At 41.0% G+C, this 144,179-nt stretch overlaps 5 protein-coding genes across 9 annotated transcripts in view; 2 read left to right on the forward strand and 3 right to left on the reverse strand.

The window, feature by feature from the left end:
• The first annotated feature begins 1,979 nt into the window (after positions 1 to 1,979).
• Positions 1,980 to 8,776, forward strand: MANSC4 (MANSC domain containing 4). Its single transcript, XM_037033845.1, has 3 exons — positions 1,980 to 2,678; positions 5,140 to 5,274; positions 8,094 to 8,776. The coding sequence occupies exons 1-3, from the start codon at positions 2,450 to 2,452 to the stop codon at positions 8,765 to 8,767; spliced, it is 1,038 nt and encodes a 345-aa protein (XP_036889740.1). The 5' UTR covers positions 1,980 to 2,449; the 3' UTR covers positions 8,768 to 8,776.
• Positions 8,777 to 11,508: 2,732 nt separating this feature from the next.
• Positions 11,509 to 49,127, reverse strand: MRPS35 (mitochondrial ribosomal protein S35). 2 transcript variants are annotated; one of them, XM_037033841.1, is made up of 8 exons: positions 48,966 to 49,127; positions 44,813 to 44,859; positions 43,565 to 43,732; positions 41,404 to 41,464; positions 33,072 to 33,211; positions 27,451 to 27,560; positions 26,085 to 26,154; positions 11,509 to 13,055 (listed from the first exon to the last, which is right to left on the reverse strand). In XM_037033841.1, the coding sequence occupies exons 1-8, from the start codon at positions 49,075 to 49,077 to the stop codon at positions 12,786 to 12,788; spliced, it is 978 nt and encodes a 325-aa protein (XP_036889736.1). In that variant the 5' UTR covers positions 49,078 to 49,127; the 3' UTR covers positions 11,509 to 12,785. The 2 variants fall into 2 exon arrangements, with proteins under 2 accessions (XP_036889736.1, XP_036889737.1); XM_037033842.1 differs by having other exon boundaries at positions 48,928 to 48,989.
• Positions 49,128 to 53,652: 4,525 nt separating this feature from the next.
• Positions 53,653 to 55,358, reverse strand: REP15 (RAB15 effector protein). Its single transcript, XM_037033775.1, has one exon. The coding sequence runs from the start codon at positions 54,988 to 54,990 to the stop codon at positions 54,283 to 54,285; it is 708 nt and encodes a 235-aa protein (XP_036889670.1). The 5' UTR covers positions 54,991 to 55,358; the 3' UTR covers positions 53,653 to 54,282.
• A 415-nt stretch (positions 55,359 to 55,773) lies between these two features.
• On the reverse strand, positions 55,774 to 109,594 carry PPFIBP1 (PPFIB scaffold protein 1). Of its 4 annotated transcripts, XM_037033771.1 has the most exons (28): positions 109,469 to 109,594; positions 107,672 to 107,877; positions 98,486 to 98,572; positions 96,852 to 96,965; positions 95,846 to 95,977; positions 91,527 to 91,619; positions 89,662 to 89,776; positions 87,929 to 87,961; positions 86,375 to 86,436; positions 82,694 to 82,778; positions 80,080 to 80,234; positions 75,366 to 75,481; positions 74,721 to 74,777; positions 73,198 to 73,258; positions 72,774 to 72,803; positions 70,847 to 71,018; positions 70,366 to 70,398; positions 68,112 to 68,262; positions 67,679 to 67,807; positions 66,437 to 66,587; positions 65,618 to 65,729; positions 65,410 to 65,498; positions 61,615 to 61,737; positions 60,721 to 60,846; positions 59,781 to 59,969; positions 58,334 to 58,513; positions 57,611 to 57,676; positions 55,774 to 57,468 (listed from the first exon to the last, which is right to left on the reverse strand). In XM_037033771.1, the coding sequence occupies exons 1-28, from the start codon at positions 109,530 to 109,532 to the stop codon at positions 57,382 to 57,384; spliced, it is 3,018 nt and encodes a 1,005-aa protein (XP_036889666.1). In that variant the 5' UTR covers positions 109,533 to 109,594; the 3' UTR covers positions 55,774 to 57,381. The 4 variants fall into 4 exon arrangements, with proteins under 4 accessions (XP_036889666.1, XP_036889667.1, XP_036889668.1 ...); XM_037033772.1 differs by lacking the exon at positions 87,929 to 87,961; XM_037033773.1 differs by lacking the exon at positions 70,366 to 70,398.
• Positions 109,595 to 143,444: 33,850 nt separating this feature from the next.
• Positions 143,445 to 144,179, forward strand: part of CUNH12orf71 (chromosome unknown C12orf71 homolog) — a 1,902-nt gene continuing 1,167 nt past the window's right edge. The window contains exon 1 of the mRNA XM_037033854.1: positions 143,445 to 144,179. This exon is cut by the window's right edge and continues 307 nt beyond it. Coding sequence (XP_036889749.1) covers positions 143,769 to 144,179 — 411 coding nt within the window. The 5' untranslated portion in view covers positions 143,445 to 143,768.

Raw genomic sequence — 144,179 nt, forward strand, 5'->3', positions numbered from 1 at the left:
GCTTCCCATTCAGTCACCTATGTCAGTGTTTTTCAAATGTCTTAGGAGATCACCCGGGCCACCTACTTACACAAATAAGAAACCTGTTTCCCACAACAGAGCTATTGAGTCAGGCTCTTGGGAAAAAGATAAGTAGCTTGTAAGGCAGAAATCTGATGTGATTTTTGAACCCCTCTCAAAAGTGCCCACTGGAAAATAAGTATGATGTACTACTGCAATGCAAATAATGCAATGATTCTGGGTGTTGGTTGTAATTTGTGTAAAAGCCGCTTGGCCTTTCGTGCAGAGTTGAAGTTGCTCTCTGGTTCCTGCAACTTCATCCCACAGGGACGAGTTCTGAGCCTGGATGCCCCCAGCCCCACACCTCAGCCCTGCGGCCCTTGGTGCATCTGCCCTTTTCAAAATACTTGGCTTTACAAAGTCACTCATTTCAGACTCAATGTTTGTGCAATTATCAAACTGACTTTAAGATTTTAAAGCATGCTTTCACATTGGAATTTGTAGATCTTTAAAATGCAACTTTGACCTTCACTTGAACGAACATCATTTGATAGCAAAAGGATGAAACAATTGCAGATTGTTCCATTTTCCCTTCAGGCAACACGAGAACTTCAAGGAATTATATATCACACAAAAGAAACTACATTTAATGTGACTTGAAAGATGTGAAGGTTAGAAGGTTAGAAAGTAGACTTTCAAGTTTATGTCCTCAGGGTACAGCTATCCAATCTCTTAGAAACCGGGCAGTAATTTTTTGTTCCTCTGTCCTTTGCTTTGCCCTTGGGATCCTTGTTCTCTCTCCCCCCTGGGAACAGATGGAAGTCAGATGGTTAGCAGGTAAGCAATTGACATTTGCCGTTGCTGAGTTCCTTAGAATAAAATATTTATCATTTTCCATGTATTTTGTGTGGCTTATGCATGCTTAGGAGTTACTATATTATATAATTTTTGCTTGGAAAAAAGTCAATGTTTTGTTTTTGAAGTTATTCAGTCTTTTGAACATTTTCCCCTTTATTATAGATATTAATATTTATGTTTCTAAAAATCAAAAAACTTGTAATAATTAGGCTATTAGAAAACAGGTAGAGAGACAAACGTTCAAAGAATGTCAACATTTCTGTGTCACTGAATGAGCTATTGTGCAACAAGTAGGGAAGAAATACAGACCGCAGGGTAGGAAAAGTTTATTTAAATTTTTTAAATAAAGAGTAGTACAGAACTTTATGCCTGAAGCTGACTGCCACTAATGTTTTGTATAAAATGGATACCAAAAAAAGCAACAGTTGTATGCTTTGAACTAACGTCATCTTGGACACCATGAGACATAAAACATACAATTTCATGGAAGAGGCCATTGTCACTGCCTTTAATGTAGTGTCAAATGTTTGGCATTGCAGTTCAAGTAATTTTATTAATATTTAGAAATTTAAAAGGACATTGTCATTTTCCCAATGCACATTTCTCAGCAACTCCTGCTTCCATCAGAAATACTGTGTCTTTCGGGATGGGCTTCACCAAGAAGGCTACTTTGTAACTTGCAAACACAAACATCAAAAACCAGATCAGACAAACCCCAATTTGAACTTCTTCACAATTTTCACTGTGAATTACACTATTCTTAACTGAATAATATACACCTTAATTGGGTATTATATTCCATCTGCATTATAAGGCACTTTTTCCTTTTCTGAATCTTCAGAGTTTTCTTTTAAGAAAGTTTTTGGCCCCCCCCCCAAAAAAAAGCCTGGGCCTGATATATATCCAGGACCCATATTCAATGTTTTTAAAATCACAGCAAAATTAAAATTTTAAATTTTCACTTCTTTCAGTTTTCCTGTACTTTCAAGATTTTTTCTTGTTAGTAAAAACAAAAATATCAAACTGGTATACAAACTGGTTTCCTAGTGAACTTGAATACTAGAATTTAAATTTAAGAAAAAAAAAAGAGATAATTGAAAAAAAATCTGTAGTCACAAGTTCCCTGCAAAACGATGTCTTGTTTCTGGTGAAATGGATCCTTCTCTTATCTGACGTCAACTGACTAAACTATTGTGTTCCTCAGACAGAGTCTCAGCTAGGATTTCCACTTATCTTTACATTTACTAAGTAAAAGGTGTTTGTAACAATTCACTTTCAGAGAAAGAAGAAGAGAGAATCCACGTCTTTAAGAGACTAAGGGACAAGGTAATGAAATGGCCTGGAAAGTGTACAGAGTTAACGCCAGCAGGTCAAATGTTCACCTGGGGCTCCACGGGGAAGAAGCAAAAGAAAACTCAACATGCGGTCAAAGAATGGCCTCATTTTTCTGGAAAGTGACACTCTAGATGCGATCCAAGGAAGCTGTCCCTTAGCAACAGCCCCGAAGTCCCGAAACCGTCCTAAACCGTGATGGTCAGCTCCAGCTTCTGCCTGCAAATCAGATTCATTGCCGCATCTTCTCACCAGGGAAATGCATGTGGCCATGTTGGTGGCGGACGTGGCACTGCTCCTGAGCATGGGGTGGACGGCAGACTCTCTCTGCTCACCCACTATTTTTTACAGAGACTGCTGGATCCGCCGCTTCCCAGGGCTCCTGCTGGACCTGGAGGAGTCCCAGAAGATGGGGGCTCAGTTCTTGAGATACTATACTGAAAGCACTGGCCAGAAATGCAGTCGGAGCTGCTGCCTTAGGAAGGATGGTAAGTATTAATGATCTGTCTGAGCAAAAAATAAGAGGAATCTTCCAAAATGAAGACCTAAGGAGGGAGTCCTAGGCAGAGGGTCCCGTGAACAGTTAAAAACAACTAGCGAAGACAGACGCCCGGAGATGAGGGAGAGGAAGAGAGAGGGAGCGACATTGGACAGAGCGCAGCTGGGGACAGTGTAGGCCCGGTTTACAAATCTGGGCATGACCCAGAAGGCTGCAGAAGCTGCAGGTAACAGAGAACCCTCTGTTCCTCTGTGGAGTGCTAAATGAAAGTCTTTCTGCAAGTGTCAACTAACGATATTCCTATAGCCCAGAGAGAGCATATCTAATTTCAAACATGTTTATCACAATTTTCTTTTCAAAGTTCTTTGGTGGTATCGGTGTGATTTCAAAATTTTTAAATGTGCTTGCTTGTGTTGACCAAATGTGGGATGTACTGAACAGGAATTTAGATTGTGGTTCATATTTGGAAACAAATAAGGAGATATATTTCAAATAGAAAAAAGAGGAAGAAAGGGGGAAGAGAGAGAGAGAGAAAGATTAAGATTAATTTTCAAAATATCCTAAGAGATATGGTCTGTCCGAAATCGGAAATTAGGGTTTAATAGCATCCGTATAACAGGACCAAAGCCTGTACTTAGGCAAATATGTCATTGTTGCAGAATTGCAAGTTACAATTGTTTAAAGACTTCTTTCATTTATTTTTCATTCTGCCACGATTTTAAAGCTTCTTGGAACGAAACAACAAAGCAACACAACACTTTAAAACAATTCTCTTGGTTAGTTCTGACGTACCAGTTGCCAATGCCTCCAATCCAATTATGCATGCAAGATTTTGGATGCAAATGGACCTACTTGGACAGTCTCAACTGTCAAAAAATAAAACATAAATAAACTGTCAAAAGACCACAGTTGTGAGAAGTTGTCCCAGCCTAAGTCCTCAGAAGTTAATCAGGCCCAGAAGACAGCAAATAAATTTATTAAAGGAAAATCTTTTGGAAAAGGTAGCCAATCCAGATTGTCACCTTAGAGGGACTTCTAATTCCAGAAACCCTTACTGAGGGGCGGTAGGGGAGTGGCGGTACTGTCTCACTCAGCACTTTCTCAGGGCGTCCAGTTACCTCTCAACACCAGGGAAGCGGAGGCTTCTGGACTTTCAGGCTACTACAAGCCTCCAGGGGAGTTCCATGGGTTTAGAGCCATGGTAGCTTCAAGCTGTGACTTTCTGCAGAAGCAAGGGCACAAGTACACGTCCCAGTTTTTAGCTGGAAGCCAGAAGAACTTAAAAAATGCCACAGTCCTGCAAGAGCTAACCTGTTCAGAGGGATCTCTGAAATGCACACAAAGAGGAATGTAAAACACTTTTAAAAACTATTCCCTACAGCATCGACTTTCTTATCAGAAATTTAATGTCTAAATTGGAATAGATTTTATTCCTCTCCGTTGAACTTTCCAGCACAGCCTCACGGAATGCATTTGTGATCTATAATGTATTAGCAGTGTATTATTGCCTTTTGTCCTATTCTTTCTCCTACTGGAAAAGCTTTCAGAAACATGGGGTGTCCCAGAAGTAATGGGGGTTGCAGCTGCCCACGCTTAACCCTGCGCAGAAAGAACGCAGGTTCAGTGACGGCAATTCCATAGCAGCTTCAGGCATCTCTCAGGCCTGGCAATCACACACAGTCGCTCTGTAGTCTGTTATTAAAGAAGTTGCTATCTTCTGGCTAGTGGATACTTCAGTCACCTGGTTTCCGCTACACTGCAGCAAGGAAGCGTGTGTTGCACTTTAGGGCAGATAGGCTGAAGATTTGCATTTCACAAGGATGACTTCAGGTTCTCCAGAAATAACACGATGTATTTTAAGGAGGACACTGACTTAGAAATAAAGGAGATAGGCTGAGCAAGTAATGTCCTCCTACCCACTAAAATCCAAATGCTAACATCCTTATCTATCTACTCCTTTCCTCTTTGAAGGACACTGATGAGGCTGTTCATCTCCTATGTAATTTTGCAACATGGGGCCAGAGCACACCTGCAGTCAGGGTCAAGGCTGGTGGCCTCTCCACCATCTGGCCTCTCCTAGTAATGTAGCCATTACTGTTTTTCACCATTTCCATTATTCCCTTTTCTGTTACAGTATTTGTCCTCTTATTTTCGTATTTCTTTCTCTGGTGAACCTGAGCATTCTAAGAGAGCATTCCACTTAGAAATCTGGTGTGTGTGTGTGTGTGTGTGTGTACACATATACATAGATATGTGTGTATGGGCATATCTGATACGTATTTTCTTTTAAAAGGGTGGTTACGATAGTTTCTCGTGTTCTGTAAGCAGTCTGACTATAGCCCTGCAATGCACCGTTAATCCCGGGCTCAGGACAGAGACGTGCTAGCAGGGCTCGTCACACGGGGAGAAACCAGGACCAGCTACAGGGTCCTTTGCTGTTTCCCTTCCAGTGGCCTGTAACTTGGCCGTCTTCTACCACGACCCGATGCATGACAGCGTCAACTGCCTGCACATCCACTGCCCAACGACAGAGAGCTGCATACTGGAGCCAGGGACCAGCGCCATCTTGTACACCATCACGGACGGTAACGATTTCTGGGTGTCGATTGTCTTTGGGGAGGGTTGGTAATAGCTTCCTCGTAGAGGCATTAAAACTGGCTGGCAATAGCCGTGTATCGATCCCTCAATCATTATTTTTTTCAGTGAATTCTCTCAGGGTGGAAGAGTTTGGAGCATTCAGGATTGAAAGGAAATTCCCTTTAGGTTGACATGTTCAGCAGTGATACGTTCAGCAATGATGAGTTTATTCCACATGAGAGCAAATCAAGAGATCGGACAAGAGGTTAGGCATTGTATTTCATTTGTCACAAGTTCCCTCGGCAAGAGCCAAAGCAGCCATTTCTACTTCAGTAGCTAAGCATACCACTATGAAATAATAATAATAATAATAAGCTAAATGACAATTTGGGGGTTCACTGACACGGAATACACAAATCCTATGCACCACCTCTTACATACATTAGCATATCATTGGCCTCAAGATAACCAGTGTGTTTTATTTTAGAAAACAAACAACTTAAGGGTCCTTTGCCCAGATATGTAGTAACCTCAGGGTGTAAATTAGTAAGCAAGAAACAATAGGTTTCTATCATCAAAATACAAGGGAGGTGACTTACCGGTTTGCACTTACTGCACCACTAGGCCCCGGGCTGTGCGCGCCACTGCGGGAGGCCGCGGCACGCGTCTGCCGTCAAGTCCCTTCCAATCTGGCTGACGGCACAGGTCTCACAATTGGTGAACAACATAAGTAAACACAGAAACGTGTGGCACTGCCTCAAGTACAAAGGCACAAAAGAAGGGGCGACTAAGGCAAGCTAGATAGTTCAGAGGCTTCAGGGGAAGCAAGACTAGCTTTGCCCCACACACCACAGAAGGTAGTACAACTGGCCTGGCTACACAATAAGGGTACCCTTGGGGCTGCACTGAAAATACAGATGAGGTAGGGTAGGCTGTGGGCGGAGTAGAGTTAGAAGGCAACAAAGTATTAAGTGATAAGAGGCCATCATTGAAGTGATGTGTCTGGCACCTTAGCCTCGGAACAGTATTGGCAGGAGGCAGACAGTGTAGTCAGGGGGCAGTTTCTGGGCAAGGTCATGAGAGCTGCAATGCAGAGGAGGGATGGTGATTGGCACACTGGGGAGGAACTGGGCAGCATCAGTTACTTTTGGACATTGGAAGAGAGGGATCAAAAGTCACTGTGCAGAACAGATTCCACCATGGGAGCTGAGAGAACCAGCAATGCCACTGAATAGGACAGAGACAAAGCGATTGTGGTTTGGGGGATGTTCAGTGATGCCGTGCAATGTCTCCCTCCAACAGAGCCCAGGAGAAATGAGATCAGAGCTCAAGAACGAGGGAGAAACTGGTATGTGCCATCAGCGCAGTGGTGACAGCTGATGGCAATAGTCTCCTAGCAGGGAGTGGGTATGCAATTAAAGGAAGATCGTGAAAACTGCACAACCAGTTGGGGCCAAGAAGAGAACTAGCAAAACAAGGGAGAAAAAATGAGAGACAGGACTCCAGGGCCCTGGGAGTCACAGAAGAATTAAAAAACAAACAAACAAACAAACAAAAAAACAGTGGCCAGCAGCATCAAGGACATAAGGGAGCCAAAGTGATAAGACACAAGGGATCAGGACACGAGGAAACTACTAGTTATCTCAGACGCATAATTTGACAGAACAGCTAGAATAGAAACCAGATGACAGAAGGCAAAAAAACCGTAGCCAGCAAGGAAGCGAAGGAAATGGGTGTTGGTGTGTCTGGGAGGGAGGGAGGGAGACCTCAGCATCAGGGCCAACTGGACGGCTGCTGAGAGCGTTTCTCCCCCTTGAAAGTCAGAGCAGCATTTCTGAAGTCACAGGAAAAGGAGTTCGTTTTCAAGAAGAGAGAAAATATGGCAGCACCCTCGGGCGCAGGAAAGGGGTAAGATTTAGGGCTTTGCTTGTGATTTTGGATGCAGCTACACTGCTCAGGCCCTATTTTGTTTCTTTATTCAAAATGCTGCGAGATACCTCAAACGGTTCCTGTTTCCGTAGCTCTCGCACCAGCACTCACTACTGCTGCCCCAAAGCCCGAGCAGGCAGAGTACTCACTCCCCACGGTGCAGCCACATCTGTTCCTAACCGCAAGTGTCCTGGAAAGTTCAGTCCAAACGGGCCCAGCATGCTTCTCAGCCTTTCCGAAGCAGCCAGTTCAGCAACTCATAGCGGCAAAACCTGAGACTTCTCCAAACTATACTTCGTGGTCCTCTCTTCTATTACTATTTTTCTTTCATTTTTACTGAATTTATCAGGGTGATGCTGGCTGATAGGAGCACACAGGCTTCAGGTGTACATTTCTATACCACTAGAACTGTGTGTTGACATGACCCCACTACCCGAAGTCAAGCCATCTTCCCTCACCATGTATTGGGCCCCTCCCACCCGCCTCTGGCAACCAACACATGGCTATCTGTGTCCACATATACGTGAAATCACATGGTTCTTAGCTTCTTCTGACGTATTTCACTTAGCATAATGTTCTCAAGGTCCATCCTTGCTGTCACAAATGGCTGAGTAGAATCCCAGACTATGCATGCACGTACCGCATCTTCCTTCTGCAATCCTATCGAAGGGCGCTTTGGTTGTCTCCATGTCTGGGCCATGAACAGCGCTCCGATGAGCGTGGTGCGTGTATTTTTTGCGAAGACACGTTTCCAAGTTTTTCAGGTAGTTGGCCAGGAGAGGGATTGCTGGGGCATAAGGTAACTCTTGTTCTTCATTTTTTGAGGAACTGCTGGACTGTTTTCCATAGTGGCTGCCCTAGTCAAAATGAAATGAATAAGGCTTTATCTATCTTTCAGGTATAGATCCAGATTTGCTGGTTTTTGGACAGGCACCTCCCACACATCTAAATGACCATTCTCCACCTAACGAGTGGGAGGCACTAAGGAATCTAAAGGCGATGAATGCACGTCAACAGCAGCCCACCACAGGAAAACCGATGCTGCCATCAACAGAGGCTCCAGCACCAACCACACATCAAGACTGGGCTGTAAACGCAAGCCGTACTAGGTATTCCAAGGAATTAACCACAGGTTCTTGGGCAAGATTCATTTCCCTGAACGCTTCCACTGCCCCCAAGGTAAATAAGGTCTCACGCAGTGCCGCCTTCATCAGCAATCCAGATAACAAGACTGTCTCTGCTTTCTTTGTGCCCACAGACAGAAAGCCTTCTCATATGCCCATCCCATCCCCCCTCAACAGCAACAAGCAATTGCTGAACAAAACCAAAGGGTACAACAGCGGGAACCACACCTCTGAGAACGAAGACAAGACCCCTAACGGGGCACCTGTGCCTTCGAAGACGTGGCTGGTGCCTGTGGCCCTCTGTACCTCCGTCATCTTTCTGTGCTGCTGTGCAGTCCTCCTGGCATCTGGATGCTGTCGAAAGAAGCAGGGCCAGTATACACCAGGACAGACAAAGTCAGCACCCGGGCAAGTTAAAAAAAGCTACACGCTGAAGGAGAGCTCCTAATAGCAAGAGCTGTAAAAGACTGTAAGCTTTCAAGAGGATCATTCTTAGTTTTCTGCAAGGGCCGTTTAGTTAAAAAAATAATTGTACAGGATGCCCACTCCTACCCGTAGCTACAAAAAGCTAATGCTGCATAAATGTTACTGCTTTTTTGTTTGTTTTTAAATAGTGTATCCTTTTGTCCAATTTCCAAAATTCTGACCTCTGCAGTTACTGAGCATCGTGTGAGAGAGAGAGTTCTAAGTGGTGTACGTGTACAATTCTTTGAGTTGCGTATACTACTCTTGCCCATTACGCTATTCTTACCACATTACACAGACGAAGGAGCTGAGGAAAAGACTAAGTATCTTGCCTACTGTCACACAACTACAAAGGAAGTGACGCCAGGACTTCACAGGCCATCTGGTCAAAAGTCCATTGTCAAAATCACTGGTAGACTAGAAGCCTCAATTTTCTTAATAAGCACGGGAAAAATATACAGGGAGAAAAAAACACTGTCACATCTTATTTGTCTCCCATCTAGGTCAAATTATTGTTACACGTTAATAAAATCTTACAGTGGTTTGAGCAAAAGAGCACCATCAATGGTCAGTTAATAACCCATGAGCAAATGCTTCCTGATTTTTGTAATTGTGTTTCTTTGGTTAATCCTTCTCGATCCCAAACCATCCTCATTTCCTAAAGATGACACTCCTTCGTGTACTGGAGATCTTCAAGTTTTACGATGACTCCTGATGAACAAACTTGGGAGTTTTAGTTCCCATCTCTTGCTTCCACACACTGTTTATCCAGCTGCAAATATTAGCACTGGGTACCTCAGTTCTGTCCACTTCTTACACCAGATTTACCTACATCTTAGACTCAAAAGAAAATTGTAACCTATGTCTCCGATGATCTTCAACTGTAGGCCCTTAACCTTCTCCCTGAAACTTTAATGTGAGAACAGACATTAACACAGGCATAAGCATCAAGACTATAGAAGAGAAAATCTTATTATAGACATAAAATAGTATTGATCCCTCAGAATATTAACCATAAGTAAATCTGAGTTAAAAATTTTAATCAATTTGCTTTAACTTGCTATTTATAATAATATCATACATTTGTTCAATTCTCTTCCTGTCCATTAGGGAGAAAAGCCCCTGCTATTTAGGGGGTATGTCAAAATTTACATTATCCTAGAATTATATTTAAATAAATAATTCAGGAAGCTGTCTTTAAAAATTATTTCTACATTCATTCTTTTAAAAGATTACTCTTCTTTCAAATGTGTACAAGTTACTTATGTGTCCCAACACACTAGAGCCGCTAGGGGGGTAAAAAAAGTTTTCTTTCCTTAGTTTCTCGGGATTTTACTCATTCCTTAAAATTGATAGTGTCATGGGAATGACCACAATTTGGGAAACATGTATTTATCTTTGCAAGGAAACAAACTCATACTCTTCTTCTTCAGCCCCTACCTTTGCCCAGCAGGTCAAAAACAAGCTAACTTAGACAGCAGAGGCAATCAGACCAAAGCCGGCTGAAAAGCAAACACAACTGGGCCTAGAAACACGTCCGGGGGGGGGGGGGGTCAAAGGGACCAAAGAGCGCTCCTGACAAAACTAGAACTTTAGGAAATGAAGACATGGGGCCGGTGTCCAACTAAGGGTAAGGTCGTTACACTCACTTGGGAAACAACCGCGTACTGAAATCTCTGCAACGCTCTAGGTAGACCTTTAAGTCTGAACGGCCCAGTATTATGAAATACCAATACTGGAAAGAAAATATGCGAAGAACTAAAGCACCCTACAATTAAGAAAACAGGTTTATTTATTTGTCTATGTGTTTAAGCAACTTCTGAACTATTTAACTTAAGAGTTTGAAGTCAAAAGTGACTGCCCTTCAGTACAGCAAAGCGTCCCCCAGAATCGCCATTGCAAGGGTGACTAGGATAATATTCCTTGTACATATCAGATCAATGAATAAAGGGCAAAAATCTACCTGACAAACAGTGCTGTTTAATTACAGCTAAAATCACAATGACAGCAGATGTTACCTTTTAAGGTCGTTTTGTATTAATCTTATAGCTCTTAGCTATTGCTATCCTAGGTGTGTGAAAGCCTTCAGGTCAGTGAGCCAAACTGCAAAGGTCAGAGGGCACAGTCCTGCACAAGACCACCCCCACACTTCTGACACCAACTCTCAGTTCCCGCTGGGGCAGGGGTCCCTAATGCACCCTCAGGTTGGACAATTTACTACAATAACTCACAGAACTCAATGAGAGTTACACACACGGTTGTGGTTTATTACGGGCAAAGTACACCGATTACAGTCAGCTGAGGGAAGAAGCACATAAGATGAAGCCCAGGTAGGTTCAAAACCCATAGCTGAGGGTGAACTCTCCTCATCCGCCCAGGCAGGACGAATTACTCTCCCAGTGTGCCTGACGACATGCCCAGAGTATTGCCAACCAGGAGAGTTTGCCCGAGCCTCAGTGTTTAAAGTTTTTACTGAGGCTCCATTACATAGGTATGATTGACTAATTACCTGGTAGCTGATCTCAGCTGCCAGGCGGACTGATTTACCAGATGACTCAAAGTCCCCACCGAAATCACCCGGTTGGCTTCCTGGCGTGCCTGAAATTATCAGGTGTGGCCAGCCCCACCCTGAAATCCCCTGTGAGCGGCTCAGCCCTAAACAAAGACACTTCTATGAGGTATGACACAGATTACCTCCCAGAAGCTTTAGAGGCAGGCCATTGGGAAAGGTCAAATTCTTTATTATACACCATTACTCCCCGCTTGCGCCAGCACTGTATCATTGCTACAGGATTGAGGACCCTCGTTTACTACTCTTCACACGTTCCCTCGAGATGTTTCCTCCTTCAGTCCTGTTTCTGCCGAGTTTTCCTGAATTTTGAAAACAGTGTAACATTTCAATACTTAGGTATGCCTTAACCCTGATCTAAAAATTGCTTTTACTTTGCTCTTCTTTCACTATTTTCATCCAGTGAAATACAACGTACCTCCCTCCTTTTCATATTCAAAGTCCCATTGTCTTTTCTAACTACCGCCTCTTGGGCTTGCTAATCCCAAATCATACCTTTGATTTACATAAATCTTTTGGGCAATTTTTTGACATTCCTTTGGCTTTCCTTTTGTCCTCTAATTCTGTCAGGCAAAGTAAGTCTTAGGCAAATAAACTCAGTAATTCCTTTGTTTTGTTTTTAAATTAACCACATGTGGACAACTTTGGAAGTAGTAAGAAATGACATACAGATATACTTTAAATACACTGCACTGACAGCTAAATGGAAGGAGATGTTTCTTAGGGCAGTTCTCATTTGTCGTTTACTCCATTGCAACTCAAGGTCTTTATTTACACCTCATCTCTTTCTTCAGCTGCGGAAGCTCTAGTGGGGGATTCAAGCGATAAATACCGGGTGACCTCCACTACCACCTTCTGCAAACTCTGGCTTGGAAAAACAAGCCCAAGAAAATAGAGAAAGTAAGGTGCTAAACAGAACGGAATCAACATAAAGTGACCCCCAAATAGAGGAATGGAACCAACTTTCTACTTCCAATGACCTGTTTCTAATCAGAATTCCCATCTGCAAAACGCATGGCGGCACCTGGGTAAACAAAACACTGGGGAACCGAGTTCTGGGGGGCGTGCCTTCCCAAACCACCAAAACCACAACCCAGAAGCATCCAGAAAGTGCTCAAGTGTAGGGAAACAAAATAACTATATTATATAGTTACATATATGTGTAACTATGTATATTTATAAGTTCTGAAGTTGTTATGGTAGAAATAAAATCAGAATCCTTTAAAACCAGAAGCAATCACGGAGATCTAATTAGTCTAACCACCCCAGAATATAAAGAAAATTTGTGAATAATCATTGCCATTGTGTATTAGTATAAAAAACTCTGACACAAAACTATGTTTCTATAAACATTTTAAATTTCCTATCAAACTAGATAACAATTACATATAGATGACAAAATCAATAAATCAAGCACATTTTTGTACATAATTCACGTCAGATTTAATAGTCTCTTCACTGATTCTTTGTATTGAGAAAGGGTATTTTCATTGTCCCCCTCGTTCTTAAGACTAACAACAGACTTTTTGTAATCTTCGACCTCTTTAGTGCCAAGGAGCTGCTCTTTATTTACTTCCAGGTTTTTCTCTGCGGCCTTAATTTGGAGAAGTGTTTCTAGGATGTTTTTTTCCGAGGAGCTGTTTGTCCATACATACTCTTCCATGTCTGCTTCCGTCTTATGTTTCTCCCATTCCTCAGTTTTCTGAAAGGAAAAAAACGAGTTCTGAATTCTGAGAAACATCACCCAAAGACAACGCTGGTGTTGCGAGGGGAAGAGTCGTGCGTGGAAGGCAGCCCGCCCTGGCCAGCCCTGCGTGTGCGCACTTCACCGGGCACTGCCCTCCTGCGGGGCCACAGCCCAGGGCTCGCGCTCTTTGCCATGGACACTCCGTTCCCACCCACGGACTCCGAGTGCACATAGCAACACCATCTTCCAACAGAAGACATATAAAACTCCTTTTTATTTTTGCAGCTTTCTAGTCCCTAAACTCTAACGCTTCAACAGGCCACATTTCTGTGGTTAAAAATGAGAGTGGAGACTGTATTTATCTTTGTAACATGCCGTTGGGGTAACAGGAAAGACCAATTATTATACTGCAATTAAAAATATGAAGTATGTGTGTAATACATGATTTTCAGTCATAATGACTTCATATATTCTGGAATTTTGCTTTGGTATTATCTTTCTTTTCTGTTCCTATAATGGAAATAATTCTTGTGAACACTTTTTTTCTTACAAAAATTATTACCAAGCTATTCTAGGGAGCAGTGGTAGGTTTCAGAGTAATATAATTCAGCCTTATGATTTAAATGAAGATGTAACATTTTGTGAAAAACCAAGCCATGCCGTTAGTAAACAGTCTGCTCTGGTTCAGAGAAGTGCCGAATACCAGCTACATTCTTTCCAAATTAACACACAACCAGATTCTGAGCTATAGGCTATCACAGAACCATCTACTATTCTTACAACTTTAAGGTATTAACTTCCAAAGTTATAACTTCTAAAGCACTAAAAGAGAGGTGGATTTGTGGGCTGTCAGAAACTTTTTCTGCAAAGTCCTGACAGACCCCACCTGAGCACTGGTGAGCACCAAGAATGCGGTAAGCAGTTTTCACCCAGGCTCCCTGCTGTCCTCACTCCAAGGAAAAGAGGGCGCACGCTGGAGCTCTGCCCCTCGAAGGGTAGAACATCAGCCCCACCGAGCACAAACAGGCCACCGGGGCTGCCACCAACTCAGCAGATGCCGGTCAGGTGGAGGAAGCCTAGGAGAGAGGTTCCCCTACCACAGAAACCACACCAGGAAGGAGCCCTCCTTGCATCCTCCAGACCGAGTACCCTCTCTGCTCCCAGAGGAACCAGTAGGATGGGAAGGTTTCCCTGACCCCCAAGTCCTTAGCCAATATAGGTATCTATACTCACAGCTCCCTGTACTGTCTGCCCACCTTCCTATGCTGAATTCATGGCTGAGGACAATGTCTCAACTACTGTTCTAGAAATATCTTATGTGGTTGAGAATCAACTCTACAACCCCTTTCTGTCTGGTCGTGAGACTTCTGGCTTGGCTAAGGGGAACGGAAATCCTGTGAAACTTCTGTTGTGCCTTGCCCGTGTACACACTGTGGGAAACAATTTCTAACAGCCAAATTCTGAACTTGTACATTTAAAAAAGCTACTGACAAAATTACCCTGCCCCCATCTAGTTCTTTCCGTACTATTTGGGGAAGAAATAAATGTTGGTTTCTTAAAAAGTGCTCTGAGTAAATGGCCCTATCTACTCTTAGAAATGCTTTAAACATTTCAAGACAATGTCATAGTTTCTTCATAATTCTAATTTACAAGTGAAGGATATTTAAGGGTCCAGGAAATACATTTTATAAAGCATTACGTATAACAGTCAATCCATCTCATTCTTGACTGCTAGAAATGAAGTAATAAGAGATTGTTATTTTTAATGCAATAGTTAGTTGGTATTAATAGATTAATATGATTCATAAAGACTACTCAACAGCTTAAAAATGTTTTACCTGGATTTTTTAATTATTTTTTATTTACTGATTTTAGAGAGGGAGAGAGAGAAGGAGGGGGGAGAGAGAGAGACATCGATTCGTCATCCCACTTATTTATGCATTCACCGGTTGATTCTTCTATGCGCTCTGACCAGGGATCGACCTGTCACCTTGGCATATCAGGACAACTCTAACCAACTGAGCTACTCCGGCCAGGGCTTCACCTCGATTTATCAAGATTTTCTTAACTGCTTTGAAACAGATGCTTAAAAGAGACATAACGAAAGCGAATACACAAATCATTTCCAACATTTTATTTATAGTCCCCTGACATTCTGTATACACAATTCTACCCTGGTTTGCTGGGGTGTGCTACAGGTGCGCTGTGATGCTGATTCCCTCAGGCCTCAGGAGCCCAGGTGAGCCTGGAGCAATGACCAGTTCCCTCCTCCTTCACTCACCTCAATTTTACAATCATACTGTAGTGATACTACGATGGGGAAACCTATAGCAACAAACAAACAAACAAACAAACAAACAAACTGCAAGAAAACAGCTCAACTGACAGGGCTTCCCCCCAGCGTGGGACTGCTACGGGGCGCCCTTTCATACACATTTGCTGACAGCCCACTACCTGCTGGGCGTGCTAGGAGAGGCAAGCTGTCTCCACGTGCCCCAGCTAAAAACAAATGTTTTCACCTCCAATATTTTAGGCAGAAGGTACATTTGCTTGTTCATAGGAGATACGTGCTGACACCCCCCTCCAGGTGAAATAAAAAATAGTGCTGGCTAAAACAAAAAGCCCTTCATTCAAATGTGATTGGGTTGACACTGGAACAAAATTCAATTTAAAAGCTAACCATTTACATAAGTCTATTAACTCTGCTAAACACAATTTTTGCAATTAAAAATCTACTACAGAAATATCAAACATATACAAAAGTACTTCAAACATATACAAATATACATTTTGTGTGTATGTCAGACAACAACAGTGTCAACTCTCATCCACACACCATCCGGTGTCAACACTCGACTCACAGCCAATCCTGTTTCACGTATGCGGTTCTATATACAAAAGCACTGCTCCCCTACCATGCTCTCACGGAATTATTTTGAAGGAAACCTCACTTTGTCATTTATCCAGATTAATTTTTTCTTAAAAAATAAGATTTTAAAATCATAACCACAGTATTGCAGTAGTTTGTGGTATTCTGATTCACAAGAGCCTAACCTAGGTCATCCTGTTCATTCATTCCATTTATTCATTCATTCCATTTATTCATTCATTCCATTTATTCATCCCATCAATCAGCAATTCCCATGTGCTGACGATCTGCCCAACAGCTGTTTCCCTGGTCTCCTCTTGCCCAGAATTCTGGCCACAGTTACTAGACAATGCCTGGGTGAAGCAGAGCCCGTCCCTCATAATTTGAATCCAAAGAGAGAATTAAATTCAGCTTAGTTTAGTTTTTAGTTGCATTGCTTTGTTCCCTCTCGCCTAACCCTCTGCCTTCCCCCGCCCTGGGGTGACTGGTCCTATAATTCCTGAAATAGTGAAGGTCATGCTTTCTGACACGTAGACTACACGAGGAAAGAAAATCAGTTTCAAACAAAAAATATGAGGCAGTTGCCTAGAGAGTAACAGGGCCCAGGGAATAAAACTGCCCATTCCTCAGATTTTTAGGATCCTTGCCCTCGTATCTTCTCAGCATAGCTACTTGATTGAGTTTCTATGACTCACAACAAGGGGGTCTCGACTACCACACGGAGCCCAGGAGAGAGGCTTAACGACAGAGTTTGGAGTTCGCCAGCATATACTGAGTTGTCCAAAAAGTCCATTTGGTTTTTTCTATAAAACAGAAGATATATTTTTCATTTTCACCAATAATTTTATTAATTTGGATATTATGAGAATGTGAGGTATATTCCAAGGGGAATAACATTCATTGTTCTCAATCTCTCGATTTGATCACTACCAACTTCACCTGGTCTACCTGACTGTGCAGCATCGTCCAGCAAGAAATCTCCAGCATGAAACTTCAAAAAAAAAAGAAGCAAAAAAGAAGAAACTTCACAAACCACTTTGACACACTCGACCAGTCACAACACCTTCTCCACACACTGCGTAAATCTTTTGTTTCAGTTGTTTTTACGTTTCTTAAAATAATAAAGCATAACATGGCAAAAACTGTTGTGTATTTTCTTCCAACTTCAATATTAAAATGGCTACACAAAAATTCACCAATTTTAGTTAAGTTTTTTTATAATGCACATTGATATGACAGCTGTCACAATATAATCTAACAAAATTGTTTCAAAAGACAGCTAAGTGCTGCTAGAGCCATATGGGGAAAAAAAACCTTCTTGGCCAACACAACACAAGATAATTAACATCATCTGGGAGAAGGTACGGAATGAAGAAAAAAGAGGGAAAGGACACAACTTGGGAAACAATTAAATATAATTGATTCAGACTAAAATATATAACACACATTCCCAGAAACATGGCATTTTCAGTTAGAAATATTATGGTTAAAATGGGCCAGTATTATTTTTAAATAAGCAGTATCTCCAAAATGTTACATTTAAAAATAACAATTTTGAAATATGATTTCTACATGTACATAACTTTAAATGGTCTTTTCGGAAGTTTCCTTTTTTTAAGAAAATGAACAAACATTTTTTTAACTTCAATGTATTTAAGCAAAAGCTCATTAGGGCCCCTAAAAACAAGGGTCAATGCCGAAGTGGTAATTACCCAGAACTGAATTCCGATACAGTATCAGCGGGCTGCAGTTCCACACACATCTCCCACAGAGAAGATGGAAAAAGTAAAGGGAAAGAAAATCATCTGCAACTCTCCCACTCCAAGATAACCCACCACTGCTGGGGACACATCATGCTCATCCTTCTAAATCCATTTTAAAAACGTTGCCATGATTAAGTTTTACTTACAATGTATAACTTATAATTCACAGTCAAAATTTTTGCTTTTAAAATACCACCCAGGATTGTTTAAGAGTTTCTTTACACCCCAAAGTGTCATTGGAACATATTAATTTTAAAGGGTAAACACCAGCGTGGTCAAATACTAGGGAGCAAAAAATCACTTGTAAGTTCAAACCGATCATCATTCAGGCAAAGAATCTGAGGCCTTTTTTTTAACACTTCAACCCCTGAATATTTATAATTCACCTTCAATTTACAAAGGTGAATATCATACATATACAGGCAGTATATAGTCTCTCTTTTCTTCCCTGCCTACAATGAGAGAACCTGCTCTGACTACAGCAACCCAAGAGAAAGCAACCTTGCACTCCACATCCTTTCTCTTTCCAGAGCTGGCTCGATTCACCCACTCATTCATTTCCTCAGTAAATACTGACTGCACAACTCCTGTGCCAGGCACCATGCTGTCCCAGACTCCAGTCTAGCAGGAGACTTGGAGTTCAGTAGAAGCCAGTCAGACGAGGATTGTGATCCCAATAAAGAAAAGAGCCCAGAAAGGCCAGGGAACTGAATAAAGGCCAAATGAGGAAAGCGGCATGGGATGAGTCTGAATAGCTACTACAATACTTACTATTCTGAGCCCCTTGCACATATTAACTCTTTTAACTTTCACAGCAAGCTTGTGAGGCAATACTGTGATTCAACCTGTTTTACAGACCAGGAGACTGAAGCCCAGGACAACTAAAAATGTGCCCCAAATCTTACTGCTTGTTAGTGGCAGAACATGTCCCAAGAAGCACAGAAACATAGTAAAAAAATACAAACACACACACACACAGAACAAAAGAATTCTTTAATTTGAATCTTTCCTCTTTATTGCCCTTGAAAGCTTAAATTTCAAACAAAGAAAAACATAGTAATAGCTAATCCATACAACATTCAGCATAACAGAAGGTACAGAAGTATCTTCCATGAAACACACATTTGTCACCTTCTACCACCTTATTCACAACCCCCTCTGCCTAGGACGTGAGTCACAGTAATATTCCACTTCTCATGATTACAGGCAAGGCATTGTGCTACACAGGGGAAAACAGTTTAACCGTTTAAAAAAGACCTGAGTTATTTGAAAATCAGAAAAAATAGAAAGAGGTAAATACGCATAACGAACAAAAAGTTACTGCCAATTCTTTTAGTTACCACAGCTAAATTTTTAACTTTATAATATCAAGAATTCAATTCAATTCACATCAATTTTTTTGAAAAATTTACTGATTGCTGATATGCTAGGCACTGTACTAGATGATAGAAATAAATAAAACGTACAGCCCTTGTCCCCAGTGATGACACAGCCTAATGGGGTTAGGCAGGCATGCATATAGACAATTACCGCAAAAGTAATAAAAGGATGCCAACTGAAGAAGAGCGGGGAGAGGACAGACAGGAAACATCTGAGGTGTATTAAAGGATTCATATGGATGTGCAAGGCTGATATTTTGAAAAAAGGTTATAAGCAAAGAGAAGAGCATGTGCAAAGTTATGAAGGCACATGTTATGTTCACCACGGCTGATGATGTAGAGGGTATGTAACCTACACTTCCTGAGTAGCTGATAATGAGGTGGCAAATGACTAGGAACAGACAAGCCAAGGAGTTTATAGATTTAATCGCAGATAATAGGGACTCTAAAGGACTTTATTAAAAAATAAGACACAACAGACTTGTGTTGTAAAACAATTACTTTAACAGCAACACGGAAGTTGGATGAGACAGGAAAATCAATAAAGCTATTACAGCTCTGACTGGTGGGCTCAGTAGGTTGGGTGTCATTTTGCAAACCAAAAGGTCACCAGTTCGATTCCCAGTTGGGGCACATGCCTGGGTTGCAGGCCACCCGATTGGGGCTTGTGAGAGGTGACCAATCAGTGGCTCTCTCGCACATCAATGGTTCTCTCCCTCTCTCTAAAAATAAATAAATATAATCTTTAAAAAAATGCTATTAGAGTTTTCAGGCAAAGGATGAAGAAGACCCATACTAGGGTGGCAGCAGTAGGGATACAGAGGAAAACGTGGTTTTAACTGATACTGAAAGGCTGAACCTGAGAAGACCTAGTGACTAATGAGATATCAGGGGAGAGGGTGAGGGGAGAAAACCGTGTAATGCTCAGGGTCACGACTTCAGCCACTGGGTGGGAAAGGATACAAACTGTCTGAAGGTCTTTAAGTACACGGTAGGCTCTGGAACATCAGAAGTAACACGAAGTCCTGTCTGAAGGCAAAGAAACCTAAGGCGTGTCACCTTCACTGTATTATCACCCCACTCAAGAATCTAGAACAGCTGCCACCTCCTACCACGTGAAGTAGAAAATTCAATGTGGGTACGACAGACAAACCCATCCATTTCCTTGACCTCTCACTCAGATTTCCACCCCACACCCTCAGCTCTGATACTAGATACATGTAAAAAAAAGTCTTAAAAGAGATACGCCGATCAGTTTGTTTACAACTGATCAAAAGAAAGATATATAATACTAAAAAACTTACTCATGATCTGAGCTCAGCATCAGAATCACCCATGAAGACTTTAAAATGAAAGAAGCCTGAGTCTCACCACTGGAGATTTTGATTCTAGAGTGTCTTAAAAAGCTTCAGGTGAGTCTGATGCAAGTCCAGAGAAAACAGATTATGGAGATAAGGCTGGAGAAAAACGAACTTGCTATTACACACCCTGCCCATAATTTCTCCCAGATGACTGAGCTAAGATTCACTCCCTTCTATTGCCTTCAGTGTTTCAGCCCAAACAAGACTGACGGGGGGCGGGGGGGGGGGGGGGGAGGGGAGGGGAGGAAGGAAGGGAGAGAGGGAGCGAGGGAGGAAAGCAGAGGAGGGATGGAGGGATGGAGGGATGGAGGGAAGGAAGAAGGGGAAGAAAATAAATTTTCAGTTAGTCAATTGTTAAGTCTGAAAAGAGAACAAAGTAGCAGCTAACACTCAGGGTTAATTTCAACTCTTATTTCACAATATTTTTCAATAGAAGGCAAAGTTGAACAAAACTAAATAATATGATACCATGGAAAGAATATGAAACTTTGAAGCTGCAGTTCAGGCCCAAGGTCTTCAGCTAATAAACTCCGACCTTGGGTAAAGTACTTAATCTCTCCACAATTTCTTAATTTCTCAATGTAATAAAGAGGTTATAAAATTTTTTTGATTCCTGATTTTCAAGGTTAGCACACATTTAAATGGGTGGCTGCACTAATGCTTTTATGTTTTTTTTTTTTTTAAGAGACACACCATTTTAAAGCACTGTTAAAAAATGTAACAACTCCTCCCCCACTCACACTCTATTTTGGGTTTCCTTTTGTATTCATCCAAGGTGATTATTTGAAACAGCACAGAGGTAAAAACAGCCAAAGGCAGAGACACAATTGATTCTCAGAGCAACACAGCTACCTTAAGAACAAGGGCCAAATGTGCCACTGGTCTGGAATCCTGTGACAGGTGGCGTGGAAGCACTCTTCACTGTCACTCATGTTCCTTGATGTCCTGACTCATCAGGAGAGGCAATTAATGTGTTTAACTAGCTGTTTTTCTTTAATAAAGCACTGTAACATCAGTTTATGCATAATCAGTTTATAAACAATTTTAGGCATAAAAACATTTCACATTGAAGATATGCTGAGATTTTACTAAGAGTAGCCAATATTGTCTAGATTGCAAATTCCATTAACATTGTCAAAAATAAATTAACATCACGAAATAAACTCACAGAAGTAAACATTTATGGAGCCCTTGCAGAATAATATAAAATTTGAATACTTTTCACTTAAATATTTGAAAAAATATATAATCAAATGAAAAACAAGCCTTATCTACTCATAACTGAAATCACACACCATGAAAATGAAATAGCTCAAATTGTTACAAGGGTATTTCTTTTTCTTTTCTTTTTTAATTAATTTTATTGAGGTGACATTGGTTAGGAACACTAGCAAAGGTATTTTCTAAAAAAGTGGGCATAATTATTAATTACTGTATTAATAGACCATTAATAATATATACCAGTAATCTAATTATTGCTAACATCTAACAAGTATGCTATATTTTATATTACTGAAAAGGGAGTTTATTTATTACTGTGTCAATTTAGTTATGAAGTGGGAAAAAACCTTCTACTTCAAAAGTCTACTTATGGATATCCAGAAGAATCCAAGTTTTAATACCTGTTATTAAACTTCAAGTTTTCTTACCCACCATTGAGCTAGATACTCTGACAAACAAAATACAATGTCAGATGCACACTAATGAGGGCTTTTTCATTAGTTAGAAAGACAAAATACACATGGGACAAAAATATTTCATGGAACATCCACTAAGACAAACCCTGAAGCCAAGTACCCTTGTGATCAATATAGAAAACAAAATAGTGTAACTTGCTATTTATGCAAAGAAGCAGTTACACGGAGAGGCTCAGTATGTCTAAGGAGTTGGTATCAAAAATTTATAAAGAACCCACAGCTCAATGGCAAAAACCCCAAACAATCCGGCTACAAGAATAGGCAGAAGACCTGGACAAACATTTTTTCCAAGGAAGACGCACGGAGGGCCAACTGGTACAGGAGAAGGTGCTCCACATCACTAATCAGAGAAGGGCAAACCAAAACCACAGTGACATACCACCTCACCCCCGTCAGGATGACTACTGTCAAAAAGACAAGAAATAACAAGTGTCAGCAAGGATGTGGGGAAAGAGAACTCTTGTACACTTAGTGGGAATGCAGACTGGCACAGCCACTATGCAAATAGTGTGAAGTCCCCTCCAAAAATTAAAAATGGAACTACTATATGACCCAGCAGTGCCGCTTCTGGGTATTTACCCAAAGGAAATAAAAACACTAACTAACATACCAGCACCCCACATTCACTGTGGCATTACTTACAATAACTAATATATGGAAACAACATAAGTGTGCTTCAATGAGTAAATGAATAAGAATATATTTTGACTAACAATAAGACTACCACGAAATACAAATAACACAGCCACAAGTTTCAAGCAACCACTAGTAATTAAATACTAAAACCATCCAAGGACCCCAGGACGTAGGATTTTTTACATCTCTATTTTCTAAAGCAATGCTTTTTTCTTCCCCCCAGTGCCCATGTTTTAGTCTGTATTTTGCACAAGTCACTTTGTAAAATATTTCACCCAATCATTTCTTAACCAGATCACCTGTAGAAGGTTTAAACAATGTCACACAGCAAAATTAAAATTTTAGGGAGTCTGTCTTTATCGTCACTTACATCAGAATGTGAGTAGGATACATGTTCTAGGACTTCAAATGCAACAAGGCACAGATCTCACCCCTGTGTAAAGTCTCTGTCAAATTAACCCTAAGCTGTCCACAGAAATTGGAAACACATGCATTTACAATTCTAAGACTTCTTCATTTGAGTATCAGCAACAATATTAATAGGCCTCCATTTACCGAGAGCCCACCATTTGCCAGACATTTCACATGAATTCTCCCTGATTCATCCAAAAATGCATGAATTGCCTCAGAGGTGAAATGGCTGACCAGGGCTCCAGAGGTAACAAGTAATGGGATTCTGATGTAGGTCCACCTGGTTCCCAAGGTTAAAGCTTAACTCACTCCTATGCTCACAATTGTGATGGTGGAACACTGACACAAGTTTCTGTAAGCCTCTGCATCTTAGAGCTGCTAAAGAACAAATGTCTGATGTCTGTCTGTCTCTTACCACCTTGCTTGCGCTACACAAATCATTCTCTGAAATAGGACAAAGCAAGCCTCCATGCCTGAAGTCTATGCTTTGTGAAGTCTGGTTTTTGAAGGCTACTTTGATGCTTCTACAGTTGAATTGTTTTGAAGAGCACACAACAGTACCTTCCTTATAGGAAATACCTTCTCAGACATGTTTCAGTAACTGTGATACAGAAAACTACTGCTTTCCTCTCAGTACCTCTAAGAGGTAACCTCCATGGAAAGTTTAAAAAGCTAAAAAAATAAGGCAAGCTTAGCCATTTCTATTAAATACTCTGAAACTAACCTAAAAAATAAAGGAATGGCCCTGTCCAGATGTCTCAGTTGGTTGGAACATCGCCCCATACACCAAAAGATTGCAGGTTTGATTCCTGGTCAGGGCACATACCTCGGTTGCAGGTTCAATCCCAGGTTGGGGCGTGTAGAGGAGGCAACCAATCAATGTTTCTCTCTCTCTCAAATCAGTAAGTAAAACAAAATTTTTTAAAATAAAGAAATGGTTTAAAAGGGGGCTCTCTAAATATCTCATTAAATACCAGGTGGTAGCATTTATTTCAAGTATGACTTTCATGCCGTTGAAGAAAAAAAATCATTTCGATAAAAATTCTGTTCCACCAGCTCTGCAAATTGCACAGCTCATCTGCCTCTAAAGCTTCTTCACCAATGGTCCTTGTTCAGAAAGGATCAGGTGCAACTTTAATATAGAGATTTCTAAGTAATATCTGTTTAAAACAGTTGTATGTGGCCAGTTAATTAAAAATCAAAGGCAACTTTCACTGAATTGATTTGTGCTTATCATTTCCTTTAGGGAAAATTCATTTCCTAGGTTGCTGGGAAAATTGGAGACTGAAAATTGATTGCCTTTTATTGTTTGGCATTAATTCTTGAGGTGTCAGTCACAGGACTATACCTGATGCTGCCACGTCGCTGGTTCAAAAGGGAACTTCATCATCTTACACCAAAGGCATTTATAAAATCAACTGACGGGAGAGGTTAACTGCTGAAATCACGCTGCTCCCCAAGCCAGGAATTAACAAACCCAGCTGAATTATGATCATCAAAAGAACCTAAAAGAAAAGAACAGCTACTAGCTACTTTTTGTTCTTTACTAAGCTTGTGATGACATTTTATTTTCTCTTATTCCCACTTTTCCTTTTATGCTACCACTGTTTTATTAACATGAATGAAATGAGCAGTTCAGAGAACAGTGGCATGTGTCCACAGAACTACAGCATCTCATGGATGGAAGGAGTTCCAAAGGCCATTTAATGCAACTCTTTATCCATGTCCCCAACTGCGTAGGAACATTTCCTACCTATAAAATTAAGCCACTCCATCTTTAGATGACTCAAAGTTTTCACCCAGAGAACTGAAGTCTGCATCGCTACTGCTTGCTGTATCCCCTGAAAGCTTAAAGTCATGAAAAGCAAGTCTCACCTTTTACAAGAAATCCTTCGAATGTCTAAAGAGAGTGACTCTTTCTCCAACTGCCTCCACTCATTCATATGCTCCTAATGTAAAATGCTATTGAGTCTCATGTCTATCTTGGGCAAACTGCAAAAAATTAATTTGTATGCGTATCTAAAATTATCTTAATGTTTAAAAATAAAATTTTAAACTCTACCTAAATGTTACCTAAATGTTACCAACCTAAATGTTACCTAAATGTTACCAACTTCAAATCAGATGCATTGATGCTCAAATATAGCAATATCTTCCTTACAAATGTGTATGCATATGCTAAAACTCTCAGTCAGACAAGACTATTTTTTAAAGATTTTATTTATTTATTTTTAAAAAGAGGGGAAAGAAGAGATAAAAAGGGGTAGTGAACATCAATGTGTGGGTGTCTCTAGTGCACCCCCTACTGGGGACATGGCCCACAACCCAGGCATGTGCCTGACTGGGAATGGAATCATCAATGCTTTGCTATGCAGGCCCGCACTCAATCCACTGCGCCATGCCAGCCAGGGCAAAAGATTAGTTTTAATACTATTTAAATAATTAATTCCCTTTAATTGTCTCTAATGTATCCCAGTGAAATGTTTACACGGCTATGTGTTAACTAAAAATTTAAAATACCTTTTTATAAACTCCTGAAGCTTTTTGTTCTGCAGTGTACTTGAACAACTATGAATTATAAATTCTCAAGTTATACAGATGATGATTATCCTTCCATAACCGACAACTTTCAGCCAATGTCAGACAAGCAAAAAAAGTTAAGTATTCTAAATCTTCAAACAGAAGTCAGAAACCTAGAATTTTAAAAGCATGTTAGCCATCTGATTTCTGTAAGGTCCTGAGACAAACTCCATAATTTATTTCAAGATCCTCACTTTGCATGTCAGTAGACACTATCTATAATATTTCACACATCCTTCGTGTATCCAGCGGTTTACTAAACTGAGTATTTGCCACACCTGTTTTTGAAAGTTTAGACATCATCTGAATTTATACCGACAAAATGATTAAACATTCACAATCACTTACCCAAGACTCATGGTACAAAACTGTTAGCAGATACACTGCATAATCATAATTCTGTCTCTTTAAAGGGCACCTTCAAAAGAGAGAGAGGGAGGAAGTCAAAATTCCAAAAATTCAGTACACAGAATTATTTGCCAAGTATATAAATACTTAACACAAAGGATAATTTATATTCAGGTATTCTGTATCTGTTCTGGGAAAACTCACTTCTTAGAACAATAATAGTCTATGTAATTCACTGTTTGAAGATACAGAAAACTTTTAAAAAATGTTTATTTAGGGTATCTCTTTGCTTTCATAACTAATGGAGTTATTTGCATCTGACAACAACTTTATGATATTTTAATATGATGTGTCCAATCCAAGTGTCCATCATTTCAGAGCTAAGAATCTGCTGGACAGCAGATTATGCTTACAGCATAAGCATATACACTGAATTCATTTAAAAAATACAGACAGATCAATGGTAAGTGCTAATCCAAACATTCACCTTGATTTCCCCAAAGCCAATTCTTTTAAAAATGAATGATACACTATGCAATGATATATTACTGCTGCTGTATTTAAAATACAACTAATGACCTAATATTAGGTAAAACTGGTACATCATGTGAGATGGCATGTTTAACTGTTAGAATGCTACTTCCCACCACCGCATGAGCCCAGCAATAACGACACCTCCACACGCTCTGAAACGGACAGGGAAGGAGAGAGGACGTACCTATACACGTGCATTTCTCTTAAGGCAAGTCTTTTACATTTTGACATAATTTGGAAACAACCAAAGTATAATTCTAGAAATAAAATAACCATATAGTAAAAACATGCCAATAACCTTTCTTTACCTCAAATGACCTAATTTATAAATTCATAGAAGATAAATTTAATACTGTCTTTATGAAATTCTATGCTAGCACTGAAATTCTGCTTATTTACACAAGTACCTTGGGTAGATAACATTTCCAGTTAATTGAATAATTTTAATTGTGAACTATAAGATTTTTATACACTTTGACTTTGTAAAGCTTGTTTAAGCATTAATCACTAGCAAATCATACTTCTGATTTCTTCTAACACCTTCAGTGAATTTTAATACACAGATACATTAAAAAACAAGGTTAAAAAATGCAACAACAATTTAACTCATCAAGGCAATCCTCTCCATGTATGCGGAGATCTCAACAACAGTAGACTAGTGTGAAGACACCAGAACTATAAATTAGACAACTTCTCTTGACCTAATAACGTGAACACAAGTTGATATAGAAGGCTACTCTTATTTTCAACGTCATTTGTTTAAAAAGGACTGCAGGGGATGGGACGACGATGAAACACGCGTGACAGATTGGCTCAATTTTTCTTCCTTTACCTATCTGTTTTGATGGTAAGCACATCCGTGGTCTTGCAGTACCGTTCTCCTACAAGTTTAATAAGTTTCTTCTTTGCATGATCATCTAAATTCAAACTGGAAAGTTTAACCTTAAAATTATAAGAAAAAATTATTTGAAAAAATTATTTCATATACTTCATTTAATACAAAAAAACAGCAGTAATATTATTTAAATTAACATTAAAATAAGCAAAAGGAAACCTTTTCTAACTCCTTTCTACACCGAGTTAGCATCTGGCCTGCATTACGATCTTACTCATGGAAAAAAGGGGGGGAGCAAACCGTCTGTGCTCTTTGAAAGTTCTGGGCATTGGTACCCTTCCTGAAAGAATCAATGGCATGTCTCTTAAATAAATGAAATTAGGGTGCTCATGAGTAGCATTACCTAATAGAATTAAACTCAATTAGTATTAGTAAAGCTGGAATATAGGAATACAGTAATTGTAAAACGTAAGGACTTGAAGAAATTTCTACCGTGCAATTATGAGACCTGTACCATGCCAACTAGTTTAGAAGCATTTACTTTAAAAGCTACAGTTCTCTCACAGAGGCTGGAATATAGCATCAAAAGATCAAAACATGTGAAATAATATAGCCCCATATTACTCAAAATGACAATACTAGTCCCACAGGCTGCCAAGAAGAATCATTTCTTTAAAAGGGCCATGTGTGTTGAATACATTCAGGAAACGCTAAGTTACATTAGGTTCTTTACAGCAGGATTTCTTAGAGGAGGTGATATGCTAACAAACATTGTGAAATGTCAAGATTCAGAGTTGTTACGTAGTGACTTCCAAATTTATTTGACCTCAGATTCCACTTTTCGAGGGACAATTCGTGAAATTACTCTTCTATAAAACATATTTTGGGTAATGATAGACTAAATAAACACACTTGTTAATTTGCAGAGAATTATGGCATGGCTGAGCTATTATCTAGAGATGAATAGGCTTGACACAGGAAAGTAAGTTAGACACTAGAATACAGTTAAATAAGGTAAAACCACAGATTATTTTTCCATGGAGAACTTTAAGAAAAAGAGTCATAACTGTCTGAAGAAGAAAAAGGCTAAGTAAGATTTTGAAATCCCATTTCTTCTCTCTAGCTTCCATAACCCTGCACTTCCCTGAAGACACCACAGCAAAAAAACTTACTATTTTCCCACAACTGCAAACTCTTGAGGGTAAGAAAGACATCTGTCTTGTTCTAGGCAATGGACTAGCACTTAAAATAACATTTAACATATATCTGCTGAATGTACACATAAGTAAAAACAAGACAGAATATACTGTTTTTTAAGCATTGTGAATTTTATCTGAACTAGAGAAAAGAGAAAACAAATATAAAAACAATCTTAGCAGCCACAAGTACTAAGAACATTAACTATTAAATATAAATCCAATATAAATGTTATATGTTGAAGACAATGTGAATTATCATAGTCCCAGAAAAAAAAGGTATCAACAACCAGGTTATCACCTTGATGGATAAACAATTTTTTGATAACTCCGATAATTAACAATATAGAGCATTATTTATAAGAAAATCATAAAAGGGACCTACATTATGATCATAATTATGAAAAAATATATATGTGCACAGATACAGTCAAAAGAGAAAGAAGTGAATAGTTTTTACCTAAGGATAATGAAAATATAGAGACTTTATTCCTTTTAAAACTCCCTTCAATGAAACCATGATGTTTAACAATAAATTTTAAAATCTACCATTGAAAAACTGAAGTGTTCTAGCTTTTTGTATGGGAAGTAGTCCAAAAAAATGGCAGTAATGCTGATCATTACTGTAACAACTGCTTTAAAACTCAAGCTCACATTAACATTTTAATGTTCAAAAATTATATAGAGTTTATGCCAGAAACTCATAAATACTTCAGACACAGCTGTGTGGTGCACTCACGCCATCTGCTAGCACTTGGAGGCACTGCAAAACTGTAGTCTCTAACCTGGACAATAATCTGATTTTGAAGTTGAATGGCATTCATCGTCATTCTTGTTCCAAAATTTAAAAGAATCCTTAGGCTTTTCTTTTGTCAAGTTGCTATATGTTAAAGAATCTATATGGTACTATTAACACTGACCTCAAAACAATGTTGACATTCCAAATCATGGGAGGTTGTGGTTATTATATGTGTATCTTCAAATGCCCATATTTAAAAGAGCTACATAAATTGAACAATGTCTAAATGTGTGAAATATTTTTCTCTATTTACAAGTATAGTGCAATTAGTTAAAGAACTCTGGTTTTAATTTTAAGAATTGGATTTGATTTCTAGATTTGCTATTTATTGGCTAACTGATCTTAAACAACTCATTTGATCTTCCTTTCTGCTTCCTTGGAAATTAGAGTATGGAATAGATACGTTAGATGATGAAATCAAGAAATTATTCAAACTTCTGTTAGCTGTATTAATTATACTGGAATTACGTAAGAAAATCTTTTCAATTGATAGAGATTTTATTGTAAAATGTCAGACATTAGTAATTTTACACATTTGTCCCGAATCCACTAAAATATGTATGGACATGTGTGTGTTAGCATATGAAGTACTCAATATTTTAAATGTAAATATTAATTACTAAGTCAAGGTACCATGTGTGTTTATTGTACTACTCTTTCTATGTATCCAGACATTTGAAATTTGTCACAATAAAAGGTTAAAAAACAGAATTTGGGAAAGTAGCCAAGTGAAAAATTTAAAAAGTAAGTATACCACTTTTGACAAGGGTGCCAAGACAATTCAATGAGGAAGGAGCAGTCGTTCCAACAAACAGTGCTAAGGCAGATGAACACCCACAAGCAGAAGGAAGCGGAATCCCTGCCCTACACCATATACAAAAATTAACGGAAAGTGAATCATAGAACTAAATATAACAGACAAAACTATAAAACTCTCTCAAGAAAGCATCAGACTAACCCTTCATCACTTTGAATGACACAGTGGTTTCTTGCACACGGTACCAAAAGAACAAGGCAAAAAAAAAAAAAAAAAGACAAAACTACACATATTAGACTTCATCAAAATCAAAACTTTTGTGCTTAAAAAGACACAACCAATTTTCTCAGAAAACTAAAAATGGATGTGCCTTTTGACCCAGCAATTCCACTGCTAGGATTATATCCTAAGAACCCTGAAACACCAATCCAAAAGAACCTATGCACCGAAATGTTCATAGCAGCACAATTTACAATAGCAAACCATTCAACTTAGGTGTCCATCAGTAAATGAATGGACCAAAAAACTATGGTACATATACACAATGGAATTCTATGCAGCAGAAAGAAAGAAGGAGCTCCTACCCTTTGCAGCAGCATGGATGGAACTGGAAAGCATTATGCTAAGCGAAATAAGCCAGGTAGTGAAAGACAAATACCATATGATCTCACCTTTAACAGGAACCTAAACAACAAAACAAAACAAGCAAGCAAAATATAAACAAAGACACTGAAATATAGAACAGGGGGACAGCGACCAGAGGGGAGAAGGGAGGGAATTTCAGGGCGAAAAGGAAGGGTTCATAGGAACAAGTGTGGACACATAGACAAAAACTAAGGGAGGTGGAAATGGGAGGGAGGTGGGGAGGGCTGGCGGGGATGGGCTGGGATAGGAGTAAAAGGCAGAAAACTGTACTTGAACAATTAAAAAAAAAGACACCACCAAGAATGTGAGATGACAATGCATGGAATGGGAGAAAATATCTGCAAGACACATATCTGTTAAGGAACTGGTATCCAGAATATATAAAAAACACAAGTGAACAACAAATACATAAATTACTCAATCAAAAAATGAGCAAAGGATTTAAACAGATATTTCTCCAAGAAGACATTCAAACAATTAATAAGCACATGAAAAAGTCTCAACAGCGTGAGTTACTAGGGAAATGTAATCCACAATCACAATGAAGGACCCCTTCACACCCATCAGAAGGGAGAAAACGAAAATGTCCGACAGTGACAATCACTGGTGAGGACGTGGGGAAACTGGAGCCTGCAGACATTTTTGGTGGGACTTTAAAACAGTGCAGCCACTTTATCAAAACGGTTTGGCAGTTCCTCAGAAAGTTAAACATGGAGTCCTCATACAACCCAGCAACTATACCGCCCACAGAACTGAAAACATACTATCCATACAAATAGGTACATGAGTGTTCACAGTAGCATTATTCGTAATAGTCAAAAAGTGGAAACAACCCATATATCTATAAATAAAAACCTAGTGTATTTGTAAAATGGAGTATTATTCTGCAAGAAAGAAAGAACGAAGAACTGACACATGCTACAACAGATGAGACACTGAAAGCATCTGACTGAGCGAGAGTATTCACATCACATGACATAAAAGAAATGGCAGGAACAGGCGATGGAAAGAGACAAAGTAGATTTGTGATCGACAGGGTCTGGAGTGGGGAAGGGAGGACAATGGGGATATCGGGTTTCTTTTATGGGGATGAAAATTTCTGGAGTTAGGCAGTGGTGATGGTTGCACAACCCTGTGAACATATTAAAAACCAGTGCACTGTACACTTCAGAAGAGTGAATTCCATAGCATGTGAACTATATTTTAATAGAACTGTTATTAAAAAGAGAAAATGAGTATAAGATACCCATATACCACCCAAATGGGCAAATAACCAAAAAAGAAAGTATTTCTCAAAAGAATAAATTCTCACCCTCATTAGAATTGAAAGACAAATTTTAATATATGCAACAAGTATTTTTTTACCGATAAAACTGATGGGTCATAATAACATGTAGGTTGGTGAGGATACAAAAAAATGGGCTTTCTCACACCCTGCTGGCATTGCATTTGTTACATTTCCTGCAGGATTTTACAATACAAAACCAAAAAAACTTTTACAATACATATATCAAAACCAGAAAGCCTGAAGGTCACCCTGAGTGGGTCACTCAGTTGGTTAGAACATCATCCCAACACATCAAGACTGTGGGTTTGATTCCTGCTAAGGCAGGACACATTAGTTATAAGAAGTAACTAATGAATGCATAAATAAGTGAAACAACAGATCGATGTTTCCTTCTCTCTCTCCAAAATCAGTAATAAAAAAAAGCCTAAAGATACCGCAATGTGGATAATTTAAACAAATTATGGCAGATCAATGCTGAGGAATTATCTGTTCGTATCTCCCACTTCCGTCTCAGAAGTAGGACCGTGTCCGATGGACCCGCACTGCATGTGCAGCCTCAGGCCCTGCTCGGCACACGCACACCTTCGTTTACATGCTATCTTGTGCAGCTATTAAATACAATGTTAAAGAATGCTGGAAACCTTTGGGAAAATTTCAATTCATACCATTAAATGAAAAATAGCAGATAACTAATCAAATAGAGCATCATTCCATTAACATACAACAAGCTGAATGCTCATCTACTAAACTGAGCTCGTAAGTCAACAGTGGTTATTTATGAGTAGCGGAATTATAGGTCATTTTATTTTGTACTCTGAAAGACTTATATTGTCCAAATTTTCTATAATAAATATGTATCAGCTTTATAATAAAATCCACAAAATGCTATTTTAAAGTAATGTATTGTAATAGTTTTTTTTAGCTATTTCTTACCCTCAAGGTTACTGCTCGTGCTCTGGGGTTTCGAACGGATGGTCCTGATGAAACATAATCAGCTGTGTCAATTTCAATGGGAAAATGCTTCTCACATTTTTCATCACTGTCTAGTGCAGCAGGCCACTCAGTGCAGAAGTCTGAGAATTAAAAGAATTATCTCAATAAATTCCCAAGTACATTCTCATTGTAATGCATGCTACCAGACAAAAAAACATTATTGAGAGATTACTCTGTCAGTTTACATGAAATGGAAGAACAGATTCTACTCTGCACTTTAAAGACACATCACCAACCCTCATCTCTTCTTCTTAGGTAAGCCCTATTAGGGAATTTAACTAAGAGAATGATCTGACCAGTTCAGGTTTGGTGGGGAGCAGTAGGTTCAATTACAAGGGAACTACGACTTGAGTATGTTCAATTACAGCTCTGCACGTACCTGCTATGGGACAGTTTAAGTCCTCCCCAACCCAAACCACACAGTACAGAGTACCTGGAGCATCACTGCTTTCAAAAAGGCAACAGTATCATTAGCTCCCAAATGAAGGTAACTAAAGACTGGCTGAAGAGATCGAAAGGAGCTCTAAAAAAGCTCTACAACAAAACTGAGATGTAGTCAACAGTCTTTCAGAAATTCAGGGCCTCAAGACAAAACAGCTACAAAAGCCTAGGTAGCCCTTAAAAGGGTTCTTATACAGTAGCTCATGTTTCTTTATGTGACTTCTGAGGGAATGGGGCAGACTTGTCCTCATATTCCGGCAACTCAGCCAGCCCAGAGAGGAGTGGAATTGGGTCTGAGACCTGCACCAGAACAGGAAGAAATTCTAAGCAGTGGGAACATGGCCCACCACCTATCTCCACAGCACAGAGGTATAAACTTAGGCCTCGAAGGAAGAAAAGACAAACAAACCATGGAAGGAAAAGAAAGAGCTCGCAGCTTCTCAGAGCTATCCGTACTCAGGGTCTCCGCGGGTAGGTGGCTGACTTCATGTTGCTGTACTCCTACCAAGTTAGTGTGACAGGGTGCTCTCAGCTTGGGACGAAAGCTTCTGGCACCATCAGGGTCTCCACAGTGGAAACCTCAGTCCTTAAGCAGCCTCATTCTAAGAATTGCTAAAAGCAACTGGTTCTGTGCGCCCAATACATAGGACACACAGACCCCCGTTTTCTCAAAAAAGCAGGACTGCAAGAGAGGCTGGTCATGATCACGGGCAGACGTGGGAGCCCTTCCTGGTGATGAAGATGATCTGAGAACAGTGAAAGATGCTTTGCCAATACCATTTTCCCTGGGCTCACAATGTTCTTACAGGAGGTACTATATTTAGCTCTTATTTAGGATTTAGTATCAGAGTCAGCAAAACGTCACATTGGGTTAGAGACTCTCCAGGATGCGGGACTAACTATACGTCAGCAAGTTAAACTCATACAGCTCACACCATTCCCTGAACACCCTGTTTGAGAAACCAATGCTCAGATGCCCGGAGGGGAAAGAATTATCTTTACAACCAAAACCAATTCGGCATTTAAATAAAAAGAACACAGCAAGAGGTAATGTCATTCCTGTTATGGACCAATTCCAACACCCTACACTCTAGGATACAACACTGCCAAGCACTTTACAAGAGAGACTAGTTTGGAGAATTTTGTAAGTTCCTGGGTTTGTACTGAATCTTTTTTTTTTAACTTTGAATAAGTCATTTCAATCATTAGATCATAATTACAGCCTTTATATTAAATGACCTGATTACATGTTTAAAAGAATACAGCCAACTGGAAAGTACCTAATAGACCTCTATTAGCTTTTATTCATCTGATAGATAGAGAAATGACAAGACTTCAGAAGACCTTGGTTTTTATTTAACTTCTGCCCCTAATTATTAACATTTTGGTAAATTACCTAACTTTCCTGGGCCTCAGATTTTCCATCTGCAAGTTAGATATAAAATCTTAACTGACCTACTTTGAAAGAAAACTGAGAAGAAATATTTGAAAAGCCTCGGAGTTAGTTGGAAGATACCAACTAAATCCAGAAGCTGGCAGAAGCGCAGAGAACTAAGGAAAGATTAAAACACTCAAACACTCTTCTGAAAGTGCTGTACGGAAACCTTACATTTAAAAACTATGAAGCACTTCCGAAATATCTCATTACAACAACCAGTTTCTAGATTACGAATGCACATTTCAATCTAATGCTTAAAAGGAAAAAAATGGAATTTATCAGTGCAATGCATTTGTCAGCTGGATTTACAGAGGACTGAAAAAGTGAGAGATTATCTGTGCCAAATGGAGCACAAATGTGCCACAGTGGTCAGTGTCAGCCTCACACCAGGCACTAACGAATATACTGCAGAAACACGGAATCGAGGGACAGAAAAGGATCCTAACGTCCCCAAACAGAAGACCATATAAATAAAAGGAGAAAAGAGATACTCGTTCCTCCTTCATTTCAAGAGTAGGATCATTATTCCTACTTTTCAAGACCTCTTTATCTCCTCTTCACAACTTTGGAATGGAAACCCCCCCCCCCATCTAAACTTGCACTGTAATCATGCCCACCAACCTCTCTCTCTCCCCAGCATAATCACGCTACCTGTAAAGTGCTTTTAGATTTCCTTTTCCTTCCTCAAAATCCTTAACAAGTACACTGAACACTGATACATCACCTTTAAGTCAGCATGAAATTCCGACTTATTCCAAAGGGACTGACTGTTCAATTAAACTACACAATCACTAATGGCTGTGAACCTAAAGCAATTCAAATTCACTTATTCAAGATACAGTCCAATGCAAATGAGATCAGAAATTAAATTGGAATGTGTACAGATTTTGAAAACATACATAAAACCATGAGCAAAAAAATGTTCTTTGTCCTTAGCTTCATGCATGTTGGAAAGAAAACCAGCAGGATAAGGGAGTGAAATCTTTCTTTTTATCTAGGAATCAACAGCTATTGCCCAAAATCAATAAATCCAGAGCTGGAAGTATAATCATATTCAGGTGATTACCTCATTGTGTGTGTATGTGTACATATATATGCATATACACTATATATATATAAAGTGTATATGGTATATATACTCCTTGTATGTATGTACATATTAAATATCACACACACACACACACACACACACACTCTGGAAGTTATTATCACACCTAAATAATGATTAAGAGAACACTTCTAGAATGAGGAGCTAAGACGGTAAAGGAAAAGAAGCATGAGACAACTGCTTTTCATCACCAGCTCTTCTACTTGATGTTACCACTTCAAATTTCTTTAAAATTTTAAACATCTTCAAGATTACTCTTCCCTGCAAAGTATCCCATTACTGACCCTACTAACTCTTGAGGTACTCAGCATCTTCTCCACTATGGTCAATTTAAATCATATTGATCTGCATCTACTGGCAACACTCTGAAATTGGTTCTTCAGTCTTTTCACAAATGTGATTTCTATAATCCAACAGTAAATCCCTACTTCAATGAGGATTATGATTTATGACTGTACTTATTATTCACAGCACCTTGTAAAGCTGTCAGCAAAAGAAATTTTTTTTGCATATCTGACATCTAACAATTCACTGAAAACAACTTAAAAATCCTTAAAAATAAAGAAGAAACCAGCAATAATTCAGAATAGAAGGCAACACAGTATATTAGAAATGAGATTCTCCCCCAGCTTTATTGAGATATAACTGACATATAGCCTTGTGGAAGTTTAAGGTGTACGTGTTGATTTGATACACTCATTTACTGCAATATGATTACCATCATACTTAGGAAAAACCTGTAGCACATCATATAATTACCATTGTTTTGTGGTAAGGACATTTAAGAGCTACTCACTTCGCAAATTTCAGGCAGTATTAACAACATGATCGCCATACTGTGTATCAGATTCCCCAAACTCACTCAGCTTCTAACCGGAGGTTTGTACCCTCTGACCGTTATCTCCCTTTTCCCTCTGCCCTGCAGGCCCTCCAGCCCCTGAAACCACCTCCTAGTCTGTTTCTGAGTTTGGTTTTTCAGATTACACTTAATTAAGAGTGATATTATACAGTATTTGTCTTTCTCTGACTTATTTCACATAGCATAATGTCCTCAGGGCCATCCACACTATCACAAACGACAGGATGCCTTTCTAAGCTGAATAATATTCCAATATATACACACACACACGTATAAGGTCTGTACAGAAAGTATCCAGCCATGTAATACCAAAAAATGGAGACATTTATTGAAGAAGATACAAGGTAGGAGAAACACTGGACACAGGACAATGACACCTCAGTTCCCTTGTCCCCCTGGAACCTCATACAGTTCTTCTAATCACCATCAGCTACCCCATCATATTTTCCCGAATCTCAGTGACAGTCTGAAATCTCTTCCCTTTCAAAAGTGATTTGTTTTGGGGAAAGCCAGAAGTCACAGAGTGTCAAATCCAGGTTACGGAGGGGCTGAGTGACCTGGGTGATGTGATGTTTTGCCAAAAAAACTCTGAATGAGCAGGTGCATTGTCATGATGAAGCTGCCAATTACCAGAAGCCCATAGCTGCAACCTTCTGCATCATCCCAATAGTTTGCACGGAGGAATGTTCAAGCTTAATGCAAAATTTGATGCAAATTCACTGCTCTACTCACTCAGTCATTTTGAATGCAATGGCCACACAGTACACATGCTCACTCAATTGTGTCTGCCACGCCCACTGACTAGCACAGTGAAGCCTTCATTGTTCATGCATGTGCATTCCAGTCCACTGTCCTTGACTGCCAAGTAATATTAATGTCATGCAAACTGTTCTCATTATATTAGCAATGTCTGGACTTCTTCTGGAATATGTATATATTATACGCATCACTTATCCTTGAACCATCTAGTGACAAACACTTAGGTTGTTTCCACATCTTGGCTATTATGAGTAATGCTACAATGAACACAGGAGTACAGATAACTCTTCAAGACAGTGTTTTCATTTCCTTCTGATAAATGCCCAGGAGTGTGACTAATAATTCACCTGACAGTTCTACTTTTAATTCCTTGAGCAATGACTGCCCTGTTGCAGATGCTGTACCAAGTGACATTCCCACCAACAGTACAAAAAGGTTCCCTTACTCCACATCCTCACCCACATTTACCTCGTCTTTTTGCTGACCGCCATTCTACCAGGTGTAAGGTGGTAACTCATTGAATTTTGATTTGCATTTCCCTGCTGATTAGTGATGTTAAACACCTTCCCATGTAACTGTCAAACATTTCTATGTCCTCTTTGAAAAATGTCTAGTCAGTTCCTCTGCCCATTTAAATGGCATTATTTGGCTTTTTGCTACATGTTTTTTGCTGAGTTGTATGAGTTCCTTATATATTTTGAGTATTAAACCCTGACTAAACATATGATTTGCAAATACTTCTTCCCATTTTGAGGATATCTTCATTCTGTTGATGGTCTCCATTGCTCTGTAGCTTTTTAATTTGATGTAGTCCCTCTTGTTTATTCTTGCTTTTGCCTTTGCTTTTGGTGTCAAATCCAAAAAAGTTATTGGCAAAACCAGTTGCAAGACGCTTACTCCCCCAGCCCTTTTCTTCTGGGAGTTTATGGTTTCAGGTGTTATATTCAAGTCTTTAATACATTGTGAGTTGAGCTTTCTGTTGGGTGTAAGACAGGAGTCCAGTTTTATTCCTTTGCATGTAGCCATCCAATTTTCCTAACATCATTTACTGAAGAGGCTATCCTTTCCTCATTGTATATTCCTGGTTTCTCTATCATAAATTAACTGACCACATATGAGTGGGTTTATTCTGGGCTCTTCATTCTGTTTCACTGATCTGTTTTTACGTCAACAACATACCGTATTAATTAAAATACCTTTCTAATATAATTTGGAATCAGAATGTATGATGCCTCCACCTTTGTTCTTCTTAAGATTGCTTTGGCTATTCAAGGTCTTCTGTGGTTCCACACAAATGTTAGAATTGTTTCTTCTACTTCTGTGAAAAATGCCATCATTATTTTTATGGGGATTATACTGACTCTACAGATGGCTCTGGGTAGTAGGGACATTTTAATGATATCAATTCTTCCAATCCACAAGCACAGAGTATCTTTGTACTTATTTGTATCTTTTAAAAAATTTATGTATCTATTTTTATAGAGGGGGAAGGGAGGGAGGAAGGGAGAAGAACATCAACACGTGGCTGCCTCTTCTGCGCCCCCTACTGAGGACCTGGCCTGCAACCCAGGCTTGTGCCCTGACTGGGAATGGAACTGGTGACCCTCTGGTTCAATCAACTGAGCCACACCAGCTAGGGCTATTTATTTGTATTTTCTTCGATTTCTTTGATCAATATCTTACACTTTTTAGTGTATAAATCTGTCATGTCCCTGGTTAAATTTATTTCTAAGTATTTTACTCTTTTGATTCAATTATAAATGAGACTGTTCTCTTAACTTATCTTTCTGACAGTTCACTGTTAGTATATAGAAACAACTGGTTTTTGTACATTGATCCTGCAACTTTACTGAATTTATTAGTCCTAACAGTTTTTTTAGTGAAATCTTTAGGGTTTTCTATATACAATATCCTGTCATCCACAATTAGAGACAATTTTTCTTCTTTTACAATTTGGATGTCTTTTATTCCTATTTCTTGCTTAAGTGCTCTGGGTAGGACTTCCTACTACTATGTTGAATAAACATGACTTGTCCTGATTATAGAGAACCACTGAGTATAACATTAGCTGTGAGCTTGTCACATGTGGCCTTTATAATGTTGAGGTGCATCTCTACATAGTTTGTCAAGTTTCTCTTACCAAAGAATGCTGAATTTAGTCAAATGCTTCTTCTGAATTTATTGAAATGATTACATAATTTTTATCCTTTATTTTATTAATGTGGTATATCACACCAATGTGCAGATCCTCAACCATCCTTCCTGAACCATCCCTGAAATAAACTCTACTTACTCATGGTATATGATCCTTTTAATGTACTGTTGAATTCCCGGCACTAGTATTTTGTTGAGGAATTTTGCATCAGTGTTCGTCAGAGATATTGGCTTGTATTGCTCTTTTCTTGCAGTGCCCTTGTCTGGCTTTGGTGTCAGGGTAATGCTGGCCTTGTAAAATAAATCTACAAGTGTTCCCACTTCTTCTATTTTTTAGAAGAGTTCGAGAAGAATTGGTATTAGTTCTTTAAAAGTTTAGAATTCACCAGTGAAGCCAGCTGGTACTGGACTTTGTTGGGAGGGTTTTTTTATTTCTGATTCAATCTCCTTACTAGTAATTAGTCTCTTCAGATTTCCTACTTAATCATGATTCATTCATGGTAGGTTGTATGTTTCCACGAATTTATCCATTTCTTCTACATTATCCAATTTACTGGTGGGTAATTATTCATAGTGGCCTTTTACAATCCTTTGCATCTCTGTGTTATCAGTTAAAGTGCCTCCTTTCATTTATAATTTTATTTATTTAAATCCTCTCTAGTTTGTTCTTGGTGAGTCTAAGTAAAGGTCAGCGTATTTTATTTATCTTTTCTATTGTCTTATTTATTTCCACTCTGATTTTTGTTATTTCCTTCCTTCTAACTTTGGGCTTAGTTTTATCTTTCTTTTTCTAGTTCCTTAACATATAAAGTTAGGTAGGTATTTGAGATCTTTCATGTGTCTTAATGTAGAAATTTATTGCTATTATCTTCCCTTAGAAGTGTTTTTAAATCTGCTAAATCTTGGTATGATGTATTTCCATTTTAATTTGTCTCAAGATTTTTTTTATTTCTCTTTTAATTTCTTTTTTGACCCACCGTTTGTTCAGGGTGTGCTGTTTAATCTCCATGTATTTGTGACCTTCCCAGTTTTCTTCTTATAATTGATTTCTAATTTCATGTCACCATGGTCAGAGAAGTTGCTTGGTATGATTTCGGTTTTCTTAAATGATTAAGACTCATTTTGTGGCCTAACACAATCTACCCTCAAGAATTTTTCATGTGCATCTGAGAAGAACAGGTATTCTGAAGCTGCTGAATGGGGTGTTCCATGTATGTCAAGTCCATGTGGTCTAACGTGCAGTCGAAGCCCAATGATTCCTCATCTTTTCCTATCCAGATGACCTATCCAACATTGAATGTGGCCCATGTAGTCCCCTACTGTTATTGTATTGCTCTTTATTTCTCCCTTCAGTTCTGTTAGTGTTGCTTTATACATGCAGGTGCTCCTATATTTACAAATATTGTGGGTGTACAAATATTTATAAATGTTATACTGTCTTGCTAAGTCAACCCCTCTATTTTTAGAAAAAGATTATACTCAAAGTCAATGATGTAACAAAACAACCACTTACCTTTAAGAGCTTCACAGTGCTTTTTAATTGCTACAGGAGTCAAATGCAGAAAATTGGGGATCTAAAGTAGAGAAATGTAAAGGATAAATTAGCCAAATGTCTCAAAAATATGAAAAAGACAATTTGCTGATATAACTCAATCAAAGGTCCAACAAGCTTTATAATAAAATGTAGTAGTTTTTTACAATATTAATTCTATGTCAACAGTGTTTGAATTCAAGAAATAAACTCCTTGGACTAGAGATTCAGTACCAAGTATCTTAAAAAATGACAACACTGGAAAAATGAAACATCATTTTTATAGTACTGTTCCTGCTGTGAATCTACATGGATGTATCTTTCCTTTATAGAACTGAAAGCACCCAATGACACACAGATCACTGTTTAATCACCCTAAGTGCCCTGGATTACAAAGCACTGTGACACAGTATCTACACTGTACTTAACAGACATTTTAGAACTGATTTAATAAGTAAAGCTTGCAAATCTTAAGTGAACAATTTAATGAAGCCAGGAATATTTATATGATGATATATTAAGAGGCTACCTTATCATTCACAGGGCCAATGGGAAGTTTAGGAAAGGTCAGAGATTGAATTCCTTCAAACAGATAATTAAATTTACTGGATATTTCTTGAATAATGTTAAGCAATTCAAGAGAAAACTTAGTTAAATAGACTCATTTGGAAAGAAAAATTTGAACAAGCGATAAAGTTACTCCAAACATTATGCCTCGAATCTTAAGTGTTGATCAGAAAATGTTTAATCAAGAGAAATAGACAATGAACTGGGACTATGGAGTAGGTGGCTTCATTTTTCTATTCTTTTATTTTTGAAACATAAAATATAATCTTAACATCATAAAATAAAAAATAAATTAATTAAACTGGACATTTAAAATAGCTGGAAAAAATAACAGCTGATGCCTGCCTGACATTTATACAGGCACCGTTCCATGCAGCTCATAAACTCACCCAGCGGCACTCACTAGGAATAAACCACTTCACTAGACTAAGCATACAGGTGATTCTTAAAAGGAATGGCATGCATGAAATGTTTAGTCAGATATCTATTTTTATTAAAATACTATTCACAACCACTAGAGTTATTACAAACATATTGCTACTCTCTCACCCAGCGATATTTTCCAAAGACCTTTTTAAAAAAACTAAGTTCATTTCTCCTCTTTCATCTGAAGAAAAAAATAATTTCCTCAATGTTTGTTTTGTTTTATCTCTTGAAACATTCCCATTTCCAAATTCCAACTGCTCCTGCCTCTAGCAGCTGGTAAGCCCTTCTCCATGTTATCATGTCATTTTTTACCACCACATTTTATCAGATTTTTCTTGGTATTTTAAGAAGATTCTCGTTTAAAGGAAAACAGTTTGGTGATAATTCCATGGTATATAAGAGGAAACCATGTAAGACATGCATTCCCAAGCTAACCATATTTATATTTTCTTTAAAAGCCTGCAGTTCAGCCCTGGCTGGTGTAGCTCAGTGGACTGGACTGAGTGCCAACCTACGAATCAAAAGGTTACTGGTTCAATTGCCAGTCAGGGCACATGCCTGAGAATGTCCCAGGTCCCCAGTAGGGGGCGTGTGACAGGCAACCACACACTGATCTTTCTCCCTCCCTTCCCCTCTCTGCAAATTTAAAAAAACAAAACAAAACCTGCCGTTCATAAAGCACTGTAGATCCTAATAACTGAGACATTTAATATGACCTATTTTAAGCAATACAGTTTAAGGACAGTAACATTAATAATAAATTAATATTCCACCTTTCTGGACACAAAGTTAAAAATATTTTACAAGTGGAACCTCCACCACCCCCAGTTATCAAGCTCAAATCACATTATTTCACTTTTCCTAGTTCCATCTGAAAGACACAATACAGAAAAGATAGAACAGAAAAGAAAAAGCCAAATGGGAAGCCACAGGACCAATTAATTACATTTTTAAATGCCTAGGAGTCTTTGAGTCTTCTTTACCATGAATAATCAAAATATAATACCCATTATTACCTGGGAAAAATTAAATTAAAACACAATAAGCTGTTATATACTGAGCTTTGAAGTATAAGGGGGTAAGGAGAGTGGGAGGAAGATCACTATTTATTTAGATACGTCTTAGCCAATGAACTAGCAACTTATCTTACCTTTAGAAGCTCCAGATTTCCCTCCTTTGCCATGGGCACACCCATTTTTACTGGATAACCCATTCGAACAGGCAGAGGCACCACAGAGGGTTTAAAGGGCGCTGCAACAGGGTAAACACTAGGCCAGTCCTGGTCAACAGCCATTTTCTCCGTCCTAGGAGGTAGTGCCTAAGAAACGTAAAACAGCTTAATACTTTAAATATGAACACATTTTCAAATTTTAAGTAAAAAGAAATATGCAATTAAGAGAACACTGGCAGAGTTACAACCTACATAAAATCTGACCTCCCACAAAGCTGCTGCTAGTCAAATAAAAAAACATATTCAAATAAAAAAACACCAAATCTATCTATTTCTATACCAGTTCCTCCCCTTTGGGGCAAGGATCCCCTTTAATAGCACATTTCCTTTACTAAAACTATCCCTATTTTATTTATTTACCTAGACTCCTAGCAAACTTTTTACATTTTGTTTATGAGGGGGTGAGTAACAATATATTTTGAAATAATTTTTAAAATTTCTTTGATGGAAGTCAGTACATAAGATAACATTGAGAACTTGTAAATAAATTAAGGTTAAGCTAACTGAATGAACAGATAATAAGAAATTATCTATCTCCTAGGCCCAAGGAACATCTACATGATTGCTTATTCGACTGCAATACATATGTAAAAATACCTAAATACATCCCCTAGAAGGTAAGGGCCAGCACACAAAAATGTGGTTTAAAGAGGCAAAATTCAGCAGCACCCCTCTAAACAATATCTAAACTAGTATAGTTTGTCCTGGAAGCTGGCAATAGTCCTATGAAAATAAACACTCTAGACACTATAATTTGATGCCATTTAACCTCCAACTAATAAGCCTTTGTTCTGAGTCCATGCCAAGTGACATTATAATTTGGATTTTTCCAAAGAGACATCCACAAGGTGAGAACAAAATACTTAAATTAATGCACACATCCCAGGCTATATAACTGTTACAGCATCATCAAAAATAATTCTATATTCTGCTCTATGGACTTATTTTCTGAGAATATGTGGGTGAGTCTACCTCCCAAAGATGAACCATTCTCAGGGCACTGACACAGACCAGCCCAAGACTAGAGTCAAGACGGTGACAGTTACCAAGTAAATATCCCCTTAGGAGCCCTTCCTGGGCTGCACCCGCTGCCTCACGGTGAAACCCTGCCTCACTTCGAACTTCAGAAACCACTAAGGCAGTAAATATTAAATATGTCATTGTTACCTTTCTTCTCTGTGGCCTTTCAGATTTGGACGTTCTTCCTGTTGCACCTAAAAGACAACGCAACGGTCAGAGAATTTTATAAGAGATCATTCAACACTGATCAGGATCTTATCATTCAAACACAGTTTAAGGTATTCGGTAACAAAAAAAATGAAACAATAATCCACTTTCTGTAAGCTCGAGAGCTAAAATCATCTTAATGAAAATGAAAAGTCAGAAGTAGTTAAGAAAATTCCAGTTACTAAAATATAAAGTGAAATCATCATCTAAAGAAATATTTTCAATAAATTTTAAGGTTCACAGTCAAATAAACTCACTTCCTCAAGTTAAAATATTTAGTTACTAATAAGAATTTGTGCGTCTTGAAAGATAAATAGTTTGAAATGTTCTATTTTTAAGTATACCTGCTCATATTTGGAAATACTGTCCTTTCTACCAAAAAAAGAGAAACCCTTAAATTTTTCCTTCTCTATTGTGTATTAGAACTGCCAATGCTACAACAGTAACAAAAATCACAGCCATTCCTAACACATCATGTAACTGTAGAAGAGGGCAGATTACTTACATACAGTATATTCCTTTTAAAATATTACCTTATGCCTCTCTAACTGTGCTGCTATTCTAAAACAATAATAACTATATGTAATGAGTACTTTCACGTGCTAGACACTATGCTAAATGCTTTTCATGATCTCATTTAATCTTATTCTTCAAAAGAATTGTAAGTACTGTCATTATCCTTATTTATAGGTCATTTACAGCCAAGAAAACCAAGGACAAGAGCTGTGACATTAGCACAGCACACGAGACTTCACATCTCTAGCTCGCCTCCCTTCACAGGGCCGCAACTACACTGAACTCCTAGTACCAGGCCCTTCGGTCTTCCTGAACTTTATGTTCTCTTCGCCTAAAATATGCTTCCTCCCACCTTCTTGACTTCTGTCCCCTTCCCTCTCCCCAACTCATTTCTTCATCTGATAAACTCTTTCTCATCCCTCAGTAGCATTTCATTTATTCCTGCAAAAGTTTTGGAGTGATACTGTACACCAGGAATTAGGAAGGCAGGAAAGAACAAGAGAACCACAGTCCTTACTCTCCCAATGGAGAGTCTGTCAAGAAAGGCAACTAACTATTTAGTAAGTAATTTCAATAAACAATGATAAATATTATACATAGCAAGGGACCAAACCCAGTCAAGTAGTTGGAGAATATCTCCCTGAAGAAGTTGACCTGAAGCTAAAATGGTAAGGATGAGCAGGAGTAGCCCTGGGGATGGGCAAGAGAGAAAAAGTGTTCTACAGAAAAGGGTGGAAAATCAAAGCAAACGAATTCAATATGGCTGAAACTTCAGACTAGAACAGAGAGTGCACTGAGCAAAGAGACTGCAGGTATTTGATAAGCATCCCAACCATAACACATTGTTGGCAGAGCTCTTGATCTTCCAGTCCTCCCAATCCCCATGAATGACATTGTCATTCAACACCATTGTCATCCAATTACTCGGGACAAATTTCTAACATGCTTCCTTGAGACTTTTCCTCAAGCCCCATACCAAATCCATCAGTAAGTTCCATTAGCTCTACCTTCAAAATACAGGGTCCAGCAGAAGTAAGGCCTACATGAACGTAGTTGATAGGGTAATAGTATGGGTGTAATAACTTATTAGTTTTAATTTGAACATTTCACCTAAAATGTCATATAATGTGCTTGGGTGTGATAGCTATGTTACAGAATTACATTCTTATGGCTTTATAATAAAAGATTTTGTAATTAAAAAAGAGGCATTATGCCCTGGCTGGTGTAGCTCAGTGGATTGAGCATGGGCCTGCGAACCAGAGTATCGCGGTTTGATTCCCAGTCAGGGCACATGCCTGGGTTGCGGGCCAGTTCCCGGTTCCCGGCGGGGAGCGCACGAGAGGCAACCATACATTGATATTTCTCTCTCTCCTTCCCCTCCCCTCTAAGATAAATAAATAAAATCTTTAAAAAAAAAGAGGCATTATTTGTGCTGGACCCTGTATGTCCTAAATTCAGCCACACCACCTTCTCCAATACTACTTCAGCCCAGGTCAGGTTCACCTCCTTTGTACAACAGCTTCCAAACTGGTCTCCTGACTTCTGGTCTTACCCTCCTAAAGTCAGTTCTCCACAGGGCACCCAGTGGTCTTTTAAAAGTGTAAATCACATTACATCACTTCCCTGTTCATATTTTCCAGTGTGATCCCAAACCTAAAATAAAATGCCTAAGCCTTCAGAAGATCAGGCCATTACTTACCTTCCTTATACTACTATTCTCCACTTTGCTTCCTCAGCTCTAGCCACGCTGGCCTTCTTTCTGTTCCTCGATCACACCCATAAGCTTATTCTTACTTCTGGGCCTTTGTACTTGCAATTCCCTATGCCAACAATGCTCTCCCCCCACCCTTCCTCCCCGCCATCTCAGCATCATTCTGGACTCTGTCACTCCCCCAAGGACGTTTCTCCAGACAGACTGCCTATCCTATCCTTCCCTATCCCACCCAATAGCCACTACTCCTCCAACCCATCGTTCTCAACATCCTGCTCTATGTTTCTTTACTTTTCTTTCTTTTTTTTAAAGGACCTGGCTGATGTAGCTCAGTGGGTTGAGTGCAGGCCTGCAAACCAAACAACCGAGGTTTGATTCCCAGTCAAGGCACATGCCTGAGTTGCAGGCCAGTTTCCAGCAGGGGATGCACGAGAGGCAACCATTCGTTGATATTTCTCTCCTTCTCTCCTTCCTTTCCCCTCTAAAGATAAATAAATAAAATCTTTTAAAAAATGAGCTCTCCTGACTTAAAAAAACATTTTATTTGTTTTTAGAGAGAGGGGAGGGGGGAGAGAAAGAGAGGGAGCGAAACAGCAATGTGTGAGAGACACATAGATTGGTTGACTCTTCCACACTCCCAACTGGGGATCTGGCCTGCATGTGCCCTGACTGGGAATTGAATCCCCGAGCAGGACACCACTCAATCCACTGAACCATACCAGCCAGGGCCCTGCTTTACTTTTTTCTTCACAGCACTAATCACTACCTTACATTGAACTGATATTACATATCTGTTTATAGTCTGACTTTCCCAAAAGCATGTAAACTTCATGAGGTTAGGGATCTTGCTCCATCCCGGTACCTAGAACACTGCCTAGGACATAGCAGGAGTTAAGTATTTGAAGAAAGATTGAATGAAAAATTAAAAAATCATGTGTTAAAATTATGAACAGCCACTGTGAAGCATTAAGAAATTTATCATTTATCTTAAAGCAATGAGAAACTACTTGCAGATTTTGAACAAGAGTGTGGCGAGATAAGATTTGCTTTTTGAACACTTCACTCCGGCCATGTGGGAGAGCAAAAGCAGAAATTTCAATGTAGGAGAGCAAAAGCAGAAATAGGAATCAGTAAAGAAGTGGGAGATGGTGGCGTAGACTGAGCTGTTAGTAGGATTAAGACTGAAGATCCTTTGAAAGGAAGCATGGATAGATAGCACCTGGGGTAACTGGACATGTCTCCTCCTGGACAGTTTTCTGGACTCTTGTAGGCCCTTCCCCAACGCTCCCATGTTACCCTACTCCGAAGTCTTCTACAGCACCTTACACTGCATATAGTTTGCTTAACAAATATCTTTTTCACTAGATTCCTACGGGGTGAGAACGGTACCTGCGTCCGTATCATCTAAGTGAAGGTCATTCAACCTGCGTCTGAATGAAGGTCATCTCATTTGGTGGCACTGCTGGGCCTGGAATTTAGAGCTGCAGTTTGCTCTGGCACAGGTGTATGTTTCCCTTAACGTTGGAGAAAATTCGTTGTTCACTACCCACGAAACCAGAGAGAAACTGCGCCAGAGACTGTGGGTCGGAGCACCAACGCACGTCATAGGGGAGGGAGTGGGCACGTTCGTAGAGCCCAGGGACCCAGAAGCAGAAATCCGCGGCTAGGAATGGGGTGACACGTAGAGGACAGACCCACATTCACGGCTTCTCTACTACTAGGTGGCCCAGGGGTAGGCTGGCAGAGGACGAATCGTCCTCACCCCTCAACCACCCCGTGCAAAGCTGGCCTCGGCGGCCATCGTGGGTGCGATATTCCGCCCTCTCACCTTCCCCAAAGCCTGGAGGCGACGCAGCAGACACTCACGTGGGCTTGGTGTCTGGGCAAGAGTGGTCGGAGACACGGCGGTGGAAAAAGCGCGCATGGTCCTGGCCCCCGGCTGCAGAAACAACCAGACCGGGAGCAAGGCGGCCGCCATGGCTAAGAAGACGGCAAGCCAGAGGGGACACGCGCGATCCCGCTTCAAAGATGATGGAGGGGCGGGCCTGAGGTCGCTTCCGCGCATGCGTGCCCTTTTGCCCCGCCCGTAGGGTGTAGAGACAGAATACACGTGAGCCTGGGAAATCAGGTCCAGAGTCAAAAGTGCACCCCGAAAAGAGGGGAAAAGGTAAAGAAAAAGACACGAGACGATTAAAAGAAAAATTGGAGTGGCCAATCTAAAGATAATGACAATGATCCTAAGGGATGGGGGAAATGTGACTCTCGGAAGAACAGTGTGGTCTGAGCCGCAACTCATGTGGCCCAGGGTCTACCTTAGTGCCCTGCTCCTCTGCGATGGCTGCTTTTCTACACTTTCTTGGCTTAAGTATTAAGCTAGTGCAAAGGGACACGCTCCAGGGAGAAAGGCAGTATCCGATAGTAGTTAAAAGGGTACCTGAGTGTAAAACTTGGTTTCACCCTCTCCAGGCTGTGAGCCTAATCAAGTTAATACAAACAAACATCTGGGAGGACACTGGCACAGAGTGAGCGTACTGTGTGCGGAGGAAGCAACTGTTTTCAATGATTTGGTTAGCTCCTTTGTGGATCAGGGTAGAATGAGAAAAAGTGATCAGCAGGACTTAGAAAATAAGTCATTCTTTAATAAATTCTCTATTTTTTTTTTTACTCTGGGTTTAAATTAGCATCCAAACTCTTAATAAAATTACCATCTATTTTCTTTTCAACCGCTAAGTATAACATTGAATCAAAGTACAAAGTTATAATAACAACTGGGAAGAAACACAACTGACTCTCGGCAAGTGTACAAGCAACAGAGAAGCATGCAGCTGCCTCAGGGGATTTTTCCTGGGAGCGTTCAGTGTGCCATGAGCATCAGTCATTATGTGACGGGGGAAGAGGCATGATGGGGCTAGTATTTGTAATAATCACCATTCTCATCTCTTCTGGCTTCTCATGATACCGTTACTGTTCCAAAGCAGAAGTATGGTCTATTAGTTTTCTAGAGCTGCTGTTACAAAGTACCACAAACTGGGTGACTTAAATTTCTTCTCTCCGTTCTGGATGCTAGAACTGTAAAATCCAGGTGTTGGCAGGGTTGGTGGTGGTTCCTATGGAAGTTTGGCGGGAGAATCTGATTATGCCTCTCTTTTAGCAATACATGGCATTCCTTGACTTGTGGACACATCACTCCAATCTCTGCCTCTGTCTTAACTTGGTGTTTTCCCCCTCTGCTGTATTTTTAAGATTAAAAGCATGGCTTCTTAGTCAGATGCATATGGAGTTTGAATCCAGGCATTGCTTTTTTGTGATCTTGGTCAAGTCTACCTAACATCCTTGCACTTCAATTTCAAGGAAAATAGGTCAGTAATATCTCTCTCAGGACTGTTGCAATTGAGTTACATTTCAGAAGACGTAATACCAATGGTGGCATTGGAATTAAGCTCGGAGTCAATGCGGCCGCCACTTTTTCTCTCTGGGGTGTGTTTACTTCAGTACAATGAAGTACAAGGCCTATACCATAGAATTTAGGGACAAAAGAAATATGAATTCTTATAAAATTAGTTTATATTTAGAGAATTCTTAATTTCTGAACAAGATGTTAGGTCTTCAGTCTACCTTCCTATGCTTTCTGTCTTTTGTTTTACTCTTTCCCTAAGAACAAAGTGGATGGACATTATTAAGAGTTAGTGGAGTCAGAGAAATACTTACCGTTTTCTCAGACATCAAATACAAGGGAGTTCATTCTATGTTAAAAGTTAAAAAATCATTTGTAATGCTGTCAACAGGCAATAATTCTTGGTTCATGCAGTGTAAAGAGTAAAAAGCCTGTGCTATTGTGTACAGAGGATTTACTAAGAATTGCATAGTTTTTCAATTGGAAAAGTTCTTAATGTGCACTTACTCATTATAAAAAATCTTCTTTGGACTTCATGAGAAAATAACCCAACATATTTTAGAAACAATATGGGCATGGGACTTGCACTTACAGGAGCCCTGTGCTTGGCTGAATACCCTGTTGTCCATCTTGAAATTTTTAATAACTTTTGACCAAGGACTCCACATTTTCACTTTGCATGGGGCACCACAAATTATGTAGCTAGTCCTTGTGTAGATAATTTTAAATATTAAGTGTTTTTTCATAATGGGTTTTTATTATACTTAATACCTACATTCATCTGAATGCAGGTTTCTATTAGAAAGTCTATCTGACTTTCTATCACAGCTATTTATCAAAACTACCTCTTAATAAAAAGTAAATGAACAAAGTACATCTATTTACAAACATGTTATAGGCAATACGCAAATATCCAGGTATGTGAATGGACTTTGCAACCTAAATATTGATTAAAACAGTACTGGCTAAATATATTACGGTGTATACAACATAGAGTACACTTAGATAGATGGGTCTTGCTTAATCCTGTTTGAACATTAGAATTATCTCAAGAGACACTAAAATATCCGTTTAGGGTCCCTCCTTCTGAGATGCTGATCTCAGAAGGTATAGTGTGTTTAAAACAGTTTTATTGTTTTTAAATTCCCTGGGTAAATCTGATATGCACACAGGACTGAGAACTATCGATGTCAGTTTTAAAAGGAATCAAGTGGATAAAAAATCTATTAGTGTGAAAAATTGTACACAATATATAATGAAGTTTTTAATGTTAAGAGGCATTTATGGATCATATGATCATATGAATAAAATATTTTTAACATGCAAGTGCTGGAAGGGAAAACAGCAAACTAGAGGGCGTGGGAACGGGTGGTGGTGAGACTCCTGAAGACTTAACTTTCCACATTTCCATACTTTAATTTGACAGCAAAATGCAGGTTTTCAAATAAGAGAATACAGTATTTTTTAGATCAGTGAGAGCTTCGCGTTTTTTATTTTAATTAAAAATATGGTCTTTCATTTATATCATCCAGCTGTTTATAACATAATTATTTACAATTTGTACTAGACTTGAAAATCTCTGTAAACTTATACTTTAGTATAGAAAATATCACAAGCATTGTCTTTGAATAAGTTGGTCAGCCCCATTTTACAGGTGAAAAATCAGAGTTAGGCCACTAGACTTAAGAAAATTGAGACTCAAACCCACATTTGATTCCAAGTTGAATACTCTTTACTATACTACACCAACTTCTTGACAGCTCACTCTTCACAGCATGGCTGCAGACAGGGGTCACTATATGCCAAGGAAACATGAATTGGGTATTATAATCTTCCAGGAACAAAGTAGGAATAATTAACAACTTCAAGAGATGTCTCGTGGGCCTATTCATGTTTACTTACTGAAGGCAGGGAGCTTAAAACTTTCCTTGATCTTTGGGTTTCCTGGAATGAAGGAATGTCTAAGGCAAATTTAGTTCTGCCTTTGTGTATAATCTTAATATTCAAGAAGTTAGGAAGTACAACATTTTATTTGTGATGTATTTTATAGCCCTCATCCAGTCATCAGCAAATGCTGTATGCTTTTACCTTCAACTATTCCTAAACCTGACCTCTTTACCCCTCCTCCTCCTCCTCCTCCTCCTCCTTCGCCACATTGGTCTGTCCAGGACCCCCTTTTCTCTCCACAGCTTTCCTTTAATAGCTTTTCCTGTCACCCTGGGCTCTGCTCCTACCCTTTCCTCCCTACAGCCTAGTCTCCACCCAGCAATCAAGTGAGGTTTTTAAAAAGCCAGTCAGATCAAGGCATTTGTCTCCCCAGAATAAAATCCAGAGTCCTTACAAGTAAAATCTGCTTGATCGCTTTGCTGGCTACTTCTCCAACCTTGTCTCCTATCACTCTTGCCCTGGCTCACCCTGCTCCATCCGCACCAGCCTCCCTGCTATGCCTCAAACGTATCACAAATACACTCCCTTCTCTGGCCTTTTGCATCGGCTGTTCCCTAGGCCTAGAACACTTTTCCAGGTATCTGCACCAATGCTCTCTGGATTCAATCCAGATTTCTGATTAATTATCCCCTTCTCAATGGGGCTTTATTTTTCTTTACCACATTCCTGTTATATTTCTTAAATGTGCATTTAAAATATATTTACAGAGACTTTCTTTCTGTCTTCCACCATTAAGAGAGAAGTTCCCCCTAAAATAAAGAGATGGTTCTTTCTCCTGCTGGGTTGACAAGGTGAAGAACAGGCCCTACCTAGCATGAAGCACAGTCATGTGAATGAACGTGTCTTCCATTTACAATTCTAAACACTTTTCACTTCTCCCTTCTAGAAGACGGGGGTGGGGAATAATCCCCCTCACCACACTACTGTCCTAACCCCAGGGTTTTAAGTAAAGATGGTTTTTATATATGAACACACTATCCTTACTGCAAAGGCTAAACAAATGCTAGGCATCACTACAAGTGACTGGGTTTTTTAAGATATGTTTTTATATAGTTATTTTTAAATATTGTATTTATTTTTAGAGAGAGGGAAAGGTGTACTGAAAGGGAGAAAGAGGGGGAGAGAAACATCGGTGTGTGGTTGCCTCTTGCGTGCCCCCCACTGGGCACTGGGCCTGCAACCCAGACATGTGCCCTGACTGGGAATGGAACTGGTGACCCTTCAGTTCACAGGCGGGCCCTCGGTCCACTGAGTCACACCAGCCAGGGCTACAAGTGATTGTTATATGGGTTACTGAGTTTAAATCATAGGTAAAGCTAACACTTAAGTGGATCTCAATGTGAATCCCACCAGGGGCCTGTGCAGAGAAAGCAGTTCGGGGAGACGTGAGGCAGTGGGCACAAAGCAAGGCAAAGTTTTGCTTAGTAATCCCCAATGCAAACTGGTATTGCCAATGTAATTAACCCTGTTCCACAGTCTTACACAACACCTCTCCCTCCCTTCCACCACGCATGGCCGTAAAAACATGTACAATTTCAAGAGCTAGACTCATTATTTCAAACAAACACCTTTTTTTGTAAACCAAACTTCTTGTTCCGTTTTTATTACTCAGTAAATAGATGAAAGATTAAGCTAAACTGTCAGTTTTCCCTACAACATAGGAAAAGTTTTCCTCTCACCATAATTGTGACACAAACATTTTGACCCAATATTCATTCATTACAGGGAAAGGTAGGAGGGTGGAATCCCATACTGGGATGATATAGGTGGATAAGCTTGCTTATTAGAATAAAATGTCTTTTTTTTCCATCTCACCGGCGAGTCTCACCACACAAATCCAGTTCAGAGGATGCTAATGTAAACCTTGCCCACCTCTCTTAGCCCGTCTTTCTTACTCAGACAGTTTCCAAGCAGCTCTCTGATGGAGACACAGTCTTCGGTTTCCAGGACAAACTGTGCCACAGCCTTCCCTCCCGGCAGATGGCCCCTCACTGTTTCGCTTTTGACACTGTCCAGGACAACTCCTCTGACGTCTTTAGGCTTTCCTGGCACACCAAAGATGATGAACAGGCCCAGACAATCCTCTCCTATCAAGTTACAGAACTCTTCCAGCTTATCAAATCTGCTCTTCCCGGAAGACGGCTGTGCCCCGGACCCTGGATTGGGGCGCTCACAAGGCTTAGATTCCACAGGAGTAAGAGAAGACATCTGCAGAGTCTGCACCGCCAGCTGAAGCCTTATTTGCTTATCAGATCCCCAGAAGGTCCAAATCCAGTCCGCCCCGAACAGCAAGGCTTGGTGCTTGGTCATCTTGGTGGTGGTGAGCCATCCATCAACCCCCTTTTCTCGGCAGAAAGTCACAAAGTGGATTAAGAAGATCTCGTTCAGGGTGCTTGGAGCCGGGCACAGATTGCTCAGAGGGTCTTCAAATCCAAGGTACCCCTGCAGCTTCCCAGCGGCGTGCACGATGGCTCCACTGACCACCTCACAGACTTGGCGAACCTCTCTGCTGTCCCTCGGGGCCAACTGTTGTGATGGCTTTTGCCCCATTTTCTCTGCGCCCCCAAATGTCAAACATGTAAATATCGTTCAGAATGACTTCTTTTTCGGAGTAGAAGCCTTGCAGGGAAGTGGCATCTGTTCATGTCGTCTCGGTTTCCTAACTCCGCAGCTCACCTGGGGTAGCTAAGCGGATATACATACAGCAAAACAAACAGGCCTCCCTGTTTGCCAACTGGGTGTGTTGTGTCCATACAGACTCCTGCTGGCGTGTTAAAGTCAGACTTACTAACTTTCACAAAAACATCTCTTCTTCTCCAGTTATAGTCACTCTACTTTTAATATTTGGTTATCCTTTTCCAAGATATGTTTCATCTTTTCTAATTTTAGTTAAATTAAAGATAGCACTTAATTCTTTTAAGAACCATACACTTTCTACAACTAACTTCTTCAAATTTGCAGGCGAGTCATTTCTCTGTGCTTTTCCAAGATCTCCCCTGCCATCATTCCTCGTCCCCAGCTCAGCTGCCTACGCTTCCTGCTGAAACACTTTATGGGGGTTTGGAATTGTAAAGAGCTCGCTGTTATCTCTATCGGAAATAAAGCCTTATGGTTATTCTGAACAAAGGAAACTCAAGGAACAGACAATAAAAGGCAATTATCAGCTGACTTTATTTCTTTTCATATGGTGACACCAGCAGTGTATAATATTTTATAAGTAAAATATATATCATCAAAAAGGTTGTAACCACGTCACGTATCGTCAAGTATGTTACAATGTCCTGAATAAAGACTATTTGGCATCTGTAACAGTCTCCTGGTATTTTTAACCAGGTTTGATAACAAACTGTTTCTCAAATGGTAGCACAGATCCACATTAAAATAAAACACCAGTACATTAAGAGTCCAATACAGTTACAGAATAATGAATGGTAGGGAGCAAAAGATGACCGTTAGCATCAAACCGCTGTAGTTGTGAATAAACAGTGGTGCAGTGTTGCAGGTCCCTTGCCGACAAGCTCGGTAACTCGCTGAGAACCTGAATGCCCACACCACGGGCATTCCAATGCAGTTTGGAAGCCCACTGGTGGATAAGGCATTGCCCACTCCATGCCAGTTCGTGGAAACCTGTCCTTACCACTGTTGCCTACGATGAGTATTGATGTAGTACTGAAGGAAAGAGGATATTCTTTCTAACACCCCTAAGACGAGTAGTAAACAGAGTAACAGTTTTTGCTGAAGCCTTCTATCTTTCTTTATAAAAGAATATTTATCTGGGCCCTGTGCTACAAGAAAAACATGATCTATAGTTTATCACCACAATGTAGCCATTGCAAAACTAATTTTCCAGCCTCAGAGTTACTGAACGCTGATCGAGAAAAATGTTCAAATGCTCAGCTTTTAAAAGAGATTCCATTCGTTAATAGCCTGAGAAATGCGCAATTAATAACATTAGCCAGACTGTTGCTATTTTGATGCAATGATATATTTAGCAACAGAGGAAAATAAGAATCTTAATACTGTGAAGGTTTTTGTTTTGTTTTGGTTTCTTCAGAAGTTATTTCTATAAATTTGGGGGGAGCTTCTGAATGCAATCAAGTTAATAGATTTTAAGTGTCCCTCGAGTTCTTCCTTGTAAGTTAAAAGAATCCAAGATGAAGGCTGAAGATCTTAAAAAGCTAACCGGCCGTTTTGTGATAGGTCAGCAAAGAGGGGTTATTTCACTCATACTAACACAGTCCAAATGACTGGCCTCATTCGGTTCAGCTGTGGAGAAAGAAACATCACCCCAGCCTGTCCAAGAACCAGCTGGCGCATGAGAACTTGGGACACCGCAGTTTTTCAGTGTGATTTTTTTTAACCATCTTCCTTACGTATGTCACAAAATAAGAGTTCTATGCTCTATGTACTAAATATACACATACATTTAGAAAAGTATATAAAAATAGGACACTAGGAGGCCAGTGGAGGTGTGGCTGGCATTCAGCGGGCACGCTGGATGCTTAGAGAAATTCCACACGGGGACTTTGAAAGCCTGCCAGGTTCTGCTTCCACAGTAGGCTACCACGCTGCCGCCAACACACCGACGTGACAGAATCGGCCACCTCTGGGTGACCGCTTTCCCAAATGCCCCACGCTGTGACTGACTGGAAACACTACAGCAAGGTACTCATATAAATGCAATACTTTAAATATAATACATCACAGATTTTTACATTAAATAGAGGAAAAACAATTACACTCTCATTCACCAGTGTCTCGCTTTCTGTGGCAGCTTTAAAATGGGCACATGTCCCCTGCTTCCCATTCCCGCTTGAACATGAGAAGATGGATCACTAAACAATACACAATCTGCTGCTTGTTGGATATACTGTGTTTGAGGAACACAGTGGAAGGAGACCAAGGGCTCCTAACGCTTGTCTGGGTGCTGTGGTCAAACGGTCAAACGTTTGAGTCCTCGTCGGTTATGCTGGCACTGGGGGACCGGGCGGCGAAATCTCTAAACATGTCATCCTCCTTTAACATGTGCTGGAAAACAAGGAGATGGGAGTCACACACACTGCCAGCCCAGAGCTCGGACTACGCATTCTCCACTACACACGCAGATCCTTGCAGTTATTTTCGAACATATTTTTTAGAATAAGATTTTAAATTGATTTCGCAAACTTACTGTCAGGTTGTTGATGCCTTCAGAGAATGCACCTATCTGCCTCACTGTCCCTTCTGAATCTTCCATCTGCAAAGAGCATACCATAACGTGACAAACTCCTAGGCACAATCTCTAGGCTAGGGCAGCAAAGTGAACGAAAGTCTAAGAAGAAATAATGCAAGGGGGACGGGAGCAACAGAGCACTTCTGCTGATAGTCTCCTCGCACCACTGTAACTAGATGTTAAAACGTATAGAAACTCTACTGTCACATCCAGACTAACTGCTCTGATATTAACAGTGGCACCAAAGGATTATCGATTAAAGGGCACTGTTTGGTCCTATCCTTCATACTGAAAAGGCTAAGCAGTACAAGCTTGTTGTAATACCCAGATCCCCTTAGCACAGAGACAGGATAATGCGGGGGAGCAGCACAGGGTTTGGGGCCAGCCTGGAATCCCAGCTCTTGTCTCTCTCTGTGCCTCAGTGTCCTCACCTCTACAATTAGGACAAGACTACTCCCCATGTTCGAGGATTACTGCAAACATCAATATACATTAGGTGCTTAGGATAGTGCCTGGGAAGCAGTAAGTAATCTGTAAGTGTTCACTGTTATTTTATTATTATCTTTGTTTTTAAGCATTTGAAGAAAAATTCCTTTCTTAGTAGATATAGTACAAAAAGTTACCATTTAGTGTCTCAATGTTGGAAGAACTTTAAGAATAGCTATATAATGTCACATTTACCTGCTCTAACCGGTCCAAATCGTCTTCATCATACAGGCGCATGTCCAAGCCAGGTTTAAGTCCTTTCTTAGACATGTTTCCTGATGCCTGTCCCAATTCCATGGGACAAACATATTCCTCCCCATCTTCCTGTTTCTTCTTTCTCAGATTCCCAAAATTGCTGAAGGTGAGTTTCTTTGGCTTTAAAAGAAAGAAAACCAAAACATCCAGGGATTTGATAAAATTCACATAGCAAAGGGCTACGAACACATGATTTAATTATTCATTCCATCATACACAAAAAAGCAACTGAATGATTAAATCTGTACAACAAAAACAAAGGCAGCTGAGGCATATGACTGATGCATCCAAATACAATCAATGATCCTGTTAAGAGTCTCAGAAAATTCTGCTTGAGCCCCTTATTCACACCCAGTAGCTGGGTACTCACGGCGATGAAAGCAAAATAAGCAAAGGGCCTTCGTTGTGCCCTAACGTGACTTAATGTAATGAGGTTTCTTGGGGTTCCACTCAATTTTGCAAGGCTTTCCATTCTAAGATCAGCAAAAGAAAGTGGCCCTTACTATGTTTTCTTTTTGGGTGAGGCTGCGATTATCCTGCAAGCCTGTTATGCTTCCATGACAAGATGCTGACTGCTAAGAACCCCTGTTCTTTTGGAGAAAAAACTTCCAATGTGACTTAGAAGACAAACTCCACCTTAGTCGCTGAGACTGTTCAGATGGTGAGCAGGTTGATGCTGAGAATTTATATAGAACAGAACCTCTCAGAGGTTTCAAATCCAACACATCTTCTAAGGGAGAAAGGGGGCTGCAGAGAAAATGCCAAGAAGGTAGAAGGAGTCCAAAAAAAAAGAACCTGATAGATACTTGTGAAGAAGCCGATAAAGCCTATATCCACAGTAAGCTGGCTGAGATAACACTCAGAAGAAATAACAGAGGAATGATTCAAAAGAAGAAAAATTAGTGTGAACTGCGTATGATGGATGAATCCACACAAACTGGGAATAGCCATTCTCTGCCGGTCTACACTTTCCTAACATACAAGGTTGGTCAACTACACGCCAGACGAGCTGAATCTGAGGAGAAATGCCGCTCTTACACTTGATTTATCCACAGCAAAAACAGGACAACTACAGTCAATATGTGGGCCCAACTCGTGGGCTCTCTGCCTTGTCATGTTTCAATGACAAGAGCCAACACTGTGTTCTTTATTATTTTTAACTCCAATAAAGTAAATGACTTCAGCAAAAATCCCCCCAGAAGGAAACCTTCAAAACTGCATTTTACTGATTATTCTTAAAGGAGTATATACCTTCAACCTACCCACAAAACTTACTAAATCCCAGAAAATGGGATAACCAGGTAACAGTCAGAACTGAGCTTTTGCTATATAGGCTCACTGAGTTTGTGGTGGAACCCATAATTAAATGATACGGGCTTGAACCCACCTTCACTTTGGCAGTGGCTGTTAGAAGCACGTAATCTGGTAACTCCATGGCATCGCGCTTCTGGCGCTGGGCCTCAGCACCAATCAGAAGGTTGAAATGAGTGGCCAAATGTCTTCGCAACAGGGTCTTACTCTGCGGGATGTTCAATAACTGAGCCATTGTTTCTACGTTAAAACGAGGTTCTAGAACCTGTAAGAAAAACAGAGATTGTGTGAGGTACCCTGCATCACACAAAACTCTTTCACTAAGTTTTCTCCAGTGGCCCCCTTAGTCAGGTACTCTGAGTATGGACTCTAATCTTTCATTTACATAACCTTTTTTTGTCCAAGCTAATGAGAGGTAGAGCTGGACCTGACATCCAGGCATTACTAAGTCAGAGCTCCTACCTATCCAAGGTATTCCATTCGGGAGGCCTTTGGAAGCCAACATTTTTGCAACATCTGTGTGCAGAAATGTGATCTGTATCTTTACAGAGGCTCTAAAGCAGGGTGTCAAACTCCTGTTCACTGGGGGCCACATCAGCCTCACGGTTGAAGAAAGGGCCAAACGTAATTTTAGGACTGTATAAATGCAACTGATTCTTCAAGTTGAGGAGTTGAATGACATTAGGCCCTTTGAAGGCAACCATGAGGCTGATGTGGCCCCCAGTAAAAATGAGTTTGACACCCTTGCTTTAAAACATGATCAAATGGGAGCCAGAAGGCGGGTGTCATACGACATAAAAGAGGACAATGCAAGACGTGGGTTTCGATCTGATCTAGAATAATACGATAGTAAAAAGTACAGGAAAATATACGCTAAAAGTAAAAATTCACCAGAAACAGTGCAGGAGGGTTGGGTTAGACGCCTTCAGGATTATAACAAGCAGACCAGTAACCTCCAACTCATCAGACTGAAGGAGACAAAATGATAGGAAGGCAAGTTTAAAACAGAGGTTTACCATGAGCCCACCATGGACACCACTGCCTCTGAGGTTGGGGGCGTACTCTGCCAAGTCCACGGAGCGCAGCCACTCCATCACGCGGTGGTTGGTCCACTGCTGCACCTCCGACGGCGTGCTGCTGTTCTGCGGAAACACGGGGCCGCCAAGGGCTCCAGTCACTGACTGCGGGAGTCCAAGTATTAAGCCTCCATGTTCTGTCTAGAAGTCTGCCCCACAGGACAGAGTTACTCAACAGCCCACTAAATATTCAGGAAAAGGGTAAGGAAGTGTTCACCAACTCCAATTCTCTTTGAAAAAATGTATGTCACAATGTTTGTAAGCCTTTGTTTACACACCATTCAAGCAGTTTTAGGAAAGGAAGTCTCTCTAGTGATATTTAAGTCTCTGGCCCAGGGAGGCAAGAAAATAAAATACACTCAAGAGAAGGAGGAAGGGACCCCTGGCTGGCGTGACTCAGTTGGTTGGAGCATCATCTCCTAAACTGAAACGTCACAGGTTCGATTCCCACTCAGGGCACATGCCTGGGTTGTGGGTTTGGTCTAGTTGGGGTGCGAGCAACCAATCGATGTTTCTAACATCAATTTCTTTCTCTTTCTCTCTCCTTCCCTTTCTCTCTCTAAGGTCAGCAAGCATGTCCTCAGATGAGGATTTAAAAAAAAAAAAAGAAAAACTAGGAAGAGAAACTAAAACACAACCCTTGGCTACTATTACTCAGGTAGAGTCATCAGGGAGGAACAGAAGGAATAAAGGAAAACAGAGCCCAGGTGAGGCTCTGCAGAAACCAGAAGCCTCTCCGCGGGCTCCAGGAAGAAATGGATCTCTGTTCTGCACACCAGGGCAGCCCCATGCACGGAGAGCGCACACCGCACAGCCTTCAACCTCAGGTGCTACCTCGTCAGATGGCCGCCTCCGTAGACAGTTGGGCTCAAAGTTATTGATCCTCAGGACCTGGATGGCCCTTTTGATACTGAGATGATGCAGCACACTGACGACCTTCAAAGACAGTAAGTCATCCTGCAGAGAAGAGCAAACAGCGGAGCTTGTTGCGCAGGAGGACCTCCTCAAGGAACTCTCCCACGATGCGAGAAGGAGCACAGCGCCCCCACCAGTCGGCCCTGAGGGCTTGTCCTCGTGTTCAAAGACTTTATTTAATACTAGGACACCTTTTCTTGTTCCAATAAAAACCTTTTCCAGGACCCCAATATATAAGAAAAGCAAAATTCATGTTGTTCCAACTCAACTGACTTCCACCTATTTCTCTCCCTTTCAGACATTCTGAGATAGGATTGTGCGACCGCCCCCCCCACACACGCACCAAGCTCTGAAAAAAAATTAGTTTGAAGGCACTTTCTAGGTCGCTACAGGTGGCCTGCTTTGATAAAGCAGAGTGCTAACAGCAAGTGATGTCCACTGGTGAGTGAGGTTCATTCCTGAGCTAACATACCAGTTTTGAAAGAACCCGGAGGAGTGGACACATTGTACTGTCCCCCTAACCTCAAGAAATCTCTAGTTCTAGACGTTTATGCTTTCGCGAGCAGACATTGTGGAAATTTTCGAAACTGTATGTCAACCAAAGCAAAGGTCTTCTTGAGAGTTCAGTATAAGGAGATGAAGTTCTAAGTATCAACACATAGCACCAATCAACTCCTTCAAGGAATAACCTTCACCAGTCTGTGGTTATTGGGCATATTTCAAACATAGCAAACACACCCAAATGATTTTAGAAGAAGGCGATTTAGGGGAAGTGTCAAGATAAGCATGGCCTCCTTCCAAACACACCCAGAAAACAAACAAGGCAAACACCCATTTTAGGCACACCTTACTGATAACACATTTCCTGTGAAGAAAAAAAGTATTATAAAAATATTTTTAAAACATTAGGCTATCAAATCTTAAAGGCTACTAACAGAGCAAAAATTCCTTCCTACATTTTTCTGGGTTAATTTCTTAGAGGTAGTGTCTTATAAGTTAGAAAGGATTTTTAACATATTTTAACCCAAAACTGGGGCATCCATTTAAAACATTTCCATGTGGGCTACTTTCAACTTAAAGTCTATCGGATTTTCTAAAAAATGTAAAATGTTTATAATATAAATAAAATGTAATTATTTTAGCTTAAGGGATTTTAAAAGGAGGGACCATTTCTTTTTTAATCAAAACACTTTTTCAGATTTTTAAAAAATCTTTTATTTTTAGGTCTTAATTTTAGATTCACAGAAGAGCTGCCAATAGCAGCACAGGTTCCATGCGCCCTTCTCCCAGCTTCCCTGATGCTAATAACATGTACCCGTGGTATTTTCATTAAAACCAGGAGATTGACCTAGATAATAAAATTACCTAAACTACAGACTTTATTCAGATTTCAACTGTTTTCCATGAAAGTCCTTGTTCTGTTCCAGGATCCCATTCAGGATACCATGTTAAAACAGATTTTTTATGACTTAGAACTTCTGGAGTCAGGTTTTCTTAGGTAGTTTACTATCGCTATGAAAGTTATGCATATACCTTTCATGGTGGGAGACCTGAATTTGCTCACATTCCCAGGAGAACATACTTCAACCCAGATATGCAGGCAAATATTTACTGAGCTCGCTCCAGGCAGAGCTTTGACTATTAAGACCAGGGATCTGGAAACAGCCTGGGGTCAGAGGCTGTACGGTTTTCTACCACTCTCCAACTGTGGAAGCTTGGTCAAGTTTACCCTATTTCTGGATTCATTTCCTCATCTAAAGACCGATGACAATAAGAGTGACAACTCAAGAACTGCTGAGACTCAAGTGTTAATTCGAGTCAAGTGCCTGGCACACGGTGAATGTGCCATGTGCCACCTGTTAGTGTCACATGATGTGCCCTCCAAGATACAGACTTTGGTTCAATGACAAAGAAGAAGAGAAATCCTATAAATTAAATTAAATTTAATTTAAATAATTAAAACCATTTAAATAATAGTACTATGGAATTAGAACACGGTTTCCTGGAATCCATCTCTCCTCTCTGTTGCCAAGTAGAGGGAAGTCCTTCTATCCATGGGACGAGAGGCTGTTACGTAGGTCTGAAACCACAGACAACAGAGGGATCAGAGTGAGAGGCTACCTCTCCCTACCTCTTGACCCCAGAGACTCCTCTCCTAGCAGAGCTGGACGGGAGTGGGAAGGGTGAGAGAGGTCCAGGCAACAGTCCTCAAAAGTGGGAGGGCAGGGAGAGGGCAAGCCCCTATGGGTTTCTGGTTAGCAGGGTGGCCTTTTCTGGGTGATCACTACAGACAGGAATATGTACTTTAGAAAACTGCCAGGGACTCAAACTCTATTTTTTAAACATCTTTATAAGATACAAGTCACATTACCATACAAATTCACCTATTCAAAGTATACAATTCAATGTCTATACTGTTGAATATACATAAAATCAACTTTCTGGATAGTTTCATTTAAATCAGGTTTCACATCTCCTAAGGCTGTGGCAACCACCAAATTCCACAACTTCAACACAACCGGAAATGTTCCTACCCTTCTCCTCAAGTTAAAGCAAACATTCAATCTCCAGTGGAATCATGATGAAAACAAGATATTTTGCTTACTCTGTTCCTTTGTTTTCTGAGAAAAACCCCAGGAGTGAATCATTGTAGAGAGCAGAACCAATAAAATGGCATTGGTCTGGTCAAAATAGTATAAAATATATTAAACAAAGTGGAGTCACTCATGTCCACAAAGATGGCTATCAGTCAGCCATGACACTTTGGTTCAAGAAAAAATTACCTAAGTCAGAGCAGACATATCTGGTGATGAGACATACTTAAGACATCTGCGCATGTGATCAGAAAAGCTGTGTCTGCAGAATTAGGGCTCACTCGTAGACAGGCTCCTGGGGAGTTCCATACTCGCCATCAGGGGTGCCAAGACACTTATCGAAAAGGTTGAGAAGGGTGGAGTACACCACTTTCAAGATAGAACTGAGGCAGGCTCCCGACCACCGCAGAGACAGCCGAGCTCCACACACCACAGTGCTGCCCCACGCCACGCTGATCTCCCTTGGCATCGGCCACCGGAGGCTGTGCCCTGCTGGACTGAGGACTTCGTCTGCCCTGCTGCCCACCTGACTCCAGAGATCCTTCCTTGCAGGACACTGACCACTCCCTTGCCCACTGTGCTGTCTCCTGGACCTGCAGCCTGAGACTCTGGGACTCAGGTTTGTTATCCACCATTGACTGCTGTGTGTGTGTTATATTTCTCTTAGATTGTTAGAGTGTGAGTAGGATAGCAACATTATGTTGATGCTCTATTTTTTTTAATTTATTTGTTTAATTGTTGTTCAAGTACAGTTTTCTTTTACTCCTATCCCAGCCCACCCCCTCAGGGCTCCCCACCTCCCACCCATTTCCACCCCCTTAGTTATAGACCATGTGTCCTTTATACTAGTTCCTGTAAGCCCTTCCCCTTTTCCCCTGAAATTACCTCCCCTCTCTCCTCTGGTCCCTGTCAGCCTGTTCTCTATTTCAGTGTCTTGATGTTCTACTTTGAGTGAACCTGCACTTAATAAAAGCTGAGTGAATAGCATAATTGCCGTGTGTGACTCTTGTTTAGTTCTTCATGCTGGGCTGCTTAACAAGCAGCCAGCCAGCCAAGCAGTTGCCTGGCTGACTTATAGGAAAGACTATATCACGAACATACACTCATGACAACCACTTACAATGGTCATGTAATGGAGCATTCGACCATCTACCCGTCCTTCGTCAAACTGGGTCTTGTACTGGGGGAGGCCGATGTCATCCAACCATCCTAAAAGAGAGAAATCTGTGTCATTAACGAGCCACAGAAAACCCGTGCTTGTGATTAAAAAGAAAAAGCAGCATTACTTACTTACTTATTTACAAACATAAGAATTTAAAACCTCTTACTAGTGACCCAGTTGAAATCCAGCTTTCCGTGATTGGTTTCCTCTTCAGACCCCAGAGCTTGCAGTGCCAGCTGGAGTTTCTTTCGATGAAGTGAATGCTTGATTCCAAGTTCCTGAAATCATAAACAGAAACACTGGCTTTACAATTCTGTCAATATGGGCTGGATGCCACTGGCAAAGGATGCAAATTCCTCCAAAATGAAGCCAGCATCAAAAGAGCCAACAATTACATTAAATCAGAAGATGAACTCAGGCTAGTAAAAAATTGCAGAACAAAAGGCCCCTCAGAAGCCAAAAATCAGCGCAGCTAGTTTACTGGTGCGTGAAACACTCACTAGTAGGCTCCTCCTTTGCAAGACTGGAGCCATACGAAGCATAAGAGGAATTCTACTCTTATTTTGTGTAAAATGTCAAATAATTGGGAAGAAATGTTGAATAATGGAACATTAGATGTAGACCTCTTTTTTTCCCCTTTTGCAAAGTGAAGTTGGAGTGCATATATTACATTGGGGAGATGGGCTAACGATGAAGCCACAAAATGATTTTGGGAAATATGAGCTTAAGATTTATTATTAGGGCTCTACAATTATTTTTCATTAAAATGTCCAGTGGCTTAAGTGTTTCATAAGGAATCATCACAACCAGGTCCTTTGTTTTTAGTCCATGAAATAAAATAAGCGTGAAGCAGGAAACCCAGACTTTTTCAAGAGCACTTACTGGCTCGCCCCACTCCACTTACAGTGCAGAAAACAATCCCGCATTCACACTGTCTGTCTCTCTCTCAGAACTCATTGTATAAACAAAATAGAGAAGCAGTCACCTTCTCTAGATCTTGTTGAGAAGCCTGCAAAAGTGTCTGGCCAGATGCGATCCAGTGCTTGCCCGAATTCAGGTAGGACCCTAAACCCTGTTCCATAAGCCAATTGCAAACCTGCTCCTTGGTCCATTTGGCAAATGGCATGTCCAAGTCACTATAAGAAGAAAATGAACAACTGTGTGAAAAAACAATTCAAAGCCAATCCTGTGGCTTATCATCAAGGTTGGACTGTATATTCAATAGATACGGGAATTTCCTGGTGATACACATTTAACCATGAGAAGCTTAATTATCAGCATATATTTGGAAGAAGTGGCACTGGAGTTGAAAGTGACCTTGTAGGACCACAGTCTTCATTTCAAATGAAACCACAGAAAATTCAATGTGATTTAGCAAAAACATGTTCTACAGAAGACAGCGCTGAACCAACAAGTCTAGTCATTGAACAACTTTCAAGCAATATTGTTTGAAGACTGAATTCCCAAACAGAAAACACTAGGTCAGATTAAAAGAAACTCAAGTCAAACTTGAATTAACTATAGCAGAATTATAGTTTCTCTCCAAATAGTAATCAATGAGAAGAAGGCAATATGCCATCGCTGAATATAAGAAAGTATAACAAAGCAAAGTTCTGTGTTCTTTTACTAGGACACATAAATAGTACTCTTGTTTAAAAGAATGTGATAAGCACGGCTGTTTTTTATCAGCACAAAGAAGTCCTCTCCTGTGTACAAAGAGAACATATGGCAAACGAGACGGCTCAGTGTTTGAAGAAAGCTAAAGAGCGTTTCCTCACTGATGAAGCTCAGTCTTCCGCTGGAGTGGGAGGGACCATGTTTCAGTAACTTTCTAGCCCATGATCACTTGTAAAAGATTTAGCACCACTGCTTTCTGCTCTTTGTTTGCCAACCCCACCCTTTTTGTGCTCAGCAGGTCAATATAGCAGTTCCAAACCAGCCCTGAACTGTGAGAAAGGTGCAGGAAAATTTCTTAGAGTCGTAAGAACTAAAACATTGCATAGTCCTAATAAATTTAAGATTTCTGATAGAAATGACGTCTGTAAGTGCTGTTCACCAAACACTGTCAAATTACAGGGCTCTAAAGATGGTGGGTGCTTCCAGCAGGCATGGCAGTGAACAATGAAGTCGATTGTGTGACCCAGGGACAATCCTAACCCTGCAGTTGCTTACGAGGTCCCAGGGCTTGGGTATAGTTGCAAAAGTCCATTAGTTTGGATGTTCTTACCTGTTAGATTGTCCCAAATCTCGAGACCAGCCCAGTCGGGGCCCAGCAGTTGCCCTCGTCCCTCCTCTTTTGAATTCAGTTTCAGACATGTCATCTGGGTTGAATGTAGTCGACTGAGTTCTCCTAAGCCTAAAGAGAAGACACATCACACAGCACCTTGTATTAGACCTGCAGAGGCCTTAGACTTTAATCGGAATATTTTTAACTGGTGCTGACATTTGAACACTCCTCTTCAGTGTCATTAAAACAGACATCTGGATTTCGACTTTGACACCCAATGAGTTCATAAATCCCAAATCACAATCTTCCTTCCAGTAGAGGAACACAAAAGTTTTCGCAGTTCATATCCATTTTCAGCCAAGTTTCCATTTATTCTTACATCTGAGCAGCATATAATGCAAAGCCCATTCCACTTGTTCCCTCTGTCACTTACTTTCCAAAGAGTTTCATGATGCCTCTGGATTTCTTTTTAGAATCTGGAGACGATGGAGATACATGGAAAGGACTGCTCCCCTGGGAACCTTTTGGCCGAGGAGACACACCAGCCAGGTCGAGGTGCTCGGCTGTCTCCTTTTCTGTTTCAGCTATTCCAAGAACAGAATACAAACTCAGTGAATCTCAATATATGAAATGAACGTGACTAGATGTTAGCCTTCCCGGCATTATCAACTGGTAAGAATTCTTCTGTTGATCTACACACCAATGATTTACAAAGAACACTCTGCAAATACTAAAGAAGGAACACAGATGTATGTTCTACTCTATAGTCAATTGTGTGTACAGTCAATTAACTTAGAAATTACAACCCCTTTGAGACTCAAAGGTGTGATAGGATTGCCCTATTTTTTCTTGAGTGATTTCACTCATAACAAAATCATTCTCAATCTTGCTATACCATTTGGTACTGTTGACTATCTCCTACATCCTTCAAACTCATCATCTCTCTTAGCTTCTTGCTGTGACACTCTCCTACATCTGTTATCTGATAGTTCCTTCTTTGCGATAGTGCCCTGTGCTCTCTTCCTCCCCAACTCCACTCTATTTCTCTCCAAGGTGCTTTCCTAAATTCCCTAGGCAGGATCTTTGAAAAGCTCACCCACCCTATGCTCAGTAAATGATGGCCTCACTCCTGGGTGAGCAGTTGGCATCAACATCTCTAGACTTCATCCTTCTCCCCAGCCTCAGGACCTGAATGCTGTATATATTCCCAGTTCTCTGTGCCAGGGACATCTTAGACTCAGCAAACCTTCCATCCAATTTTCCCAAGTCTTAATTTCCTCACTTAATATTTCACTAATATTAATCAATGCTCTTCTTACACTCCAGTTCAAACTCTTGTCATTTCCTTTTCATTCCTTCCTTGCCTTTAACATTTATTTCACATCAGTTGCCAAGTTCCAGCAATTCCTTTTTCAAGAAACTTATTTCTGTTTGTAACCTATTATATCTTAGGCACTGAGAGAAGAATGAACGGAATGTGTTTAAATTTTTCTTCTGATATAAAATCAGCGCCTGTCGATTGTGGCTCACAAAAACAAGACGCAACTTTGCGGCTCCCAGATCTACGGGCATCAGTTACTTTAGTCTGCTCAGCTGTTCCTTAATGGGTGACCTTGCACAAGCAAACACAAGGACTATTGTTTCTTTAAGGCAAGGCTTTACGTTTTTATGGAAGAAAGTAAAAGCTGTACAGAAGTCACAGCAGCAGTGTCTTAGGAAGATACAAAGGGTGCAGGGCTGACTTTTCTAGGAAGCGGAGCTGTGGCTACAGATTACAGGAAGCAGCGTTTGGCTTAGCATTGACAAAGCCTTTCTTTGGAGAAAGGTAGCAAAACATTTGAAAATAGTTGTCTGAATCAGTGGAGTTTATTTAACCAGTGTTCATTCTAGACATTTAAGGCTGAAAAGAGAGAGGAGTCGCCTTTGACGACCCACATGAACAGGTATGTGGACACCGGCACAAGTGACAGACCTGCCGAGAAAACCCAGTGGGGCCTTTCCATTCGAAAGCTACGGCCTCGGTGGGTGTTGGCGTCCCTCGTTTAGAAAGCATCTCATTTTTAGTTTTAGGATTTTTTTCCTTCTGTACCCTGCCTTTTAAAGAGGAAAATGGAGCTCCTTCCTCCTACAATTACTTTGGAGACAATTCCTCAAATAACACATAAAGATACATGTGACATGACTAAATGTGACCTCCATCTTCGAAGCAATAAAATGTCAGAAGAACATTCCCCCCAAAGAAGTCAGTATGAAAAACTATTTTCAATGTCTTCCACAGGCATCTCTATTTGACTAAAATTGTTTGTTTTTGGAGCCTGTGGAAAACAGAAACATGAAGGAATTGCAAGGACCCGGGCGTTAGCGTGAGAGGAACTTCAGGGGTGAAAGCCAGACTTCGCAATGCAGGACACGCCCGCCCGGCTCTCCGAGGGACACTGGGCGCCTCTGGGTCCCCCAGAGCCGCCTGCAAGGTGGCATTAGCATTGCTCGAAACGGCATTTCTGCTTGGAAGCAAAGGTTCTACAGAGAGTCCTTTTTAGCAGAAGGTGGAAAGAACACTCTGGAGCAGAGAACTACATTCCTGGACTGCTGCCAGCTCGCTTTCTCAGATCACAGATGCCAAGAGCAGGGATGAGCTCGGCTGGGAGAGCAGCGCTGGCCAAGGCTGGCATGCAGGGGTACGGTACCTAAGGTGGGTGCACTGGCACTTCGTTTACGATCTTCAGGTATCCCAACATTGCACACAATCACACGCAGCCCCACGGAGAGAACACAGGGGAATGACAAAATGAAACACAGGTCAGACTCCAACTCCCAAAACATACACAGTGGGAGGAAGGCTTCTGGCGTTCCACACAGAACCCATGGACAGTGTCAACATGGGGTTAATGGATCCACAGGCAGGAAGCTGTTTATGATGAAGTCAGAGGGAATCGGTCTTCTGTTCACACCTCAGAACAGAGCGCAGGGGGAGACGCTACACAGTGTTACCTTCTTAGCACTGAATCAAATCCACAGAAGCATTTTTTTTGCTAATTTTCTCCCTATGTCTTTCACCCTCACTTCTGAGAAAGAGAAATGTATAAATAGATAAATAAGGGAAAGGAAGAGACTGTTCTCTTCCTCGTTCTGACAGAAGTAAAGCAAAGACATTTTGGCCATACGTACCCAAGTTCGGTGCGCTTGCTGTCCTCTTGTTACTTTTTATTTTAAAAAAGCCACGACCGAAGGAAGACCTGGCCTTTCGAGTGCCAAAGGGGTTGTCATCCACAGAGCCATCGTGTCCTGGAGGTTTGGGGGGGAGGCTCCCAAATGGGCTGCTGCCAGCCAAAGCTTTATCCTGGGAGGGAAGCAAACGTAAATGAAACACGGCACTAACGCACATAGTTTTCAGTACATGCCAGGCACAAGACTAAACACATTACGCATGTGATTTCATTCAAAAGAGTAAGGAAGGCACATAAGGAAAAACAACAAAAACAGGCCGTCGCTAACCTACACTCCACGTGTATAAGTGTTAGGGATTTTACATACGAGGACAGATACAGAAATTTTCGAATATTATTTGACTCATTCTCCAAAAAATCATGGCGACACAAACCTAACGCAGCAACAGACTTCTTGCTTTCCCAACAACTGTGACATCGATTAGGCTACAATACAGTTCCCATTCACCATAATATAACTATGTCTATAAGCTCAATGGAACATAATATTATTCTACAGAGCAGGCATTAGTTTCAAGCTTCTATATAGGCAGGTATAAGATGACTGTACGCCAACTATTTTAAATATTCTTCTCAAAGAATAATAAAATAAAGGCATAGTCAGTAACTGTTTAAAATATATTTTTGAAATGGGTTTCTAGGACATATCTATATCTTGCTTGGGAGATACCATATTTGATCAACAATTTTCAAAAATGGGGATACATTCAGATACACTTAACTAAAACTAAACTAGCTATAATTAATTTTTTCTTGGTTGATTCAGAAGCTATTTCAGATTTCTACAAGACTATTGTATTTTAATATTTCAAGGCCTTTACCACGAACTTCCATTGTGATTAACTTACGCTTTTCAATACTGCTTATTTTTTGAGCTTTCTGGTTATCTGAATCGGCAATTCCAGGAACATGGTCTTTTATGCTGTTTCGGTCTGATACAAGGCCTTTGTGTGGATGTTCTCATTTCTCTAACGCCTTTTGTCCTCTGTTTCGTTTTTTGCAGAGGTGGAGAGAAGGGCGAGGGGTGTAGGTTTTTAAGGTGGTTGGTTCTTTTACTCTATGTCTCTATTGCTCACAGAAACGACAAGTTTACAGATGCCACAATTTAGCGGCACTAATGTATCCATGTCTTTGCACTGATGTCAAAATCAGTCAACTGTAGACCTGACAGAGCAAAAGGAACCAAGGGTGACTTCTGTCACAGCTGTGTCCACTGTCTGTGCTTTGTCAGGTATATCTACATTATGACTCAAGGCACGGAGAGCCCACAGTCAAGAGCCCGCAGCTGGAAGTCGTCTGTCTACCAGACAGCAACCTTTGTGAGGCGAATGACTGAAAATCAGAGAAGGAATGAAGGACCAGAGCCCACGCCAACGATGTCTTTACAACAGCAAGCACTTGCTGTGCAGGCGGATGGTGGGTGTACAAACTGAACTGCTGGCTACCTCAGAAGGGCTTTCTGTGAGGTCTAAGTGAGGCGTTTTGTTTTTGTTTTCCCAATAACCTATGGGGGTGAAGTTCATGTAACACAAAAGTAACTAAACAGTTCACTGGCATTTAGTATATTCACCATGTTGTGCAAACAACCTCCTTGACCTAGTTCCCAAAACTCCTCCATCACTCTAAAGTAAACCCCCTCACCCACTAAGCAGCTTCTCCCCATTTCACTCTCCTCCATCCCCGGCAACCCCCAAACGATGTGCTGTCTCCATGAATTTGTCTATTCTGGGTGTGTCATGTGAATGGAATTACATAATATGTGATTGGGTCTGGCTTCTTTCACTTAGCATATTTCTGAGAGTTTTGGTTTATTGGATGCTTTAGAAATCTAAAACATTTTTACATTGTAATCTGGACATAAAAATTACCTCTGAAGGCTTCTGAACGGGCTCCTTTTCCTGTTCAAAACAACAACAGTTAAGGTTGTTATAGGAATCCTTTATATGTTCAAAATTTGTCACATGCAACCCCACAAGTCAAGATAAATTTACACACACACACACATGTGCATATGTGTATGTATGTGTGTGTGTATCCCAGCTATAAAATCTCAGTTTCATATATTCCCGACAATATTTTATTATTAAAGTATCTATTTCTGGTTATACATACTACTTTCAAGCCTTCCTATCATACTTCTTACTATTTATCCTTAACCATGGTATCTAATAATTTTCCGTTAGAGAAACCACAAGCTCTTCTTAAGAGTTTTATTTGCAAAATAAAAAAAGATGAAGATCTCTAAATATTTTCTTCTCAGGATAACAGAAAAAAAAACAACACAGCACCAACCCCATCTGATGACTCTTTCTTCAGACTGCCCAGGCTGCTAGACTTTTGAAGACTGGAAGTTCTAAAAATAACAATAATAATAATAATTAGAATTAATAAGAAGTTGCTCTGCTGCCACTGTTTTTAAGTAGAACATCTTGGAAAGAAACAAAAATTGTGTGTGGGTTGAATCCCGGTAATAAAAGAAAATCTGGATTCAGGCAGTCATTTATGTGCTTAAGTAAATGACAACATTTAGTTCTTTTAAAAGCAGGGATGGTTAACTATCCTGCCAATAACTCTAAATGTCCTGCACATGTTTGAGTGGCTGGAAAAACACTTAGGACCATCCTCGTGATGTCAGTATTTGAAAATTATAACCGGTGTTTTCCACGGCCTAGTGCTGGATCCGTGCATGCACACACGGACGCCAGGCACTTTCAAAGTGTGCTATTTACATACAACCCTTCTAATGAAGATAAAGGATGAAATTTTTACTTTTCAATTCGTAAAGAAATCCGTTTTCTGAGTCTGACAGACTTCTTCATTTTATCATTCTGACCAAAGCATGTCAGAGGAATCCCTACTCCTATCCATGCAGTTCCCTCGCTGTCCTGCGGGAGGCAAAGAGGCGCCGGAAACATTGGGGACCCTCTCTTTCCCGCAACTGGCATTCAGTCGGACAGAACTGGTCTCACTCAAAACTGAAGGGAGGGATATGTGACCAGTCTAAAAAGAGGGAGAAAAAAAACAATACCTTTGCTCTAAGAAAAAGTATATTTATTGCTATAAATATACAAACTTTTAAAAGGCATTTCTCATGTATTCATGTGTAAATAAGTTGTAGAGGATTGACTATCAAATAAAGTAAAAGATAATGATGAAAAAAACCTCATTTCTGAGTACTGCTCAAAAAATAGATTTCCCTAATTTAATCCAGACTTTAACTTGGATAAACATAGATACTAGGTCAGTTTATCAATTTGAAAGTGAAAAAACCACTGTAGCCTTTCCAGCCATCACATCATTCTCTGGGGTTCTTTTCTGCAAGATTTAAACTATATCAGCACAAAGATAAAATTACAAGCACTGAACTTCAGGTGAAAACTGGTGAAGGCAGCCATGATCAACAGCAGGGGTGTCAAACTCATTTTCACCGGGGGCCACATCAGCCTCGAGGCTGCCTTCAAAGGGCCAAATGTAATTTCAAATCCTTAACAGTTAAGGAGTCGTTATATGTATACAGTCCTAAAATTACATTTGGCCCTTTGAAGGCAACTGCGAGGCTGATGTGGCCCCCGGTGAAAATGAGTTTGATGCCCCGCCCTACAGGAACCTGACACAAGACAATGCTAAATGAGCAAGTATTTCTTTGTTAGCTCACACCACCCCCCAACCCCCACCCACCCTCAATCATTACAGCTGCATCCACTCATTCAGGCCTCAGAGTTGTTCACATTCAATATTGGCCACTGTGAGCTTAACAGAAGCTTCCTCTCTCCCAAGTACCAATCACTTGTTACCTTCAATCACTTAAAACTTACGAAAGGCTATCACACAGCTGGGTTTCAACAGCAGCACCAAGGATTCTTTTCCCATCACTAAAATAAAAAAAAAATAGTATTTATGAATTTCATGAAGAGAAGACCGTATGCATCCTAAGTGAACAGAATTGTGAAAACAACTGCAAAATAGCTGTTTCTTTGTTTTTTCCTTTTTCAGATATTCTATTTTATTTTATTTTGTCTAATTGTAAGATCAGGCATTTAAGTTGGGAATGTGTTCCTCCAAAACCCTATTTGTCTCTGCAAAAACTGTGGTGTCCCTGTCCTGGCCCCTCTAGAGCCAAGTCCAATCAGCTTCAGGCACACGACTGTCGCTATTCTGTCTGCAACCCTAAGTCACCCCCCCGCCCCCCGACACCCAGGGTGTGAAATCCAAGCTCTGGAGACTCCCCCGCTAACCTGACCACCACAGCGCCTCATCCTCATCTGCGATTACTTCTGGCTTCACCCCTTTTATTTCAATGACACAAAACTGATTGTGGCTCATGGGCATGTGTCTTGCTGATTCTTGCTTCTCTGGCTAAAGGACTGTGTCTGTAAATAACTGTGAAGTGCCCTTGCTTTTGCATGATCTACTCTCAACACTTATACAATACTTGCAACATGAGGACATAACTGACATACTTCTCCTCAAATGACGTCTCTGGCTTAGGAGGCGATTTTGCTTTTTCAGAAGTTTCCAAGCTTTTAGATGCCGGTGATAATGAAGGGGTTGAAACCTGCAAGATGCCGCTGTGGAACTGTAAGACAACAACAAAAGTTGCCAAAAGTCAATCTATCGTACAAAACACAAGCCAAGAGTACAAAAACTCAGGACATAAACATCTAGAAATGTGAATTGGAAAAACTTTCTGAATGAAGGTGATTTTTTAACTTGGTTCTGAATAAGACACTGAATACTGTATGACATAATAAGTACCCTTAAGTTATTAATACAACAGTAAACCCTAACAACATTAAGTCCTGGTTGAGATCTTGGCTCTGACATGGCGTAAGTCACTTAACAGGCACCAGTTTTCTCCTCTGTGAAATGAGAATGAAGCCCTGGCCGGTGTGGCCCAGGTGGGTGGGACTGTCACCCCCTACACCGAAGGGTCTTCTTCGGTTCAACTCCCGGTCGAGGCACATGGTAGGTTGCGGGTTTGGTCCCTGGTCGGGGCGTGCACAAGAGGCAACCGATGAATGTGCTGTCTCCCACTGATGTCTCTCTCCCTCCCTTTCCCTCTTTCTAAAATCAATAAACATGTCCTCAGGTGAGGATAAAAAAATAAATACAAGTAAAATGAGAAAGGCAATGCTACACCACAAGATTGCAATGACTGATGAGACCCGGTAAGAATGCTTTGCAAACAAAGTACTGTTTCCACTTTTGCTTCTACCACTAGTCTGAAACAGAATGTTGGTCAAACCATTAATTACTACTCTATGTGTGAACAAGCTGACTCACTTCCATGAACAGAATTGATGGAAAGTATAATTAAAACAACTTATAATGTACTTTGTAGATACACGACTTAAAACACTTCGCTTAATTGTGATACTATTACAGCAACAACAACAGAAACATACAAAAACATATAATATTTCCCCCCCAAAATGCCTTGTAGAGCCTAAAGATGGACCCTGTAAAAGAATTTGCATACTCTGGTTTTCAATAATTTCTGACAACCATAGAGCAGTTAGATTGTAGGCCACATCATGAACAAATAAATGAAAGGTTAAAAAAATATTCCAGTAAAAAAACACACAAAACTCATCTCGGGAGTTGACTCACTCTGCAAGTCATCCAATCCATGATTCACTTCTGGAAGTCAGCCAGCCAGTCAGGGAGGGACTCCAACCAGCAAACACGCTTCTGAAGGCCACCCAGTCAACAATGGTCTCACCTTTACACCCACACCCCTCTGCGGCGAACTCACCCCTGCCTCAGAAAGCCCACCAATCCCTGAGCTCCAAGCACCCTAAAAACCCTACACGTGATCGGCTTGGACAGAGTGTCCTTGACCAACAACAAAGTTCACTCGACTTAAATAACCAATAAATTCAGCTTCACCATATTTGATTCAGTTACTGGGTGATGGTCTCATCCTTTGACACCATAAAAGGTTACAAAATGTGGAGTCCCTTACAGTAACCAGACCAGGCCCAAGATGGTGTGGCTCATGCTTAAGCCCCTCGTCGGCAAACCTGAACTTAACTAAATTTCTGCACTCAGCTCTCCCAGAAAAGGAAGGCCTAGGTCAGCCAATCAGTACTTGCTTGCTCCTACAACCTGCCCAATGGGGCTCCAAGACCTCCCTCTGCTCCAGGTAAAGAAAGCAACCCTGCTCTAACCAACCGGCAAATGCCAGGTATGACTCCCCTGCTCCTGCTCCCTCCTACAAAAAGCCTTTCGTTTTGTACAGCTGATTGGATTTCCTTTCTGTCTCCTAGACTGGATGCTGCTGGATTTGTGAATTGCTGAGTAAAGTCAGCAAGAACTTTAAAATTTACACAGTCGAATTTTGTTCTTTAACAAGTCATATTACTATTATTCCGCTATCATTTCTTTTTCAGTTTGGATCTTTATGATCTACCCTGGGCAACTAATTCAGCCATCCTTCCAATTTCCCGAAGTTCTTATCTCCTTGGATTCTTCATCATGGAAAAAAAAATCTCTGCTAGCAGACCGATTTTCCTGATTTCCTTTCAAGCTTTAGGGCTTTAAATCCAACCTCGACTCTCCCTCCCGGCTTTTCTTTAAAAATGAGGCTGAACACCATCAATCCTCATTAAATCGTTCTTGTCCTGAACTAAAAAGCATTGTCATTAACCCTACGGCACACCTAGCAAAGGCCTGCTGTAAGGGTATGCGATTACCTGGGAATGTCCCACCTGTAACAGCAGCCCCTCTCCATGAACACAGCACACTCACGGGCTGTCGAGTGGAATTGTTCCTTCATTATAAATGAATACTTAGCAATCATGGAATTTTTTCCTCTGAAATATTTCTTATTCCTTCACTAATTCCTTTTTTTCCAACTTAATTGACATACATCGCTGGATAAGTTTCAGGTTTATAGCATGATGACTTGACTATCTTCTATTCCTTGTGATGAAAACTTTTAGGATGTACTCTCTTAGCAACTTTCAAAGATACCACCCAGCAGTGTTAAGTACAGTCATCTGGTTGTTCATCACATCCCCAGTACTTACCCCACAACCGGAAATCTGTGCCCCCTCAGCACCAATCGCCCCCCACCACTAACTCCTTGTTAACAACATATTTTAGCCCTCGTTTATATTTAAGTAAAGACACATTTGCCGTTTTCTCCTTGAACTCATCCTCATTCAATTCAAATTTTACCTTCTCATTCTATAATTATCAGCACAGATATTAAAAGTCAAGATGCCACTGGGTCTCCTCTCATTACTGACAGCAGAATGGTGGAGGGGAGAGATGCCCGAAAGAGGAACTGTCACACATACGGGGGGAGCCAGCGCTGTTTCGTTCAAAAACACAACTCTTTCCCATCCCTCGTCTATTCGGAGAGCACGTAACACGAGAATTAAGAAAAGGATTCAGAGTACTGTCCGGAAAACTGTCTTAAAATGAAGACACGTGTGTGGAAGATTTAAGGCAGTGCTGTTTTACTGAACCCCTAAAAAAGACCTAAAACCCTGAAAATAAAGGGATACCCCCAGTAGCCTTACAGGGACCTAAGGTAGAGAGGGCTTATTGTGAAAGCGTTTGTGGATATGCTTTTATCTAATGGAGAGAATAACACACTGATTCCTAAGAAATTCTAAGTGTTTCAAACATTGTAGCAAATTAGACTAAAAGGGACAGAGACAGGAGGAAACTACAGAGGGCTTTGGGTGTACACAGACACTTTTACAGAAACCACTGTCTGCAAACACAGCTTCCATCCTGTGGAAAAGAAGGGTGACTCTGAGGGAAGAACCAAGAGCCCAGAGGACCAAGTCCTAATAAAGGAACTGGCACCACGCACCTGGCTGGACTTTGGAAGGGCTATGAACTAGTGACACCTGTGTGCCTTCTGCGCGCCCGTTTTTTTAAATGAGGGAGCCTATAGCACTCACGCTGTACCTGCCCCACTCCTGTACACCAGGTGCGTGGGGGACAGAGAGGCTGTCCCTTAAGTTCCCAGTTCATAACATTGAATGGAATGGTACCCAACAAACAGCCCAGGAAGATTCGCCTGAGGAGCTTCACCTATATTTTGGCCTGCTGTGGGTGACAAGTTCCTGAGATGCTGGTGCCTAATTGGAGTAAAACCAAGGGGTCTTTGGAGAGGGGCTGGGTATACTGTGCATGGGAGAGGGATGTAAACTATTATAGCCAGAGAGTACAGGGGCAGACTTATTTTCTGAATATAGCTGAACCAATATATCCCATCTCCCATGCTCCTACAGTGTGATATTGCTACTTGTCCATCAAGAGGTAATGGATGTTTCCTTTCTGTGAATCTCAGTGGGCCTGTGACTACAGGGGGGCAGGGATGCCACGTGACTTCTGAGACATGCCACAAAAGGCGGTACAGATTTGTCCAGTCCTCTACTTGGGATGCTCATCCTCAGGACCCAGCCACCACACTGTGAGGGAGCCAAGCAGTCCCACGCAGTGGTTCTGGCCAGGACCTCCACTGGGGTCCCAGCTGACAGCCAGCCTCAACCAGCAGACCCATGACTGAGCAGCCTTCAAGTGACTCAAGCTCCCGCCTTCACACCCCTCCGGCTACAGCCATGTGGAGCAGAGACCAGATGTTCCTGCTGAGCCTGGTCCAGATGCTTATTTGTTGGCAAAATAAATGTTACTCAAGACACAAAGTTTCAGGGTGGTGTGCAACAGATAACAGAAAAAGGTATCGGTGGCAATTCAACGGGAAAGTAAATAGTTTAAGACTTTATTCCCCTCCAGTTGCTTCTTCTGGAACTGAAGAAGTCAGATGGAATTTTATTCCATCGCCTTTCATAGGTGACTAAAATCAATTTCTTTATGTAATCTCACTTATCTCCACTTTACTTATTCCCTACGTATCCCCCACTTATATGTGGATTATAATCCCATATTTAAGATGACACCTACCTCCAAGGGATTCTCATGTTTTTCCTAAATATATAAACAATTTTGACACTGCCCAGGGCATTTGCTACAAAGAAAGTAAAACCACCCACTGCACACGACAACCTGCAGAACACAAAAGCTGCCGGACACCCAACTCAACAATCAGACTGAAAACAAAGCCCACGTCTTTCCTGCTGTCGACGACAGCACTTTCACGTTCAAAGGCACAGTCTCTGCAAGGTGAAGATGACTCCGAGAGTCTGCCAATACCTCTTCCGGAACACTTGTGTTGAACGGGTCACGACTGGGAGAGCCCGTGACGGGTGTAGATGACAGGCTTTTCTCCAGTTCGCCGAAACCCTGCGCATCCGGCAAAGTGGAGATGGAACTGGAAGTGAGCGGCTCTTCATAGTCACCCTCCTGGCCTAGGAAAAGACAAAGGACCACAGCCAATTTTCATTTATATTTCACTTTTGTAAAAAGAATCCCAAATAATAGTATTCAATGTAAAAAAAAAAATTCTGATCCTCAAAAATCAAAGTGTCAACTTCTGGCACCCCTTGAAAAACATGGGACCCAGGAAACATCCTGAACTGCAAGCACCTGACGGGCCCAGGGCCTTGGGCCACCTGTGTAGCCAGCAGTGGTGTGAATCGATCCTGGTGTCAACCGGTACAGTCACAGGCTCTCAAAATGGAAGCTCAAAGTTCATTCAGTTCAACGACCCGCCTGTAATTTTGTTTCAAAATTTGGAGCTTTACAAGGTTCAGTTTGGAAATAACCAGGCTGAGGAATACCAGTGGTTCAACAAACTAATTCTGAACAGCAACAGGGTAACCATTTAAACAACTCGGTTTTACTGTTACTGCGCTCCTGGAAATAGGGGGCGGAAAAGAATGGAGAAAAAGAGATAACGACCTTTTGATCCCAGAAGAGGATCCTTTTATTTCATTCATTTTAAAGCAGAAAGAACAGCCTAAGGAGGAAAAGCAACCACATATCCATCAAAGCAGCAGCGTGGAGAGTTTTTCACATCTCCAGAAATGAAAAGGGTTACGAGTGTGGAACGACACAGGGGCAGGGGCTCCTTTTTAAAAACACAAAGAGTGATGTTTAAAACTCTGACCTCTGAATACAAAATGATAAACCATACACTTGTTTAAAGATATTCAACTAGACACAGCTTCTTAGAGTTAATTAGACTTCCATTCTAACTTTATTACAACTTAGGTTGTATTAGGACTGTGTGAGAATTAACTACATAAATATAAATGATAAACCCTAACGAGAAATCAGTTAGGTGACTTCACCAGAATAGGGCATCACTTTGAATGGTTCATGAAACTCTGTCCTGTTGTACATGGTTGAAAACTGCCTCCTTTAGTGACACATTTATATGCTTAGACAAAAGATGAGAATACAGGAAAACGCCCAAAGTGATCATGCCAGTGTAATTATAACTGATCTTTACCCCTCTTCTCTACTTTTTAAATATTTTATAAATAGGGCCTAATTATAGGAGTTAATCTGTTCTTCCTTGTTTTTTACAAGGAAGAAATTACAGTGTTGAGATTCTATAAAATTAAACAATATTTCACACGCTACACCCATGTAAAAACTAACTACTTAAACGTTCGCAATATTCCCTAAGAGAGAGGCTCTTCTGAGGGTGTGAGATGCAGGGGACGAGAACTGCCGGGGGCCAATACTGACACTCAGGAGCACACCTGCTCGTTCAGATAGCTATAAAGTCTTAGCGTATGCCAAGACCTGTGAACTAAAAGAAAATCCCTGTTCTTTTTTTTTTTTTCAAAAATTGTGGTGCAAATCAAGAGTTTCTTTGTAAACTCATTAAAATTCAAAATTCAAAATTTCAGTGTTTCATGAATACCTTCCAGAAGCCTTATTAATTTGCAGCACATACTTTAGAGCAAATAACCCCATCTATGCATCGCTAATAAACAAGAGAACTTTTAAACTTCTTAACACTTTTGTTTGTTTTGAATGACTGCCAAAAGGTTTTCTACATTTGAGGACAACCGACTGGCCTGTCTACAGATAAAGTAATAGTAAATACAATAAATTATATAACTATCTTTACTTAGATGTCTTACAGGGTTTGTTTGTTTTTTTTAACTAGACATATTCAAAGATGAACACAAGCCCACTCCAGCGACCCTCCCCTAGGCTCCGCTATCTTGGTAAATGGAACTATCATCAGCTAGTTGCTTTAGAGATCTTTCTTAATTCTTTCCTCTTCTTCACTTTCCTCCTCTAATTCAACACATCCTCATATTGATTCTAACACCAAAATGTACTTCCAACTAGTACTATCGGATCTTCCACTTGGAATACTGCAAGAGTCTCTCAAATAGCTTTCCTTCCTTCCAACAATGCTCTCCCTACTGCGGTCGGTGTGTTACAAGATCTTGTTGCTGACCTGTTAAGCCTCTTTAGTGGATCCCTCAGGCCAAGTAAGAGCGAAACTCCTCACCTAGTTGGTACTCACCTCTATGATCCCATCTGCCCCCACCCCAGCACTACCTTCCAGTGACACTGGTCTTTTACTTTGCAAACACGCCAACTTCTCTGCACCCCCTCATGCCCACAGAGAAAGGTCTAGCATGTGCTGCTGAACTCTCTCTCTGGAGTGCTACCCATGGGCCCCTGAGACTCCCTGACCAACCAATCAGCTGCAGTGTGCTCTTCAGCCTGCACACTTGTGGGCAGAGAACAGATGTGTCTAACAATATTCTTGAATGAATGAATGAGCTATCTAATTTGGGATGATGGATATGCTCCATAAAAAAAATTGAAGCCAAATATAAAAGATCACGGCCACTTAAAATCAAGTTGGGCAGAAAAACAGGTAGAGCCACACTACCTTTTTTACCCTGGGCCAGTAACACCGCGTCTTGCCTTTTCTTGTACCTGTTCAGGCACTGCCGAAGGTCTTCTATCTTCCGATCCTGTTAATAAAGTAAATATTAACGCTATGACTTTAAAACAGTACAATATTTGCAACACAAAGATAAGTAGACGTGAATTATTTACATTATTCAAAGAATACTTCTATACTTTAGTAAAACAGGTAGTATCTAGAATGTTTCCTACGTACATCAGAGATATAGAAAAAGTACCTCTAAATTTAGAGATCCTATCCTTCAGCTGCCATCTTTAAAAAACAAAAACAAAACAAGGTAATAAGATATAAAAAATAAAAAAAATCAACTTTATTCACTCTTCTAACTTATATGTCGAGTCATACACCTGCTGTCTGTATCGGCTGTCCTTAGTCACCACCCGGCCTTTCCCGCCTGAAAACCCCCACTTTAGTCAGTCATCAGAGACCTATTTACTGAAAACAATGAAACGTTTTATCGTTTTTCTCCTTTGACGTCATTTGGCACTTGATTGACTCCACACTTTCCTTCCTCTTCTACTTTTCTTTCCCCTCTTTTCTTCTATTTTGATTTCTTAATCCCTTGACCAGATGGATTTTCTACCCCTGCAACCCTCACTATCTACCTGACCCAGACAGTAAAATATAGACCTTTCAGGTTTTGTCCATTGCCCTCTCCTTGTTTCCCATGCCCTCACTCTGGTAGGTTATAAAAATGAGCTCCCTAGCTTCTCTCCCACTAATTTTGGGCTTGACCATATGACCCACTTGGGCCAACAGGATATCAACAAATGAGGCTTGAAAAGTATTTGCACATTGGGGCTTGCCCTCTCTTGCTGCTCTAAGGCCACTATGTGAAGAAGAAGAGGCCAGTCTACCGGAAGATGAGAGACCATTTAGAGAAGAGAATCTCAGCTGAGGCCAACACAGATCAGTCTGTCAATCACCAGACTGGTCTAGGTGATTGAGCCACAGATGATGTGAGCCACACCATCCTATGCCATCCAGCCCCATCCCAGTTACTGGCTAACTGGAGAGATTGGCTAAGCCAGCCCATCCCAGAAGAAACACTTAGCCAACCCACAGAAGCATGAGAAATAACAAATGTGATTTGTCATGGCGCAAAAGCTGATACATCAACTATAGTTTAGTCCCCACCAATCTATAATTAACCATACATTTCTCCTAAAATTGATGAAATTCACTCTCTAGCAATCTATAATTTTATATTAATCTTATAATTGAGATCTACTTGCAACTTTCTATGAGAAATCTCCTTTCAGATGCCCCATGAACACATCTAACTGAATGTATCTAAAACGAAGCTCATTATTTGCCCCCAGAACTTTGGCCTCTACTTGGATGCCCTTAACGCTTGCAGGACATGCATCATTTCCCCACAGACGCAACCGGAAACTTACTCTCAATTCCAAAGATTTTAAAAACTTGTTATGCTATAAATTTCTCTAAAATATTTTTCCTCCTTAACACTTCATTGCCATTGCCTTCTTTCAACCCCTCTTCCTTTCTCATCTACATTATTTTAACACCTTCTTCATTGCTCTTTCCATTCCCTCCTCCCTCCCTTGCTCTTACCTCCATCCTGCCACCAGAGGGAGCTTTCCGAATTAGCTATTTAATCACATCACTGTCTGAGGCCTTCAGCGTAAGATCATTAGCCTAGCATGTAAGGTTGCCTACAACCCATTGCAGCTCTTGGTTACCTCACTCAGCCCTCCACCTCTGTGTCATGTTCCTGAACTTTCCCAGTATGCACTGGGCTGTTTCAAGCCTTGATTTGGAAACACATTTTCACACACGGATCCTTTGCCTAGAAGCCTCCATTTTCCTGATGACCAACTCTCGCTATTCCTCGGAATTCGCTCAAATTTGCCTCCCTTTGAGCCTTAGGAAACCACCGAAATACGGTGTCACTCCTGGGGAACCTACAGCTGCTTGAGCACCTAGTGAGTCCTCACTCGACATCGGGAGTCATGTTCGTTATGTTGCTTTTTGAGGGAGAGAAATCAAAACAAAATGAATGTCAGTGATTTTTTTCAAATAAAAGTTATGTGGGTAGCTTGCTAATGACTTTTATTTTCACTCAATATTAGGAAAGATCAGCAAGAAATGTGTGTGTGTGTGTGTGTGTGTGTGTATGACAATGAGTTTCTTTCCAATAGAGAACAAATTTAAAAAATGAAAGGCAAAAATAAATCAACAAGTAAAACAGAGTAGGCAAGAATTAGAAAAAATAACTTATGATGGGAGAAAAAGATCAAGACAAACTTGATTTTTACTTCCTTGAAATCACTCTTTTTTTCGGGAAAATGTCCCTTGTTCTATTCACTTAGGGACATGAGGGGACAGCAGTTCTGATGACAGGAGCTGGACCCAAGGGCTGGTATCCGCGGGACTGCAGGTCAGGAAAGCCGCAAAAAATCACATTTCCTCAGGCGGGCCCTGCCGTCAGCAGGATGAAGGGAGGAGAAACCACCAGGGGAAACAAACTCCTGGACATGCGACGCTGGGCCATCAGAGCTAAAATGAAGCCTGGAGCTAAAATGAAATATACACTGATTTCATGACGCCTCTTTTTCTGGGGTCTCACCACTCAGGAGAGCAGAGACAAACTATCCCAGATGTGAAAGAGATCAGGAGTACAGAAGAAATTCTGGGTTGGCCAGAAAGTTCATTTGTTTTTTCCCATAAGATGGCTCTAGTAGCACTCAGTTGTCTTTAACTTCATTTGAAACAATTTTGTCAGACTGTATCATGGCAACTGTCATTGCAGCGTGCATTTGAAAAAAACTTATCAAAACTGGTGAAATTTTATGTACCATTTTAATGTTGAAGATGGAAGAAAGTAAGCAATATTTTTGCCATATTATGCTTTATTATTTCAAGAAAGGTAAAAATGCAACTGAAATGCCAAAAAAAGATGTGTGCAAGGTAATGAGAAGGTGCTGTGACTGACTGAACATGCCAAAGCGGTTTGCGAAGTTTCGTGCTGGAGATTTCTCACTGGATGATGCTCCACAGTTAGGTACACCAGCTGAAGTTGGTAGCGATCAAATTGAGACATTAATTGGGAATGATCAATGTTATGCTATATGGGAGATAGCCGACAGACTCAAAATACCCAAATCAATCAAGTTACTGGTGAAAATGAAAAATGTGTCTTTCACTTTACAGAAAAAAAGTGAATGGACTTTTTGGCCAACCCTATAATACCATCTGCAGAGAAGACGTGGCCATGAAGCGGAAAGCTGCCCTGGGCTGCCCCCTCCAGGGTTCACACAGCAGCCCAGAGTTTCCAGTGACCACCGAAAGGATGGACTGTGCATTGTATCCTTCCTCTCATTTGTCACCTAGATATCAAGAACTGATTCAGAGCTCAAACATTTTCTGAATTCATGGGGGAAGGAGAGAGAATCGTCAGCAGCGCCAGTGCTGCAGGTGTCCGTCCCTGCATGCAGTCACACCGCCGCCTGTGACCACTGACAGGGGCGCACTGGGCAGGAAGGGAGAACACCTGCCCTTGAATGTATGCAGTGTATATGGTGTGTTCTTCCAAACTGCAGTAGGTATCTCAAGAAAGTGCATGGAATGACCCAAATGCTATAACACATGCAAATAAATATTTAAATTACATATAGATACCTTTTCTTCATTTGCTGCCATCAAAGACTCCACAGCCTTTTTCATTTTTTGTACTTCAATATCTGAAAATATCACAACATCAAACAAATCAGAAATCAGGTCAGGTGACATGTGCGACGGTAACAAGAAGCTACTGACTCTTTCAATTGAAACATTTTAAGGCGAAGAGATGACTTGTTTGTTTTTAAAATGTACCATCCACACTCTCTTTTACGGAAAATCTGAAAAATGAACACCTTCTATCTGACTTGGGTAGTCACCATCCAAAAGGACGGTGAAGGTTCTCAGTGAGAGCTCACTGCCCTCTCTCAAAGCAACAACAAAACCTTCATGAGAACAATTAAGATGAAATCTCAGTTTTACAACAATAAAAACACAGAGTTTTCAAACAAGAAACCAATAGAGCAGCAATGGTAAAAGCAATGGACAAAGGGCAGGTAACGACAAAAGCAGACAAAATGATGTTCAGTTGCAACCAAGATGGAGGCGCCAACGGTGAGAGCCTGACGGAATGAGGTGTTTACGTGAGCGGTCATGCTAAGGAGCTGGTTGTAGGTTCTGTACGGTGGGGGCGTTAAGTGTGTTGCTTCATCTATAAACCTCATTTCCAAATGCTATTTTAAAACCTAAAGGCCAGAGTAAGATGAATGTGATTTTCCTTAAAATTCAATGCTCAAATACAAAAGCATGTTACTTTAATAATAAAAAGCAAATATTCTAAAGATAAAAAGCCAGCCTAGAAAGAAATCACAAATTAAAAAATTTGAAAACACAGAAAAACATTCAGCTAAAATTTCCTCCTTTTGAGAAAAAAACTATTAAAGACAAATTTTTAAATGGTGATGCATCCATCACTCAGGGCTGATACAACCATTTGCAATTAAGGTATATTTCATAGGAACTGCTTTTCTTTTCTTTCCTTTTTAAAAATAATTTTTAGGTAAATTCTCTTGACTTAAGAATTCAATGTGTGCAGGAGAGAACCCTCTGAGGGTTTATTTTTATGCTGCCTTAAATAACCCAGGCTCCATGAAACAGCCTGGATTTATTCAACACAATTAAGTAATTGCAATCTCTTTTGTAACACCAAGCGGGTATGTTTAAAAAAAAAAAAAAAACTCTTAAAGTAGATCTCAGTGAAAATGTGGGCTGCAAAACATTGAAAAGTAAAAGCAAAGTTCAAAACGACCTTTCAACTATGGTAAACCTCAAAAACAGCAGGTTTTCATAAAAGTATAAATGTCATTTTCCTCTCTGACCCTGTGTCTCCTGGGCCTCAGAGAAAATGCCTTCTCACCTCCACCATTCCTGGTGCCCTGCTGCATGCCCTGGGGTAAAAAGGCCGAGTCAGATAAAATCTGCAAAAGGATCTTTCACTCCCAGTTTTTGTTGGTTCGCCCTCTATTCTGTACCCTCTGAAGAAATGGAGAGCTTATCAATGAAGCAACTTTACATTTGTGGTGAGAGAAATGTTTTAAAAACACATGCAAAGAACAGTCTAAGTATTACTTTTGGTGAAAGTAAAGGCTGATGGAAATACACCAAAAACCTTACTTTTGTCTTTGAGCTTCTTTTTAAAATTTTCATCTGTGCAGGAAAACCCATTGAATTGGAAGTTAGTGTACATTACAACAATAAGTCATATTTTAAAAGCAATACTATTATGTCTCCTTTTACCTAAAATAAAGAGACTGTAATCTGTTGTGGGACTCCAGGACTGGTGTTACTATGTAACATGCTCTCTGTGAGGTTGAAAGGAGCACCTACGGTTATCAGACCAGAAGAGCGGAATGTGAGTTACCACCTCTGCTATTTATTTCATCTTTCTGACCCTTGATTTCCTCACATTAAAATTAGGCCTAAGGAGTACAAGTGCTCCTTACACAGCAGGTGATGAACGGCCAGTTAACGTGGCATTGGTTGGCTTTATTTCCATGACACTTCGACATCTGGTCATCTTGGATGTGACTAATGCACTGCTCTGTCACCTTCAACTCACCACTCAAGTTCAATGACACTGAAATGGCATAGCTTGTGCTCGGTGAGATGAGCCTGCTGATCCTGCAGTCAGACGTTATGTCGGCATCAGCCTGCTGTGAAGTCCGTAGGCACTGGCTCTCAGTCCCCATGTTGATCTGACTGTGCACTGGTAACAGGCCATTCACAGACGGGAACCAGTCCCTGGATCGGACTTCGGTGGAGGGGGCACTGCTCTAAGGTACCCTCTAGTCTCCAAGTCCTATGACTCCATTTTTTCCTTCACATCCTAAAATCATGACCTGTTTGTGAATGTCCTTTAAGAACATATAATTCTACCTATGCTAAATTATGGAAGGGGAAGAAAACCCTTTTTCTCCATGTTTGATGATTTAAGTTTTCTGATGGACAGAGAATTATGATATCTGCAGGTATATCAAGCCAGGGTATTCCAGAAAGACTAGAGGTAATCTAACCCCTCACTGAATAGTCAATAATGATACCAATGTTCACATGACCAATAAAAATGCACCAAAGCTACATTAAGTGAAATTTGTTCTGTTTGAAATGCATTGGAAGCTGCTTCTGCCACAGTATCATTTGTAATAACAAAGAAAGGATAAATCTGACCTCGTGTTCTCAGATGTTACATGCATTTGCATTTCCAAATATAATTTGGAAAGACACCCTTCATTCATGTTATTTCCTATCAATACAAGCTATATTATCAAAAATCATAGTCCGCATAAACCAAGAACAAACCTCCTTAATTATAAAAACAATTTTTGGATATACTCATGCACTTTTCCAAAAGCAGATTTAGCCTAATTTTGCATTCTAGAAGGTGAAGGGCTCACTGCATGGTTAGAATTTTCATTAATTTTCCCAAAGATACAGAGCCTTTCTTCTCTCAATAGGGCAGACAAGGTTTCTAAATCTCTTCAAGTTGTCTCAAGTTCAGCTTAGAGAAAAATAATCTTGGTACATAGTAATGGTTCCTCTAAATTCTTTTTAACACTCTCTTATATTACAGCTTGGACAAGAGCTGCCTCATGGTGATAATTTCCCGTTAGCAATCTAAAATAACTCTCGAGCTCGGAGCTGCCCTTCTCTGGCGGCCGACGAAGACGTTTACAGACCCCCAAGCTCAGGGAAGAGTCTCGAAGGACGCTGTGTGGTCCTGGGCCTAGATGCCTCCTGCTCTCTTGACTTAGGTGCTAACATTGCACATCAACTAACATCAGTCTCTTTTGTAGACCTTGGAGGATTTTAACAAAATAAGATAACCAGTGTTGACTCTATATGCCTACCTCGATCAAAAATTTCGATCCCTTCTCCTTTCATCTTGCAAAACAATTTCTCTTGTAGCCTTTTCACTTCTGATTCTTTCTCTTCCAGTTGTTCTTTTAAAGATGCCAGTTCATCCTACAAATGATAAATTCATTTAAGAAGAGCTGACTATGCATAAAAGAGAGTATCAAAGAGTATGCTCTTAAATCAACAATTAGGTTTTGTGAATAAAACAAAAACTACAAGAATTTAGACGCAAACTTCAGAAATCAGACAGTGGCAATGATAAACAAGAAGCAAGACAATTATTAAAATCCAATTGATAATACTTATGGTGTAATTATTCCAAGTTCTTTTGTGACCAAATTAAAAAAGAAATCTTTTAAAGTGTAAGTAGGACGAAAGCAGCCCTCAGGTTTATGTTATTTTAAATTAAAAATCTGACCAAGTTAATCAAAAAAGATAATCATATGAGATGTTCAATGTCACAAAAACAAAATAAAATGCAAATTGGGAAATACATATTAAGACTTGCTTGACATTCATTCAGCCTTTTAAGGTTGCTGGACAAGGTAAGGTTTCATTAGTGGGTAAGGTAGCAGGTGATGTACAACTTTAATCAAATCTTCTGACTACATAATTTATCCTTATTACTAAGAAAACAGAATAGAATTTTCTACAACAGAAAAATAGATTTTAAGTCTTTAAAAAAAACTACAGAACTATTATAGATCATGCATCTAATGTTCTATCTCTTTACTAATGTTTTCACTTTCAGCTCCATTTGGGTAGAGAGCTTTAGCAAATTCAAGTTTTGCTGGCTATATTTAACAGAGAAAATAATTCTACGTGATGCTTATGAATGCTTCTTTATTTTTAATAATTCTATTTTACTTTCATCCTGTAAAGATATTACATTTAGTATGATGAGAAGATGTAGCTCTTTAATGAAACTAGAAAGTTTTAACTTGTAATTTATAGGAGGAGAAAATACCAAGCACAAGGAGGTTTCAGCGGCACTGGCAAGATGCTACCCTGTTCTTACTGTGCTTATTCTAAGCAGTCATTTGCATCCACTGCTACAGTTAACCGCGGAATACGTTCACCTTCAAGAAAATCCCAAAGGAAGGAAGTGGGGTCTCCTATCAGTACGAAACAATTCTTTCACAGGTGAACTTTCGTGATTACATTACCAAACCTGGGTCTCGGACAGTCTAAGAGAGTGAGGCTTAATTTATATAAACAAATACTTTCATTTACCTGTTTATTATTTTTCACTAATTATTTCATATGTTTCTGAAAAACAATTAAGGATCAGGTTGTCCCGCGAATCAGTTTGCAACATTTTAAAAAAACAGGTGACACAGACAAAATGAGCACACACACTGCCGAAAACACCATCACAGCAAAGCAACACAAGCCAGAAAGCAACAAGCCACGGACCCCCGTTCCCCGACGTCTACTGCACCTTCAGTGATTCCCACTTTTGCTCCATCCGCTGCTTTTCATACTGCATCTGACCCACCTTGATTTTCATGCTAGAGAGTTTGGCCATTAAAGACTGGTAGAGAGACAGAGGAGGGAAAGGCAACTACAGATAGAAAAAGATAAGCTAAATAACCAAGAAAACAGTATCAGTTTATAAAGGAGGTTAGGTAATTAAAAGAAATGACAGATTATGCTCTATCAGATTAGTTAAACCCTGGTTTCTATTCAGAATAGTGCTTAAATCAAGAAGGTTTCCAGCTCAGAGAAGCATTTCACTCACTTGTAAAATGCCTTCTTTATCATATACTACGTGGAAAACACATTGCACTTATGTTACTGATCACAGGTAAGTAGTGGAGCCATTTGCTTAAAAATTTTTGTCACTGAGGAAACTCACTTTGGTTGATTTCAGCTTTTTTTCATACTGAAGTCTTTCACTGTCCATTTCACTGACTTTTAACCTCAAATCATTGATCTCCTGGACGAGCCCCTGTCCAAAAAGAAACAAGGAAATACACTAGGAAATACAGAAATAGCAGCTTGGAAAATCAAGTCAATGATCTTAAATCCTGGTTAAACCTGTGTAAGTTAAATCAGACCAATATATACAGATGTTTCTCCTTCAGAACTACCTTTCCATTTATTTATTTATTTTTTACATTTTATTTACTTATTTTTAGAGAGGGAGAAATAGAGGGAAACATCAATGTGTGGTTGCCTCTCACACACCCCCCACTGGGGACCTGGTCCTCAACTCGGGCATGTTCCACAACCAGGTGACACTTTGGTTCACAGCCCTCGCTCAATCCACTGAGCTACACCAGCCAGGAGAACTATCTTTCCATTTAAAACACTACCTTAAATTCCTAATGCCTCTGTCCAAAATAATAAAATTATTAAAATAAAAGGTGGCTAATTTTGATTAAGAAAAGTAGCTATTCACTTACTATCATTGATCATATATTTCTAGACTAAAATTCACTATATAAACTCTTTCTTTTAAGGTAAAGCAGAGAAACTGTCTTTAGTAAAATAACTAGCTTTAGGGTGTTTTTGGTGATACAGTAGATGTATACAAAATATTTTTATCATTTCTTCACTTGTCTATAATACACAGATTGGACTGCTCATCAATCCAATCTGGGAGAATAAAATGAAATTTAAATCCTTGAAACCAATAATTCTCAACCTAAGGATGGATAAGGGCCCTGTCATTTGAAAATATATTTAGTTTTATAATATAATTTTATATTTGGAAAATAAAAGAGCAATCTTGATGTTTTCATAATACAAACAGACACTGTTTCTACTGCCACCTTTTAAAAAATCTGATTTGCTTGTAAAATTGTCTAAATATTGTGAGAAATAACGATGTATTTTTTTTTTGTTCAGAGCCCAAAGAGAAAGAAAGTTAAATGAGAGCACTAAATACCAACTTTGCCAAAGAAGGGCCCAAATACTCTGTGAAGATGATTTTTTTTTTCTTACTGTGAGCCAGCAGGCCCTGGCAATGGTTAATGTGCTTCTGTTCACCTCTCTTACAAGACACTCATTCCTGAGCCACAGATTTGTGGACGATAGAACAGAATTATACAAAAGTGTCACTGAAAAACAGAACAATGCTATAAGAAATAAAGCTTTGTCAACATGAAGTTATTCTAAATTTGCAAGCACAACTTCAGGAAGACTGGGAAAGGAATGCTACAATGAAAAACACATTCCAGAAAACTCACAGCCTTTAAAATTGTTATTGTTTTACAGCACTTCTTGTATTAAAAGTATTATCTATAATTATTATATAATTACTGATTAATACAATTGATACAATGTTTCAATAAGAGGGTGTGTATTTTCTCCTTTTATGAATGAAGTCAAGGAACTGTTTGACATCATTTAATAACATTTTAGTTGTAATTTCTTATAGATAAGTTCAAGAGAGTAGTCAGTTTCTTCCATTTATTATCTCTCATTTATTAATCATCCTTGCATAATATGAGTTCTGGGTGATATTCCCTCATCAATCTAGTCTTTTTAACATATATTTTCCCATTTTCCATTGTTAAGAAACAGCTTTGAATTCCTGTTAGGTATTGTTGCATTTCACCACTTCCTTTGGAAGTTTTGTAGCAATTTTCAAAGGAGAAGAAACAATTGAAGAAAACAGAATTGTAAATTGAGATCATTTTTTCTATTAAAAATAAACTACCCAATTATCCTTTGTGGCAACATTGTATATATGAATGTAAATCTCCAACCTAAAATACACTATATCTTCTCATGGTAACGCAAGCTGGAAAATCCAAAACCAGCTCCTTCACATAAAACTTTAAATAGTGGAATACAAATTATTTCCAACTAATTTTTTGCCAGCAGTTCAGCACTTTTTAGGAAGAAAATCCGCGTTACCTTTCCCATTTTGCTTCTAGACAAAGGGTGGACTCCATTTCTGACATCTGTGCTCTTACCAGAAGGGGGCGCTGTTGGATGATGCTAACCATCTTGTCAGCAGTTCCTGAGGCAGGCCTCTCAATCCCCCAAGGTTTCAAGAATTACCCCCAAGTCTTTGGAAGCACCTATACATCTTTCCCACTCCAGTATATTATTATAACTTAATCTCAAATAATCTAAAAATCTAAAACAAAGTTAAAGAATTTCGGATTCATGAAACAGCCAGGGGAACATTTTATTTTTACCAAGGGGACAATATTAGGAAAATGAACACATTCAATTCAATTTTAATTGGGAAAACTATTTTACTTACATTTGTATATAACAAAGTTTATCAACTGTCCCATAATCTTCAGGTATACTCATTCCACATTTTACCGACAGTGTTAAATATTTATTAGAAAATGACCAGGGCCTGGGTTCACTGGAAGTTGATGACAAGAGCACTGTGCGTATGACTGAGAATGCATGCGTGCAGCACAGAGGCACTGCAAAAATGCATAAAAATGAGGACAAACTCAAGAGATGTAAATACTTCTTTAGGGTCTCACAAAAAAATCATAAAACATCTCCTTCAATTTAGTCCCAAAGTTTGGTTAACATTTCATCTCCAAATTACCCACAGCCACGCAGGTTGCGACAACTCCTAAACTCTGTGTATACAATGTGGAAGGCCACCTCCTGATATCCAAACAGTGTACCTCTTCCCCTGCGCCAGAGTCAGCTCCATGCCAGGGCATCCACCTGCTGACTGAATTCCACTCTTGTGTTATGAATGATAGCAAGAGAAAATATTTTCAAAGCCTGCACAAAAGCAAAAACTTTAAAGAAATTGGGTAATGTCTTAAGTTCTAAGAGCCCCAGTCTCCAACAAATGAGACATGTGCTCATCACACAGGTGACTGACAAAGGGCTTTACGATGAAAACACGCACCAAGTAGGGGTGTCCTTTTGCTACTGAGAAAGTAATACCTGTCACAAGACTTTCCATTGTAAGTTACATCTTTGACATCGCAATTTTGAAAACAGCAAAGGGACAAACCCCATTCAGTTCTAACCTAGGAAGGGCTTTCAAGCAGTGGGCAAAACACGTAACGTGCCTCGTATCCTGACGGGGGTAGCCACCATGAAATCCGTGTTTGAAATGCAGGAGGGCGAGGGAGAAACACACAAAGTCTACTCCTCTCTCTTCTTGGTGCCCAGCTGCTAACCCAACATGACATCTCGCCACACCCCAGTCAACAAAAAGAGAAGGAAGAAGAAATGGCCATAGTACAGAAGGAATTTCTATAGCCTTTTATACTTTTTTCAGATAAACTTCAAATACATATGCTGTCCTCCACAACAAAACTATAAGCAAATAAACACATTAGAAGACCTGGATTAATAAAATGGAATAAACAAGTACGTTTGGCCACAAAAATGGGTACTTCAAGTTGTAGAATCTACCCTAAATTTCATAAAAGAAATACTGAGTATGATTTAATTGGAATGATTTTTGTGTGAAATAGACCAGAAGTAGAAGGCCAAGTTAAAAGACCTCTAAACATCTGTGATTTTTATGTTTCTATAACAAAAGCATTGCTCTCTATACATACTTAGAAAGCTACTTTTTAAAAAATATTTATTTATTTATTTATCTTTAGAGGGGAAGGAGAGAGGGAGAGAAACATCAATGTATGGTTGCCTTTCGTGCATCCCCTGCTGGGGGTTGGTCTGCAGGGAACCAGCCCACAACCCACACATGTGCCCTGACTAGGAATCAAACCGCGATCCTCTGGTCGCAGGCCTGTGCTCAATCCACTGAGCTACACCAGCCAGGGCAGAAAGCTACTTATTATATAGTAAATAATCAGTATGCCTAGATAACAACTAAATAGTAAAATCATGCACTTAGACCCATTATTTCCACAATAAAGAAAACCAATACAGATGGACAGATGTACAGACAGACAGAAGCTCCAAATGCTCTCACATCAAAACTATTTCTAAAGGCTAATGAAAGGGTTAATATTTCATATCAAAATTCTCAAAATAAAAACTGCCATTAGCATTCGGTGGTTACAAAAAGCTAATGTAATTAAAGATTAGTCCTCAAAAGAAGCACAGATGAATGAGGGCACATAGTGATTAACTGCCTCCCCCTCACACCTCCAAAAAACTTCAGCGTGCTGTAGGAGTGTGTGTGTGACATATACACATACACACCCATGTATGTGTATGTTTATGCGTATGTAGATGTAGATAAAGAGAAAGGGTGCCCCTTACCTCCGTGTCTCTGAACCTGTCTTCATATTCCAATCTGTCCTTCTCTACAGCCGTCAGTTTTAACTTCAAGTTCGATATCTCAGCCATCAGATCCAACTTCTGAGTTTCCAAGGACGTCCTACTCAGAAGCTCCTGTCAGAATTTAAGAGATACATTCAAAAGTTGTTTTATGGTAAACAGTCACATATGGATGTGTCTCACTAATGAGTGCAAACCCGTAACTATCAAATATAGGATGTGATGAAAACTGCCAACCCGATACAACTTAGCTAACCTTCACTAAGCAGAACTAAACACGTGTCTGCTTCTGGGGAGATGTGTTATCTAGACACCCACATACGTAAGTCTGATACCTTATGATAGCACCGATGATGACGATGATGATGATGTGTTACCACGTACCAGGCACTGTTCTGACATGTATTTGCTGGCTCAAGCCTCAAAACAACCTTATGAGGTAGTAACTCATAAGAATAGCTCATGAATGATCCTTATTTGACGATTAGGAAGCTGAGGAACAGGGAGGTTAAGAATTCGCCCAAAGTCACCCAGCACAGAAATGGCAGCACTGGGACTCAAACCCTGCTGGTCTCCTTCCAGTGTGCACTCCACCCACTGTGCTGTAGTTCCTCTCATGTGAGCCCTGTGTGTGTGCAAGTTTTTCCCCAGTAAGGGTCATATGTGGTATTTCTCTTTTTTCTTAGCCGTATAAATATGCTCATTGGTTGGAACTCAGGAAATCATCCGAAAGCATAAAGAAGAAAATTACCTGTTATCTTATTAATATCTTATTTCAGATTTTAATTAATGAGCACTTTCCAGCATGTGTGTGTGTGACTTGGGACCCTGCTATTCTAGGTTTGTACTTAAAATATGCCAGTTTAAGTGAAGCACAGAATTTACTGCTCCATTGGAGCAATCATGGTGTATAAACGGTGCATCTCAGACGGTGCATCTCAGACGGATCGGCAGGAAAAACCCACCTGGGGACCAGCTTCGTACGTACCTGCTGCAGCATTTCCTCCGTGGCATTCAGCTTCTCCCTGTGCTCTTCAAGACAAAACTCTAAATCTCGAATCTTCTCTCCCTGGGCCTCTACCTGGTCTGTTAGCACACTCACCTGTATTTAGAGCAAAACACTACAATGGATTAGGAAGAATTTGGGTCCCACTGCAAACTTTTCTTCTCTACCTACAACAGCTGGAATGCCAGCATGACTCATGTGGACAGAGAGGGGAACAATCCGAGAGTGAGAAGACAGCGGCCCTTCACACTCCCGTTTATGTGGTGCTTGCTGATCTGAGGGCTCCGACTCAGTATTGAAGAAAGTTAGGGCTGACGGGGGTGTGCAACGCTTTGTAGGTTAAAACCACTGCAACCGTCTGCGAGAGGAAGCACGTACACAAATTACCTTTTATCGTGGGTGCAGGAAGTGGTATTAGAGATTAAGACAGGAGATGGAGTTAACATTTAGAGAAGTTATCAAGGACAATTCACGTTTGATACTTCATGAGGAATAAAGAAAAGAATCCAGAGAGTTCAAATTCCGTGAGATAGTTCATGATCGTGTTATCTACAAACGTGTTCAAAGCCAGGGTGTAACTCAAAGGTCCATGAGAAGCCCCCGGGTTGGCCCTTCAGCCTCAGTGCTTACTGCAGATCTCTGCGTTTCCCCACGATCGCCAGCCTGGTGAACATACTTTTGTTTGGCTCAAAATAGCAAAGCAAAAATATCTGTCAAGCCTTTAAGACAATGTGGATGGACCTAGAGGGCACTATGCTGAGTGAGATAAGTCAGGCAGAGAAAGCAAGCACCGTTTGATCGCACTTATATGTGGCATCTGTGAAAACAAAACAAACAAAACAGAAACAGACTCCCAGGTACAGAGAACAGACTGACGGCTGCCAGAAGGCAGGAGGGTAAGGGAGTGGGTGAAACAATGAAGGAAATTAGGAGGTATAAGTTTCCAGTTATAAAGGAAGTAAATCGAGGACATGTAGTGCACAGCACAGAGAATACAGTCAGCAATATTGTAACAACACTATATGGTGAGAGAGTACACATCGTGGTGATCACTGACTGCATAAGGAATGTGTTGAACCACGACCTTGTACACCTGAAACTAATATAATATTGTATGCCAACTACACTTTAATAAAACACATATATAAAAATACATAGCAAGAGAAAAAATAACATTGTAAAGAAGAAACTCAAATTTAGCCTACAAATAGGACTCTATCACTCACTTGATTTTATTTGGCCCATGGTATTATTTTTTAACTGAAACATTAAGTATATACATTCAGATTCAGAAGTACTTATTCAGATTTATGAGTACATATTATAAAATCAGAATTTCTGCTATGTATTAAAAAAATCAGATCAGATGACACTGTGCCTATCATCAGACTGGCCCTTGCAGAGCTGAGGCTGATGAAGGGCTGCTCACTCTAGATTGGGCATGCGCACCCTTGTTCTGCCACAGTCCCCACCACTCCCTATTATACACAGACGGCCCACTGCACTTGTGTCTATTAGCAGTCTGGCTCCCACAAGCACCTGAATTTGCCATCCCAATTTAAAATGGTCTCTGGGAATATGTCGTGAAGCGAGAACAGCATTGAAAAATCACTTGCCTGAAGAACGAGGGATTCCTTATCGTTTTCTAAACGTGCCAGCCTTTCTTGATATACATCTCCGTTGGCAGGCAGGTGTCCGTTTGTCTGAAAAAGGAAGTGACATGGATAAGGCTGACCTTCTCTGAGATAGATCTACTGTGGGTAAATAAAAATTGGCATCTGTTTTTAAACCAAGGACCCCGAATTGAACTTGGCACAGCTGAGATGGACTGCCATTGACAGAAAACACAAGAATACAACTGGGTTCGTTAACCTCAAAATAGGTAAGACAGACACGTTAGGCATGTTTTCACCAACCAAACGAATTCTCACCGAACAGGAAACAATGACCTAGAAGGAACAGCAGCCCCTGGTACTCACTGACTGTGGGTACACATCCGGGGCGCGCAAAGCTTGGGGAGTGTGCAGTCGGCACGAAACCCCTAATTTCCCCCAAATGCTCGATGCCACTAATTCTGAGTGGAGATAGTGGGGATGAGCTGAGATGCCCTTTTGTTCCTCCCCGCCCCTCCCAAACACCCAAATCCAGGACTGCACGAGCCCTGTCCCTTTAAAAGGGGCCACTCACACCACAGGCTTCCTCCTGCTTCAGTCTCCAAATCATGGGGCAAATCACCCCTTCCTCTCTGAAGTCTTCCTCTCCCCGCCAATCCTAAAAGCTTAAACTCTCAGTAGGTGGTGATGCCCCCTGCAGCACCGACTAGCCATTGGAGATTTACCGCTTTCCGTCCTGAGTTCACTAATTCTTGTGAGTTTGCTTATTCATGTCATATCCTTATGCCAAACTCCCGGGCAGACCATATAAACCGGAGTCACCCTGTGACCTGCACAGCATCTGGCCCAGCGCCCTGCTTCCGTTAGCGCTCCCTTGGTCTTCCCCTGCCTACCAGCCCCTCCCCACCACTTTCCACCAGACATGGGTACAGTCCCTCGCGATGTAAGTGCTAAAGGAAGTACAGATTAGGGAAGCCAGTGAGATTTTATTACTTGGTCATTTTATATATCAAGGAGATACATGAAAAGGCTTACTAAGAGCAGACAGCATAAAAATGCCATTCTGAAATATAGTAGTACGTGTGATATGTCCTTCATTATCTCATTTCAATAGTTCACAACCACATAATATGTAATCCCAATAGAATTTCCTGATTTCCCATCCACATACAACAGAAATAAAAGCCGGCAGAGTACCAAGGTTAGATGGACCCATCCAGACTTCAAAGAAGCAAATAACAACTTCAGATTTATTTATAAGTCTATTCATATTTATTATTCACATTAAGGATGCAAATATAAACCATGCATCCTTACCGACCAGGGCACATCTGATGTGGCATCTATTATTTTTCCAGAATTAACTGGTATTGTTATCTTACCTTTCCAATTAATGCTGTTTCCAGTATATATTCTGGGAATAACAAAAGTTGTATGTTGAAAAAAAAACCCACAAAAAGGAGCTTTAACAAAAAAGGAATTTCAGGATGTTTCCTTTGAAAACTACACAACTGAATATATTTCCCATGAGGCCACAAAAAAAGAAATCATAAGCTAATTCAGTGAGTGTGCAATACATATTTATACATATAAATGTAACACTAGGTCATATATTGTGAATATAATAGTAAGTGAGCAATGCATATTTAGAACGGATAAAATTTTAACATCAGCTGCTTGACCACACACCTGCACCACGACCACAGTGTAATTCTGCTCCTGTTGTAAACTGAAGTGCCCAGAATTAAATTACAAATATTATGAGGGGCCCGATGGAGTGGCCTGGACGACTTCCATCCCTGGGGACTACCACGAAATAAAATTTATGTAACTTCTTGAGGACAGCTTTTTGGACAAAAGCCAGGATGCATAATGCATGTTCTCAATCTAAGCAAGTGCTGAGAGACTGGCCCAGCTTTCAATTCCTCGTTTTGATGAAGGATATTAGCAGGCACCTGCTTTTAAATACCCATGCAAGGAACATTTCATAAACAAGTACATTTCATTAAGTAGGAGAAAAAGGTTTCTGCTCAATGAGGATACAAAGCAGAAGTCATCTTTCTTCTTCCTGAAGTAAATTGGAGCAAGATTATTGGTGTTTTCGTAGCAAGTTCCACGAGTGTTTCATGAAGCTCCAGCATATGCTACGGAAATACAAGACGCTCCCAAACCAGTGCCACAAAGGTGTTCTAAGGGAATTACAAACACTACAGCTTGATGCACAAGGATAATACGTTTCTCAGCAGTGTATTCATATTTACAAGTGCTCGTGATGCTGAGTATTGTAATTTTTAAGGAATTTTTATTTATTGATTTGAGAGAGAGCACGGGTGTACACGTGAGTGAGAAACACTGATGGCTATTGCACTTATTCACAGATTCACTGCCTGGTTCTTGCATGTGCCCTCACCAGGGTCAAACTCGCAACCTTGGAGTATCAGGACGATGCTCTAACCAACTGAGCCCCTGAAAGTTGCTATAGGGACATAAAGCCAAAGTGAAGAGCTACCACAGGAGTAGTTACATACTCTTAAAGCACTGTGTTGACTAATTCCAGCAGGTAAAGGTCTAATCTATTCACATCCTTACTGATATTCCTGCCAACACAAAAATGCGAGAAAGAGGTAAATTCCATTAGGCAGAGAGCCTGCCGCCTCCATTCTTTTTCCAGCTCCTGTGCTCTGCCGACCAGACCACTTACGACCTCTGGAGTACAGAAGGCCTCTCACACGCTGACTGTATTCCTTCTGCATGGACTGTATCCCCACCCCTCCTCCCTCCTCCCTCAAACTCGACCTCGATGGGGCCTGGGACGTGAATTCTCCCTTGAATTACGTGTTCCCTCACGTGCCCATTTCAGCAGCCAGACGGACCTACACGACAGCAGGCGTCACCCTGAATACACTCTTTAAAGAGTGTGGAAGCATTTAATAGCCCAGGCCAATGTTCTGAGTGGTTTTCGTAGATTATCTCCACTAATCCCCGCCCCATCCAGCACACAGGTCTCACCAGGGTGGCGGGAGGACTCTGAATCCTACACTCCTAACTACTGTGCTGTACCGTAAGGTTTAGCTTTGATAGTCTAGTTTAGAAGCCGACTTTGTATAGTTAGTTTTATTATGAATATATTCTTTCATTCCATTTGTTATTTACTGCTATCTTTTTAAAAATCTTATTTTCTTTTTTACTTTCCAATTACAGTTTATATTCAGTATTCTCTATTAGTTTCAGAAATACAGCCTAATGGTTAGAAAATCGTGTACTTTACACCAATACACTCTTGATTTCATGATTCTAGTCTTTAAAATTTGGTATCAAGAAAGTAAAAGTAAGCCCTGGCTGGCGTAGCTCTGTGGATTGAGCGCGGGCCTGCGAACCAGACGATCGTAGTTCGATTCCCAGTCAGGGCATATGCCTGGGTTGCAGGCCGGTTCCTTGCAGGCTAACTACCAGCAGGGGACACACAAAAGGCAACCATACATTGATGTTTTTCTCCCTCTCTCCTTCCCCTCTAAAAATAAATAAATAAATAAAATCTTTAAAGAGACCTTCAGAACTAGGGTTCTTTTTTAAAAAAAAAAAATTTATAAAAAAAAAAAAAGAAAGTAAAAGTAGCCCTAGCTCATGTGGCTCAGTGGATTGAGTGCCGGCCTGAAAACCAAAGGCCCGCTGGTTTGATTCCTGGTCAGGGCACACACATAGGTTGCGGGCCAGGTCCTCAATAGAAAGCATGCGACAGGCTACCACAGAGAATTGATGTTTATCTCCCTTTCTTTCTCCCCCCATTCCCTCACTCTACAAATAAATAAAATCTTTAACAACAAAAGAAAGTAAAACACAGTCCACTAAAGCCCCTTTAATTAACTGTCTCCTCTAGCTACCAAAAGAAATACCTAACACAAAGATTGTCCACAGTGTACAGACATTTACTGCCCACTCCCCAGTGCACACTGCACTAGGGGGAGAATGAGGGAAGGTCCAAGTTCTTCAACCATCAATGCCACAGTCATGTCTCATCAGGTCTGGCACTGCAGTCCGGCACCTCACACCCTACTGTCCAGAGTCAGGGATCACAATACCAGTGATGGTGCAAATGAAGCCACCAGGCAGAGGCCCTGCTCAGCTCCCCTGTTCTCTTACATGAGGATGGAATCAGGGTGGCGAGCCTCTCCCCTTGGGCTGTAAATAATTACCTCGGGGCCACACCACTGCCACTCGGGGCCAGCAGAGCATCCCTCCCAAACAGAGGCTGTCCCTACCCTACATGCTACCGCACCTCTGACTCTGGCTCAGCCTTGCCAACAGCCCATTTGTCTCTCCCTCCTAAATTTCTCCTGCAGCTCCAAAGAGGAAATAAGATGCCATGGCAATAGGGACACCTCTTCAAGAAGCCCTCTATTTTTTCAAAGATCTCATCATCTCTGCTCAAAAAGAAAAACCAAAGGGGCAATAAATCTCACACACTTCATTACTCCCAAAAAGCCCAAACACGGCCCTCCCCTAGAAAAGACATCAGTTAATTCAATGTCAGAAAGAGCATTAAAGGCTGCAACTCAGAATAAGCCTGAACATAATTCCAGACTTTCCAAGTCGAGATTAGAGATGTGGTTGAAATCAGACTATGGTTTTTATTTCTGGGTTTTGTTTTTCTGAGTTTAAATGTTCTCAGTGATCGTTTTCCAGAAATAGATGGCTTCTTCTTCACTAAACAGCCCACTGGGGCGTAAACAAGTGCCCTGGAGTGAGAAACCTCACAGCAGGAGGCCAGCCCCTGAGATCACCGCTCCCAAAAAGTACCTGTTTACATCTGAAAGGCTGGTCAGAGAAGCGAATGGCATGTGTTTTCACCTGCCAGTCTCCTGAGACACATCCTGAGCACACTTCCCTTGGAGACTGTGGGTTTCTGTGGCCCAGGTATCACTGCCAAGATGCAGGGGCTATCCTGGTACGCAGCTAAAGCAGGTGCGCACACGCCTCCTTACTGGGCATCCATGGCCAATACGTCCAGGGTGAGTTACACAGATTTCCTTAGGGTTTCCTAAGAGTTTTTTTTACCTTGATTAGGGAAGATGGGCTTGAACCCCTCCTCACCTATTTTCATGCCCACCACCCTGCCCCCCAAAGTTGCCCTAGGGAGAGGGGGTGCATGTTGAGACTACATTATCCTTATCACAGGTACACTCCAAAGTCCCCTGAGTTACAGAACAATAGAGAACAGAAGGTCAACATCTTCGGTAGTTGCGTGCCACACCCATCCAGTCATCTATTTATTCACGAACTTATTCAGTATTTACTGAAGGCCAGCTCTGCAACAGGATGCAGACGCAGCAATGGAGTCTCTTCAACTTTGGGGCGTGTTAGCATGAGAAGAAAAATGCTTTTTCTCGCCACTTATTCTTTCTTAACTCGCTTTCCTAAAAGAAGAGACATCTCTTTCTACTGAATACAAACAAATACCAGTGGCCTGGATTTCACTGAAAGCGCCTCTCTCGCTTATCACACGCACTGGCCTCTCTCCACTGAGGATCTGCTGGCTCAGTCCATTTGTTCTCCTGGGCCTCTGCACACTTCTCACGGATGTTTCCCAGAAGCTGAAGGGGAAACAGCTTCTACTTAAGCCAGAATGTGTCAGTGAGACACTGCGTCACTCAGGCCATCGTGACCACACATGGGATCCAATCTGAAGACGGACCTCGCTCGCCAAGGCCTCAGAAAACACTCCCCGGAGGCACACATGTGAAGGCACGCTGGCCAGAGAGCAGCAGGGACCTGAGGATGGGGGGCCTGGAACGTGCCGTGTGGCTGCAAGTCGGGGACTGCCGAGGACAGCCAGAGCCCTGGAGAGGACATGTCCTGCGTTTGAACTCTTTATGGATATTTTTATTTTTGCAAAAACTTTTTTAAAAGGTATACTTTGAATAAAAATTATTTTTAATAGAGAAATGAGACAGCATTGTCGTGGTGGTTTAACTCTCCTTATCTCACAGGCTATGGTGCCTGACTTGGGGTTATTACCACCAGAGGTCTTCCTCACTCTGCCGAAAACTGTATCTTCAGAATCTCTGCTGACTTTGAGATCACCTCATATCTAAAAATGCCAATAATCAGACGCTTCTGGCGTTTCATGACCTGATCAAGGTCACGAACCTCTCAGCTTCATCTATTGGAAAAATAACATGAGGGCAACTCATCAAGTTAGACCTAAAGTAAGCAAAAGTCATTTGCTTGGCTCAAACAAACATATTTTTCTATTTGCCCTCTTAGACTTGGAGTTTGCTAAAGCACTGTTACTATTAGTCTTAAACTTCTGAATCTTAAAAAAACAGTCATTCATTTCTGCAAGGCTACAGCTATGGCGACCCTATTAAAACCAATCCAGTCTTGTAGATTTAACACCCCCTCACTGTAACAGGCAACTAGTGTTACTACTTTCTCCTTTCCTATCCAGCTTCTGATCACGTAAAACCATTAAACGCACAGCAGAGGTTAGTACTGAAGGAATGACCTGCATCCTGCAGGAAACCAGGGCACCTCCCTGGCTCAGGCAAAATAATAATTAGAACTGCAAATGCCCAGTTGCACTAATGAGAAAATTAGTATCAGTCTTAAGTAGTGTACTCTTAAGTTGGTCCTCATTAAACACGAAAGAAATTTTAATTATGCAACTAGAATGATTAATAAGTTTTTCTAAAATATGGTGGACGCGCCTGAACTGGCGTGGTTCCGTGGGTTGGGCGATGTCCCACAAAGCAAAAGGTTGCCAGTTCGATTCCCAGTCGGGGCACATGTGTGGGTTGTGAGCCAATTCCCTGGTTGGGGGCCTGAGAGGTAGCCAATCCATGTTTCTCTTGCACATCCATGTTTCTCCCCCTCTGTCTGCCTCCCTTCCCCTCGCTCTAAAAATAAATAAGTAAAATATTCAAAATATTTTGCCACCTCTTCACAGTCTGAAAGATGCCTGCATCCTCTGGTCAAAAATGTAAATTACGTACGAGTAAGGTATAACCTAGCTCCAAGGCAAAACTCTCTGAATCTTGACGTTTACATTCTAGTGGGAGAGACAGAAAATAAATGATGTAATATGGCAAATCCACAGCACCCTAGAGAGTGCTAAGTGCTAAAAAAAAAAAAAAAACAAAGCAAGGAGATGTAATAAAAATAATGAACAGGTAAAATTTTTGGTAGGGATGGCCTCTCTGAGAGCACAACTTTTAACAAGTATCAGAAGACTCTGAGAAAACTAACCACACAGCTATCTGGAGAAAGAGCTTTCCAGGCAGTGGGAACAGCCAGTGCAAAGGCCCTGAGGCCAGTTTGCCTAGCATGTTTGCGAGTCAGTGACAATGTGTGAGAATCAGCGAGGAAGCTAAAGTGCCCTGAGCGAAGTGAAAGACGGGAAGTACAATGAGACGTGAAGTCAAACCATGATGAGGAATAATTCCTACAGGGCCCTGCAGTCCTGAGTGGCATCCGGCATTCACTCTGAGTGAGATGTGACTATCGCCGGGACGTTTCTGGAAAAGGAGTGAAGGATATGATCTGATTTATATTCAGATTATCATCATTGCTTTTACTCTTTTGTAGAAACATTTGAACAGAACAGATGGACCATGTGTTAGTAGAAATGCTTTGGACACAAGATTTTGTTTTGTACAGTGCTTGTTTTTAGACACAAAGTTAAAAAACTCAACCACAGGTAGCCTTAAGCTATGGATGCCATTGACAATCTCTGGATGTGACCTAGGAATAGGTTCTACCAGTAATAAATTCCTTTCCCATTAGAGGATGATTAGAAATATGGAGTAAAGGAGGGATGAAATAGAAAATCGAAACAGCCTAAGGTATATGCTACAAAATATTTTATTGTACAGCATGAAGCAATGCTCAAAAAAGTTAGCAAACATGATTACTTCAATCTCTAGAGAAGAAACTTACAATGCAAATGTGTAGTACAACAATAAGGTATCATGTATAACAAAAAATAAAATATTTCCAACTGTCAAGTTTGTGCAGAAGCACCACCATTAAAAAGTAATAAAAAATAGGGAGACATGTTGGCTGGGGACATAAGAACGCTCAGCACGGGGCTGGCCGGGAACACCAGTATTTGGGTCCTGTCAAGTGGGCACATTTTAGCCAAAGGTTGTAGTATTAAGGTTCCCAAAGCAAAGAGCTTCCACTTCTATCACAGATGCAAGTCTAGTTCTTACTTCTTTCATACAATGTTCATTATCTTCTATACAAACATGGTTAACTCATAAGCTTATTAATGTATATACCTAAAAATTGAGTATTCATTACCTACTCTGGTTTGCAAGCCCGCACTCAATCCACTGAGCTATACCATTCAGGGCCGTTACCTACTTACAAAATAATACCTTTGCTATCTTTCCCCTTAAATATATGTCTGTGATCTTCTTTAGATTTTGTGTGTTTGACACATAGGAAAACCACAGTATTTACCATGTGTTCAGGCAAAGGCAGACCGGCTGTGTCATCAGTTTTGGAGAAGGATGTCTAGAAGGAGGCCTCATTGTCAGTGAATACAAGTGTGTAAAGCCCAAGGACACAACTTCACTCACACACTGGAATCGAAATGACTGCCACACACCACTAGATGGCACTTCATATCAAATACTGCTACAAACCTCTGTTGATATATTTTGATGATAATCTGAATATAAATCTTTTTGAGAGTCTATTTAGACACCCTACTGCCCACTTAGAACTACCATTGGGTCCTTTTACAGTAAATGGCTCAATCGTACTGAGAGAGCATCTATCACACGCAAGGTTCTTTCTCTTCTGCGACTATCTGTTCAAAGCCACAGTAGGTCATTCATTCACAATCTAAAAGCTAGTCCACTTTTATAAGAATAATCAGGGACTTATTAGACCTCAAAAGTGTACATTAATAGCACTTTTTAAAAAAGTAATCCTTAGAGTCAAAAGGGAATTTGGATCTCTTAAGGGCAAACTGATTTTCCTGTATTTCTTTTCTTGTTCCAATTGGCTATTCTATGCTCAAAATTTTAAGAATTTTCACAGCATGGGATCCATAAAATAAAGAAATCCACCCAGTGTGGTGATTGTTGGGGGGAAGGGGATAAAAGGAGACTAAAAGGCAATGCCAGGAATATGTATGTATATAATAGAGATTTAATTTTAAAAAAATAAAAAGAAGTCTACCATTTGACTCTGAAGCCATTCGATGAGCGTTTCTGCCGTGGAATCTGGGACCTGGCATCGCAGGCCTTCCTTCTCATCCGTTTCCATCACCTCCAACAGTCCCCGCAGGTCTTCCACCAGGTGCAGCACTCGGAAGCTCCCCATGAACGGGGAGGTGGGGGACTGGCAATCGAAGATCCCATTGGGATATTCCAGGGCCTTAGAACCTGGGATCGAAAAAAAATCACAGAGAAAAGTAACAGGGCTTACATTAGATAACACCAAGGCTGAAGGTGGCAAGCAAGTCCAGTCACAGGGAGGAACAATCAAAACGAGAACCGGGGGGAAGATCACTTGATCGTGTAAATCTCTCCAAGGCACAGTTATCAGGCACAAAAATAAACACACATAACTGGGGTGGATCTCAGTGTCGGCCGGCTCACTAGCAAGCCACCAACTGCGTGGTCCAGTAAGAGTGCGGTGGGCTTCGGTGTCAGACGCGCCAACAGGAAGGGACATGAGGGATCAGTCCGGGTGGAGCCAGCCATTACAAAAACACAACCTTTAGGGACCATAAAGTCTTTAATTTTCCTAACGAAAAAGTTGCACATTGAGGTGGAAACTGCATAGCACAATTTCAAAGGAAAGAGGGCCAGCTCCTGGGTAACTTGTCGGAATTTAATCTCTGAAGAAGTTCAATGAATTACATGTGTACATTTTTTAAAATAGTACAGCAGCTTCTTTTTTGTTTTAATCTTTATTTTTCTCCATCAGAGAAAATGCTTATTGATTTTTAGAGAGAAGAGAAGGGAGTGTGAGAAACATGGATGTGAGAGAGAAACACAGATCAGATGCCTCTCGTATGCACCCTGACCAGGAACCAAACCTGCGTGTGCCCTGACTGGGAACTGAACATGTGACCTTTCATTTTACAGGATGATGCTCCAATCAACTGAGCCACACTGGCCAGGGCTACATGTGAACATTTGTGCATGAATGTGGGTACAAGTGTGTATAAACATTTCCTCCATGAAAATAAAATGGCAATAAATACATATCTACCAACAATTGACTCTAAGAAACAAAATAAATAAATATGCAGAACAGAAAAAGACATAGAGTACATTTTGAAGGTTACCAGAATGCAGGGGGGCATAGGGACTGAGTAAAAAAGGTGGAAGGATTAAGTACAAATTGGTAGTTACTTAATGGTCATGGGGATGTAAAGTACAACATAGGAAATATAGTCAAAATATTCTAATAACTATGTATGGTGTCAGGGGGCTACTAGAATTATCGGGGTATCAGTTTGTAAATTGTGTAACAGTCTGACCACTATGTTGTACACCTGAAACTAACATAAAATAATATTGAATGTCAACTGCAATTTAAAAAAAAAATTTTAAAGAAAAACTCTGGCCCTGACCAGGTGGCTTGGTTGGTTGGAGCACAGTCCTGTACACCAAAAGGATGTAGGTTTGATCCCTTGTCAGGGCACAAACATAGGTTACAGGTTTAATCCCAGGTCAGGAGGCGACAAATCGATGTTTCTCTCTCACATGGAGGTTTTTTTCTCTGTCCCCACTTCCTCTCTCTCTAAAAATCAATAGGCATGTCCTTGGGTGAGAATTGAAAATACATATATTCTGGAAGAAAATGGAAACAAGGGTCAAAGGTAACACCAGGGGCAACCTAAAGCTATTGGAGAAAGCCAACACATGAAAAGAAGAAAGTGGAAAGGTAAGGTAACAATTGTAGGAAAAAGCCAAGGCAGCAGAATGAATGGCACAATTCCGTCTCATAGAGGACTCGGATTACCTGCTATAATACCATCCATCTGCTCCAGCGCCGCAGCCAGCATGTCACTGGCATCACTCATCATCTTGTTATTTGTCGAGGGCAAATTCCAACCTGGATCTGAAAAAATAATGATGTTATCACTGCATCCTCTAAATGACACATGCTTCTTGGCAGGTTTGATAATTCAACGTCAGATTACAACTCCACCTAGCAGGCAAACATGGAGAACTACCGAAGTAGGGGAGCTGAGTTAACTCAATCATTTTACAAGCTATAGCCAAACGTCACTCGCTGTACAGCAAGATCGCATGCTGTACAGTGTCAGTGAATACGACAAGTAAGATTCAGTTCTTGCACTTGAGGTGTTTAAAATCCAGGAGCATGCTTCCCACGCTGCACTCTGCAGAGCGCCAGGCCTCTGGGAAGAGCATTAGGGACAGACGTGGAACCCTGTGCAGGGCCCTGAGGAACGCTGGGTACACGAGACCTTCTTGCCTGCACCAGCCCCACCAGTATCTACTCTCTCAACTTAGCCTTTTCTCTGTATAAGGATTACCATAAGACGTGTCTAAAAGAATGGTTATCACTGTGTGTGTGTGTGTGTATACATATATATGAGGACTGTCCGGAAAAAGTCCAGCCACTGTTAATATAATGAGAATGGTTTGCATGACATCAATGTAACTTGGCAGCCAGGGCAGTGGACTGGAATGCACATGTGTGAACAATGACGACTTCACTGTAGTAGTGGGGTTGGTAGACACACTGACTGAGCATGTGCACTGTGTGGCTGCCGCATTCAAAATGACTGAGTGAGTACAACAATGAATCTACAGCATTTTTTGCATTAAACTTGAACATTCCTCTACGGAAATTATTTGGATGATTCAGGAGGCCACAGCTTTGGGCAACTGGGATTGGCAGCTTCATCACAATAGCATACCCACTCATGCATCACATCTTGTGCAGAGTTTTTTTGGGGGGAAACATCAGGTCACCCGGGTGATTCAGCCCCTCTACAGCCCAGATTTGACACCATGTGACTTCTGGCTTTTCCCAGAACTAAAATTACCTTTGAAAGGAAAGAGATTTCAGACCACTGATGAAATTCAGGAAAATACAAGGGGGTAGCTGATGGTGATTGGGAGAACTGCCTGAGGTCCCAAGGTGCCTACTTTGAAGGGGACTGAGGTATCATTGTCCTATGTACAATGTTTCTTGTATCTTGTATCTTCCTTAAAAAACGTCTCTATTTTTCATATTACATGGCTAGATACCTTCTGGTACACTAAATACACATAAATCTGCTACTACTTTTTAATGTAACAAAGGCTACCATGTATTGAGTGCCTACAGTGTTCCCCACACACTTAGTGAAATTATCCATAACCCTTACTCGTGACAACAACCCTATAAAATGGATAAATTCATCTCCATTTTATAAATGACATCAGAGATGTTTGTCGATTTTGTGCCAGGAAACATGGCAAGTAAATATACCAAGATCTGATAGCTTTATGCTGAAATTGTCATAATCTACTCACTCTTTTACCCATTTTTAAAAAAATACATTGAATTTACCCCACCAAGAAATTTGATCATAGAAGGAAAAAGTCAAATTATGTGGTCTTCAATATAATTACTGCATTTCCACTACTAGACTACACACCCAGAAAAATTCTCCCAAGAGGCCTAAATAAGGCCCCTGCTACTCGCAGACCCTGCAGTGCAATAAATGCCTGGGAAATACAGGGCCTGCTGTCAGGCAGAAACCTTTGCCCTCTGCTTCCAAGCAGCCAGAACTCACTTACCACTTTATTTTTACAAACATGTTTACAGTTCTGATAAACAGCGTCTTGGATCAGTTCTTTGTGTACATTCATTTTAATTATATACCATTTAATCACTGTGAAATAATACTTTGAGTTTACTGTTCTTACAGATTTCATCTAAGAACTTCCCAGAACTTGACTCACTTCTGAAGGTATAAAACACCACTCCCACGTCATGTGGAGGTACTGCCACACAAAAACACCCGAGGCGTGCGTTTACAGTTACCCAGAAATCAGGGGGTTCGCAAGCCAGGCTGTGGACCTAGGTAATTCTCAAAAATTTGCTTGCACATTGAGCTAGTTCAGAGAAATAGTGCATAAATTTAATCAACACACCAGGCTGGAAAACTTAAAATGTGAAAATTGAGCACATAAAGGATTAAGCCGAACAGCATACAGCCTTTTACTTTCCTATAATTAAATAGCTTGCATTCCCTTTCATTTTAAAAGCTGAACTTCAAAGAGCTCTAGATATCGTGAGGGACACAGGTCAGGCCCAGCTAGGAACACATGGGAAATGCTCATAAAACAAAGTAACGCTTACATTGAAAAGACGCTCAGTGCCTCACTACAGCAGAGGGACAAGCGCGCCTCTCTGCCAGCGACTGTGTTTTGTGTAGAGCGCGAACACTTCCAGGTATGACAGGCTGTTCTCCACATCTTCTCCGTTCTGTTCAGAGCCTTTCAAACGTGGCGGCATGGAGGTGTGAGAACCCAGGCCATGCGTTCAAGTAATGAAGAACCACTTTTAAAAAAAATTCCCAATTCTTCAGAGACCATTCTTTTGTTTAATGTCATAAAACTATGATGGCAGTGATTCACTGTTATAAAAGCTTATAAATGCTTACTCTTGATCTCTATACTTATCACATAACACCCTGCATATAACACTAAGGAGAGGAGACATAGTAAAAACAGTAAATATGTATTTAACATGGAAAAGGTGGTAGGTGCTAAGCCATAAAAATGGAGCCCAATAAGGGGGTCAAGAGTTTGGAGGGGCTTGCAAATTAAAAGGGGTGGTCACAGAGAATGACAGATTCAAAGGTCAAGATCTCTTTAATAAATTAAAAGGAGTTAAATACAGGTGGTTGAGTTCTGTGATATTCCAAATTAGAAATCAACAGAAAATGAGTGGGGTGATACCCTTAACAGACCTATAACACTTTTAACCAACAAAAATACAAAGAGATGTTTAACATATGAAGGAATATAAGACAATGTGATACCCTCTTATATCTTGTCAGTTGGCAAAAAAATCTACCACTGTGAAGCATGGGAGAGGAGGTGGATTCACAGAATCTCTTCTAGAAAGAATGGAGGTAGGAGTGTAAAATGGGCTAAAATTACACACTCACCTTCATTTTCAATCTAATGATATTTACTCTGAGGTATACAACCACGAGCAATACACAAATATTCATAGCAGGACTCTTTACGAGTGCAAAAATGTAGAAACAGCCCAAGTGCCCGGCAGCATGAGAAGGGACGAATAAACGGGTACACTCGTAAACGGGTATACCCGCACAGGGGAACCATGTTCAATTGTCAAAACTAAAGCAACGTATGTATACTATGGACAAATACCATACATATAACATATGTGTATATGCATAGTATGGACAAATCTATGCAATATAATAGCAAATAAAAAAGTCTCTGATAAAGTCAGCAAGACTTTTATAAAGTTGAAACTAATTAAATATATGTATGGAACACATATAGACTCAATAAAGTACACGCAAAGAAGAAAGGAAATGATAAGATGAAATTCAACACGATGGCTACCTCAAGCCAGGGACATAAGGGAACAGACTGAAGACAAGACACATAGGGACATGCGGTTACTGTCAAGTTTTTGAGTTAGGTAATAAACTCAAAAGTAGTTATTATGGTATTAAAAATGACAAAATGGGGATTCTGCTTCTGATTCTGGTGGAATAGACTTTAATGAACAAAATGTCCCACAAATGGCAATATAAACCACTGGGTAAAACATAAAAACAATTTTGAAAAAATTATAGAGCCACAAAAAGCAGGTAGAAACTGGAGGCAATTTGGCTCTTGGGATTCACATTTACACATCTTCCTACCTGCGGGCACTTCTTAGACCGCACAGCCTGGAGCAGAGTGGCTAGGAGTCATGAAGAAAGTCATCGTCTTATTGGTTCAAGGGATGGAAGCGGGTAGCACCCTTACATTACATACAAAGATGTATAACACTACTGCATGGTGCAGAGTGGTAAGTTAACGGTACACAGGGTCCCCCAGAGTAAGGGTTGCTTGAGTGTGGTTGGCAGGGTGCGTGAATGACTAGCACGAGATGGACAGCAATCTGAGCACATCACCTAAAATGTCACATGGTGTGCTTGAGTGTGAGATCGTTGTGTTACAGAATTACATGCTTATAATCTTGTCATAAAAGATTTCATAATAAAAGAGGGACATTATTTGTGCCAGGCTCTGTGTAATGTAAACCATAAAAACTATGAAATAAAGGAATATAAGTAAAAAGCCAATTAGGTTGATAAAAGAGAACACTAATAAAATCCTCAACTGATTCAACAGAAGGTGATAAAGGTAGAACCTGGGACAGATGGGAGAAAAAGAAATCAAATGGCAAGATGGTAGATTTCACTTCAACTATATTTCCATCCAAGGGAAACTTTTCCAGCCACAATTAGCGAACCTTAATGTAAACTACGGACTGTGCTTGACAATGATGCGGCAGTGGTGGTGTGTTGATTGTACCCGTGTGCTACCACAGTGGTACGGGCTGTGTGGGACGGCGGGGAGGCTGCCATTAAGAGGGGGCCATGCGGGAACTCGGCACTTGTCATTGGATTTGCTGTGAACCTAAAATTGCTCTAAAAAAAAGTGTGTGGGGGGGGGGTACTGATACATCAACATGGATAAAACCTGAAAATAGTTAGTGAAAGAAGCCAGTTACAAAATACTATATTACAAGGGGAGACCTCCCCCAAACCCCAGAATTTATATTATTTATAAAAAATTGTGCATTTATCGTTACATATTTAAACTTCAGTCACCTCACAGTACACTCCATTTGATGCAATACACCCATCAAAGTTTTACCACTGCTCTGACCAGTTTTTAAACTTGTCAATTTTGATGCCTTTCAGCGCTTCTGCTGTTTTTCGCTTCACCTCTTTCACATCGGCAAAACATTTCCCTGTAAGGACTTTTTTCATCCAGGGAAACAAAGAAAAAAAGTCACTCAGGGCAAGATCGGGTGAATAGGAAGGATGGGACATGGGAGTCATGTTGTTTTTCGGTCAAAAACTGCTGAACACTCAGCACAGGTGTGCTCGTAAATCACCCGTCATGAAATGAGTAAATGCACTGAGAGGATGGTCAAAAAATTCACTTAAGCCAGAAACAGCTTCTGACAACACCACCAGCTGCTACGCACGGGCTCCCCCTACAAGGGGAAGCCTCTACTACAAGGGGCCCACCCTCCAGGAGATAATTCTGGCTTTTTGCCCCCCCGCCCCGCATATGTGAATTCCATTTCTACAAAATACCCAGAACAAGGGAATCCACACAGACAGAAATCAAGTCACTGGTTTCCCAGAGCTGGTGTTGGGGTGCATGCTGGGGGAAATCAGTGGGTGATAGCTGAAGTGCACAGGATTTCTCTTTAAAATGGTGAAAACATTCTAAAATTGACAGTGGTGTTGGATGCACACATCTGTGAATATACTAAAAATCACTGAATTGTACACTCTATTATTTTTTAAAGATTTTACTCATTTATTTTTTTTAAAGAGAGGGGAAAGGAAGGAAAAAGGGAGAGAAACATCAATGTGTGGTTGCCTCTCATATGCCCCGCCCACTGGGGACCTGGCCCACAACCCAAACATGTGCACCAACTGGGAACTGAACTGGTGGCCCTTTGGTTCACAGGCCTGTGCTCAGTCCACTGAGCTACACCAGCCAGGGCTGAACTGTACACTTTAAGTGGGTGAACTGTATGGTATATGAAATATACCTCAATAAACCTGTTATAAAAAAATCACATAAATAATTATTTTAAATGTAAATGGAGTAGTAAACACTATTAAAAATCAGACTGGGGTTAAAAAAAGATTTAACTATATGCTGTTAATACAGAAATATATAGTGAAAGAATAAAAAATGAGATACTTTGCATATAGTAAGTGTAGGAAAGCAGAATTGGCTATATTAACATAAGAAAAATGGCCCCTAATCAAGAAGAATTACTGGAAACAGAGATATTTTATAATGATAAGTCAATTCACCAGGAAGTCATAACAAATACAACTTTTTTAAACAACTAATAGAGAGCTTCCAAATACTAGAGAGCAAAAAAAAAAAGCTGCACACAATTAAGGGAGAATTATGTAAATTAAGTCAACTTATATTTAATATAATTGTCGATATGATTAAAGTCTACTCTCCTGCTATTTTCCTTTTGTTCATCTCCTCTGTTGTTTGTTCCTCGTCTTCAACCTTTTGCAATGGCAGACAAGGTAGGAAAAAAAATCCAATAATAATATAGAAGGTTTGAACAACACCACCAACCATCTTGCCCTGGTTCAACTCATAGAACAAAACACCCAAATACAGACCGTATATCACTTTCAAGTCTACACCTTATATTCACCGTGGCAGGACATGTGTGCAAGGTCAGAAAATAAGTTATCGATAAATTCCAAAAGAGCTTTAAAGGACCACACAGAAGAGTGAGAACACAGACCTGATGTGGTGAAGTACTAATACTAAGAATAGAATTTCCATATATATTAAAATTGTGACTTGCCAATGGCTGGAGATATTTTAGAGGCTGCCTAATTAAGCAAGCATCTGTGTTGATAAAGCTATGCCAATTGTCATGGCTGGGTCAAAGTATTTTCAAAAATAGAAAGGCTAAAATAAAAAGGCTTCAGAAAATCCCATGCTCTCAAAAAGATTTTTCTATATCCCCAAAAACATTTCGGAGAGGAGGATTCCCCTGGGCGTTCTCACATACTTAATGCGATGGAATGTTACTCCAATACAATGAACTAAGTCTTAGTCCACAACAAAACGGACAGAACTGCTGATACATGCAATGTCATGTTGAGCAAAAAATGATAGACATAAATGACTATATATTGTATGATTCCTTTTACGTGACACTCAAGAACAGGCAATCTCTGGTGACATGGAGTAGAATTATAGTTGTAAAAAGTGGCAAGTGATTAAAGGAGATACTGGGGAACTTCTGGTGCGGTATGTCTACGGAGGTGTTGGTTACACAAGTTTACAAACTTGCCAAAGCTCACACACTGTACTTTTGAGAGGTGTGTGTTTCACTGTAGTAAATTTCATCTCAGATTTTAAAAAGTAGGAGTGCAGATGATTGTTAGAAATTAAAAATTACATTTTCAAAAATGAACTAAATAAGTGCATGAATTAGTATAAGGAGTGCATGGACTTCTAGTGATAACACATCACAAACCAAGGATAATGAATAATCCAACTGCAGATCTGAGGCCCCAAATAAAAGACCCAGAACATGCAGGTGCCTTTGTCGTAATTCTTTGCTTACCCAGAAACCTGCTGATTATAATTCGATCTTCTGGGTGGACAAAACCAGTTAGCAAATTAAAACTTCAACATCTAGTGATAATAGCAAACTGATTTCTGGATTCTGTATAACTAATATATACTTCTTTGAATGACTTGCTGAAGGAAGAGGAACCAGGAAATACAACTACCACAACAAAGGAATTGGGTGTGGATTTAAGGTCATAGTTCAAACCGCAGACACCCCTTACTTGCCCTGTGATGTAAACTCCATTTGCAGGAGTCCTAGACCTAGTGATTTCCTATTCCAATGGCTTAATAAAAATAAGTTTGGAAAAGTGTTAGAAAAGCAGTCTCCTGGGAATAATATTTATATATCAGAGTACAGAACAAAAAATCCTCAACAGAAGCAGGTTCTGGGTATATTTCAAGCTTGGTCAGGACCCATTTAGAGCAGATTTGAATAGTGTAAAATATAAGGGAAAGTTCCAGCAATGGGTGTGGTGGCTATAGGTTTGGCCAAAAAACACACTTTTTTGCAAAGTTGCTGACTAACTGATGTTTTAGGTCAGGCTAGCTGCCCAGTCTCTCTGTGAAGAAAGAAAGACAGGCTCTAGGAAAATTACAAAGTTTGGTGAGAATGACATTTGTCCTAGCTTCCTCGGCTTTCCTCAGGTAAAATGTTTAGGTTTGAAAGACAACTTCTAATTTCGTGCCAGAGACATACAGTTCAGCGAGATGAAGAGACAAAAGAAGAAATCCCTCATGGAAAGAGCGAATGTTTACGTACATTCCAGTAGGCTGGTGAAGTGCCATATTATTATGTGGTTGTTATAAAAACAATATATTGTATTTCCATGTAAATTACCTACAGATTTCTCACGAATGTTTCCCCAAAGATGCTCACTTGGGGCGTTAATCAATTACACGATGATTTCCTATGCATGCAGCAATACGATCTCAGGAAAGATAAAATATCTTAAACGTGGAGACCTACAGGGAGCAGGGAGGACTACCTGTGGTCATAGAGCTGTGCTTCCCGGACCAGCAGCAGCACCTGGGAGTTGGTCCGATTGGAAGTCCTCGGGCCCCACCAACCCGGGTTTTTACAAGCTCTCCCCGGCTCTCTCCCCAGCACACTCCATTACAGCACTGAGGCGGCCCTGACTGGCTACCAAGGTAAACAAGGGCAGAGCTCCTCTCCCCTGTACCCACTTCTCCCTTTTGATCCAAAAATAACAGCTCTGAAGAAGCAATTATGTTTGAGCCTGAAAAACCTCTCCCTTTAAACTTCAACTGCTAAGTCTTCACGTCTGGAACGTGTTAAGATCTTAAGCAGCCTCCTTGGTCTCTGGTTCTCGGCAGTGCCCCTGCCATCACACGCCGGTCCTCCCACCGTGTTAGTCCAGATCCCGTTCACCTTCCATCTACTCTGTCACCCTGAGAAAGCCAGTTCAGAATCAGGGAAAAGGAAAACAGAGAGTAAGACGTGGGGACCAAGGGGCAGGGCAAGTACGGGAAACAGAAAAGGCTGGGGATATCGGCAGAAGGGTGACATCTAATATTATAACACATTAAAAAATTTTGTCAAACTGTAAAATAAGTAAAATATTGATGATATGACTGGAAATTTGAACACTATATGTGATGAGATTAAGGGATTACTTTAATTTTTAAGTTATAATAAACAGTTTTTTGTAAGATCTCTTATATTGTAGAGATAATTCGAAAAATATTCATGAACAAAATAATACAATACCTGGAATTTTCTTTAAAATAAAAAATAAGAAAAGAATAGGGAAAAGATATAGATAAAACATCATTTGATAATTGGTGAAGTTGAGTGATAAGTACATGGAGTAACAGTATATATTCTACCTACATTTTCATATATTTGAGATTTTCCATAATAAAATATTTTATTTTTAAATTCATATCTTTAACAATAGGATTTTCAAACTCCTGGGCCATGATACATATTGTCTTAAATATCTTAATTTTTTTCTATCATAACTTCAAGCATACCAAGGGCTCACCAAATATTTACAAACGAAATAAGAAAATACTTTTGCTAACCACCTGCATAAACACAAACACACTGAGAAAATAAGACAGCCTCTCACAGGGGAGTGTACAGCAGAGCACAAAACAAGGAGTCTAAATAACTGCGTATTAGTAAACACCCCTTCTCTTGCTCACTAAAATAAAGAGCACAAAAAAATGATGGGCAAGGCTGGGAAGTGTTTAAATAAATGAAGCAGCGAGGGGAAAGAGAACAAGATAAATGACATGAACTTTTCATCTCTCTGCTATTTGCATTTAGGAATGATAACCAGAAGGGAGTTGATAAAAAAGGTTTATACAATAAGATCCTTTACTTCTTAAAGGAAGATCCTTTACTTCTTAAATAAAAGGCTGTGGTTGCTATTTGAAAAACTGGTATGTACGAGCTATCAGTAAATTTGAAGATCTTGCGATAAACCAAGAGTGTCCCACTTCTCTCTCTCTACTACTATTGCTACTTTGCAGAAGATCTGAATTTGCCCAAGATAACTCAGGAAGGAAGATGTGAGTGCGAAACCCACGTGGTCCCCCAGTGCTTCTCACTGACTTGGCAGGGAGGGGCCACACAGCTCGTTTGCCCTGACCAGGCTCACCGACCTCTGCGAGGGCCTTACTTGACAGTAGTTGTCTCCCTGACCGAGCTGTGAGCTCCTGAATGCAGAGGCTGTTCCTGATCTGTGCACCCCCGAACCTCACGGGGTGGGCCTCAAGGCCTGCACTGTGGTGCTGCACCCCAGGGGCTCCTCAAACAACCCGTAAGGTAACTACTCTGGCCCCGTACTCCCTGTTTTGGCTTCAGCGTGTGACCTTCCTCTCAACTGCAGAAGCTAGAAACCTATCACCCCACCCTAACTTTTAAGATAAATTTGATCATTGCCATCACCCTTTCTATCCGCATCTTACAAGATGAATTTTCATACTCTCTGAGATATAGGTGAACCCAATTCGCTTGGCTACTTTGGAGTGATGTTATTCCTAAGGGTTTGCAAACTTGGTTCCCAATACGATGGAGGAGCTCCAGGGGTCATCAGCACGTTGTAACTTCTAATTTTTCAACTCTCTCTAACCCTAAGCCCCACCCATCTCTTCTTCATAGCTCTTAAAAACTCAGTAGACTCACATGGCTCCTAGCATCCTCTCCGAGCCTACCAACCTGGCCTTGGCTGGCTAAGAAAGAGGTGAGCAGACCCTACGGAAGGCAGGGCTGTGCAACAGCTGTCTAGCTAAGGCTCTGAAAAGGAGAGAAAGGACAGCAAGTTGCCTACATATAAGCACCCTCTAAAGGAGCGTTTTATAAATAGTAGGTCATGACCCCTAAGGTTAGAAGGAAGTGAAATAAATTTAGTAGATGGCAATCAACATTTATTTACTAAAATAGAGAATATCAGAGTGTCTAACAAAAATGAAAGGTAAGTACTGTTCTGTGAAACGTTTGATTCAGTTACATATACACATCCGCATGCAGTAAATATCGAAGGCCTGCCTGTGCCAGGTATTAGAGACAGAACAGTGGAAATGACAAGCAAAACCAAGACACGGCTGCTGCCTTTAGGAAGCCGACCCTCCACATTACATAGTAGGCAACGTGTGTGTGTTTACGTCGGCACAGATATGCATGCACTGCATCATCCCATACAGTAAAGTACCTCTGGCACTGGGTCAGACACATTTGCGAAAGGCTGCTCCAAAATCGTGCTATTGAAACTGTGATCTGTGAACTGGTGTCAGTCCACCAACTGTTACTGGTCTACTGTAAGCACAGAAACTGAGAATAAGTATTTAGGACATTTTATAGCAATCTGATCTTCCTGTGAGATCCCATTATGTGAACATTTTCTATCCCAACCCATTTTTTAAAATTGAGTTTTACAGAAAGAAGTCAATCTACGATGGACGGAAAAAGCAAAACTGGTCCTTCACCAGAGGTGGCCGCAGAAGCACGCATGGCCCTGGAGGACACACTGCGTGTGCGCCACGGGGGTCAGTGAGGGCACAGGCACTTCGATTGGCAACCACAGCCACAGACCACGGACGGAGAGAGAGAAGGGGCAACACAGGGAATAAGAGAGCCCCGGGACCAGAGAACATGTTTCAGATCTGTTCTCTCTCCACACATGCAAATGATACAAAAACCATTAAATATCAAATAGAAAACTGTTAGCACTGACACTGATGATGTATGATGAAATTCAGAATTGAAACAAAAACATTTCTGGTTGTATAAAATTAACAACGGCAGTCATATACTCGAACTACTTGCATGTCTTAATGATACAATGCATCACAGCATCAAAACAGTATAACTTCTGATCCATTCTGTTTCCATTACAGCCATGACGGCTCCATATTTTGTGCTAAATTTTCAGCTTGTCTTGCATACAACATGGCCCAAAACATACAACATTTAAAAATGGAAGAACCTCGCCGGCACACCAAATGGATTGAGAAGTGTGATAAAAACTGTGGACTAGGAAAGAGTTTAGTGGAGAAACAAGACTTTGTAATAAGTTTTAAAACTACACTGTTTGTCTAGTGGGTAATTTCTGTTGGTTTCTCTTTTAACTAAGTGTTAGTGACACTCCTGGCTGTATCTAGAAGTAGAATGTCAACATATTTTTCTTTTACAGCACACATGTTTTGGGCCATAACCGGCAGTACAGGTCTGTTTTCAGCTGTTGGGGAAAAAAATCAAACCACAGCCCTGAAATTATCTAGGTGAAAGTACAAAATATATTCTTAATATTGCTATTTAATATTAAAATATTAAAAGATGTACAGATATTCTATACAATTAGTGAGTACTGACCCTAGTAATAATGGGTAATATAATGCTTTTCGAGTCATTTATATTTTAGTTTTAAATGACTGGGGATATGCTTAAGGGAGGAGCAGTGAGAGCCAGGGAAGCAAGGCCAAAAATTATTTCCCAACCCAGGCGGAGGCAAACAACAGCCCACAAGCCAGATCTGGCTCACCGCCTGTTTTTGCAAATAGAGTTTCACCAGAAGAGAGGCACACACTCTCTCACTATGTGTCCTCGGTGGTGGTTTTCATGCCACAACAGCCGATGTGAGTAGTTACAACCCTCAAAGCCCAAAGTGCTTCCTGTCTGGCCCTTTGCAGAAAGCGTTCACCGACCCCCGCCCCAACCTTCCCATAGCCTCCCGAAGCACACAGGCCCCTCTCCTATTCGCTCCTCCACCTCCTGGTTAAATGAGATTTCTTGAGTATCTATTATACACCAGACTCTATTCTAAGTGATAAAGATATAACAGTGAAGAAAAGAGAAAAGAAAGAAAATGGAAAAGAAAAAGAAAAGTTTTTGCTGTAATGTCAAGAGACCATAAATAAACACGTAAATGTAAAGGTACAGGAGATGAAATGGTGATCAGTAACGGGGGAAAACAGAGCAAGGAAGGAGGATAAAGATGACGTCAGCTCACTATGTACCAGGGTTAGTGCTTTTCATGTATTAATTCATGGAGTCTTCTCAATAACCCTGTTGATACAATGTTTACTCCTACGTTACAGGTGATAAAACCGAGGCATTGAAAGGGCACCCAAATCATACCGCTGGAAAATGGGTTTGAAGCCAGACAGCAGGACTCCGTAGCCCATGCTCTTAATCATACATTGCGCTGGCTCTTCGCACAGAAAGGAAATGGCAGGGAGTTACCATTTTAATAAGATAATCAGGGAAGGCCCCGCAGGTAAGTAAGTGACAAGGAGCAAAGTCCTGGAAGAGGTGAGGGGAAAAGTCAGGTGAATGTACAGGAAGAGCTTCCAGGTAGAAACAACACCCAGTACGAAGGCGCCTGGGGGGAGGCAGAGCTGCGTGCATTTATTTGAGAGAAGGTGAAAATTCACACGGAGTGAAATGCCCAGGTCTTAACTGTACAGTTTGATGAGTTCTGATGCGTGCACACACCTATATAGCACATTATCAACATTCTTATCACCTTGCGTGTATTTTGATGGAAAACTAACAGAATCTGATACATTGTTTTGGAAAAAGCAATGACTCGAGGACTGTCGGCCTGCTCCATAGAAAAATGTAGTGGCCACTTACTAAGGCAACTGACTGCTCACTCCCAGTCTAAAGTATAACAAGTATTTCCCATGCACCAAAGCCAGGAATCTAGAAGAACTATAAGTGTATCATTCATGGACAGTCATCACCTGCCATCCTTTACAGCAAAGCATAATGAAACACCCGGGCCACGCAGGTGAAAGCTGTATGTCACGGCAGAATAGCCAAGCAAAGCCCATGACCACGGGCTTTAAGCACTCCCAGTGCGCTCTTCATTAAAAACAAACAAGCAAAAAAAACACTCTACTACCAGAATATTTTATGTATGAATTCATTGAATCTTGCTAGCATACCAAGGTACCATGTGGAACCATTGCTTATAGATACTACATGTGGCTGGAGACAAAGTGTGCCTCTGGAAGGCGGGCTCACTTAACTTGGGTCCATGAGGCGTTGTCCCTATCCGACTGGGCTTTTAAAGAATGAAGGTCCCACTTTTAATAATTTCTAGGCCAACCTTAGTTCAGGACATGCACGGTTGTTCAGTAAGGGTCTTATGAATAAATGAATAAGCACCAACAAAATTATTCATTAGTCACCACCAAACATGCAATACAGCACTGCCTATGAAACTATGGTGCATTAATGGGCTCTTTTAGGTCTTAGATCATCAACCTTGATTTTGTTTTCACATTAATGGAAGTCTTGATATCCTACAGCATTTAGAAGGGGGAATGAGGGAGGCAGACGAAAAGCAGAGTGTAAATACATTGAGTTGTTTGGAAACCACTTGAAAGCTTGTTGTTACTATAGCTCTACGTTGGATGACAAGGGCAGGGTTACCAAATGACAGATATAACCAGGGTTTCCCAGATTTTATTACATCTGATAGGACCAGTGCTTCAGAACAACACAGATAAATTTATTCATAAATATACTCAATATTTATCATTCACCCACCACATGCCAGAAATTGCTCCAGGCACTGAGCAGTTTCCATCCCAGTCAGCACCCTCCAATTTCTGCATTTGTTTTCCTATATAGTCCATCTCATGGACCTGACTAAGTGAATCTACCTGCCAGAGACCCACCTTTTTCTAAGCCAAGTACAGCATCTGTCTCATTGTCAAGGGGCAAACTCAAAGCTGGATATTCTAAGTGACTGAGGTACACACTTCACTTAACATGGTCCTTGCTTGAGCTTAAAATCAGGCCATGGAACAACATACTCAGTTTTTACATTTTTGCTGTTTACATCCTATGGGTATGTATTGAATATCTGTGAATTATCTTAATCTCAGGATGTCTCAAGTCCTGCCTTCAGTTAAGAAGTAACACAGTATTTAAAATGTATTTTTCCTTATGAAACTCCTTGCTATGTCTTGATTTATCTGTACCACACACTGCTACAGAAAGCGGGGTTGGCTCCCCTTCAAGTGCCTGACATCTAATCTCAACTGGGCACTTAATGTTACTCAACAATCCTTTTATTCATCCTTACCTCCCTCCCTATCACATTCCTCATAATGATCTTCTCTAAAAACTCCCATAAAACCCTCCTGGAATCTATTCCTATCCCTGCGAACCCTTCATCTCGGAGGGTTAGTTCATAGCCTACCACACAGAGAAGCCTGGGGCACTCTCCCCTATCTAAATTTCTGTGCATGCTCACTTGCCCGGTCCTAGCTCACAGCCTTCTGCCAAGGGAAAATGCTCCACCTTTATTCTTGATCTCATCCCAACCTTTTAAACAGTCATCCCCTCATTCTTCCATTCCTCGGTTTCCTTCTGCTCAACCAATAAAATGTTGAAAAGTTTCTGCACCTAAAATTCCCAACCAAACCCCCCCCAAAAAACTCCCAAATCCTTCTCTCCACCTTTCATAAGTTACAGATCTAGTTTGGACCCTTCACAACTCCACCCCTGAAACAAATGGTCTCCGTGTACTGTTTCACCTGACCCCTACTGCACCTTGGAATGTCCCATCACCAAAAATGTCACCGAAGGCCATCAACACTTGAAGAGGTCACATGGCTGCAAAGTGGCAGAGACGGGGTTCAAACACAGCTAACTATAACAACACCCTGAGTGTTCATCGGTGGGTTTTTCAGTGTGGGCTTGTGGAACTGAATTCATGATACTTTGGAAAATATTATTTAAAAATTACATTGAGACGATTCCTCTAGGCAACAAAAACAAACAAGTAGGACTACATAAAAAGAAAAAAGCTTTTGCAAAGTGAAGGAAATCGTCAACAAAATGAAAAAGCAACCAATGGAATGGAAGAAAACATATGCAAGTCATATATGTAATAAAGGGTTAGTATCCAAAATATATAAAGAACTCATACAACAGAACATAAATAATCTGATTTTAAAGTGGGCAGAGGATCTGAATAGGCATTTTTCCAGAGAAGACAGATAGATGGCCGACACCTCCATGAAAAGATGCTCTACATCACTAATCGTCAGTGAAAGCAAATCAAAACTGCAGAGAGCTATCATCTCGCACCTATAAAAGTGACACCAAAAAGACCGGAAATAATGTGTTGGTGAAGATGTGGAGAAAAGGAACCCTTGTGCACTGGTGGGGGGGGGGGGTATAAATGATGCAGCCACTATGGGAAACAGAATGGACGGTTCTCAAAAAATGAAAAAGAGAACTACCATTTGATCCAGCAATTCTATTTCTGGATATTTATCTGACAAAAACAAACATACAAAAACAAACACAAACTCAGAAAGATATATGCACTCCTATGCTCACTGCCGCACTATTTACAATAGCTAATAAATGAAAACGATCTGCAATGGAATATTATTCAGCCATAAAAAAGAATGAAGTTTTGCCATTTGTAACAACATTGTTGGACCCTGAGGACACTATGCTAAGTGAATTGAGATAAAGACAAATCTCATACGATCTCACTGACATGTGGAATCTAAAGAAAAAGAAGAAAGAAAAAACAAAGCTCATAGATACAGAGAATACACTGGTAGTTGCCAGAGGCAGTGGGGGCCGGGGGGAGGCAGGGAATGGTGATGGGGAAACTGGTCAAAAGGCACATGCAGACTTCCAGGTATAAAGTGAATAAGTCCAGGGGTGTAACGCACATCATGGTGACTGAAGTTAAGGATACTGTATTGCAGATTTGGAAGTTGTTAACGGAGTAAAACTTGAAAGCTGTCATCACACACAAAAAATATTTTTGTAACTCTGTGTGGTGATGGATGCTAACTTCACTTATTATGGTGGTCATTCACAATATATACAAACATTGAATCATTATGTTGTACATTTGAAACTAATAAAATGGCATATGTCACTTATGACTCAATACAAAAGGCTTCAAATAAAATGAATGAATGAATGGTTATGAAAAAATGGAGAGACAGGCACTGATTGGAGTATAACAAAAATTCCATAGAACATTAGTGCAATGCAGCTAGATTGAGGAGGGGGAAAAAGCTGGTGGTGCGGTAATACTCTATGTCATGAAAGAGAAGAATCCCACTCTTGCAAAGGTGATGGGAATCGTATGCCCTCCCTCAACTTCTGCCCTAGTGGTCACAGCAGAGAGTTGCAACCTTTTCTTTGTAATTCATTAATTTGTTTATTTAAAAATTATAGCTGTCATACAATATCATATTAGTTTCAGGTGCACAGCATAGAGATTTGACATTTATATACCTTATAAGTGATCTCCATAAGTCTAGAAACTGTCACTGTACAAAGTTGTATGATGATATTATTGACTATATTGCTATACATTACAACTCCATGAGCTGTTTTATACCTACAGTCTCTTCAGTGTAAGGCAGCAGCTCTTTGAATTTGCAGAGTCCAGAGAATGGTTTGAGAAAATGTGTTAAGTGCCGTGCACATGCCTGTGCATTATTGAGTCCGGTTTAAGGACTCAATAATGCAACTACAATTTCTGCCCCTGCCAATCCCCGCTGGGACAATGGGTGCACACCTTTCCCACTCACCTCCTCTCTATGAAGCCCAGAGCTCAGCGCCACCCTCCGCTGGTTCCATAAATACTTTCTCACGGCAGACCAAAAAGGAGAAAATCCTCTCCTACCCAACAAGTCACGCTAAAAACCAATGAAGATATGGGTATAAAAAGGAAAGGAAGAAAAACAAAAGGGAGGGGGAGAGAAACAGGGAAGAAACAAGAATAAGAAAAGCAAATAACATTTATTAAGTGCTCACCCAAATGTACAAGCTGGAGCATCAGTGCTACAGGCCTCTGACAAGAGGAGGTGAGGGGGTGTGGGGGGGGTGGAAAGAGAGAGAAGGTCTCCAAAAGCATGCAGAGCCACGAACATACCCAAGGACTCTCATTTTTCTTAACTTCCGGGAGCCTCCAGTATGTAAGCAAAAAGTTAATGGCAGCTAGGAAATCTGGCTATGATGACAAGAGGGAAGCGGCTGCCAGGGACGAATCTCCGCTAAAAGCATCTTACCGGGGGTAGGAAGAGAGACTAAACCTCAGGTAGCCACCTGGAATGTTTCAGACCTGTGGACTAAGGTCGCAGTAACAGAGCAGTGTCACAGTGTGCAAAGAGGATGGGTAGTTACATACTCAAGGGAAGGGACTGGGAGTTAGGTTTCACTGCCCTATAACCCAACGAGAGGTCAGAGGGAGGTGGAACTGCTCAAGAACAACTAACTCATCAGCCAAGGTGGAAAACTAGTTCAGAAGATTGATGTCAGGGGCCAAAAGACTCTTGCTGAGCCTGATACTTCAGGTCTCTGGGTGAAATATTTAAAACATCTTCAAGTCTAAGTTCTGAAGGAAGAACAACTCTGGGGAGTAAAATTTAGTCGCTTTGGAAATTGGAATTCATGGGGAGTCCTCTAGGTGTCTCTTCTTTGGAGAGGTCAAATGCCAGAATCATTGGGTTGACGGGGTGGTTGCTGGAAAGTCTGGGCTCCTCCCTGCAGCTCCTTGGGAGTGTCCGTCGTCCTCTGGGACTTCCTCCCACAGGAAGCCCCACACGGCAACCAGGAAGCATCAACTGTGGCTCCCAGAGCGGGTCTGGTCCTTGGCCCTGGAATAACCTAGAACTAGGAGATCCTCTCCATCTGTCCGGTGGCCTCTGGAGGGATGGGGTCCCGGGACTTTCTGTTAGGTACAATCAACAGCTCAAGGCTCCATAAATAAAGCGAAACCAGTCAGAGACTGAACATCTGGAATACAAACCCATGTTTTAAAGGCTACCTGAGACGGTTGGTGTCCTTGTTGTTTAATGGTTTTGTAAAAAACGCATACTACTTCAGCCCAGGCCAGCTGGCTCAGTTTGCTGCAGCATCGTCCCAAACACCAGAAGGTTGAAGGTTTCATCCCTGGTCAGGGCGTGTACAAGAGGCCACCAACTGATGTTTCTCTCTCACATTGTTGTGTCTTGTTCTCTTTCTCTCTCTCTGTCTCCCTTCCTCTGTCCAATAAACATATCCTCAGGTGACTATTAAAGTAAATAAATAAACAAATAAATAAATAAGCAGTGTATTTCTTTGGGGTTGGCTTTGGGGTTGGCTAGCAAGTGATAGAAAAGCCTATTTTATCAAGAAATGCATCGCTTATGAGGGTGGGAAAAATGATTCTCATTTATTAAATCATTTTTTAACAACAAGAGTCAAGTGGAGGAAGGATGTACATGCTCATTCCAACTCCATGTGAGAATTCCTCTTGTGGCATTCTCACACGGGGCGGAGGTGTGGGAGGGAGGAACGTGGGGATTGAGAGCGAGAAGCATCTCTCTCCCCGGTGCATACCCTAACCAGGGATCAAACCTGCAGCCTTTTGATGTACAGGATAACACTCCAACCACCAAGGCCACCTGGCCAGGGCAAGAGGCCCCTTTCTAAAAGAGAGGAGGCAGAAGCAGAGTGAGATCCCCCTAAGCTAACCAAGAACTCACCTATAAGAAACTCCTTGTTCAGAAGGTATTCAGTTTGGGGGAAGGGCAGGAGGAAAGAAAAGTTGGCTCTTTAATGATGGAAAAAGGACTGACCTTTTGTCCTATGGAGAAACATATACACACACACACATATATCTTATTTAGTACAAATTTTACGTCCTACTCCATCTTAACAGTAACGCTTAGTGGGGCCTTTCACACACAGTCAGACAGGCCCCTGACTTCCTTCCATACTGCTACAGACTCACAGAGGCACGAATGGTGAGGATGCCATATGGTATCTAACTAGCCCTAAATTCTGTTTCCAGAAGTGATGGCAGCTTTATAAACAGATTGCTGATATTTTAGAAGACCCCTGAGGGGAGGCAAAACCTGACTCATTTAGTACAGATAGGAGAAAAGGTCCCACTCATCACGGTCTCTTAGGCAGGAGAAACAAAGTCTGAGTAGAGCCTCAATACCCAGAAGCCTAAGAAGAGACATACCATCATGTGAGCACACGACACCCTTGGGAAACGGAGAGTGAAGCATGCGAAAAACAGACAGGAGCACATAGTGGAGCAGGAGCCAGGGGTCTGCAGCAAAAGAGGTTTGGAAGATGTCTGACCTTCCAGAAACTGGGAAAGGCCCAGAGGAGAAAAGGAAGACAGGGTTCAGCTCAAGAATCTACATCTCAGGAGTCACTGGACAGTATCACAAGGACCTGGCAGCAAATTCAGCAGCAAGCTCATGGAATAAACAACCAGCCCAAAGCACTGGAGAGCTGTGAGTGTCAAAACCGCTCAGTTAAACAAGACCTAGGTGGAAAATAAAGGCTGTGCAAGAATGGCGTAACTCAAAACAAGTGTCAAGTAAAAACACGCCATGGATCAACATGTATTTTAAATCCTCAGAACCTGGAATAAGTTAGCTATTTCACGGGTCATGGATTTGGATGGAAAGGGAAAGGCTGAGGTCCCCTTACTAAAGGTGCTGCTCTCACATTTGTTTCCATTTATTTAATACTTTTTGGCCTAGTGACTCATAAAATGAATGTGGGAGAGAGCGCTGTTATCTGCAGAACCAACACGACACTGAGGTGCTCTGCTGGGTCAGGAAAAGAGGCGAAAATTCAGCTAATGTACAGATTTCTTTTGGTGACTTATAAAAGATTCCAAACTAAATATTGCTAGATTGCTGAAGCTAATTTGTATTGGAGCTCAACTAGGGGTGGTCTGATGGGTTGAACTGTGTTTCCCCCCAAATTCATATGTTGAATTCCTAATCCCCATTACCCCAAAATGTGACCTTATTTGGAGATGGGGTCGTGATAGAAGTAATCAAGTTAAAATAGGATCACTAGGCTGAGCCCTATTCCAACACAATTGGTGTCCTTGTGAAAAAGGGAGATTTGGACAGAAATAAGATGATGTGAAAACAAGACAGCCACCTGCAAGCCAAGGAGAGAAGCCTGGAACAAATCCATCCCTCGAAGTCAGAAGATTCCCACCCTGCCAACACTTTGATCTTGGACTTCCAGTCTCCGGAACTGAGAATGCACTTCTATTGTTTTCAGAGACACAGTCTGTGGTACTTTCCTATGGCCGCTCTAGTTAGTTAGTACAAGTGGCAACACATTGAGTCAGGGCAACTCAGGCTGACCAACTGCCCAGAGGAAGACGACCCATGTTCACGAAGGCACAGGGCATCCTATGAGGCAGAGCGTAGACAGCAACTGGCCTGAAAAACCCGGCCACTGTCCTATACAGAAGAACATGTTTTCTAGGCAACGATCTGCTGGCTGTGTTGTATTGTTTTCAGTGACAACATTCAACAGCTGTCTTTCAGAACCCAGTAATGAACTTGATACACTAATTCTATTAGATGCAGCACATGCAGCAATTTCAGTATCAAAACAAACATTTAGAGTGATTACCTGCTCCCAGATTCAAATTCCATTCCTACTGAGAGATGCAGCAATGACCTGAAGAGAGTGCCCACTGCTGTTTGAAATTACAAAGGTATCCCGCATGTGTGGTTGAAGTCACACTTTCTTACACTCCCCCTGACACAAATAAAATGTTGGTATATCCATAAACCTGAAAAGGGACAAATATAGTAATGATAGTATTCAACACTGAGCTTAAAAACAAGAAACAAAACTGTCCCCATATCAAAGGCAAAGTCATCATAATGACACTTAATCAGTGTTTGTTCAGGGAGATTTGTGCTAGGATCCTGGCAGAAGGTAGGTGACATATAGTACGTACATCAAAGCCATCTAGGATTGATGAAGAGCTTTGTACCAACAATGAAACTACTTAATAAAATGTTCAATTTAAATGTTTGTAAGATGACTCATGCCTACCAAGAATTAGGTCTCCTCCCATGTCTTCCCTGCCGAGTCTCAAATACTCACGCCATTTTCACAAGAGCACACACGCCCTATGAAAGAAGGCCATGCCACTCCACTGAGCCGGGGGCCTCCTCCACACTCTAAAGCCACTGCGCTGCGCGGGCTGTTCCACACTTAGATGCTCGCAGAGAAGCACGCTCCGAAGTGTAAATTGCTCCTGATCTCCAGCTATGAGACAGGGCTGGGAAGCAAGTAGCACAGATATATTTTCAAGCACCACACTGGCTTGCAAAGACATGTACATGTTATCCTAGTCACGCAAAAAAAAAAAAAAAGATTTGTATAGCTTCACAGTAAAAGCCTTTTCCTATTCACAATTATTACTACAGCATCAGGCTATCAGGGGTTTCCAGAAGTTGTCCAATATTTTCTACCTCTAAACAGGGCAAACAGACATAAATTAACTTTTAGGCAAACCAAATGACACCTCGCTCCAGGGTCACCCTTCTGGCCAGGCAGGTTGTGTTCTGCACAGGACACCCTACCCGGGCTAGTGGAGGCTGAGACCCAGGCTGTCCCGGAGCAAGGGCCACCTCTGCCTGGAGGGCCACTGTTTTCCAACTGCACAGACGCCCTCTAAGGCCTAGTGCCACATTCCCCCTCTCCTCCGAGGCTCCCCTCGGAGCACAGGTGCGGAACCGTACAGGTGAGGAACACTTCGGCAGAGGGTATGGTTTCCCACACGCTTGGTTCAGGCAGTGACTGTCTGTGGGACAGGACTTTAAAGAACACAGAGGGAGGTGCTGGCGGGGCCCACGTGGCCCATTCTGAGAATGCAGAGATTATCCTACCCACAAAGGGCTGTCACCGAAGGGTCTTCAGCACTGGGGTAACCTAATATGTTGAGTTTCTTTAAAAAAACTCTTCCTGGCTCCTATGTAGATGATGAATCAAAAGGGAGCCAGAGAGGATGTGGGGAGGTCCAGGTGAGAGCTGGTGGATGGATAGACAGAATAATGACTACACAGCAGACAGGATAGATAAGAAGGTGGCATTGGCCAGGCTTTGTGAATGACTAGCTACACGGAGGAAAACGTGGGAGAGAAGGAATGATGTCCAGAAAGATGCCCAGCCTGTCTTTCTTTCTTTCTCTCTCTCTCTCTCTCTCTCTCACACACACACACACACACTGGGCAGATGATGATGCTGTTTGCAAAGAACACAGGAGGAGAAGCAAGTGTGAGGGGTGAAACCAGGTCATGAGTTCAGTTTTGGAGTCGAGATTCCCACCGTAAGTGGGTTAATGGCCTTTCTAGAAAAATTTGGTACTATAATATGAGGTGCCATTTTTTACATTTTTCTTCATAAAATCTGAGAAATGTAACTTTGACTAGAGTTTTACAAGTACTGTGGCTATAGGCTTAATGTAAGATTTGTAATCAACTTACTTTCAATGACCACATCCCTGTCCCCACCCCCAGAGTACTCTTGGTTGGACCGACTGCCCGGAGAGTAAACAAATCTCAGAAGAAAAGGGGTAAAAGATAAGCCCATGGGATAGGAGTTCCGGGTCACCTAACGCCTGGACGACCACCCCCTTCCCCATCTTGCCCCCGCAGTTTGTTCCAGTCCTTACCTATAGGTTTTTGATAAGTCAAGACACTGAATTCCTTAAAAGCAATGAATCTCATTCGCCAGACCAAGCAGCATCATCAGAACTTGGACACCTGTCAGACATGAAAATTCCCAGGCCCCACCCTAGACGTACTGGATCAGAAACTCTGGGGGTTGGACTTGGCAACCTGAGCTTTACCAAACCCTCCAGACAACACTGATGCTCTCTCAAGCTCACGGACCTCTGACAATTAGCTTTCCCTCCTGTCTGCTTCCTAAATTCCATATTTCTTTTTACCTGTTACAATTCCCTTGGTGCTTCAAAACAGCAGTTGGTATCCAAGTAAAGCTCCTTCCCCAGGTGAAGCCATCCTCCCTCTTGGCCTCCCACTATCTCCCTCAAGGGGGCCAGACACCCAGTTCCGTTTCCTCGGACCTGAGTCCAGCCCCTGTCCTTGAGTCACTCATCAGAGGCACGGCCCTTCGGCTCTCAGCTCCTTCTCTTCACACCGACTGTCCCACTAAAGAACCCTGCCTTGTGCTGTTAGCTACATCAGCATGTTCACAACAGGGATCCTGCCTTTTATTTGAGTTCATTACAGTGTCTAATATATAGAGAAAACCTAACACAGTCTAACTGGTTGTTCGAAATGAGTGTTTCTCAAGGTGGAGTCTGCTGGCAAAGGCATGTTCAGGATGCGGATTCCAGGCTCCATTTCTACCAAACTAGAAATTGTGGGGACAGGGATCTACACTTTCCATGCACTTGGAAATCTGATGTAGACAAAATTCAGCTTCAAAACAACAGACTTAGCTTAACTGCTTCTTGAGCACAGGACACTTGAACTAGGCCCTGAACTAACAAAATGAGACGAACTTGCCACGTTAACCTGGGTTCTACTACTTCTTTCTTTTTAATCCTCACCTGAGGACATTCTTACTGTTTTATGGGGAGGGGGAAGGGCGAGGAACATTGATTGGTTTGCCTCCAGTATGTATCCAGAAGGGGACGGGACTTGAAATCCTTAGGTGCATGGGACCTCCAACTGTTTGCACCACCTGAGCAGGGTAAGGGGTCTACTTCTTAAATGTAGCGTGCAGCTTGTGGAATGTTAACACATGGACATCACCCTTCGTGCTCTACAAATGTCGGGGGATCATTTCCTAACAGTGTGTCTTCCTTCCCCAGAGGACACTTATGGAATTGCTTTTCCAGCCCTAAGGAATTCTTTTTATTTTCAGTCCAGGAATTTGGGCTTTAAGACTGTTCAGAAGATATCCTTTCCACCTATTTCTCCCAGAATTTGTAAAGTGTCAATGTTTACATTAGTTTCAACATAACTTAAACATGATTTTTTTTAGGTGTAAAAAAGAAAACACCAAAATAGCTGCCAAATGGCAAATGACATTATTTATAACTAGTGACACATTGTTCCACAGCCAAAAATATTTCCTGGCTTTAGTTCTGAAAGCTAATGTGCTCCCCCACAACCAACTGCTCCAAAACCTCCTCCTATCAAGTAGGTGCATGAGCTCCATCCCCCCACACCCCCCCAAAATGCCTACAGACACAAATCCACTGTCAAAACAGTTACTACAAAAGCATGTTATATAATAGAAGCAGAAGGAGGTCCAGAGCCAAGTGACTTTTAATACTAGTGCAACAGAAGTAGTTATGAAACAGAAATGACAAGCTCTTTCCTGGAATTAGCACTGGGTCTTTCTCAAAACAATTTGTGCTCATCTTCATCTTCTCAAACACACACAGATCTTTCTTTTTAATTGCACTAATTAAATTTTCACCAGTCTTTCTAAACTAAGCTGTGTAGGAAAAACAGCCACACACATCTGAAGTCTATAAAAATTACTAGTCTTGTATAAATGCTCTTAATTTTATCTTCTAAAAATTGACAAATTCCATTTCTGAGCTTCATTTTAACAAGATAATTTCAATATATGTTCATAGGAAGAGCCTATACTGGCTCATTCTGGCTAACAGAAAACTGGGTTTTTAAAAAAACTGAGTATACTTAACATGTAAAAGTCACTTTGTTTTAGGTGCACAATTCAATGAGCTCTGATAAATGCACACGGTTGGGTAACCACCACCAAAATCGAAAAATTAAACAGTACCAGCTTGCATTTGTGGCTCAAATTCCATTTTTCTTGGACAGAGCTGACTGAGATTATTTCTATCCCCTCTTGTCCCTATGCGGTCAATACTACTTCCCCCCTGCTGGCTCTTGGCAACCAGTAATCTGATTTCTACACCTAAAGGTTTGTTTATCATAGGCTTGGAAAAATATATCCTCTTTTTATCTTGTATCTCTAATTTTCCATAATCATCTATTATTGGTTTTGTGGTTTTTTCTAAAAGTTATTTTTATCCTCAAAATATTTGAAAAAGCTTTGATCATTTCCTATAGTTTTCATTAACCAATGTCATTTTCATTAACCAGTTCCTAAACTGGTAGGCCACCACAAATGCATTCTGGGTAACAAACTACCTTCCAAAAGGAGACATGCACAAGCAGTTCATAATTGAAAAGAGGCCATTGTGCAGACACACAAGAGCATCTATTCACAGATGCTGGGGGAGATCTGAGCCAGAGATGGAGAACTTCCTGTAGTTTAGGGAACTTCCTGTAGCTTAATTTTCTTTAGCCTCAGGCACCAAGAGAGAAAGATTTATCTGTGCTGGGGAAAACTTGCAGAGAAATGTAAAGCACAGTGTTGGTAAATCATTTAAAGGTGGGAAGGGGAGCAGGGAAGGAGGTTTTGGTCCACAGGCAGCGTCTACTGGTGAGAACTCTGGAATGGCTGAGGATAAATGGCTAGAGAGGTGAGAGAAACACCCAACCTGCCCTCCCTCCCACCCCAGGCACACCTGTTCCCATTCTGCTTTTCCTCTAGTTAGTTAAACTGGATTATTACGTACAATAGGCATTCACATTGCCTGCTCTTATGCACATGCGTTCTTCATTTGTTCTTCAGACACTGTATACCACTACCCTTCTGATTTTCCAGAATATAAGGAAAACACGGTCAGCTACTTCTTATCGATATTTTTCTCCCATTGGGTTAGCTAGGGATCTGTGCCCCAGTCTACCTGCTTCTGCTCTTGGAATCCTTCCGGATCATCAGCCTTGAGCACGTCTCCTTAAAGTTCTACCTACCCCTCACTCACTCCCACCTCGGCCCTTTCCTTTCAGTCACCTAAAGAACTGAAACAAATGTACTCGCATTTAGCACACTTGACTACTAGTCCTTTAAGGTAAGGAAAAGGAAAATGCTTTGGCCTACGGTTTCTTGTTTCCTCTAAGGTAAATAAAAGCACCTGGGAAGGCTACGGCCTCCCTATCCCTTCCCCCAAAGATTTCTTGCGGGAAACTTTTCCCACCAAGTGTAAAACCCACCCAATTTAGAATGGTGCCAAGGGGAGAGCTGCTGGCCTCAAAATGATTTGCATCTATGGTGTCTCAACGTCCAGGTTGGATGACAGCCACTTCACCAGACCTCTGCCTGGCCCCAAAGGACCCCTCCTGGGCATTTCTACCCCAATAGGAGAATATACTAGAAATGGAAAAGGCTCCAGTGGGGCTTGTAAGTGACACAGTGGGAAAGGAGGCTGACTCTGGTGGTTCCCCGTGACCTCCAGAATCCCGGAGGCGTGCAATGACCAGGCGCCCTGCGGATGGAAGCAGACACTGCCCAGGACAACGTGGATGTGCCTTTCTCTGGTGGAGGCTCCAGTCCAGTGGTGGGGGAGCCAGGCAGACACCACACAGAACAAGTGTGATTACTAAATGTGCACATGAGTTTTACACTCAGTCAGGGTTGGAAATGAGGCTATCTTGAAACTTTAAAACTAAAAAAAGGAAAAACAATTTCCCCAGAGCAGTACCATTGAAAGAGGAAGATATTTGAGCTTCCTAAATTATGGAATAAAAATAAAACATTCATCAAGCATTTCACATTCATTCACTAATCACTATATTCAATCACTAATCGTTATAAACACACTGCAAAGAAAACATTATTATCTCAATTTTATAGATGAAGCAAAGTCAGGATAAAAATGGGTTTGCTGCTGCTAGAAGTAGCCTAGAACTTGACAGGCACTCATTTGGTAGGGACACAGGTGTTAAATTTTAAAAAAAATTTTTGAAAAATACAGGATGTATTCTAACAGAGAGCTCAGAGAAGCCAAGCTTCTCTGGCGTTTGTGGTGTTGGTATTGGTCTCAGCCTGAGGCACATATAATCCTTGACATTCGGAAATAAGAAAAGCTGTAAATTACGTTTGACAACTGCATAAATGATCTGCATTTAGTTCTCACTTAGGAAATTAACCGGCTCCATCAGGCAGTAGCCTGGCCACAGGACTCTGAAGAATTCAATCCAGCTCCAACATGCAGTTAATACCCACAATGTCTACTGGAAAGGGCTGATGTAAAAACTGATGGATATACTCAGTCAGTTACATGGTATGCAATTCTTCAAAGTGGCCAGTTGTGAAACAAAAATGATCATTATTGTTAACCCCTTCTAGGGCAGTTCACATTTGAATGACTAATTAAAAGCTCACATAAACAGAAAATCAAGTCAACTATGTTTCTCTTTGATGAACACTAAAGGGTTGCTATTTAGCATAATGGCTGCCCCAATGATTTTTCATTGTTTAATGGTGGGCTATGGTATTACACAGATATTCCCACTCTTACATAAAGTAAACATAAGGCTCTATCCAACTCAGTTATTAAACCATTCAAATGGTGCCCTCAGTGAAATATTTCCACCAGTTTTGTTTCTAGATGCTTTGGATGAAATATTGTCACCTGATCCCAACAAGTTAGCTATCTCTTGATGCCAGAATATTGTCCCATACGCCTCTGATGAAACTTCCTTTTGTTCAGAGCGCTCCCCAAACACACAAAAGGACAGAGCACAGGAACCTTCCATGGCAACTCTGACCAACAGAAGTTTCTGCGACGATGGGCATACTTTGTCTGCCTTGTGCACTAAGGTAGCCACGAGCACAGATGGTCACTGTGCACTTGACCTGTGGCTGGTGTGACTGAGAAAACAATTTTTACTTAATTGTAAATATAACTGCTACATGTGCCTACAGGCTATTCTATAAAACAGCACATTTCTGGAGCCCACAAACAAGGCTGTTCACCCTGACCAGTGTGGCTCAGCTGGTGGGGTGTCATCCTGCAAAGTGTGAGTTCGCTGGTTTGATTCCCAATCAGGGCACATGCCGGGGTTGTGGGTTCAGACCTGGCAAGGGAGCATGTGGGAGGCAACCGACTGGCGTTTCTCTCTCACATCAATGTTTCTCTCCCTTCCTTTCTCCCTCCCTCCCTGCTTCTAAAAAATAAATAAATGAATAAATAAATGCCCACTGAGGCCTGCTTGCCATTAAATGCTTGTATGTGTGGCAGAAGCTGGCCTATACATTGCTTTCATTGCAATACTGGGAGGTGAAGGGAAAAAGGAGACCTATAGTTCCCATCCACTAACACTGCTGAGAAATCACATCAACCCATGAGGCACACAGTCAGCTGAGGCCAGTTCACAGCAGTCACAGCCGAGCTCCCAGGGGCCTCTGGAGCACAGCTGGGTACTGTGAACTGCTCAAATTAGGACTGGGGTGAAAATACGCCACTCAGAGGGCTGTCATGAAAATTAAATGACCAAACATATGAAAGCACCTAGCAAAGGCTTGATAACATTCCACCTGGCTTACACCAAAACACTATTTTCACCATCCTCCTCCTTCAATTAAGTACGTAAACTTTGATAGGGTTTTGTCTGTTTGGGAATGAACATATAATCAAAGCCTAGGAAACTGTACCTATCCCCTCCCCACCCCTAAAAATAAACACAGTAAATATTTCAGCTAATCTTCTTGGGAAAAATGATGTCCTTGTCACAGTAATTCTTATAAAACAAAACAAGCCATGGGGATAAGGGACTTCCTCTTTTCTAAAGAGCATCCCTTACAGTCTATTTACCCTGCATTTTTCCCCTCAATTATTTTTACTGTAGTAAAATACACATAGCAGGAAATTCACCAGCATAACTATTTTTTAACGTACAATTCAGTTTTCTACGTACATTCATAATGACATTGGTTTTTGTCTTCAAACGTAAATGATACATAAATATGTACAGTGGTCCTCAGCATGCATGAGACAAACTCCATTTTCGGAATGGTGATCGCGGGGGCAGAAGTGGGGAGAGACAGGAGTTGGGGAGGGAGTACAGGGGGACTTGAGTTTTATGCAGAATGCTTCGTTTCTTTTCAAAGAAATGATGGCTCGGCTATGGTAAAATGTTAAGATAACCAAAATGAGGTAGTAAGTATAGAGGTTTATTTTATTCTGGCCTCATTTTAGACTTGCTGAGAAGGTGCAAACAGAGTATTCAAACATCCCTCACCCCAATGTTAACATTTTAACATGAAAATAATCAGAACAGGAAATTACCTTTGGTATCACACTATTAACTGAAAGACACATATTAAAGTCTCCCCAAGTTTTACACTAATGTCCTTCATCTATTCCATAACCCTGTCTAGAGTCCCACAGTGCATGTAGTTACTTCTCCTTGGTCTTCTGAAGTCTGTGGCAGTTTCAGTTTTTCCTTGCCTTTTCTGACCTTGACACCGGACAGTTATTCTGTTGAATGTCTCACAATTGGAGTTTGTCTGATTGTGTCTCATTATTAGGCCGAGAGTATACATTATTGTCAAGACTACCACAGAAACAATGTTGTGTCCTCAGAGCATCATATCACAGGGCCCATGATGTTTATTTTTGTATGGTTAAAAATATTTCATAATTTCATAAAATGAAGAACAAGCAGCTGTATTAGTCTGGCTTCTCCAGAGAAATAGAATCAATAGTACAAATATGTATATGTGTGTATATACATATAAACACACACACACGAATTTTGAAAAGGAGGTTCATCATAATGAACTAGCTCACACAGTTATGGAGGCTGAAAAGTCCCAAGGTCCGACACTGGCAAGCTGGAGACCCAGAAGAGCCGATGGCATTGTTCTAGTCACAGCCCAATAGCCTGGGAACCAGGAATGCTGACCATGCAAATTCCAGTCCAAGGCCTGAGGCCTGAGAACCAGGAGAACTGAAGATGCCAGATCCAGTCTGAGCACCAAGACAAGAGAAGACCAATGTCCCAGCTCAAAGACGGTCAGAGAGAATTCTCCCTTCCTCAGTTTTTTGTTCTATTCAGGTCTTCAGAGGGTTGGACAATGCCCCACCCACACTGGGGAGGTCCATCCACTTTACTCAGTCTAAGGATTCCAATGTACATCCCATCCAGAAACACCCTCCCAGACACACACAGAATAATGTTTAACCAAATAGATATCTAGGTTACCCGAAATAGGCCCACTCAGATTAACACATAAAATTAACCATAACAGCAGCTTAATTTCTAAATTATAAGCTTTCCAAATCCCATCAAGTCAAATGGATTTTAGGAAGTGGTTCAAATTTTAAGGTTACCATTATCACTGGCTTCGGGCCTAAAACATTGTAAATTCATGACATACTATTATTTTAAAACCTCAAGAGGCTTTTATTACGGACGATTTGCTTCAAGAGAGAAGGTAACGAAGAGCCAGCTTAAGCTGGCTCGATCCAAGAGAAGCTCGGCCAGCAAGTCAAATCAGCCTTAAAGAAATTAATGCAAGGGTATTGTTAATAAAAACCAAATCCCCTGATCTGTCATGAGAGGTGAAAGCCAAGTGTCTTTCAGAACTGACCACACTCTGCAGCGTGGCATCCTAAGGGTGACATGTGTCGCTGCTACTTCCCCCCAAAAAATCTGAGTGAATTACTACGTATTGAACTATTAACAGTCAGTTTCCTTTTTTCGGGGGCAGAAGAGGAATTTTGGGGACTTTTACTATTTGAGCTGCATATTTTAAAAGAAATGTATATGTGTGTACATGAGTGAACATGTGTGTGTAACTCCATGACTCTTTTCGATAAATATTTTAAAAATGTATGGTTTCTTTTAATGCTACTTAAAACTTGAAAAATTTTTTGAAAAGCATACAGCAAAAACAAGTCTAAGCCATGTTAATATAAGAATATGCTTTTCCAAAGTACACACGTACTCCATCCCTAGGAAACTCTGAGTGGACACCCTACGCCCTTCCTAAAAATGACCGAACTGACTAGAACAGTCTCCCACTGCCTCACAGTTTAGACCAGACTGGAGGCTGCTGCAGTGACAATGACCATGATAACTGCTCGTAGAAAAGGCTTATTTGGTTTAGTCTATGCAACTGAGAGCCTTCAATCTGACATGAGGACCCACATCCGTCTTCAAAATCGCATACCTGGAAACGGACAAGGACAGATTTTCTATCTCCACCCACGAAGTACCCACTGAGAACACCACGGCAGTGAAGGCAAAGTGACCAGACTGGATCACTGGGGAGCTATGATCTGACCCATCCCCAAATAATTGCATGATGCCCGTTGGAAGGGAAGGGTTAATGACAGTGGCTAAGGGAAGGGCAGCCTGGGAGGTGAGAGGGCGTGGTGAGCAGCAGGGATGTCCAGGGGAAGAAGAAGACAAAGAAAGCAATTCTAGAGGGACCAAGACACTTCGCATTACTAAAGAGGCAGTTAGGATAATGTTAGGAACAAGGAGAACAAGAAAAAGAGCCAACTAACGGATTTGGTGTTTTAAAAAAAATGCTGATTTAATCTCAGGAATAAGGCAGAAGCTGAAAATCTCAAAGAAGAAAATGTGGTACTTAACAATGCATTCCTCCAAATTTTTCCACATCCATTTTCACTTTTTCCCTTCCAACATCACAGAACAATATACTCTTATTACAACCAACCTGCCTTCCCATGCCATGGATCCCGCCCTTACTTTCTCCAAAGGAAGCAGCCAACCTTTGTATGTTGAACTCTCCCCAGTACTGACTCCTTACGTCTTCTTGTTTGGAGGTGTGTACAGAAACTGACTTTGACTTTGCATCCTCCTCTTGCTTTCTCATTCAGACACCCCAAAAGTACAGTCTATGTCCACCATTCCTACTTCCTCTCCCCCCATGCATCCCTCAACCCAGTGCAAACTTTTGGATTCCATTCTCATCAAAGCCAAGCAATAATTTTCATGCTGCCATGTCCACTGGAAGTTTCCTTTTGTTTGTTTTAACCATGTCAGGTATTTCAATAGACTTTGAATTGCCTGGAAGAGTGCCTGATGAATGAACATCACCACCCTAGTACAGGCTTACAGGATAAAAATCCAAGTTCCTGAACGGGAGTGGGGAGGGGAACGGCTTCCATGACCTCGCTGACCCCTGCTTGATCTCTCCTCTCCACAGGACTGGCTGTTTCTCACCCAGGGTCCCTGCTCATACTGTCCCCTCTGCCTGAAAGGCCCTCTTCCCCCAGCCACACCCCCAATTTTCGCCTAACTTCCACTTATAAACACATCAAAGCAATCTCCTGAGGAGATCTCCACCAAGGCTACCCAAGCACCCGCTCTGTTCTTCCACGGCCTTATTTCTAAGTTCTGTTGCTGCACTTACCCCTCTGCACTATAACAGGGTGTATAACCCTGTTATACAAACAGGCTCTAAAATTCCTTGAAATAGGAATTTCAAGGAATAACAGGCTCACCAAACAGGCTCTAAATTTCCTTGAAATAGGGAGCATCTTAGACATCTACATGAGAAGAGGGAAGTAACCACCACTGTGGAAGCAGCCATCCTTCACCCTCAAGAAGAATCCTCTTCAGCCCGGGATGGTGTGGTAATGGAATATTCTGGAAGCAAGGGATAGCTCTTGTGGCTTTCTATCCCTTTTCTCTCTTTCCATTTTTCTGGCTATAACGTGGATCTTTGTGTTGCCATGGCAACCAACAGTCCAGAACACAGACCTCTGGCTGTTACACTTTTAGCCATGGAGACACAGGAGCTGAAGGACTGTGAACATCGAGTTTAAGGCTAAGTTGGTAGCACATATTTCATATGGCAGCCACCAGGACAGAGAACAGCAGAGCCTACCCCGTGCACATAGGTGTGTGTGTATCCCCCTCCCCTGCCCTCTCCGCCCCCTGCCAACTTACTGGGCCATAGTAAGAAAAGCTGGACCAAAAAATGCCATCAGATAGCAGGAGGATGGTCATCTAAATGACTCTCACCCTTCTGGAAGCAGTTTGGCATCAACTGTCAGGAGCCTTTAATATGCTTGTGATCTTAGATCCATTCAACTCACACACAGGAATACAAAGATTTATTGACAAGGGGGTTTACTGCATACTTATTAACAACAATAGCCACCACCTAATATTAATAAGAAAGTGGTTGAAAAATGAGAGAATTTCCAAATATATGTTTACCGTAGGTTATGCTATAAAATAATCTGTTTCAATGGATATGACATTCATATCTGCATATGTATGTGAATGGGAGTATGTATATGTACAAATGTGTGTACATATGAAAAGAAAAAAGTATAAGGAAATCCACCAAAATGTTTTTATGAGGTTATCATTATCTCTGAACAAAGGGACCACAGGCATATTTACTTTCATCTTTGTATTTTTTACATTTTTCAAATTTTATACAGTGGTAATTTTTCTCTCATAAGTTCTCTCAGCCGCACTAAGACAGATGATGTGAGGCATCAGGCAAAGATGCTTAGTAGAAGGACTGTTATACGAAGACAGATTTTTAAAGGGGGGGGGGGGGAACTGTCTCTTTTGCCTTTCATTGGAGATTGCAACACAGGATGAACTTCTATCAGAGTGGGATAGTTCCAAATGGAAAAAGGAATGGATAACATCACTGCTTACGTGCACAGACAACCCTCTTTATCTTACCAATCTCATGCACTTTTTCTCTCTTTTGAAGATTGCTGAGATCAGGGAGACCTCACATTTGGGCCTTTGAATCCATGGCGGACTCGCTTTCCAGCAGCAGCTGTGCTGACACGGAGGACCGCAGCTCCGTGTCAAGCCCGAGCCTCTCTGTGGGCTACTACCCCGGTGAGGACACCTTCTCCTACGAGAACACAGCCTCCCATGAAGACACATTTGCTGAGGGGCCCTCAATCCATTCTGTCCCTCCTTTCCAAGGGTCATGGCAGACTGACACTGTAGGGAGACTCCTGGAGGGACAAGACCACGTTCAGGACGACCCAGAGCAGTTCTGCCAACGAAGCATCACCCTGGCCTGTGGCACTGACATGAGCTCTGACCATTCAGACTCCGTCATCAGCTGGGGTCTCCATGGAGACAACCTGTGGATAAACAAGTACCCCAAAGAGAAGACACAACTGACTCTCAGTAAACTCAACGGTCTTGTG

This window comes from Sturnira hondurensis, unplaced genomic scaffold, assembly GCF_014824575.4.
Source record: "Sturnira hondurensis isolate 20B ecotype Veracruz unplaced genomic scaffold, ASM1482457v3 Scaffold0021795, whole genome shotgun sequence".
Taxonomy (NCBI): domain Eukaryota; kingdom Metazoa; phylum Chordata; class Mammalia; order Chiroptera; family Phyllostomidae; genus Sturnira; species Sturnira hondurensis.

Coding starts and splice junctions, on each gene's coding strand:
- REP15 (XM_037033775.1), bottom strand. CDS start 54,990: ATGGGGCAAAAGCCATCACAACAGTTGGCCCCGAGGGACAGCAGAGAG.
- PPFIBP1 (XM_037033771.1), bottom strand. CDS start 109,532: ATGATGAGTGATGCCAGTGACATGCTGGCTGCGGCGCTGGAGCAGATG. Junction 95,978..96,851: donor CGGAGGAAATGCTGCAGCAG/GTACGTACGAAG, acceptor AAATTCTGACAG/GAGCTTCTGAGTAGGACGTC. Junction 86,437..87,928: donor AAAGAAGCTCAAAGACAAAA/GTAAGGTTTTTG, acceptor TGATATTTTCAG/ATATTGAAGTACAAAAAATG.
- MANSC4 (XM_037033845.1), top strand. CDS start 2,450: ATGCATGTGGCCATGTTGGTGGCGGACGTGGCACTGCTCCTGAGCATG. Junction 2,679..5,139: donor CTGCTGCCTTAGGAAGGATG/GTAAGTATTAAT, acceptor TTTCCCTTCCAG/TGGCCTGTAACTTGGCCGTC. Junction 5,275..8,093: donor CTTGTACACCATCACGGACG/GTAACGATTTCT, acceptor TCTATCTTTCAG/GTATAGATCCAGATTTGCTG.
- MRPS35 (XM_037033841.1), bottom strand. CDS start 49,077: ATGGCGGCCGCCTTGCTCCCGGTCTGGTTGTTTCTGCAGCCGGGGGCC. Junction 43,733..44,812: donor AAAGGCCACAGAGAAGAAAG/GTAACAATGACA, acceptor TACGTTTCTTAG/GCACTACCTCCTAGGACGGA. Junction 13,056..26,084: donor TTTTGTACCATGAGTCTTGG/GTAAGTGATTGT, acceptor TTTTCCTTTCAG/AAAACTGAGGAATGGGAGAA.